At 41.5% G+C, this 133,863-nt stretch overlaps 1 protein-coding gene across 1 annotated transcript; it reads right to left on the bottom strand.

Moving 5' to 3' along the window:
- Positions 1-22,040: 22,040 nt before the first annotated feature.
- LOC126272532 (eEF1A lysine and N-terminal methyltransferase homolog) lies at positions 22,041-112,118 on the bottom strand. Its single transcript, XM_049975445.1, has 11 exons — positions 111,843-112,118; positions 111,623-111,745; positions 91,544-91,760; positions 91,221-91,445; positions 75,172-75,434; positions 42,533-42,719; positions 42,270-42,450; positions 41,974-42,155; positions 41,763-41,898; positions 41,454-41,582; positions 22,041-23,969 (listed from the first exon to the last, which is right to left on the bottom strand). The coding sequence occupies exons 1-11, from the start codon at positions 111,932-111,934 to the stop codon at positions 23,686-23,688; spliced, it is 2,019 nt and encodes a 672-aa protein (XP_049831402.1). The 5' UTR covers positions 111,935-112,118; the 3' UTR covers positions 22,041-23,685.
- Positions 112,119-133,863: the final 21,745 nt, after the last annotated feature.

Here is a 133,863-nt window from a genome sequence, read left to right as displayed (position 1 = left end):
GGGCATAGCCACAGTTAAAGTTTTACGGTTTGTTGGTTGGTTTTTGGAAGAAATGATCGGATACAAAGCTTCAAGAACCTAGGTCAGAAGAAAATAGTATCTTTGTAATATTGCTAAAATTCAACAAAGTAAAGTTAAGGATAAAAAAATTTTAATGAATGTGATTCACACTCTGAAAAAATGAATGAATCACATGAGCTGCAACTATCCATTGTTTTTATACGAGGACTGAAAAAAAGTTTCTTCTTTTAAGGACTTCAGTGAACCATCTGCCTTTTTTTTCAGACGTGAAGAAGCTAAGTCCACTAGCAATCCAGGAAGCATCAGCCAGGCTTCAGCAAGTCTATAGTTCAGATCTTGAAGATTCGGAATTCATACTTGAATGTTCATACTTCAAAAGCTACATCTCTGGTGTAAAGAATAAAAGTGAGTCACTCACTTCCAGAACTGAACAAGGTGCTAAAACACAGCAACTTAGAGAATTTTTATCCAAATTTGAACGTAGTTCTTAAATACTTTTACTGCTGCTTCCAATTACTCAACGAAGGTAACTTTCTGCATAAGATGGAATAATAATTATTCAAAGACATCAAAAACAATTTTGTTTCTGTTGGAGTCCTGAAACTGGAATATGAAGAAACCAAACTTTTTGCGAAACTTCCTTGTTATTTAAATAATCTGCTTTGTCCTCTGGTGCCTATCTGAATGAAATTAAAATGGTTTGTATTGTTTTTATTTCACAATTAGTGTACATTTACATTTGCTTTTCTATTTGTAATTTGTATAAAAAGAATGGCTGTAGTTTTATAACTTGACAAAAAACATGTCCACAAGTTAGGCAAACTTCAATAGATATGTATTTCAAGTCAGGGTAGGCAGGGTGTCAGCAGATATTTTTTGTCCAGGGTCATCGTGCACTAAATACAGGCCTGACTGTTGGTGTTAAATGATGTAACTTTCATTCCATTTGGAACTGATGCCCATCTGTATGATGTCGTGGGCATAAATACACACTTATTTGTTGTGGAATGGAAGCAGATGCCCTCTGTCATCTTGAATAACTTATTGCGCAGCCTGCAACACTGTGACAGCTCATGAAAGGTTGCGTGGAAGCTGCTATGAAAGTACACATCTTTCCAACACATATGACTTGTATAGAGGGTGACAAATTAGGTTATCAAGTGGGCAAGTCAGGTATCTGTACATTCCTTGAGACTGCAGTATGGTGCCCAGCTTTGCCCTGCAGGAATACTTTATTTGGTACCCTTGTCATGAAAACAATATTTACATACTGGAATGCGTTTAACATCACTTCTGCAAATACCAAATCAGTCTTTGTGATATCAAATGGATCCATACAAGCATGATTTCAGGAGATTGAGTGGTTTGGATATCGACAATTGTTGTTTCCTGCTATTTTCCATCAGGTTGTCAATGGAGAGGTCGGCCTCGATCTGCCATCAAACAGATACAAGACTTGCACCAGACACTGGAGAATGTCATTGTTACAGTTGTCTCTGGCTCTATACCATGCAAGTCTATGATATATCAGCAATGAACAGTAAAGGCAACTCCAGATGTCTACCTACCTATCAGTAATCTGTTCCCAGCGACTCATTGTGACAGGCTATGCAGAATTCATATATTTCTCAGACACAGTCAAGCATTCATCTAGTGGAGTAGTTATTGCATTGTAGCCACTGCCTGTGTGGTCTGTCAGCATGGTGCTCCCTTGTCCCTCAAGCCAGTGATATGACCTTATTCAGTGTCTGGAAGATCTATATGTTTGTTCTCTAGGCACCCCGTGTTGCAATCTCCACCCAAAAAGTTTGGATAACAGATGTGCCATACAGCCACCATGTACCAACATCACACTTCATCTGTGGCAACGTTTTTTCTTTTCCCTCTGTTATGAAAATATGCACACACGGGGTTGAAACTATAACTAACGAATCCCACAGGCATGGAAACTGTTGGTTTGGGGCCTTTGGCCTAGGTGTTCACGATGTAACATTTTTCATCAGATAATAATTGAGACAGTAGGCTTACATTATTACAACTGTCTTGTTGGAAGATAAATTTGTTTACTTCTAGATTAATATTGAACAAGTTACAAAATAGTATGGTACATTGTATGTAAAGTACCACTGTTTCAAATTCATATCTATATTTTTTGCATTCTAGCACATTTGCCTTCACTTTCTAAGTACACTGTGGTGCCCATTATTCCTTTCAAGAAAAGGAAATTTCAGAATTCAGCCTCAACTTATTTAGTACATCTCTCCAAGCCAAAATTGACACATCTAGATAAATGTCAGGTGTGGAGGCAACAACAATACAGGGGAAATCAGCAAACTACATGACTAGGATACATAAAAAAATGTTTTCATGAAGAGCCCAGTAAGCAGTGTTTATTTTATTGGTCTTTCAGACAATTTGGGAAAAACTGATCCTTTTCAATTGAGCATTAACGATTATGAGCAAAAAATTCAGAATAAAGACAATACGATAATTATATATATAAACTTCCACATCAGAAAAATATATTAAAAAAAGATTCCAAGACTTACCAAGTGGGAAAGCGCTGACACACACACACACACACACACACACAAAATTACGAGCTTTTGCATCCGGCGGTTGCTTCGTCAGGAAAGAGGGAAGGAGTCATTCCAATCCCGGGAGCGGAAAGACTTACCTTAGGGGGGAAAAAAGGACAGGTGTACACGCGCGCGCACACACCCACACCCACCCCCACCCCCTTCCTTTCATCTTTCCTTTTCCTTCCCTCTTTCCTGACGAAGCAACTGCCAATTGCAAAAGCTCATAATTGTGTGTGTGTGTGTGTGTGTGTGTGTGTGTGTGTGTGTGTTTGTTTGTTTGTGCTTGTGTGTTATTTTATTGTGCCTGTCTACCAGCACTTTCCCGCTTGGTAAGTCTTGGAATGTTTGTTTAAACATTCCCCATGGGAAAAATATATTAAAAACATACCTGTCCGTTTTTTCCCCCTAAGTTAAGTCTTTCCACACCTGGGATTGGAATGACTCCTTACCCTCTCTCTTAAAACCCACATCCTTTCATCTTTCCCTCTCCTTCCCTCTTTCCTGACGAAGCAACCGTTGCTTGCGAAAGCTTGAAATTTTGTGTGTGTTTTTTTTATTGTGCCTATCTACCAGTGGTAAGACAGGGTTATATATAATAGAGGGAAACATTCCACATGGGAAAAATATATCTAAAAACAAAGATTATGTGACTTGCCAAACAAAAGCGCTGGCAGGTCGATAGACACACAAACGTAAACACAAAATTCAAGCCTTCGCAACCAACAGTTGCTTCTTCAGGAAAGAGGGAAGGAGAGGGAAAGACAAAAGGGTGTGGATTTTAAGGGAGAGGGTAAGGGGTCATTCCAATCCCGAGAGCAGAAAGACTTACCTTAGGGGGAAAAAAGGACACACACACACACACACACACACACACACACACACACACACACACACACACACACACACACACACGTAAAGGCAAAGAGATTGGTCAGAGATGTCAGTTGAGGTGGAAGTACAGAGGCAAAGATGTTGTTGAAAGACAGGTGAGGTATGAGCGGTGGCAACTTGAAATTAGCGTTGGCTGAGGCCTGGCGGATAACGAGAAGAGAGGATATACTGAAGGGCAAGTTCCCATCTCCGGAGTTCGGATAGGTTGGTGTTAGTGGGAACTATCCAGATAACCCTGACGGTGTAACACTGTGCCAAGATGTGCTGGCCGTACACCAAGGCATGTTTAGCCACAGGGTGATTCCCATTACCAACAAACACTGTCTGCATGTGTCCATTCATGCGAATGGGCAGTTTGTTGCTGGTCATTCCCACATAGAAAGCTTCACAGTGTAGGCAGGTCAGTTGGTAAATCACGTGGGTGCTTTCACACGTGGCTCTGCCTTTGATTGTGTACACCTTCCAGGTCACAGTACTGGAGTAGGTGGTGGTGGGAGGGTGCATGGGACAGGTTTTACACCGGGGGCGGTTACAAGGGTAGGAGCCAGAGGGTAGGGAAGCTGGTTTGGGGATTTCAGATTCGTTTGCCATGAAGACCTAGGCTGTAGGGAAGGGACTGTTTGATGTGGAATGGGTGGCAGCTGTCATAATGGAGGTACTGTTGCTTGTTGGTGGGTTTGATGTGGACGGACGTGTGAAGCTGGCCATTGGACAGATGGAGGTCAACGTCAAGGAAAGTGGCATGGGATTTGGAGTAGGACCAGATGAATCTGATGGAACCAAAGGAGTTGAGGTTGGAGAGGAAATTCTGGAGTTCTTCTTCACTGTGAGTCCAGATCATGAAGATGTCATCAATAAATCTGTACCAAACTTTGGGTTGGCAGGCCTGGGTAACCAAGAAGGCTTCCTCTAAGCGACCCATGAATAAGTTGGCGTACAAGGGGGCTATTCTGGTACCCATGGCTGTTCCCTTTAATTGTTGGTATGTCTGGCCTTCAAAAGTGAAGAAGTTGTGGGTCAGGATGAAGCTGGCTAAGGTAATGAGGAAAGAGGTTTTAGGTAGGGTGGCAGGTGATCGGCGTGAAAGGAAGTGCTCCATCACAGTGAGGCCCTGGATGTGCGGAATATTTGTGTATAAGGAAGTGGCATCAATGGTTTCAAGGATGGTTTCCGGGGGGTAACAGGTTGGGTAAGGATTCCAGGTGTTCGAGAAAGTGGTTGGTGTCTTTGATGAAGGATGGGAGAATGCATGTAATGGTTTGAACGTGTTGATCTACGTAGGCAGAGATACGTTCTGTGGGGGCTTGGTAACCAGCTACAATGGGGCGGCCGGGATGATTGGGTTTGTGAATTTTAGGAAGAAGATAGAGGTGTGGGGGGTCAGGAGGTTGATGGAGTCAGGTGAAAGGTTTTGTAGGGGGCCTAAGGTTCTGAGGATTCCTTGAAGCTCCGCCTGGACAGCAGGAATGGGATTCCCTTGGCAAACTTTGTATGTGGTGGTGTCTGAAAGCTGACGCAGTCCCTCAGTCACATACTCCTGACGATCAAGTACCACGGTCGTGGAACCCTTGTCCACCGGAAGAATGACGATGGATTGGTCAGCCTTCAGATCACGGATAGCTTGGGCTTCAGCAGTGGTGATGTTGGGAGTGGGATTAAGGTTTTTTAAGAAGGATTGAGAGGCAAGGCTGGAAGTCAGAAATTCTTGGAAGGTTTGGAGAGGGTGATTTTGAGGAAGAGGAGGTGGGTCCCAATGTGACGGAGGACGGAACAGTTCCAGGCAGGGTTCAATTTGGATAGTGTCTTGGGGAGTTTGATCAGTAGGAGTAGGATTAGGATCATTTTTCTGTGTGGCAAAGTGATATTTCCAGCAGAGAGTACGAGTGTAAGACAGTAAATCTTTGATGAGGGCTGTTTGGTTGAATCTGGGAGTGGGGCTGAAGGTGAGGCCTTTGGATAGGACAGAGGTTTCGGATTGGGAGAGAGGTTTGGAGGAGAGGTTAACTACTGAATTAGTGTGTTGTGGTTCCAGATTGTGCTGATTGGAATTTTGAGGTTTTGGAGGGAGTGGATCTGGAAGTGGGAGATTGAGTAGGTGGGAGAGACTGGGTTTGTGTGCAATGAGAGGAGGTTAAGGTTTGCTGGAAATGTTGTGAAGGGTGAGTGAGTTGCCTTTCCGGAGGTGGGAAACCAGGGGATTGTATAGTTTTTTGAGGTGGAGGGTGGCATGCTGTTCTAGTTTGCAGTTGGCCTGTAGGAGGATGCTCTGAACAGCCAGTGTGGATGTGGGAGAGGAAAGATTGAGGACTTTTATTAAGGATAGGAGTTGACGGGTGTGTTCATTGACTGAGTTGATGTGTAGCTAAAGGATTAGGTTGGTGAGGGCAATGGATTGTTCAGTTTGGAACTGGTATAGGGACTGATGGAAAGAAGGGTTGCCGCCAGAGATGGAAACTTTAAGAGTGAGGCGTTTGGGGGCAATGCCAAATGTCAGACAAGCCTGAGAAAATAAAATATTGGGGTGTAATCTGGCTAGGGCGAAGGCATGATTGCGGAGGGAATGTAAATAAAACTTAATGGGGTCATTGTGGGGGTGTTGTGAGGGTGACATGGTATTAGAAGGTGGAAAGTGTAACATGGGGCTGAAATGAAAATGAAAATATATGGGGAGAGGGAAAGGTGAACTAGAAAGCAACTGGAGATCTGGTGTGAAAAAGGGTGAAAAAGTGTTGGTTAAAGCTGGGCTATGTTGATCCTGTGGTGAACTTGGGTTGGTAGACAAAGATGTGCATAAAGGTTAGGTGGTTGTGTTGCCGCCAAAACACGTTAAAGGGTGGAGAAATCCGTGAAAATTTCGAAAAAAATCTACGTGTAAATGTATTAAAAGGAGTGGTTTTGTGGTGGCAGATTATGAAAATGAGGCTAACAATTGTCTGATAAAGAAATAATGACGATAAAACCAGTGGGAAGCGGCTGAAAATGATCAGTGATGTGGGAAAAAACGGAAAAGGAAATAAAGCGAAAGTTATTAGAACTAGCCGAAATGGTTGTTTAATACATGAAAGGATCTGTTTGTGAACTAGAAACGGTGTATTTTATAGCAGCGGTAGTGCTGAAAGCGGAAAAAAAATTTTTGGTTATGGTTTGCAACTGGGTTAGGTATTATTGAGCATATATAGGCGGGATAAAATTGTATAGTAGATTACGGTAAAAAGGAGAAGGTGAATACAAAGTGAAAATACTGGCAAAAACAGAAAGAGAAAATAAGACGATAGAAAAGATTTCGAAATGCAACAGTGACAATAACAAACGTAATTGTTGGGTTCAAGGCAAGTCTTTCCGTTCCTGGGATTGGAATGACTCCTTACCCCCTCCCTTAAAACCCACACCCTTTCATCTTTCCTGAAGAAGCAATCGTTGGTTGCGAAAGCTTGAATTTTGTGTGTATGTTTGTGTGTCTATCAACCTGCCAGCGCTTTTGTTTGGTAAGTCACATCATCTTTGTTTTTATATTAAAAACAAAGATTCCAAGACTTACCAAGCGGGAAAGCGCCGGCAGACAGGCACATGAACAAAACACACAAACATAATTACGAGCTTTCGCAACTGGCAGTTGCTTCGTCAGGAAAGAGGGAAGGAGAGGGAAAAATGAAAGGATGTGGGTTTTAAGGGAGAGGGTAAGGAGTCATTCCAATCCCGGGAGCGGAAAGACTTCCCTTAGGGGAAAAAAAGGACAGGCGCGCGCGCGCGCGCACACACACACACACACACACACACACACACACACACACACACACACACACACACACACACGTGTGTGCGGATGGATGGATATGTGCGGATGGGTGTGTGTGTGTGTGTGTGTGTGTGTGTGTGTGTGTGTGTGTGTGCGCGCCTGTCCTTTTTTTCCCCTAAGGGAAGTCTTTCCGCTCCCGGGATTGGAATGACTCCTTACCCTTCTCCCTTAAAACCCACATCCTTTCATTTTTCCCTCTCCTTCCCTCTTTCCTGACGAAGCAACTGCCAGTTGCGAAAGCTCGTAATTATGTTTGTGTGTTTTGTTCATGTGCCTGTCTGCCGGCGCTTTCCCGCTTGGTAAGTCTTGGAATCTTTGTTTTTAATATATTTTTCCCATGTGGAAGTTTCTTTCTATTTTATTTACATCTTTGTTTTTAGATATATATAACACCAGAATACAATGAAACTTTTGCTTCTTAGTGTCATCCAAACTGGATCAGTGTTACTTCTTTTGTTAACAAACTTGTTTCCATAATAACAGAGCAGATCTTTTGAAATGTAGTCACTATAAGCTGCATACCAATATGTGGGGCTGTTACAGGTGACTTTGTTCTGTGTGCACAGCATCCGTGTCTTGATGGCTGCACAGTGATTTACAAACCCAATCAAGGCAGGGCAGCACAGTTCACTTCTCAAATGCCTTACAAGCTTTTGAGGTGATACATTTCTATCCCTAATAATTACTGGTGCTGGTGTGGTCTTCAGAATGAAGACTGATACGATGCAGCTATCCATGATGCTATATTCCATGCAAGCCTCATCATTTCTGAATGTGCTTATATCTCTTGGTCTCCCTCTGGTTTTTACATATCACACTTCTCTCCATACCAAACTGGTCATCCCTTGATGTCTCAGGTTCTGCCATAAATTTCTTTTCTCCCCAATTCAATACCTACTCATCAGTTATGTGGTCTACCCATCTAATCTTCAGCAATACTTCTGTAGCATCCCATTTCCAAAGCTTCTATTTTCTTTTGGTCTAAACTGTTTATTGTTCATGTTTCACTTCCATGCATGGCTACACACCATACCAATACTTTCAGAAAAGACTCCCTAACACTTCAGCACATATTTCATGTTAACAAATTTCTCCTCTTCAGAAACGCTTTTCTTGCCATTGCTAGTCTACATTTAATATCCTCTCTACTTCGACCATCATCACTTACTTTGCTGCCCAGATATCAAAACTCATCTCCTTCTTTCAGTGTCTCATTTCCTAATCTTGTTTCATCAGCATGATCTGATTTATTTTCACTACATTCATTTATCCTCATTCTGGTTTTGTTGAATGTTCATCTTGTATCCTCCTTTCAAGACCCTATCCATTCCATTCAATTGCTCTTCTAAGTTCTTTGCTGTCTCTGACAGAATTACAATTTCATTAGCAAACCCCAAAGTCCTCAAAGTTTTTATTTCTTCTCCCTGGACTTTAATTCTCACTCAAAATTCTTCTTTTGTTTGCAAATGTACACATTGAATGACACTGGGGATGGTTACAACCATGTCTTACTCCCTTCTCAACAACTGCATCCCTTTCATGCACCTCGACTCTTATAACTGCCATCTGGTTTATGTATAAGTTGTAAATAACCTTTTGCTCCCTGTTTTTTACCCCTGCTACCCTCAGAATTTGAAAGTGAGTCTTCCATTGAACACTGTCAAAAGATTTCTCTATGTTTACAGATGCTAGAAATATAGGTTTGCCTTTCCATAACCTACCTTCTATGAGAAGTCATAGTCAGCATTGCCTCTCATGTTCCTACATTTCTCCAGAATCTAAATTGATCTTCCCGAGATCAGCTTCTACCAGTTTTTCCATTCTTCTGCAAAGAATTCATGTTAGTGTTTTGCAAACATGACTTATTACATACCTGTCAGCACCTGCTTCATCTGTAATTGGAATTATTACATTGTTCTTGAAGTCTGAGGAGATTTTGCATGTCATACACACCTTGTACATCAGACTGAAAGGTTTTGTCATGCCTGGCTCTCTCCAGGCTATCAGGAGTTCTGACAGAATGTCGTATACTCCCAGAGCTTTGTTCCAGTGTTCTGTCAAATTCTCCACACAGTATCATATCTCCCATCTCATCTTCATGTATGTTCTCTTCCATTTCCATAATACTGCCCTCAAGTTGTAACAATGTTGGGCTGCTTTAACTCTTCAGTTGTTGTCCTCGGTGTTGACGTACTGCGTTTCTACACTGGCTGAAAAACGAGTTGTGGAACTACAACACTGACTGCTTAAAATAATGTCACCAAAAGACGCACAGTTGCACTTCACAGTCTTTTACTTTCACTGTTCACAACCCCCCCAATATTACATAGTTGTATGGCCAGTGCACTATTGTTTAACTTTCGATATGCTTCATTAATACATTGCAGGTGAACATCCACATACTGCTAGAAGCAGTAAAAAACTAATCATAAAGTATGTATGGAAACAGACAATGTGATTGTTTTTACACATGTCCTACGGTGTAACACTTTTGTGGCAGTTAAGTAGCTGCATTGTTGTCATGCCTCATCTGAAACTTGGCTGTGGACTGACTGTCGCGTGACCAAAAATTGGGTCCTTATATATCATCATCAATAATAGGTAGGGGAGAGTGGGGCACAATGAACCATAAAAATATTTCTCCATATTACTCATACAATAATTTTATTACAGAGTTGTGATTTACAGATATTACAGTTTAATCGTTCAAGTATCAAATGGCCTTACAGATTGCAATGTCATTAACTGTTTTTAGCTGCATGCCTTTGCAGAAAATTTGGTAAATGGGTCATTGTGCCCCACATGTGAGGTTCAATGAAAGAACCTACTTAGCATACAAAGTAAGTGTGAATGTACTTTAAACATAATGTTAATATATATTCCACATGTGAATAATATAATTAAATCTGTAGGCATACATTCATGAAACTTATTTTGGAATTACCGAACATCAATGGACTTGAAGCTGATTCCAAATTTGAAATATGATTTTTGTCTCTTTGTCACATGATCAGTAGCAGGTTGTGGGAGCATGCAAAGTATGTTAATAGCTGGAACAAAAGCTTCATCCTTTACCTGAGGAAAATAATACTTCTCGAAAATGATACTTGATAGTCTCCTGCTCATCCTTCGGTTTCAAAATCTTCCCCACATAGTAAACCAGTGTTTTGTTTTTCAGTTCAAATTTGGTTGAAACAAAATCATCTGTTTCTGGTAATTTGTCCAAGTCTTCAAAGTTGTACTCAGATTCACCAGACACATCCACATTGACATCACTCTCTTCGTAATGCACCTCACTAATGTCATCTGATTCCCTCTCATAAAGCTTCTGCTTGACATTTTTATTGGGATGATTTGCGGCTTACAACAACTCTTTTTCCAGTGTATCAGTTGCAATTAAACATTGTCCTCTTTCTGTTCTCTGCTTTTGGATATTCTCAAATTATTTCAGGAGAAACTCCGTTAGGAAAAGCTGTTTGTGTGTTAAGCACTGCAGATCTTGTGACTGGCTGACATCGACTGAGGCTTGTCCTGCAGATTGTGCATCCTTGATATGATGGAGAGAATTAATATGTGAAGTTGTTCTCTTTGCCTCCACGACCCTGTCTGTCTGTTACTTTACTGACCATAAAGTCTTCTACAGTGAAGATGTTTTCATCAAATGGAAATATTCCACATTTCTTGAAAGCCGAACATATGCTAGTGGGTGTCATTGCTCTGTCATGAGCAAGTTTGACACATCAGCTGCATCATAAATAGTGAGAGGAGTGTCTTTCCTGTGTAGGAGTTTTGAATTTAATTCTGAGTAATAAGTCCCCTTGAATGAAGAGAACACTCCCACATGAAGAGGTATGTGAGGGTATAGTTAGCATAACCACCCCAATGGCTTTTGCTACATCTATTACCTCAATTGACAGATGGCTTGCAGGATTGTCTTTGCTGCTACTGGATTTGTGGATGAAATGTTCCATGACATCCACAAAAAGTGCGCTATTCATCCATCCAGTATTTATTGCTAACCCCAGGGTTCCTGTTGGTGCATTCCTTATCACACGTTGTTTAAAATGTACTTGAGGAAATATCACTGCTGGAGGCAGGAAAGTGCCACCTGCACTGATTATGCATCAGGTGGTCACTAAGACACCACGTTCTCCACTAGTAGCTTGAGAACTCTGTTTACTTCCCTTTCGTGTCACTACTTTTGGAAGCCTATCTGGTACAGTTGAGGTACTGGTTTCATCAGATTGAAAACGCTTGTACCATCAGTGAAAGTAAGGTATTTCCGGTAAAGTTCTTTCAAGTTTTTGAAGAAATTCGAAACAGTATACCAATAAAAGGCCATTGCTCTGGATAAGCTGCAGCCCTCTGGGGTTAAGATACTTAAACTGGGATTTCGTTCCATGAACCCATAGAATCAGTCTACACCAGCCATTCCCTCCATCCATTTCTCAGGACATTTCAGACCACTCACTTGCTAAGTGCCTGCATGTTTTAATGTCAACACCAAAGCATATCTTAGAAGAATGAAACAAATACTCCACTAATTCTTTCTCCAGCTCCACAGAAAATACCTTAAGATTGTCATAGTTTGGTGCCAATCTGTCACTGGAACCTCATTTAATGTTTTGAACATATTGTCAAAGAGTAGGGTAAGGTATTGAATGAGATTTAGCTGCTTTGTGAACATTTATATAGTCAGTAATCTTACTATTTACATAAATGAAATGTTGCAGTTGTCTTCAGCCAGAAACTTAGTTTGGTGCAGCTCTCCATGCCATACAATCCTGTGCCTTCATTTTTCTACATAACTACTGCCACTTACTTATCAAATTGATGATTGCTTTATGGTTCAGGGTAAAAAAAATCTTCCATCTATGTAGATCACAAAAGCAGGCACAAGGGGTATGACTAGATGCCAAGGGTATTGACGCAGCCCTTAAAATCAAATATGTTATGCTGAGCAGTATGGTCAACTCTGCTCCTTGCCACAGTTTGGATCTGGTTGTGCCCATATAAAATGTTGTGCAGAAATTGCAGCAGAGCTGGTACACAACATGCCTGCTTTTTTGTTTCAACATTCTACTACTTTGGTGCATGGAATTAAATTTATTCCACAATTCCTGCAGTATTCAGATCTTTGTTTATTCTAACATCTTCAAGTATTGCCAGCCTGGATGAAGAAGGTGGCTCCATTTTTAGGTTAATCACGTACCAGTGACTACAGGAATTTTTCCTCGTGTTATTGTGCTACCTCTTTTTCCTAGCTGACAGATCTGTCTTTACGCAGACTTGACTGTCACACGATGTAGGATCACTTCACGTAAGTGGAGAGGAGGGGGAAAAAAAACACTCAACATGTAGAAAATGTGTTTCTACTGCAGCCGACCAATTATTGATGATATGCTGAGTGAGAGAGTGAGTGAGAGAGTGAGTGAGTGAGAGTGAGTGAGAGATTTTTTTCTGGACACAGACAGGTGACTGATCCCTGAGTGTCACATTTACAATAAAAATGTTATTTGATGAAAATGAAACAGAAATTGATTCTTATGAACCTGAAAAACAACTGCAACATTTCAGTTATGTAAATAGTAAGATTACTGACTATATAAATAACATACGTAGGTACAAAAAATCTCCACTCTACATAGTTCACAAAAGCAGGCACAAGGGGTACGGGGTAGGTATGACTCTAGATGCCAAGGGTAATGACGCAGGCCTTAAAATTGCACCTGCTGGGTGATGCAATTCTTGCTGCAAAGTTAAGTGCCATACACAACAGCAGGCGAAATGAAGTACAAAATTCACAAATACACCAAACAAACACTTCAACCTACCTCCATATATTTTATGTTGTCATTAACATGCACTTGTGTTTGACACACCTGCGCTTGATTCTGAGGTAAGCATATCTGAATCCTCGTTGTGGAATATTTTTACTGTCAATATTTGTCCAGCACCTGGAGAGGTGGTGGCGTGAAGTTCCTGACCGTCAGTCTTTACGCCAATGTCTTGGATTAGATTCTAAACCTCTCTACAGTGCCTCAAGAAGTGAGGGCATGTGACACTGTTTACAGTGACCAGTCAGATGGTGGCTGTCTTGGTGCTGGTCAAAATGATTAGGCCTTGTGCTGGTACCAGTCTCACACTCACCTTTCCTTTCATCTACAACAACATAAACTTAACACTACAATGTGGAAGTACTCATTACAGTCATTCATATAACACAGGCACACAGTTGACACTTTGTAACAGGTCAGAGGAAGGTAATGGCAAACTGCATCCACTAAGACCTTGTCCAGGACAGCAATTTTGGATTCCTACATCTGCCCCCCTGCACTCAGTCCCTGAATATGTGACTGTGTAAAACACTTCAGCCTAATGAAATGCAGAGCATAGAACACCTTAGACCAACTGTGCATAAACAATGTCTGCATGCAATGGACTGTACTTACTCACAGCTGGACTTAAAAATTCACTTCCTCTACTTTGCTCTTAAGCCATTGTGTTTCATTTTTAAAATTAGACTGTTCCTTCTTTCTGTGTCAATCATAAGAAACTTGAGGTGAATTTTAAGTTAGATGTTGGGCTAAAAGGCTTTTGTTTCCAACAGATTTTACAAGAACACATCTTTTACAACATGTAGACAAAGGAATTCTGTTAACTCAGAAAGAAAACAATACATGACAGATGAAGCAAGGAGATCATAAAAAAAGACAGACAGGCAAAGAGGGTGTCACTTGTCAAAAGAAGTCTACCACTACCAAAACATATGCCTTAATTTGTGGAAGAAATTTACATTAATGTTCATTTGGAGCACAGCACTGTATTAAAATGGGTCACAGACTGTAGGAAGACTGGAAAAGAGAATCTAAACATTTGAAAGGAATTTAGAGTTTAACATTCCATCAATAGCAAGGCCTTTAGCAATGGAGCACAAGCTCGGATTAGGGAAGCACTGGAAAGAATCAGCCATGCCCTTTGAAAGCTGCCCTGGAGAGCTTTAGGAAATCATGGAGAACCTAAATCTGGATGACCAGATGTAGATTTGAAACATTGTGATCCCAAATGCAAATCCAGTATGCTAACCACTGCACACTCAGTCCAAGCATTTGATGCTATAAAAAGGATGCTGAAAATCAGGTGGCCTGATGTGATAAGAAATGAGCTGGTTCCCCATAGTATCAGTGAGGAGTAGTATGTGGAAAACACTGACAAGAAAAAAAGGACACAATGATAGGATATGAGTTAATACATAAGGGAGTAAGTTATATGGTATTAGAGGGAGCTGTAGAGGGTAAAAAACTGTGGGTAAAGTCACTACCAGATGAAACTGTTGGTACAACAGAGAAACTGATGGTGGGCTACATCAAAACCACTCATACGACTGACTGGGAAGGGGGAATTACAGGAGTGCAAATACAACCTCAGGGTACATTTTACAGTTACGTTTAGTATAAGTATTTTGATGTTCCTTTCACAACTGTTAAATGTACCCTCCATCAGATGCCCAACAAACATCTAGACGACAGTCAAACCCATACTACACTGAAGTGCCAAAGGAACTGGTGTAGGCACGCATATTCAAATACAGAGATATGTAAACAGGCAGAATATGGCGCTGTAGTCGGCAGTGCCTATATAAGACAAGTGTCTGGTGCAGTTGTTAGATCGGTTAATGCTGCTACAAAGCCAGGTTATCAAGATTGAAGTGAGTTTGAATGTTGTCATAGTCAGCAGAAGAGTGATAGGACATAGCATCTCTGAGGCAGCGATGAAGTGGGGATTTTCCTGGATGACCATGTCATAAGTGTACTGTGAATGTCAGGAATCTGGTAAAACATCAAATCTCCAGCATTGCTGTGGCCAGAAAAAGATCCTGCAAGAACGGGACCAACACAACTGAAGAGAATCATTTAACGTGCAACCCTTCTGCAAATTGCTGCAGATTTCAATGGTGGGCCATTCGATGAAACATAATTATTATGGGCTTTTGGAGCCGAATGCCCACTCATGTAGCCTTGATGACTGCATGACACAAAGTTTTGCGCCTCGTCTGGACACATCCACACCAATGCTGGACTGAAACCATGTTGCCTGGTCGGAAGAGTCTCTTTTCAAATTGTATAGGGCAGATGGATGTGTAGTAGTATGGAGACAAACTCTTGAATCCATGGACCATGCATGTCAGCATGGTACTGTTCCAGTTGGTGGAGGCTCTGCAATGGTGTGGATTGTGTGCAGTTGGAGTGATATGGGACCCCTGATGCATCCAGATACAACTGACAGGTTACACATACGTAAGCACATGTACGTAAGCATCCTTTCTCATCACCTACATCCATTCATGTCCATTGTGCATTCCAATGGACTTTGGTAATTCCAACAGGACAATGTGACACCCCACATGTCCAGAATTGCAACAGAGTGGCTCCAGGAACACTCTTCCGAGTTTAAGCACTTCCACTAACCACCAAACGCCTCAGACAAACATTAAGCATATCTGGATGCCTTGTAAGATGCTGTTCAGAAGAGATCTCCAGCCCCTCATACTATTAGAGATTTATGGACAGCCCTGCAAGATCCGTAGTGTCAGTTCCCTCCAGCACTACTAGCAGACATTAGTCGAGTCCATGCCACGCCATGTTGCGGCACTGCTGCATGCTTGCTGAGGCCCTACACAATATTAGGTAGGTGTACCAGTTTCTTTAGCTCTTTAGTATGTATTGTTGCAAGCATGTCTAGTGTTACTCCATTCACTGATGTTGCTATGCAGCATCACAGTTGACCCAAAGTTGTTAGAGTGGAAGGCACATACAGTAGAACATTGATTACCCAACCTTCGATTAACTGACTCCTACGGATTATCTAATCACATGTTCAACCACATTTCTGTACTTCAAACCGAACAGCATGCCAGCGTTGTTGATCAGTCTTACTCCTGTCACAACAGGTGTCCAGTTGAGTCACACGACAGACTACGGTACTGCGATGCTGTTCACTTTACTGTACTCTACAGTCTGCTGTTTACCTGTGCACTTTAAGTTTACTACTATATTTCTTTTAATTTTAAAGTTTCAGTTTTAGAGATTTTACTTGATATTAAGTTGTGACTATGTAGCTCAAGGGATTCTGAAAGACTAAAAATTGCTACAAATCGGAAAAGGAAACGTGTTGTGTGCACAACTGAATAGAAACTAAGTGTTCTGACAAAGGTGAGTCAGTTACTAAACTAGCCTCTGAAATGGGTGTTGGACTGACAACCATTTAAGACCGGAAAATAACCAAAGGATCTTTAACGTTTTTTGGGCACTGTAGTTGGTGATAACACTTTAAAACTAGGAAAAGCACTGAAAAAACGAAAAAATAGAGCTCATATATGACACTGTGGATTTGGTTTTGTCAGGAGAAGCAAAGGGATGGGCACTTTCAAGCTCTATAATAAAAGAAAAAGCTTTACAGTAGCAAACTCTTCAGAATGATATCTGGCCTTCCGATGTTTGACTAGTAAAAGGTGGTGGTGATGCTGCTGTTACCAATGAAGACGACGATGATGATGACCATATTATTGATCTTGTTTTGTAACAGTATAGCATTGAGCAAGAGGAGTCTGATGATGATGGACGATGAAAAGGATGAAGATGAAAAGATCAGCAGCTCTGCAGCAAACAATGCATTTGAGACTACTGCCAAATGTTTGAAACCACTACATGGAGGTTCCAGTGCAGTGGTGCTTCATCCTTTTGAAAAAAATGAAATTTTCAGTGTGTTCCCACAATGACAGGTATACCAGGTCTGCAAAAACTAAGTTGCTGTAAATCTTTGCTAGGGAATCAGTGCAAATAACATAAGCTTTGGAAAATCTCTCTCGCACTCGTCTGTGGTTATTGTTATGTTAGGGTGGCTCAATTTTCCACTTAAATGGAATGAAGCCTCATTACTGAATACCAACCATTCAGAAGAAATACTATATCCATGCCCAAAATAAATTCACATTGTTTATCATCACTTTATTGTACCAAATGAATGTATGATTTGAAACACAAACAGCTCCATTAAACATGCCAGACACACACATGGGGAATGGCTAACTCTTAGCTGGCATGGTAAGTAGACTTCAGTGAACTATGTGCAAAACTCTGATCAATATCCTCTTCATCTTGAAAGAGCACTAAAATACAAGCTTTAAATTTCCCATTGCATAAGCAACCAGTGTTGTGAAACTACTGGTATCATCAAATGCTTTGAGCTAGTCATAAGTGCAGTGCTGTACTGTTAATTATGATCACGGGGTGCACTTTTAACTGAACCGCACCCATTGTGACAGTGAACACAACATGCTGTTTGTTGCTATGTGTTTGCCACCTCAGCTCAATTCACACTGGGTAATGAATGATTGAGTCACATGTACCAGGGATATCGCTACCACCAAAAGCACAATTCAGTGGCTTGCAGTTGGTGCCCAGATTATACTTAGTTTCATTGCTCAAACTTCACTGAATTTATATTTTCATTCACATCGAAGCTTGAGCTTTGTGAAACCTTAAGAATCTCTTTGAAAGCCCTATCCATTTCTATTAGACACGGGCACTCCCACGAATGTCAACCTGTATGAGCAAATATCCAAAAGTACCTCCGCCAAACAGTTAAAAGTTATTGGCAGTACTATTTACAAATTACAATGACTATTCTCTCTTGTGCAAACATTTAACTTACTTCATGTTGTAAATGTCCTGTTTCCTTGAAGAAAAATATTGTTGTCCAATTTGACAAGTTTAATATATCAGTAACAACCTAGGTGAATGAGCCATTGCAACATTTGTCTGGATTTTCACTACTGTATCTTTTCTTGAACCTGGCTCCAATTTAAAACCATTACCAATGTCAAGGACATAGTCCTGGCATGTTGACTTATGTTTATCTCTAGAAGATTTTCACTGTCCATCGGCAACTGATGCAATTCACTTTTATAACTTTTCATGACTTTTGTTTCCAATTAAATTGTCAGCATAATTTTGACAAATGATTGGGATCAAGAAGTCTCAATTTTGTACGGCATGCATTCTGCAAATCTCTCCTGTGGTGCCATGAAAACTTTGTAGTGTACGAGCTCTACAAATAACTTAGTTATGTAAACCAATAGTCTGTGAATGTGTAGCAACTCTTTAAAAAAAGAATAAGGATGACTTTATGTAAACAGTATTAGAATAATTATGACATAATAAGAAGTATAATAATTTCTTTGTCCTATAGTCGGTCCACAAATGAAATGTGTGGACATTTCAATAAGCAAATGGAAAAAAATACTATCATAAAGAAACTTCAATGATGTTAAGTCAAGAAGTTCACTGTGGATGAGAAGTGATTATTTTAAATCACATCTGAATGTTGCACAACCAGTGGTTCAAAAGGAAGTAGGTAATTTTACGTATATTTGTATTTGCTCCATTTTCAGAACTAGCTTTAAAACAAAGATTTAACAATGTCACTGGTTTACACAACTTTATTAACAATTAAAAAAGTTAATATTTTCCAAGTATAAAAAATCAGAACCTATTAATGGTACTTTATTAGGTGTTAAAGACGAAAAATAATATGTGCCTGTAGTGATTTTTACATGAATATTTGTTAACACCATGGAAATCCTAGTTATAATATTCAAACATGAAATTAATTCCTTTATATCCATGTTGACTGAAAATAAACAGGAGAAATGAAAAGAAGGGAGAAACTCTTATCACAAACACCAGGGATAATTTAACAATGGGAACAATCAATTATTGACAAAATAATTTAATGGGATATATAAAAAAATCTTCTCACCAAGCGGTGGCAGAACAGACACAAAGGGTGGTTATAATTGGCAAGCTTTCGAAGCCAGTGGCCCCTCCAGACAAGGGTTGAAGAGGAAGGAAAAGGGGTCAAAGAAAAGAACTGAAGGGGTCTAGGAAAAGGGGTACATTTTGGGAAGTCACCGAGAACTACAGATTGGGGGGGGGGGGGGGGGGGGAAGACTTACTGCACTGGATGAGAAGGAAAGTCCTCATAGACCTTTCTAGTCCTTTCTCTTCATTAATCTTCCTTCCACTTCAATCCTTCTGCCTGAAGAAGTAACCAATGGGTTCGAAAGTTGCCAGTTACAACTGTCAAATATCAGGGATGGATCATAGACTTACATAGGACAAGCACTGGGGCAAGAAATCATGCTGTGAGCTTGTCAAAAGAATCATCCTGTCGTTTACTTGAAGTAATTTTCTTAAATCACAGAAAACTTAATTCTAAAAGCCTGGAAAATAATCTGAACCATATTTTCACTGGCTGTGATTCCAGTTCCATAAGTGAATTAAATCATTTACTTAATAAATTAATTTGTGGAATGATGAATTCCATAGTGATGGGTTGTATCTCAGTGAGGATGTTGCATTCTTATCTTTCATTTACTTCGGGTTTGAATTTAATTTTTTATTTATTTTGCAAAATCATAATGTGTTTATTGTGCTAGTCTTTTTCAAGCAACTTTTTTGCTGATGAGGTCATTGAAAAGTGGATTTGTAGAACACCACCAACAACAGTTAACAGAGTACAATGTTTAATATGTGGCAACGCTCTCTAAATGGCCCACAGGTGTCCGCAACGGGGGGGGGGGGGGGGGGGGGGGGGGGCAATTGCCCTCTCCTGCAATCCACTGTGGACTTTTTACTAATTTCAAAATTCTCATTTCGAGGAATGATTGTCTCTGATTCTACTTAACTGCATGCAAGAGAGAACACCGTGACTTTAGTAAATACAACATTGTTTGGCAAACAGGTTGTTCAAGGGAAGTTATACTGTTCTCCTGTTGAGGCGGCAGTTTCGGCATTGTTTTGCAATCTTTGGGGATGTCAGCCTTTACAGAAAATTACTGAAATAGAGTACCTGACTTTTCTGTATTGCTTTCTAGCACAGCCCTTTTGACACACTTCCAACGCCTAGCACATTACAAGTATGGTTGCTTTATACGTCCTCAATTCCCACAAGAATTTCCCCTTAGCTAGTGCATATCTTAATCAACAGTGAGTTTGCATTTCATCCACCAAGGTTTCCTGAGACTTCATTCAGTTTTACACGGTTGAGTGACTGTAGTAGTGTTTTGAAGAAAACAGTCATGCTGTAACACAGGTGTATTCATCTGCAGATCCAGGAAAGAGAGAAATTTCTGCTGTAACACCAGGAAAAAAATATTGAAATATCATGATTGAAAAGGTTTTGGACCTTCTTAAGCTAAATGGAGTGCAGCCCTGCGTGACTCCCGACCACTGAGTTCGGTGGTCCAATTGCCATGTTACACAATACTGTGCCAAACTACAGAGCAGAGACAATTGGACGTATGCTTTTCATTTTATTTATTTACTTTTTAGTGTAAGAGTTGGTTCTACCAGCTAATTTTGATGGTTGTTTCCGAAAGTTTGCTACAACCATAATAATGTTAATAATATAAAGCAATGTGCTTCAGATATACTAATGAAATATGCTTACCTTTAAGGTGTAGAAGTAATCTATAGTACTTTAAAAAATATTGACTGTAGCTATCAAAAGTTTAAGTGTCCTTAGAGTCAAATTTATTTCTTGGGGCATGACAAATTCTCAAACTCAACTAATCTTATGTATTCAAAATTGAACCTTATACCCTCTTGGTCAAATCTCTGTGGATGACTATGAAATGGCCATGTTATGTCAATCTGTAGCAGTCTATTGAACTTTGTAACTAACAATCTGGTAATTAAAGCAATAAATAGCCCTCAGTCACAAAGAGACTTCATTTTGAGACCGAGGGCTGTTTACTGCTTTAATTTCACGTTTTAATGTTCACTGACAATGCAGCCATGTTTAAAACTTTAATCTGTTATCAACATTCACTTACCTGTAAGTGTTCTCTCATTTGGAGTCAAATTTGAAAGTGTCTATGGTGAAATGTAAATAAAACAGTTATGTCATTTTAGATAAATTACGTCTTGAACAATTTGAGGGGTCTTATGTTGTCACAGTCAGCAGAGGTTGGCAATAAACAACAAGGGCTATGCCTATGGGCAACATCTCATCTTATTGGTCTATGTAACCAACAGTGTCATTTATTAAGGTCCAAACTTTGACAATATAAAACAAGTGGTGTTGGAAAAACCAAAACCCTTTATGCAGAGGAGAGTAACTTACTTCAGGTGTATGTAACATTAACATTGGCAGTTCTCATGCATTCCTCCAAATCAGATATCAGAGGTATTTTATGCGCTGAAGATTGTGTTTGGTTAAGTCTGAACTGATATCTACATGCTACAGTTCAATTTTAATTTAGTATATCACTGTACATTTATAGTTTTCACATAATTACCACTTCTGCAATGTGAACAATATCCTGAGGCTATTTACTAGTTTGGGAATAACCTGTTTCTTCACAACCGTTTACATGTAAACAGCTTTCCGAAACACTTTTTCGATGTATCTGGACCACACAGCTTAAATGTATTCCACATATGGGCCAGCTAATTTCCAGGTGTGTGTGTGTGTGTGTGTGTGTGTGTGTGTGTGTGTGTGTGTGTGTGTGTGTGTGTGTAGGTGAAATACTTAAAGCTTTTAGCAATATCTCTGAAGAACACATTTATTCTTTTTCACATTTATATGACAGAAAAATCACTCATCTTTGTTGCCATTATTCCAGCTACCAGAATAATTTTCATTATATGTTGCTGGTGGCAAGAAAAGTGAAAATTGTGCTGAAATAACAGGAAACATTTGTTATGATTTTTAATATTTGTTTTTACAATTTTAACAATCTAGAACATCAAAAACATTCAGAAATTTTGTAATATTTACTTATTCTGTTCTATTCCTCATGTCTTATGAAAGGTGGAATAATGCTAAATTCAATGTCAATAGTAGCTATTTTCCATGATCTGCAGTGTAAGTCAAACATTTCCTGAGAATTTGCAGAGGATGAAATATTAAAGCTTTTCTTCACATAAAGATGAAAAGAATATAATGAACATTTCCAAACTGCTAACATAAATCCATTCGCTGTAAGGTATTTACAATTTTGAAGCGCACACAAATTTTGCGAACTGTGACTACTTTCATTATGCATCAGGCCAAAAAATCAGTCTCATTCCAATAATTATAAACTATATAGTAGAATCATTTCCATTTTTCATACTCTGTCTCCTCAAGGAACCTCCCCACAAAAAAATATACCTACAATCTTTCAAATATAGTGCAAACTATATTACTGTTACAGAGCCAGGGAGAATGCAACATACAAGGTTTAATAGAATGGAGCAGATAAAGTGTGATCACCACAGCATAAGTATAAGTTGCATATAATCGTTTCTGCAAATTTATGAAGGTGAGGCTATTCTGTAAATCTTCAAAACTCATACTAGTATTATAATTTGGAAGACTTTTCCTTGACTTTTCGAAATTAATACCTATATAGCAACACATAACCTCTCCATTCTACATCAGTTACTGTAATCAGAAATTCTTACAGATGGACACAGTTGTGTACCATGACAGACACACCTTAGTAGTTGAAAACTTCCAATTTACTGTATGTGTAATGCAGCATTAAAATGAATTTGCAGTAATTGCAAACACATTAAATTTGTAATAAACTAAACATAAACAAATAACAATACAAAGACTCCTTGTTAAAGATGTTATATATCAATAAGCCATGCCAGAATTGATATTTATGTCTTACAGGTAGATCAAATCATTTAAACATTAAATGCTATGAGGAGAGAACTAACAGGTAAGTCTATAACATTTCAACAAGATATTTTATAACTTAAGATGCAATCATATATACACTACCATGTGAGAACACTTTCTTTCCATTCTGCACTGTCACCTGTTCTAAGTGCCATCTTCTCAAAAAATTATGCCAAGGTAACATTCTCTTCTTTTTACCTTTTCTTATCATTACAATTTTGAATTTCCTGAACAGTGACATTCTGGTAAGTGCAGGGGGCAACACTATGTCATTTAAGCAAGTGATAGAAGATCGACAAATGAGACACTAGCTCTGCAACTTCACAGTAATACTACTGTACAAAACAATGACCTGATCACCCACTTTGTACTCTGTTTAATAACATTCTTTTCCATTCAACAATATACAAAAGTTGACAAACAATAGTTCTGCTGACATATGTCTAATTACAAATTTACAAATCAGAATAGAAAACTATCTACAAACCTGTGACTACAAACAGCCACACAAATTATGAAACACATACATTTATACATGACAACTTAATGTCACCAGCTTTGACTTTCAGTATAGCTTTGAAACTCCACAGTATGTACTTTTATCACAACAATGAAGTCACCATGTTGTAACAGCTATTTCAATTACTTCTTCAGGATTCATGTACTAATTTGAAGGGAACTGACAAGGTTAGTGACATCGACCAAATTATCTGTCTGCAATTTTCGCTTCTTTGCAAAAGCATTAACTTTTACCGCAGCAGCTTCAATCAAACTACGCCACTCATCACCAGTTACAACCTTAAAGCCACAACAAAACACTATTTCACTAACTTCTTGTTCAAGTTTGAAAGAGCTTACAGAGTCGAAGACTGCAGTGAGGTTCTTGAGAGCCTGCATCCTCAAATCCACATTTCGGCACACAAGATTCAGCACGAAGAACCCTAACACAGAAGAAATTGCTGTACTTGCAAAACTATAAAACAACAAGGACTTGCTCTGAAATAGAGGAAAGTTTTCGTGAAATATATTAATTAACATAGCATTAACTATACACATCTAGTCACTGTAGTATAGTGAGATTTGGAACCATGGATGATTCATTCATTACATAACAAATTTTGGGACCTTCACTACTGATTTTGTATTGGTCAAACTAGATATTTCCATAATTAATCACACATTAGAAGAAATGGCAGACACTCATACACAAAAATTGCATTAAGCCTATGATGCATTTCTGTTGCATTTATAACTGTCAAATGTTATTGTAGGATAATGCGTGCATGCTGCGCCTGTAACACTGGCATGCCCTAAAATATTTCTGATGTACTTTCAACTTTTTGCCACATTTAATTACCCATTAATATAATCAGACATGTGTAGCCTGAGCTGCTATCTGCATGTAAAGGGAAGGAGACAGCCACGCAAGAGGAACCACAAGTGGGGAGGGGGGGGGGGGGTGAGTACCCCCCCCCCCCCCCACACACACACCTCACCAGTAATGTGAGACTAGGGTCAGTGATGTAAGCAATACTACTGTTGTTACATTATTACTCTCACTTTCAATAGGGTTGTTGGTTACTACACCAACAAACTGTCCCGCCAGCACAGCAATAGTGACTTCTATGAGTTGATGAATGTGGCTAATGAGGCAAATCATCATCATCATCATAAACTCTTTCCACACATTTCATGTGCACCATTCAATGTGAATGTTCTTATTTCATAATTAGTGTTTCACTGTCATTTACATTAGATCCATTGTGTTTAAACAAGGTTTAAGTAAGTTCATCTGAGTTTGAAAGAGGCCAGATTGTGATGGCCCGCAGGCTTGGCAAGAGTGCTTTTGAAACCACTCAACTTCTCAGGTATTCAAGAAGTGCTGTGGTGACTCCTCAACATGTGGTGAGATGAAGGTGAAACCACATCCAGGCATCATGGAGTTGGGCAGCCACACCTTACTAATGATGTTTGGGCAGACTGATGAAACAAGACAGGCAGCGAACTGTGACAGAACTAACAGACTTTACTGTTGGGCACAGAATAAGTGTGTCTGAAAACACAGTGCTCGACACTCCTAACAACGGTTCTCCACACCCGACAACCTACGCATTCGTCAATGTTAACGCCACAACATTGCAACTATGACTGAAATGGGCATGTGACCAAGGGTGCGGAATATTGGCACAGTGACAGGGGGGTGCGTGATTTATGTACCCAATACCTTCTTGATTGTGCCAATGGGAGGGTGAGAATCTTTCATCTTCTGAGGGAACAGCTCCTTGACACCTGTACTGTGGTATGGAACCAAGAAGGCAGTGGCTCCACTGTTCTGGGGAACATCCACGTGGGTATCCATCAGTCCAGTGGAACTTGTGCAAAGCATCATGGCAGCCTAGAAGTATTGTACACTGGTTACATACAACATACACCCCTTCGTGAAAATCATGGGCAGAGGGGGGGTGGCAGGCAGAGGGGGGGTGGCAGGCAGAGGGGGGGTGGCAGGCAGAGGGGGGGTGGCAGGCAGAGGGGGGGTGGCAGGCAGAGGGGGGGTGGCAGGCAGAGGGGGGGTGGCAGGCAGAGGGGGGGTGGCAGGCAGAGGGGGGGTGGCAGGCAGAGGGGGGGTGGCAGGCAGAGGGGGGGTGGCAGGCAGAGGGGGGGTGGCAGGCAGAGGGGGGGTGGCAGGCAGAGGGGGGGTGGCAGGCAGAGGGGGGGTGGCAGGCAGAGGGGGGGTGGCAGGCAGAGGGGGGGTGGCAGGCAGAGGGGGGGTGGCAGGCAGAGGGGGGGTGGCAGGCAGAGGGGGGGTGGCAGGCAGAGGGGGGGTGGCAGGCAGAGGGGGGGTGGCAGGCAGAGGGGGGGTGGCAGGCAGAGGGGGGGTGGCAGGCAGAGGGGGGGTGGCAGGCAGAGGGGGGGTGGCAGGCAGAGGGGGGGTGGCAGGCAGAGGGGGGGTGGCAGGCAGAGGGGGGGTGGCAGGCAGAGGGGGGGTGGCAGGCAGAGGGGGGGTGGCAGGCAGAGGGGGGTGGCAGGCAGAGGGGGGTGGCAGGCAGAGGGGGGTGGCAGGGAGAGGGGGGTGGCAGGGAGAGGGGGGTGGGAGGGAGAGGGGGGTGGGAGGGAGAGGGGGGTTTTGGGGGTGTCCGGATACTTTTAATCACACAGTGTAGGTGTTCTGGCAGCCCCTGCAGTAAATCCTCATGCCAATTCTCATGAAATGGAGAGACCAGTGGAAATCTCTGGAACAAGTGTGCTGTGTGTTTTTCACAGGCATAAATACCATCCACAGCATGTATCACTATATCAAGGGCTTCATAGCCATGACTTTAAAATTTGCCAGGAACACTGTCAGTGGTTTTTGTGGCACAGCTACAACTATTCGTATGGTACTGTACCAATGAAGCAACATTTACACTATATGCACTACTGGTCACAGGAAAACCCACACTGGCTTCATCAGGTAGAACATTAACATAAGTTGAGTGTCAATGTATAGTGTGATATTGCTGTGAGAAATGTGAATGCATTTCAGCGCACGTACTGTGTATTTATGAGACGATGCATGTATATTTATATAATAATTTCACCATGTGCCGGAGTTCAATTTAACATACTGATTAAAACGGTCAGTGACATGTCCTGCAAATATCATGTACCATTAAGTAAATGATGTACAACTAGCATTTACCCCTCTGTTAGATCCTTGGTCTGCCATAAATTATGTTTATCCTGGCCGTTGATACTTAGTATTTTGAACCGCTATGTCAATTCTAATACTGTAATATAGATAAATAAAGCATGAACAAGTGAACTCTTTCCTTATTTTTCGATTTATGTGACTGGACATCTATATTGTTTCCCTGTCCACTTAATAACTGTGTAAACAGCAATAGATACAGCATTTATCACATCACAGTATGTCAATCACACCACGATTACAAGTAACTTGGGGCTCATGCTTGCACTTCCGGATGTGAAATAGTGGTGCGTTTCGTTTATTTCAAGTGTCAACTTCACTTTGTAATTTCTCAGGCTGCAACTGATGTACTGCAATGCAACCAACACCTTTCTTTTTGTGATATCTGATGTTACTAATTGTGTATAAGAAATAATATGGGGTGTCCATTTAAATAACGTAAGTTTGTGTTGAAGCTACTATTCGCTTATGTTTTAGAATGTCTCGTAGTGTTTACTTGTATGAGCCCCTGCTCTACATTCCTACCCATGAAAGTCATTTTTCAGTATCCATTGTCGCAGGTATAAACATTTAAGTGGGCCACGCGTGTGTGTGTGTGTGTGTGTGTGTGTGTGTGTGTGTGTGTGTGTGTGTGTGTGTGTGTGTAGAGAGAGAGAGAGAGAGAGAGAGAGAGAGAGAGAGAGAGAGAGAGAGAGAATTCTTATACTCAAATAACAGTTGCAGAAAAGAAGCTTAATTTCTTAACTGGTTTCAGGCACTTAGCACCCTTCTTCCGAAGGCTGTCCTCAGGAAAACACACACAAATAAGCAGAAGTTAGAACAATAAAATTAATGATGAAAAGTTCAAAAAATTTTAAAAATTAACAGAGGAAAAAAATGGTACATACTTTTAACCATTACTTACTTGTGAGTGACAACAATAAGATGCATGAAGCACATTGCTGCTGTCCTAAGACATTCAAGAGCAGTGAGTAATGCAACAATTCCTCTAGTAATACAATAAGAGCTTGTAAGGGCTTACATGTGGTTCATAGTGCCTGTACAAAAATGGTGTAAGGACAATCAAAATAAAGACAATACAAATGGTATAAGAACATCAAGTGCAGACATCATGTCAGTATTGGAGCTAATGAGCTAAGACACATGTATCATGAAGCTGGTCTAAGGGTAGAGGTGAAAGTACAACCAAATAATAAAACAAAACTGTGTTGTTGCTGTTGTGGTCGTCAGTCCGAAGATTGGTTTGATGCAGTTCTCCATGCTACTCTATCCTGTGCAAGCATCTTCATCTCTGATTAACTGCTGCAACTGCATCACCCTGAATCTGCTTAGTGTATTAATCTCTTGGTATCCCTCTACGATTTCTACCCTCCAATACTAAATTGGTGATCCCTTGATGCCTCAGAATGTTTCCTACCAACCTATCACTTCCTCTAGTCAAGTTGTGACACAGATTGTTCTATTCAGTACCTCCTGATTCATTACATGGTCTACTCATCTAAACTTAAGCTTTCTTCTGTAGCATATTTCAAAAGCTTCTATTATTTTCTTGTCTAAACTGTTAATCAACCACAATTCACTTATGTACATCACTACACTCCATACAAATACTTTGGACTGGATTGGATTGGATTGTTTTGGAGAGGAGACCAGGCAGCGAATCATCAAGCTTATCGGATTAGGGAACCCTCTGCCAAGCACTTAAATGTGAATTGTACAGTGATCATGTAGATGTAGAAGTCGGCTGTGCCCTTTCAAAGGAACCATCCCAGCATTTGCCTGGAATGATTTAGGGAAATCACAGAAAACCTAAATCAGGATATCCGGATGCGGGATTGAACCGTCGTCCTCCCGAATGAGAGTCCAGTGTGCTACAAATATTTTCAGAAACGACTTCCTGATACTTAAACTATACTCATTGTTAACAATTTTCTGTTCTTCAGAAACACTTTCATTGCAATCACCAGTCTACATTTTATATCCTCTCTACTTTGACTATCCTCAAGTTATTTTGATGCCCAAAAACCAAAACTCATCTACTACTTTAAGCATGTCATTTCCTATTCTAACTCCCTCAGCATCACCTGATTTAATTAGACTACATTCCATTATCCACATTTTGCTTTTGTTAATGTTCATCTTTTAAGACACTGTCCAGTCCATTCAACTGCTCTTCTAGGTCTTTTGCTGTCTGACAGAATTACTATGTTATCAGTAAACCTCAAGATTTTTATTTCTTATCCCTGGATTTTAATTCCTACTCCAAATTTTTCTTTTGTTTCCTTTACTGTGTGCTCAATATATCCTTTACTACTGGCTCAATATACAGATTGAAGAACATTGGGGTAGGCTACAACCCTGTCTCGCTCACTTCTCAACCACTGCTTCCCTTTCATGCCCCTTGACTTAACTGGCATCTGGTTTCTGTACAAACTGTAAATAGACTTTCACTCCCTATATTTTACCCCTGCCATCTTCAGAGTTTGAAAGCAAGTATTCCAGTCAACATTGTCAAAAAATTTCCCTAAGTCTACAAATGCTATAAACGTAGGTTTGCCTTGCCTTATCCTATCTTAAGTCAAGTCGTAGGGTCAATGTTGCCTCGTGTTCCAACATTTCTATGGAATCCAAACTAATCTTCTCTGTAGTCTGTTTCTACCACTTTTTTCCATTCATCTGGAAATAATTCTTGTTAGCATTTTGAAACTATGACTTATTAGACTGTTCAGTAATTTTTGCACCTGTCAACACGTTTTTTTTTTGTGATTGGAATAATTGTATTCTTCTTGAAGTCTGAGGGTATTTCGCCTGTCCCTTTCATCTTCTCATCAGATGGAAGAGTTTTGTCATGGCTGGAACTCCCAGGCTATCAGCAGTTCTAACAGAATGGTGCCTACTCCAGGGGCCTCTTTTCAGTGCTCTGACAAATTCTTCATGCAGTATCATATCTCATCTTCATCTATGTCCTCTTCCACAGTACTACCCTCAAATACTTAGTCCTTGTATAGACCCTCTATACACCTTTCAACTTTTTCCTTTCTTTGCTTAGGACTGGGTTTCCATCTGAGCTCTTTATGTTTATACAGGTAGTTCTCTCTTCTCCAAAGGTCTCTCTGATTTTCCTGTAGGCAGCATCTATCTTACCCCGAGTGATATATGCTTCTACATCATTACATTTGTCCCCCTGCCATTACTGCTATCTCATTAGGCAGGGAGGGATACATGGGGGAATGTGATGCATAGGAACAAAACTAGCTTGAACAGCTAAATTCTTAGAACTGGTGAGGTGTAGCAATCATGATAATTAGCTGCTACACGATTTTAGCAACCTTCTGCGTACTACTGAACGTAACATATTAATTGTAACTTACAGAGTTTAACGCACCATTTGTAACTGTAATGGAGTGCCTGTTTCACTAACTGTGGCTTACTAAGTAATTACATTGTCTCTATGAAAGTTGACATGTTTTTATAACTAATTATATATGAGAGAGGAATCAACTGTATTTCAGGAACTGATAATGAAGCACTGCATTTACAACAAAGCTGTATTTCCTGCTGTCCACACTATTGACATATCTACATCAGTTGAGTGATGGGTTCTTAAATGTACAGAACTGTGTAACTTGTATAAAAGCTGTTAGATACAATTCTTTCACGAAACATGCTTCCAGTACTAATTGTTTCACTGTAATATAACTGCATTCGAGCTTCTTTTCCTCTACAGGCACTTTCCAATAGTTAATAGTAGCTAACGATTGAGGACTCTCTCTCCACTTATTCCAGCCACAGGTTTCCAGCCCTATGATGCACTTTGTCATCTATTTCTATTGACCGATTCCCTACTAGCATGCTACTCACCCCACTACAGCTGTCTGGAGATTAGTTTCCAAATTTCACAACCACAGCTCCTCTCATCGTCGGTATTACCACATTTTATTTATTATCAGGTTTGTATATTACTTACTATGCTGCTTAAGTGCATTTACATTTTTGTTTACGCCTAATGACAACTATAGTTATGTACAGTTTTGTTTTATTATTATTTTATCGTACTACACGCCCCGCTCCCTCCCCGAGACTAGCTTCTTGATATGCTGAATAGTTCCCGTTCTGGAATGATGTCTGTACTTGCTATTTGGTTTCTATATACTATTTCTGTACCAGTACAATAAACCACATGTAAGCATTATGCTTATCAGCTCTTACTGTATTAATGGATTCATTATTGTATTACTTATTGCTGTAATGCATTTGAAGAGTGACAGCAATACACTGCATGCATCTTATTGTTGACACTTACAAATAATCCAATAGTTGTGAGCACAAACCATTTTTTGATCTTTAAATTTTTATATTTTTTATAACTTTTCATCATTAATTTCAAGATTATTATCTACTTCTACTTATTTGTAGTTTTTCCTGTTCCACCTTTGAATAGGTGCCTGAAAACAGTTACAAAATTAAATTTCTTTTATAAAACTGGTTGCTGAATGTTTTGATATATACAACTACAGTTGCTAAAAGTGCATTAAGTATGATATTCTTTATTTTCCTACCATGTGGGAAATGAGCAATTGACTGCATGTAGAAGTAAGATGGTCCAAAAACAACAAAGAGGTACTGACTGAAACAAAGCTGTGACAGCATGTCGTGAACTGAGCCTGGATGACTCCATTGGTAGAACAATTGAAAGACAACGGTTCCAGGTTCTAGTCCTTGTCTAATGCACAGTTTTAATCTGACAGCAAGTTTCAAATAAGCGCACACACTGCTGCAGAAAGTAAATTCCCTTCACATGGAAGGAATGGGGGGCGGGGGGTTATAGCTTTGTGTGCTGTTGAAGATGTGAAATGAGTAACACACTAAAATAAATGTCATTGCTACAGATGAAGATGGTCCAAAATGCAAGTAATTTTTAACTCTAAGGACCAATAAATAAGATTGAGCACAAGTAACCATTCCCAACAGATAAGAGTTGCACTATAATGAGTAGATTATTCATTTTTGTAGCTCTTCTTTGTGATTATAAATTTTTTCAGGCTCTTGGAGATATCTACAATAAATTCCAGCTGATGTCATCAACAGAAAACATGCATGAAGAGCACCCTATGTGTGAAATGGTTGTGAAATTGGGAAGAGTTACATTCTTGAAGGAGAGAGTAAATACCTGTAAATGGAAAGCCAGAAACTAATTATTGTTTTTTTAAAGGCACCGGTAAAGTATTGGAACAATAGCAGCTAGAGAACTATTTGCGTCAGTATCAATTTAAAAAGAATTTCTTTTTAGATATTTAGGGTCTACCGTGCAACTGGGCGTTGTTGTTGTTGTTGTTGTTGTTGTTGTTGTGATCTTCAGTCCTGAGACTGGTTTGATGCAGCTCTCCATGCTAATCTATCCTGAGCAAGCTCCTCCATCTCCCAGTACCTACTGCAACCTACATCCTTCTGGATCTGCTTAGTGTATTCACCTCTTGGTCTCCCTCTACAATTTGTACCTTCCACACTGCCCTCCAATGCTAAATTTGTGATCCCTTGATGCCTCAGGACATGTCCTACCAACCAATCCCTTCTTCTAGTCAAGTTGTGCCACAAACTTCTCTCCTCCCCAATCCTATTCAATACCTCCTCATTAGTTACGTGATCTAACCACCTAATCTTCAACATTCTTCTGTAGCACCACATTTTGAAAGCTTCTATTCTCCTCCTGCCCTATCTATTTATCGTCCATGTTTCACTTCCATACATGGCTACACTCCATACAAATACTTTCAGGAATGATTTCCTGGCATTTAAACCTATACTCGATGTTAGCAAATTTCTCTTCTTCAGGAACGCTTTCCTTGCCATTGCCAGTCTACGTTTTATATCCTATCTACTTCAACCATCATCAGATATTTTGCTCCCCAAATAAAAACTCCTTTACTACTGTAAGTGTCTCATTTCCTAATCTACTTCCCTCAGCCTCACCCAAATTAATTCAACTACATTCCATTATCCTCATTTTGTTTTTGTCGATGTTCATCTTATACCCTCCTTTCAAGACACTGTCCATTCCGTTCAACTGCTCTTCCAAGTCCTTTGCTGTTTCTGACAGAATTACAATGTCATTGGCAAACCTCAAAGTTTTTATTTCTTCTCCCTGGATTTTAATACCTACTCCAAATTTTTCTTATGTTTCCTTTACTGCTTGCTCAATATACAGACTGAATAACATCGGGGACAGGCTACAACCCTGTCTCACTCCCTTCCTAACCACTGCTTCCCTTTCATGCCTCTGGACTCAACTGCCATCTGGTTTCTGGACAAATTATAAATAGCCTTTCGCTCCCTGTATTTTACCCCTGCCACCTTTAGAATTTGAGAGAGTGTATTCCAGTCAACAATTTCAAAAGCTTTCTTAATGCGAGAAACATAGGTTTGCCTTTCCTTAATCTTTCGTCTAAGATAAGTTGTAAGGTCAGTATTGCCTCAAATGTTCCAGTATTTCTACGGAATCAAAACTGAACTTCCCCGAGGTCGGCTTCTACCAGTTTTTCCATTCGTCTGTAAATAGTTCGCGATAGTATTTCGCAGCTGTGACTTATTAAACTAATAGTTCGGTAATTTTCACATCTGTCAACACCTGCTTTCTTTGTGATTGGAATTATTATATTCGTCTCAAGTCTGAGGGTATTTCGCCTGTCTCGTACATCTTGCTCACCAGATGGTAGAGTTTTGTCAGGACTGGCTCTCCCAAGGCCATCAGTAGTTCTAATGGAATGTTGTCTACTCCTGGGGCCTTGTTTTGACTCAGGTCTTTCAGTGCTCTGTCAAACTCTTCATGCGTAATCATATCTCCCATTTCATCTTCATCTACATCCTCTTTCACTTCCATAATATTATCCACAAGTACATCGCCCTTGAATAGACCCTCTATATGCTCCTTCCACCTTTCTGCTTTCCCCTCTTTTCTTAGAACTGAGTTTCCATCTGAGCTCTTGATATTCATACAAGTGGCTCTCTTTTCTCCAAAGGTCTCTTTAATATTCCTGTAGGCAGTATCTATCTTACCCCTAGTGAGATAAGCCTCTACATCCTTACATTTGTCCTCTAGCCATCCCTGTTTAGCCATTTTGCACTTCCTGTCGATCTCATTTTTGAGACGTCTGTACTCCTTTTTGCCTGCTTCATTTACTGCATTTTTATATTTTGTCCTTTCATCAATTAAGTTCAATATTTCTTCTGTTACCCAAGGATTTCTACTAGCCCACTTCTTTTTACCTACTTGGTCCTCTGCTGCCAACACAACTTTATCCCTCAGAGCTACCCACTCTTCTTCTTCTGCATTTCTTTCCCCCATTCTTGTCAATTGTTCCCTTATGCTCTCCCTGAAACTATGTACAACCTCTGGTTTAGTCAGTTTATCCAGCTGCCACCTCCTTAAATTCCCACCTTTTTGCAATTTCTTCAGTTTAAATCTACAGTTGATAACCAATAGATTGTGGTCAGAGTCCACATCTGCCCCTGGAAATGTCTTACAATTTCAAACCTGGTTCCTAAATCTCTGTCTTACCATTATATAATCTATCTGATACATTTTAGTATCTCCAGGATTCTTCCATGTATACAACCTTCTATTCTAATGATTGTTGAACCAAGTGTTTGCTATGATCAAGTTATGCTTTGAGCAAAATTCTATCAGGCTGCTTCCTCTTTCATTTCTTAGCCCCAATCCATATTCACCAACTACGTTTCCTTCTCTCGCTTTTCCTACTGTCGAATTCCAGTCACCCATGACTATTCAATTTTCATCTCCCTTCACTACCTGAATAATTTCTTTTATCTGATCATACATTTCATCAATTTCTTCATTATCTGCAGAGCTAGTTGCCATATAAACTTGTACTACTATAGTAGGCATGGTCTTCGTGAACATCTTGGCCACTATAATACGTTCCCTATGCTCTTTGTAGTAGCTTACCCGTACACCTATTTTCTTTATTTATTATTAAACCTACTCCTGCATTACCCCTATTTGATTTTGTATTTATAACGCTGTATTCACCTTAATAAAAGTCTTGTTCCTCCTGCCACCGAACTTCACTAATTCCCACTATATCTAACTTTAACCTATCCATTTCCCTTTTTAAATTTTCTAACCTACCTGCCCGATTAAGGGATCTGACACTCCACACTCCGATCCGTAGAATGCCAGTTTTCTTTCTGGGCTTTATATGTTGCAAAACATATACAACTTGAAAAATTTGCAGCTTCTTCACTAGATTATTCATTTCAAGAGACTGCACGAGATTTGGTATACAAAAGTAACAAAAAATTGCATCAAGAAGCTTTCAGTATGAGTTTTAAGGACAAAATGTCTGATTCTAGTTAAGATATGAGTACAATTTAGATTATCCCGATTTTAAAAGAAAGAAGTAAAGGATGGTGTCATTTGGAACACGCTGTTCACAGAGTCCAGTTCGTACTTTCACATTAACTCACCATACAACACTTATGATGAATCTGAGTGGTTTAACGTTACCTGTGTTGTTGATTTGTCTTCAAGAATCAACTATGAACTTAAAAATGTCTGTTCAGAGGCATAAACAACCACATGATAAATTTACTGATCTGAGAGAAAGGATGATGATATCTGTTTTCATCTGTCACACTTTTGTTCCAACTTATGGGAACATATCCTATCTCCTTTTAAACACTTTGATAAAGTTGTAGGTTTTGCTTTGCTTTGCTTTGCTTTGTGGTGCAAAAACAACTACGGTCATATGCGTTCATGTCAGGACAATAGAACATAAAGACAAAGAGAGGAATTAAAAACAACTACACGTTAATCCCAATCAACAAAAGAGAAGACATCTAAAAACAGGCACGTGGAAAAAGATCTATAAAATATACTTTAGAGAAACAGAGGTCTTGAACTAAAGATCAAACATCCTTAGCCATACTGCTATGATGGATAAAAAGCAAAATGTGGTCAACAGCCTGCTCGTTGTTTGCTTAAACAACCGATAATTCAGACGGCATACACAAATTAAGTGGTTAAAAAACGGGTATTCCATCAGGAAATGGCAAACTGTCAAAGGCTGAGGGGAGTGAGCACGAAGTTATGGGGGATCACCACTTAACAAATGGCAATTTTAAAAAGACAGTGCCTGATATGCAACCTCTCAAGGTGAGAGTCCTGAGAGGAAGTCATCCACGCCACTGGGAGAGGCTTAATGGCCCGGAGTTTGTTCCCAAGAAGGGAGGACCAGTGGTGATGCCAAAGTGACACTACCTGCTGACAGATGGCAACACTCATCATCGGAGGAAAGAGGAAGTGACAAGCTTTCCTGGATCCGTTGCACTAAGGGATGGATGGAGTACAGCACACACAGGCTTTGAAGGGCACAGAGTGTCGGAGCAGATGAAGCAATTGAAAAGCTTGTGTCACCGAATGTGCTGTGTAGCCTGATACAGGGCAAAGAGCTCTGCTGTATATACTGAGAAGTGTTCCATGGGGCAATACCAAAAAACACTGGTACCAATGACGAAGGTGCAACCAACACCACAGTCAGTCCGAGAGCCATTAGTGTACACAAAGGTACTATTGCGAAGTTTCATGCACAGTTCATGAACCTGAAGGCAGAGTGAAGCAGGAGTAGTGTCCTTAGGAAGCAAATGAAGGCCAAGGTGAACACGGGCCGCCGCAAGAAGCCAAGGTGGTGAAGGGTTCACACACATTGGGGAAAGTGGCAGGTAATGAAGTTGAGCTGCCGGAGCAAGAGCCGAAAGTGAACTCCAGAAGATAACAGAAAAGCTAAGCACCCACTATTGGCAATCAAAGGAGGCAGCATAGGGTGGGCAGCCAACGCATGGCAGACAAATGGCATGCATATCTGCTGAGGAGAAAGTGACGGTGGTAGGACAGGGATAGTTCAGCAGCTTCTGCATACAGATTGTCAATCGGGCTAATGTAAAAGGCGCCAGTGGCTGAATGGATGCCACAATGATGGATAGTATGGAGACGGCATAAGAGGGACGAACATGTAGACGCAGAAACGTAACACCCATAGTCTAGTTTTGAACGTATAAGGGACTGGTACAAATGGGGGAGGGTGGTTTAATAAAGCTTTCTATTGCGCATGAGCCGCAGCAATTTCGTAGTTAAAACGAACAGAAGAGCAATAGGTCCAAAATGTAAAAATGGTGGAAGAAACCAATTGCACTGCCAGAAATTCATACAAATGGTTTAGTCAGTGGAAATATTAAAGTTGTAGGGGTACCACTACCAATACCCTCACTGAAGTCTATATTAGTACGTCATTTCTGGTGATCGCAGTATTGTTGATATACCAATCATCGGGGAATCCCAAGTAGACAGAGTATTTTTGAGACATTGGAGTTAGTCATCTGATGACTAGTGATAAAGGATGATGGTCAGGTTGCAGCCCAAAAGCAAGGGTAAAAGATAAATTCTGAAGAATGAATAGTTTGAAAGTGATAAGAAATACTTAATTCTGATGATAATCGATTATCTTTGGGAAATCATTTTGTGCATGCTAACTGTGAAGAGTCTTGAGTAATGAGCAGTTTGAAGACTGCAGAATGATGCGTGTATGGCAGCCATTAGTAGCACACGACAAACTAATTTCTTTACAGGCAGTATTGTATAACAGTTGCATATTGGGAAAAGTCAGACAATTTCAGGTGAAGGAACTAAACAACTGAAATACTCATTACATAAATTACATGAAGAAACCTGTCTTACATGACTACACAGAAGTGGCAATGTCAGACTTGGTGACTGATTAGGACCCTTAAATTTGCTAGATATAATGCAGAACAGTGTTTGAATTGAGTGACATTTCTGAACTATCATTAAACACAGTTGCCTGTAAGTAAAGGGTTCACAGTGCAAAGGTTGATTTACTGCTCTAGACTATAAGTAGGGAGGGTTTACAAACCATAAAAATAATTGTTAATAATTACTGAAAGCCACATTTCAAACTTGCTCTGACAAAGTGTTACAGATTCTTCAGAGCCCACCTGACATACTTTAATTGGAAAACTGAAAATTTCCCAATAGTGGAAAGAATCTTGCAGATCATTAACACAGGTAGTACTTAAACTAGACAGCAAACTTTCAAGTCCACCAAAATATCAATGTCTTAAGGTTTCAATCCTTGGTACATAACCAATTTTCATCTCTTCGGTTTATTCATACTATGAAGTACAGAAGGCATAACAGCAACAAAAAAAAATCAGTCATTTCTATCAACTTGGGTCCTGAAGTTGCCTGTCCCAAGCCAGAATAAAGGAGAAATGACAGAAATGACAGGAGTTACACACACACACACACACACACACACACACACACACACACACACACACACACACAACCTTGGTTCAGCTGGCATTGCTGACAGCACCACATAAGGGCCCTCGCCACAAGGTTACAGTAAATACCTCAATGGCAGTGAAGATGGAGGAGATGGCAGAGCTGACAAAAGAGGCAACCTCCTCTCCATGGCTAAAACGGACAGAAGACACGACTGTTCCACATATTAACAGTGGTACACAGACAGAGTCTGTTCCACATGTTAACAGTACCTGACTAAGTAAATTCCAGGCGAACAACCCTGTCTTATTTTTTGGAATTCAAGGATGATCCTGGATTTTCTGCTTCCTACAATTTGTAACACCAAATCACAAAATGGCAAGTTCGCACAATGGATGCAGTACCCCAGATGGTAACTCTGATGAGGAATCCACCATTACATCTTGTAATGCATTGAGACCTGGGATTCTAGGGAGACCTAACATTTGCGGTGATAAAGACATTGCTACATTGAAAAGCCTTTTACATTTAAGTTTAAGAAGTAGCACTACTTTGTAACACTAAATGTAAATTCTCTTCTGAAAATTGGGAAACAGAAGAAATTAGAATTATTTCTAAAGAAGAACGTCATACAAATTTTAGCAGTGCAGGAAATGAGATTATTAGATGAGAATGTAATTGAGACACAACATTACAGAATTTATAAAGGAAAACCAGCAATAAGAATAACAGGAAACATGCAAATCAATAATTCGTCAGAAAATGTTAATCAGCAAACCTATAATAGTATCATTTATTGATTTCAAGAAAGCATTTGGCTCTGTAGACAGAGAATCAATAGATAAAAATCATTCGATAATTTAATGTTAAGGCAAAATTAGCAAATGATTTGTGGAACTCTAACAAATACAATTTCTGAAGTTAAATTTATGGGAGAAGTGTTTCAGCCATTTGAAATAAGAACAAGTGTTAGACACAGGGATGGTTTATCACCTTTATGTTAAACATCTTTATACAATTGATGCAGCCATTTATTCAAAATATAGTGACATTAATACAGTCCTGGTCCACACGGTTCCCAATGGAATTAGACATCAAAAGAAATTTATATTAAACTGTGTTCTAGAAAAAAAACTAGGGATGTGGAATTAATGTGTACTGCCTGGCTTTTGCAGACTATTCGGGAATACATCCAGAAAATCTGACATAGGCAATTATTAAAGTAAATCTTCTGGAAGAAATAGAAAATAGAAAGATTTGCAGTAGATGCAAGAATTAACAAAATTGAGAGAGCACCTGATTTGAAGAATAATATTCACAACAAGAAACACACATATAGAAAAACAAAATTAAAACACTATACCACAGCTGTATGATCAGAATGTTTATATGGATGCGAATGCCTAACAACAAATTATAAGCTGAACAGATAAGAGGAACTTGAAAGATGGATTGTTAGGAAAGTAATGGGTGCAATACAAACTACTAATGGCTTGAAAATGGAAGTAATGAGGAGATCTAAAAGAATAGAGAAAATGTCACCAGTAATGCCTAAAAGACGTTTAAAGTTTTTAGGCACCTTTACCGAATGAATGAGAAAAAGCTAACGAAACAAATATTCATGCATTTCTGGAAGAAGAAATCAACAATATGCCACTGTTACAGAAATAATGAAGGAACTAGAAAGAAACAATATCAATGAATTGGAAATAGCAGACGAACTTTTTTAACAATAAAATGCTAAATTTAGAAGGCTTTGAATGCGGAAGAAAGGAAAAGACAATATTATGAGAAGATGAAGGCATACTGGAAAAATGATAATTTGTGAAAACTTAATACTGTGTACTGGAATAAAAGCTCTAACCTGGATCATACCAAGCCACTGCATTGTTAAATATGCTACCCGAGCACACCTCAGAGACTGATGAAGTATCAGGTCTGCATTGGTTCCTTTCCCCAAAATTCAAACCTGATGTAGGCTCCTGGTACTCTGCTCAACTTATCTCCAGGATGAAAGATATAGTAGGCAGTTTAACTGAACTACACTGTCAGGGCAGTTTGGCACTTTGTACTATGAGGGATGTTCAATAACTAATGCAGACTCTTTTCTGAAAGCAGGTTGGGTTCATTCAGAATTCTAATACACATTATCCTCCACTCTTTTGCTACAAAATTTACACATTATATCATTTCAATGCAATGGCCTTATGCCACCCCACAGAGAGCCTGTATGTCAGCATGGTACAACTCTACTTGTCAAGGTCAGAGCCAAAGTCTTGCTGCATGAATAACCTCCCCATCATCCACATATTGCTCCCCATGGAGTGCTCTCCTTCATTGGACCAAACAGATGGAAGTCTGAAGGTGCAAGATCCAGGCAGTAGGATGGATGAAGAAGAACAGTCCAATGCAGTTTTGCAACCTCCTCTCAGGTGCACAGAGTTGCGAGGCCTTGCATTGTCATTACTACAAAGAATTTCTTCAATCTGCTCAGGATAGCACAATACACTCCAGAGTTGATCATTACAGCATTAGGGAGGACATCAAACAAAATAACCTGTTCAGAGTCTCAGAAGACAGTCACAGTGACTTTGCCAGCTGAGGGCGCAGCATTAAACTTTTTCTTTGGAGGAAAGGTGGTGTGGCGCCACTATGGATTACTGTTTCATTGCCAGTTTAAAGTGATGAATCCTGATTTCATTGTTTGTGACAATGTTAGACAAAACATTTTCACAATCAGTCTCATAAGGTGCAAGCAATTCTGCACAGATGGTCCTTTGTTGCTCTTTATGGTCTTCTGTTAGGTGGAAAGGAAACCATCAGGCACACACCTTTGAGTATCCAGACTAGTGAACAAGTGTATCAACACTACCAACAGACATCCAGTTGAGTAGCAAGGTGTTTCACGGAGATCTGTTCATCACCTCACAGCAGAGTGTGGCTGGCCGGCACACGGAAGAGTGGATAGTTTTGCACAAGCTCATTGTGATGACAGTCACCTCAGCCAATGACTCACCAGGCTTTTGTTCACTGTTGGTTCTCCATAGACATTCTGCAAGTGCCTATGAATATCTCAGGTTTTCTGCCAAAAGATTCTCAATGACAATTCTTTCATTACAGATGCCGTTTTGAAGGCTACGTGTAGGGTTGCCAATAGTCTGAACTTCATGGAAATGTAAGGGCTGAAGTGCAAATATTCTCACATGAAATTTTTCAACTGAAATTGGCAAGAGAAAAAGTGAGATGCATTATTTACTGAATCCCCATCATACTAGCTGCACACATTTTAACTTGTGTGGACTATATTACATATAATTTGTTCTATAAAGAAATTAATATACTTCCAGGGTAATACTTCTACCTCATTTCATACATACATAATTACAAGAATTTATTGCAGCACTATAGTAAACTGACCTGTCTCTCCAATGCATGTTTTAACTGCCTGCAGAACATCTGGCTCCAGAAATTCCTTTGGAGGGCAGCTCATACCAAGTGTATGATTCTTACTGTCAACATCAAACAACACTACGTCGAATGTTGTACCTGAAATTTAAAACGAATATTACTCACCATTTTAACCTCCCCTTCCGTGTGTGTGTGTGTGTGTGTGTGTGTGTGTGTGTGTGTGTGTGTGTGTGTGTGTGTGGCACATGAGTGGAGGGGAGGAGAATAGGTGTGTGTGATATATATGGGGGCAAGGGGGTGTACACTTCGTATCCTTACCCTTCTCTGCTGCCTGTTGAATATACTGAATGCCATCACGAATGTATACGCCCAAGCGCTCATCTTGAACCAGCCCAAAATAATTTGTTGCAATTTCCAACATAACTGGGTCTATATCTACAGCTGTTATTCGAATCTGTGAATGAAATAATAATAAATGTTAAAAGCTTCTTTCAGTAAGATTTATAACAGGACTTAAAAAATTATTTACCTTTGTAAAACAGTGTTGTATGAAACTGCATAGACCACCACCTCCCAGACCAATTACTGCTACATGACACACTGAATTTTCTGGTGCTGCCAGAGCCACTCCTACAGTCATATAAATGAGGTAGTCACTAGCCAAATATCCAATGTCAACCACTTTCTTCGGCTTTCCTTTCCTCGATTTTACTGAAAATTGTGAGAAACCACCTTCATCCTGAGTAATACTTAACATAAACAACATTGCCCAGTTTGATTTATCTGAGTATTTTTGCTGCACGATGACACATTGCTACTACTTACGTATCTTCAAACGAGCTTCTGATTGTACTGTGCCTTGATTGTTCAGGAAAATAAGTCTTCTAAATAGTTTTCCACCATCACCTTCAGCTTCTTCTACCACAAAGTCACCTGACATTTGACTATGGCCTCGGTAACAGACTTCTCTACGGCCAACATCAGATCCAACTGATAGGAAGGGAATCTATGAAATATAAAAATTAGCTTGTCTATGGAATCAATTAATGAAAAATAATCACAACTTAATAAGAAATGAGATACTTAACCTGATTACCCTGTCGACATCCTGGCGGTGCCAAGTGCAAGATACTGTCACACAATTCTTCCTGTACTGCATCCAAACCCTTATATGTGTGATCTCTATGTAATGCTACTACTGCCAGCCTGTCAAAGCCAGCAGACTTTAGCAATGCAACTCTGCCTTCTGGGGTTGCAAACAACCACTCAGTTTCTCTGTAAAGAAAGATGATATGAAGTACCTCAAATAAACTGGGGATACTTTTACCTTAGAGAACACACTTAATACTCATCTCTAACAGTCACTATCAAGACTAGATGTACACAAGTATGAAACCGAAATAAGATTTAAACTGGCAATGTTATGAATTAGAAAGGAGAATACCTGCAAAGAACTTTGTATGAACCCTTTCCTGCCCAATGATACTTGAAATAACTTTCCTCTTTCAAGAGTAAAAAAAACAGCATGGTGTTGACTTCATGCATTCGCATTCCGTCGGGACATCGTTATTCTCTGATGTATCACAGGAAACATTTTGGCTACAATAGTTCAACATCTCTGCCCAAAGATGACAGTAAAAGACAGAATGTTATGCCCTGTGTTATTCATTACCTTGTGCACAGAATTTCAGTGAAGCTCAATCTGCAGCATTGTCCCCAGAATTGATCATGGCCCTCTGGTTCTGAGTCGAGTGGAAGGACTGAATCAAATATTTGAAAGGATCTTTGAAAAGCTATACTGCAACTTCCTGGGCTTGTGCCATGGGGCCGAGAACTGGTAGGGCCGAGAACTGGTAGGGCCGAGAACTGGTAGGGCCGAGAACTGGTAGGGCCGAGAACTGGTAGGGCCGAGAACTGGTAGGGCCGAGAACTGGTAGGGCCGCCCCCCCCCCCCCACCCAAATGGGTCAGGTGTGCACTACACATCAGAGGCGCCTACCCAGGCAGCTGACTGTGTAGATGGTGCTCGCAAGGGCTTTTTAAGTTTGGCGGCTCTCCACCCAGTCCAGATTATGACAGCTGTAGGAGACCAGAAGTTTAAGTGTAAGATTCAAAACAGTGCGCTAAGTGGCGCTAGCCCACCACTTTGTACACATTGTGCTCACATTTTAACTGTCCCACTTTCTGATGGAATTCCCTTTTTTAACCACCTATGTTCCAGCTTGGGTTTGCTGCTTGACTTATCAGGAGTTTTAGCAAATGACGCATGGGCTGTCTACCGCATTTTACATTATATCCACCGAAGCTACAGGAATTTTTCAACAAGTGATGTCTCACCACCACCCACTACACTGTCACCTGTAAGCTTTGCCAGCCTCTCCTTCCCATACCTGTTGTTGTTGTCTTCAGTCCTGAGACTGGTTTGATGCAGCTCTCCATGCCACCCTATCCTGTGCAAGCTTCTCCATCTCCCAGTACCTACTGCAACCTACATCCTTCTGAATCTGCTTAGTATATTCATCTCTTGGTCTCCCTCCTACGATTTTTACGCTCCACATTGCCCTCCAATGCTAAATTTATGATCCCTTGATGCCTCAGAACACGTCCTACTAACCGGTCTCTCCTTTTTGTCAAGTTGTGCCACATGCTCCTCTTCTCCCCAATTCTATTCAATACCTCATTAGTTTTGTGATCTACCTATCTAATCTTCAGCATTCTTCTGTAGCACAACATTTTGAAAGCTTCTATTCTCTTCTTGTCCAAACTATTTATCATCCATGTTTCACTTCCATACATGGCTACACTCCATACAAATACTTTCAGAAACAACATGCTGACACTTAAATCTATACTCGATTTTAACAAATTTCTCTTCTTCAGAAATGCTTTCCTTGCCATTGCCAGTCTACATTTTATATATTCTCTACTTCTACCAGCATCAGTTATTTTGCTCCCCAAATAGCATAACCACTTTACTACTTTAAGTGTCTCATTTCCTAATCTAATTCCCTCAGCATCACCCGACTTAATTCGACTACATTCCATTATCCTACATTCCATTATCCTCGTTTTGCTTTTGTTCATGTTCATCTTATATCCTCCTTTCAATACAGTGTCCATTCTGTTCAACTGCTCTTCCAAGTCCTTTGTTGTTTCTGACAGAATTACAATGTCATTGGCAAACCTCAAAGTTTTTATTTCTTCTCCCTGGATTTTAATACCTACTCCAAATTTTTCTTATGTTTCCTTTACTGCTTGCTCAATATACAGACTGAATAACATCGGGGACAGGCTACAACCCTGTCTCACTCCCTTCCTAACCACTGCTTCCCTTTCATGCCTCTGGACTCAACTGCCATCTGGTTTCTGGACAAATTATAAATAGCCTTTCGCTCCCTGTATTTTACCCCTGCCACCTTTAGAATTTGAGAGAGTGTATTCCAGTCAACAATTTCAAAAGCTTTCTTAATGCGAGAAACATAGGTTTGCCTTTGCTTAATCTTTCTTCTAAGATAAGTCGCAAGGTCAGTATTGCCTCATGTGTTCCAACATTTCTACGGAATCCAAACTGATCTTCGCCGAGGTCGCCTTCTACCAGTTTTTCCATTCATCTGTAGAGAATATGCGTTAGTATTTTGCAGCTGTGACTTATTAAACTGATTGTACGGTAATTTTCACGTCTATCAACACCTGCTCTCTTTGGGATTGGAATTATTATATTCTTCTTGAAGTCTGAGGGTATTTCGCCTGTCTCATACATCTTGCTCACCAGATGGTAGAGTTTTGTTAGGACTGGCTCTCCCGAGGCTGTCAGTAGTTTTAATGGAATGTTGTCTACTCCTGGGGCCTTGTTTCGACTCAGGTCTTTCAGTGTTCACTGAAACTCTTCACGCAATATCATATCTCCCATTTCATCTTCATCTACATCCTCTTCCATTTCCATAATACTATCCTCAAGTACATCGCCCTCGTATATCCCCTCTATATACTCCTTCCACCTTTCTGCTTTCCCCTCTTTGCTTAGAACTGAGTTTCCATCTGGGCTCTTGATATTCATACAAATGGTTCTCTTTTCTCCAAAGGTCTCTTTAATTTTCCTGTAGGCAGTATCTACCTTACCCCTAGTGAGATAAGTCTCATTTCTGAGACGTCTGTACTCCTTTTTGACTGCTTCATTTACTGCATTTTTATTATATTTTCTCCTTTCACCAATTAAGTTCAATATTTCTTCTGTTACCCAAGGAGTTCTACTAGCCCTCGTCTTTTTACCCAGCTTGATCCTCTGCTGTCTTCACTACTTCATCCTGCAGAGCTACCCATTCTTCTTCTACTGTACTTCTTTCCCCCATTCCTGTCAATTGTTCCCTTATGCTCTCCCTGAAACTCTGTACAACCTCTGGTTCTTTCAGTTTATCCAGGTCCCATCTCCTTAAAATCCCACCTTTTTGCAGATTCTTCAGTTTTAATCTACAGTTCATAACCAATAGATTGTGGTCAGAGTCCACATCTGCCCCTGTAAATGACTTACAATTTCAAACCTGGTTCCTAAATCTCTGTCTTACCATTATGTAAACTATCTGATACCTTTTAGTATCTCCAGGATTCTTCCCTGTGTACAACCTTCTTCTTTCATGATTCTTGAACCAAATGTTACCTATGATTAAGTTATGCTTTGTGCAAAATTCTATCAGGCGGCTTCCTCTTTCATTTCTTAGGCCCAATCCATATTCACCTACTACGTTTCCTTCTCTCCTTTTTCCAACTGTCGAATTCCAGTCACCCATGAGTATTAAATTTTCGTCTCCCTTCACTACCTGAATAATTTCTTTTATCTTATCACACATTTCTTCAATTTCTTCATCTGCAGAGCTAGTTGGCATATAAACATGTACTACTGTAGTTGGCATGGGCTTCGTGTCTACCTCTGCCACAATAATGCGTTCACTATGCTGTTTGTAGTAGCTTACCCACATTCCTGTTTTCCTATTATTATTAAACCTACTCCTACATTATCCCTACGTGATTTTGTGTTTGTAACCCTGTATTCACCTGACCAGAAGTCTTCACGACGAAGTTTCACGACGTATTTCCTCGGCTGATTCTGGCGGAAACTTGTCGTGCGTTGACGAAATCCAAGCCGATGAAATCAAATATCAGCTGTAAAGAGAGGGCGGCCATTCGTGATCTGAGGGAACGCTCTGAAATTATTGTCTTACCGGCTGACAAAGGCAATGCTACAGTTGTTGTCTCCTGTAAGGACTACACTGATAAGATGCAGAGCCTGCTAAATGACGATTCCTACCGGAAGATCAGCGTTGACCCTACAAAGAAGGTGGAGAACAAGACGAGGGTTCTTCTTAAGGACGCAGATTTACCGGAGGGTGACGCTAAGAAATTGTTACCCCAAGGTCCGGTACCGCCTAGACTATATGGACTCCCGAAGGTTCACAAAGAGGGGGTACCATTACGCCCCATTGTCAGCAACATCAGGGCACCTACATATTTGTTGGCCAAATACCTGACGGGAATATTAAGTCCTTATGTGGTAAATGCCCTCATCACATCCGTAATTCCGTGGATTTTGTTAAACGCCTTGATAGCTTCAGGTTGGATGAGTCAGATATCATGGTGAGTTTTGACGTCATTTCCTTGTTTACGAGGGTACCCCTGCGAGAGTCGCTAGAGTTGATTGGTCAGAGGTTTGACGAGAATACCACTGAACTTTTTAGGCATGTCTTGACTTCCACGTATTTTCTTTTTAATGGAGAATACTTCGAACAAACGGAGGGAGTCGCCATGGGTAGCCCACTCTCACCGGTGGTGGCAAATTTGTACATGGAGAACTTCGAGGAGGAAGCCCTGTCGTCATCCGAATGGAAACCTACTTGCTTTTTCCGTTACGTGGACGACACGTTCATCATCTGGCCACATGGTATGGATAAACTCCTTGACTTCCTTACACATCTGAAGTCCATACACCCCAACATCAAATTCACTATGGAGACTGAAAAGGAGGGTAAATTACCTTTCCTTGACGTCTTGGTCAGGAGAAGGGCTGACGGCACCCTAGGTCATGGGGTGTATCGACAGACAACACACACTGATCTGTATTTGCACGCAGACAGCTGCCACCACCCTTCACAGAGGAATGGGGTACTTAAAACTCTAGTACATAGGGCGCGCACTATCTCTGACACAGAGAGTCTACCCCAGGAATTGGAACATCTGAGAACTGTGTTTCGAAAAAATGGGTACTCATAGAGTGGCAGATCCAACATGCTCTCCGCCCAACCACTGCATCACAACCTGTTGAGATTGATGAAGTCACGAGGGAGGAGGTAGGCACTGCATTTATTCCATACACAGGCGCACTCTCGGGGAAAATCGCCCGCATTCTGAAGAAACACCGTGTCAGAACTGTGTTTTGTCCTCCGAATAAAACTCGTGCACTGGTGGGGAGCGCCAAAGATGACCTCGGTTTGAGGAAGGCTGGCGTGTACCAGATTCCGTGTCAATGTGGCAAGTCGTATATTGGTCAGACGATGCGTACTGTCGAGGATCGATGCCGTGAACACCAGAGGCACACTCGACTAATGTATCCGAGCAAGTCGGCGCTCGCTGAACATTGTTTGTCAGAAAATCACGCTATGGAGTATGACCGCACGAGGATTCTGGTACAGACGTCGAGATACTGGGACAGCGTTGTTAGAGAGGCCATCGAAATTCGCACCAATGACGCCCTCATAAACCGTGACTGTGGCTATAATCTTAGCAAGGCTTGGGAACCAGCGATTGGGTTAATCAAGAGTAAATCGAGCAAACGCATAGTTGTGACGACCACGGCGGACAGAGCCATCACACCGACGTCATCTCAGACACCGTCGCAATCTGTTCCACCGCGAGACCGCGGCGCGCGGCGCGAACGGCGGAGGGAGCGCGCCGCGGGCGGAGGGTATTTAAATCGGCCGCCGCCGCGACCGAACCCAGTTCCCCCTGAGCAGCCATAGCGTACTGATCTCCGTGCCGGCACGTTCACAGGAGCTCAGTCCGTCAGTTCACCTGATGGCGACATGTTTGATCGCCGAAATATTGTGCCCGTTGGACACTATAGAGCGGCAGTACACCCGTGGATATTTTGATTATCAAATACGCCGGGAGAAACTCAAGAATCACATTCAAATATCTGTTCAGCGCAGTGCCACGCTATGTTTATGGACTGAAATAGAATACTGTTTTTATGTTCATAGCCACTTCATCACCCCCACAAAGAACTCCTTGAAAAACAGCCAGCTAATCTGTATCCTGGAAAAGGAAGCCTCTGACTTGTCAAATTATTTACGTGGTGCTAGGACATACCAGTAATTTCAGAGTCAACATCTATAAGCAGCTCTAATACTTCTTATATGGAGCAAATATGCTAATTCCTTCTCTACTTGGAAACATTACATCCTCTGAAAATGAGCCCTTTTAAGCAAGTATGCCTATCAGCTGACTTCAATCTAAAAAAGGTGCACCTCTAACACCAATTACTCACACCACCACCCACTACACTGTCACCTGTAAGCTTTGCGAGCCTCCCCTTCCCACATCTATTGATTGGTTTTTTGGTTTTGTTGTGCTTTAGGGCGCAAAGAACAACTGGGGTCATATGCACCCAAGTCGAAACTATAGAACATGAAAACAGAGGGGAGTTAAAAAGTGACAATATGTCTGTCCCAATTGACATAATAGAAGAGAGCCCGTGTGTCATTTGCTAAAGCGGCTGATAAATCAGGCGGCAAACCCAAGCTGGAACGTTAGTGGTTAAAAAAGGGCATTCCATCAGAAAGTGGCAGACAGTTAAAACTTGGGCGCAATGTGTACAGAGTGGTGGGGTAGCGCCACTTAGCAAATGACAATGGCTAAAAAGGCAGTGCCCAATACACAGCCAAGTTAAAATAATCTCCTCCTGATAGGAGGGCGAAGAGGATATCGTCCAAGCTGCTGGAAGAGGCTTAATAAGACTGAGCTTATTCCTGAGAAGGGAGGATCATTAGCGATGCCAAAGGGACACCACCTCCTAACAAATGGCAACGCAGAGATCATTGGAGGCAATATAGGTACTCGCGGACTCAGGTATGTGGACTGCAGCCTTAGCAGCGTCAGCAACCTCATTACCTGGCAGACAGACATGACCAGGAACCCACAGAAACATTACACTGGCTTCACCAAGAGTGTGCAAGTGACAGTTTTCCTGGACCCGCTGCACTAGGGGATGGGCAGTGTACAGTGCACAGACTTTGAAGGGCACTCAACAAGTCTGAGCAGAGGACATAACTGAAAAAGGCTGTGGCGCCAGATGTATTCTGCGGCCTAATACAAGCCAACGAGCTCAACTGCAAATACTGAGGAGTGTGCTGGAAGCTGATATAGGACACGGGTGCCAATGATGAAGGCACACCTGACCCATGGTCATTCCAAGAGCCCTGAGTGCATATACAAAGGTATTATCATGAAGTTGGCTGGAGTAGTGCCCTTAGGAAGCAAATGAAGGCCAAGGTTAACATTGGCCACTTCACGAAGCCAAGGTGGTGAAAGGTTCACACTCAGTTGGAAAGTTGCAGGTAATGTGAAGTGAAGCTGCCGTCGCAAGTGCCAAAAGTGGACTCCAGGAGGTAGCAGAGAAGAGAGACGAGCCCCATACTGATGATCAAAGGAATCATCAAAGGAGGTAGCGTAGGAGGGATGGCCATGCATGGCAGACAAACGGCATGCATACCTGCTGAGGAGAAAGTTATGGTGGTAGTAGAGCAGCAGTTCAGCAGCTTCAGAATACAGACTGTCAAGTGGGCTGGTGTAAAAGGCACCCATGGCTACACAGATGCCATGACTGTGGACAGTGTTGGGACGGCATAACAGACAAGGGAGCGGTACAAACGGATGAGGGTGGTTCGATTGGCACTCAAGGAAGTACCATTGAGGACACGTAGGACACTGAGGGATCGCGTGCAGCAGGCTGCCAGGTAAGATACATGGGAGGACCAACAGAGTGCTTTACTGCATGAGAAAGGTGCTGCAACATCTGAATGTGGATGGAATCTGGCACTGGGGCAGAGGATCGGGATGAACCAAAAGCATAATCTAGCTCCCTCATAGAAATTGGCAATGTAGAACTCAGGATTCAGAGAAGAGAAGGGTATCGCCTGAGCCTCCTCCAGTCGTTTTCAATGGCGGAAGGCAGGGTGATAGTGGGAAGAGCTCAAAACTTCCGCATAATGGTCGCCCAAGGTGTTGGAGTAGCAACAGGATCCATGATGACAGCTTTAGCTACTGTCAGGCTCCAAATTAGGGATTGGGTCTTCATTAGAGAGACATTGGAAGCTGCCCCACATTACAGAGGAAGGTGTGGAACTATTAAAAGAACTAGTGAATGAAATTCAGAACTAGTGAATGAAATTCAGAACTAGTGAATGAAATTCAGAACTAGTGAATGAAATTCAGAACTAGTGAATGAAATTCAGAACTAGTGAATGAAATTCAGAACTAGTGAATGAAATTCAGAACTAGTGAATGAAATTCAGAACTAGTGAATGAAATTCAGAACTAGTGAATGAAATTCAGAACTAGTGAATGAAATTCAGAACTAGTGAATGAAATTCAGAACTAGTGAATGAAATTCAGAACTAGTGAATGAAATTCAGAACTAGTGAATGAAATTCAGAACTAGTGAATGAAATTCAGAACTAGTGAATGAAATTCAGAACTAGTGAATGAAATTCAGCTAGCTCTTGTTATCCCGAAGAAGGTGACAACACTGTTTATAATGAATGCAGTTTGCCATCATAAGGTGGTGGTTAAAAATGCAAAAAGCATGTCTCCGTGTGTGAATTGTGTCACATCAAGCCTCAGTCCACCAAGGGACTGGAACACGATGTGGTAAAGAGGAAGTGCAGGGAATGGAATGTCCTGCAGCAGTAAGGATAACATTTGTGAGATATTCTACCTGGTCATCACAACTGGGGAAATCTTGTTCTTCAGAGTTCACCAGGGAGGAGTAAAGCTGCCAGTCAGCCTTAGGAAGCTGCCATTTAGGCATGCACGCAGATGGCGTAGGAGTCGGCAAACGGATAGCACACGGGAAATGGTCACTCGAGTGGGTTTAAGAAAGAACGGACCAGTCAAGACTAGGGGCAAGCTGGGCAGTGCACAAGGAGAGGTCCAAATGGGAATAGGTGTGTGAGGAGTCTGAGAGGAAAGTGGGTGCTCCAGTGTTAAGGCAGAAGAGGTTACGTTGATTAAGGAGGTCAGCCAAGGCGGCACCTTTTTGACAGGTCCTGGGAGAACCCCGAAGTGGATGATGCGCAACAAGTTTGTTTGTGTGGCCATTCTCCACAGCATGCAAATCAATACTTGTTTTGTAAATAAAACTGTCTTTTCCTGCTGCTAGGGATGCACATTAAAGTCACCAAGTAGTAAAAAAATGGGGGAGGTAGCTGCCCAATAAATTGAAGGAAGTCTGCCCTGGTGACAGCGAATGATCGGACGTATATGGTACAGAAGGAAAAAGTCAGGTGGGGAAGAAAAAGGCACTCTGTAACAGCTTAAAGATGGGTAGTCAGGGAAGATGGGTTGACTGAATGTCATCCCGTATGAGCAGCATGACACTTCCATGGGTCAAGCCAAATGAAGTGGTCCAATAAAAATTAAGTTGGTTGCTTGACCATTTTTAAATATTTTAATTTTTTTACCATAAAATTAAGTAGTTCAAATCAGTTTTTAAAAAAATTTACTTTCACCTTTAAAAATGGTGGCCACTTTCGTTTGTAAGCACGCGTCAATGTTTCAGTTCAGAGACAGCAAAAATATGAATATCATAGCTCTGGGTTAACTTACTATGGTATCAACGTTCAATATCACACTTGTTAGGGGTTGCAGATATCGACTGTGGAACGTAATAGATATCGCTGGACCTGTGAGTCGCGACTAGCACTGCTCCATGGCTCGTGACAAGTATCTAGCGAGCTCTCGTCCACTCTTGCTTGGGACGTCAACTTAGAACATAGTGTAGCCTTCAGCTGACAGGAAGCAACCTCTAACAAGGTGCTTAGTGAAGTATGGCATATGTACTGCCTCTCTAGAAATCTGTTTGTAATTTATGTATGCAGTATATGAAGAAGGCTGCAACACAAGTTAAGTACAATATTTATTATTTTTTACCAATGACTACTAATTATTTCAGGTGTTGAAGATACAGACTATGCTGCCAGCTCCCTACAGACTTCACTGTCAAACCTGCAATATATGTTTCTATTTAGCACTGGCCACCTATCATCGTAACAACTGATAAGAATCTTAACTGATGATAAGAATCTTAACAGTTACAACAGCCCAGAATGAGATTTTCACTCTGCAGCAGAGCGTGCGCTGATATAAAACTTCCTGGCAGATTAAAACTGTGTGCCCGACCGAGACTCGAACTCGGGACCTTTGCCTTTCGCGGGCAAGTGCTTTACCATCTGAGCTACTGAAGCACGACTCATGCCCGGTCCTCACAGCTTACAACATTACAATTGATATGATTTTTTTAGAAAAGTGTCCTGAAAAACATGGTCTATATACAAAATACTCTAAATTCAAAAATTACCGATCCAATTGACCTCCAAAGTTTGGTATCCAAATTTTCAAAAATCCACTTTTTAGACCCAAAAAAAACAAGGAGTGATTTATGAGAGTCTATTTTTTTCCTATAGTAAGATAGGATACAATACTAGCCTCATATAGAGCAAGAACACACACAAATGTTTCCTTAATTTTTTATGAATTTTTTAAAATTTCCTTTTTTGTAAAGTTTGGGGTTAGTTATCTCAGGTGGGACTGAATATAAAAGTATGATTTTTGCACAGTTTGTACACCTATATGATAACAATGTACTGTAAAAATTTCAATGTTGATATCTGACTGAACAAAGATATGAATTTTTGAAAATGAAATAATTCACTTTACTCTGCAACTGATCTTATGGCTGTTGCCTATTCATGTGTGATATTGGTGGGATATAATTAATTATTATTTAAGTAAGGTACTGAATTATATACAAAAAGTGGAACCATCACTGGAAGTAACATTTATATTATTTTTGCATACTTAAAATAAATATTTTCAATTAACATCCTTCGAGATGCGACTGTTCCTAAACCTGGTGGTGAATGTTACGAACACTTATTTCTTCAGACAGCTTCTGTGATATAAAATAAGATCTCCCAGTTGCTGTGGTAAGTTCAAGCACTGAAAGTTTCCTTAAAACATTTTTCATTAGTATCCAAATTTTGTCACTATTAGATTTCTTGAATGATGTTCCTTGGGCCAGCAGGGTGGTAAAAATGCACAAAAACATCATTGTTTTTCAAACTCATTCTTTCAACCTCTGTTGACCATCATACACACATGCCATTCAAAGTTAAAAGATAGATGTAATTTTAATGACACAATGATCCGCAAATTTCTGTTTCTGATGTTACATAGCATCGAACTAAGTTTTTTGCAATATGGAGGAATTTGTGGAAAAGACTTGTTCCTTTTATTGCTATACAGTTTTCAAATATGGTTTGAAGTGTTTTTTTCATATGCAGAACCACTACTTCTTTCTTGATCAGAAAATTAGTGCCTTTAATATTACCTTTGCGTAAGACATACATGTCCTGTACTGTGAGAATTTGGTCTTCACGTTTTGTTGTACCTCTTACTCCATCACATGCATTTTTACTATTGCAAGATGCAAAAAAGTGCCATTCAGCCTCAAACTCAAAGTCTGCTCTATGGTTACACAGATCTGAAAAATTCTTTTTGTTCTTATACTGACTACTACCACTTCCATCTGAAAAGTATATCAGCTTCTCAACCTTGGGAAAATTAATTTTCTTTTATGTAATTTATTACATACTTTTGACACACATGTACAGCCAAAGTGTTGTGCTCCAAGTATGCAAACTGAAGAACTGCAAACTTCATCTTCCTCATTTTTAAAGTAGAGAATAAGTGGATGCACTGTTGCCTGGTCACTGACCCAGTGGTACTCGTGTATTGCACCCTGAATCACAAATGTAAAATTTTCTGCATAATCAGCTAGCACTATGCATTCAGTTTCATGAAGTTGTGCTTTTTTGTCCTTTGAAAACTCACTTTGGATTTTAGAAACATAGTGGTGACTTGAGTTTTTGTAAGTTATCAATTAAAGATTCCAAATACTCTTCCTGAGATTTAACCACTTATTTCTGCCCTGTGAGTTGTGACCCACTGTTTGAAGGTAATACTGTCAGGCATTTCCTTTCATATTCGTGCACCAATTCAATAACGGTTTACTTACCAGGGCATTTATTACACAAACTCATCATGCAGTCATAACTTATTTTTGGGCCTAGAAATTGGATATTTGAAAATTTGGATGCCAAACTTTGGAGGTCATTTTGACTGGTTATTTTTGAACTTAGGGTATTTTGTGTAATAGACAAGGTTGTACAGGACACTTTTCTAAAAACAATCATGTCAATTGCAATGTTGTAACTTAACCCAGTGCAGAGATATTCAAATTCTCGCTAATGTCTCCAGGCTGAAAAATTGTCTCGCACCTACAAATAAAAATGGCCGCCATTCAGTAAAGGTTCAAGATAAATATTTTAAAAATCTGGTTTGAACTTCTCAAATATAGGGCAACCGCATATAAAAAAATAAAATATTTAAAAATGGTCAAGCAACCATCAATGAACCACTTCATATGGATTGACCCCCATGAGATGGAATGCCGACCTCACGGGAAGGTCAAAAACGAATCAGAGGAAATGTGGAAGCTCAAAGCGGTCGTGAGGGCATAATTTCATTTCCTGAAGGTAGAGTACAAGGGGTCTGTGGAGTCCCATACTGAAAAAGCTGAAAAACAGTTGTTGGTGCACACCAGTGCTGGGTAAGATATCATGTGGCGACACCTTCGAAGAGCATCTTCAAGGTGGCGAAGGAGAAGACCATTTGCCTTTGGTGGACTTCTTTGAGCCTTTCCGGTTAGAGGAAGACTCAGGTGTTGTTCGGCTGGAGGGAAAGAGGAAGTCTCCATGGAAGTACTCCTCCTGTCCTTTCCGGCCTACCAGTTGGGTAGCTGGTGGTTTCACCCCTTGAGGCAAGAGTTTGATGGCTTGTTGTACAGCTGGACAAGGGGGATGGCGATGCTACCTTGACACTGGGCGATTTCAGAACCTCAGAGTCGAATCGGAGGTCACATGTCTGCATGACAATGTCTTTCATCGAGCCTGATGTGAATTACACCACAGGAAGAATTCAAAGTTCTGTGGGTCTAGACATGAACAGGGTAACGGTGGGGAAGCGGGGCAGCAAGCAATAATTGTGCTCGAGAATCAGAAGTGGTCTCGAAAAGCAAAGTACCATTCTGTAAACGAGAGCAATATTTCACAGGACCAGCAATTACATCTACACATTTCTGAATAATAAACGGATTTACCAAGGCAAAGGACTGACAGTCTTCAGTATGTGAGACCAAGAGGAACCGTGGTGTAGCGGGAAGGGTCTTTGAATAATTAGCTTCATTGCTTTTATGTTTTGTAGACATTGAGTGCGAAGATAATTGACTCATCACAAGGAAATCCCCATGATAGCCAGCATCTCCGATGGTCGCTCCTTCCAACTGGGGGCCCCCTTCCCAAGTGGGTGCACCCACCTTAGGTGATTGTTCACACCTCAGGTCACCCCTCCCTGGGCCTGGTCACGGGGTACGTGCAAACACTGCCTGTTGACCCGGGGCTAGGAATTATATGTTACCCACTGCCCTGTTACGCGTCAGTCGAGTGGGCTGGCCTTCAGGAGCGCACAAATGAGAAGGAGAAGGAGAAGAAGAAGAAGAAGAAGGAGGAGGAGGAGGATCCTCAAACACTGAAGTAGAGGAATGAGAGGAGAAAGGAAACAAAGAAAAGAAAAGGAAGCGAAAAACAAAGGCAAGACTGTTCATATGTCAGAGACAGAATGCAGTACATTTCCAATAATAACCCAGACATGTTCCCCAAGGGAGGGGAAAAAAATAGAAAGAGGATAGTCATGCAGCATGGAAGGGAAAGAATGCTGCAAAGGCTGCGGCCCTGTGGTAGCCAAGCACGAATCCACCAAAAAGGTGCAGGCCATGCCTAGTGAAACCCGACCTACTGATGGACCTCACTGGCACCACTGAAATGTGACCCATGCCCTCTGCCACCAGCACCCCCTCCAGCTCCATGTCAACACACCTAACAGCCACATTAAGATGAGGCCAATCATGACGCTGAAACAGTTGCACAAAATGCACATTAGTGGCCCCAGTTTGAGTAGCTCATGATGGAAACATATTGGATCTAATGGCAATGAACAGATCTGACCTCTTTGAGAACATCCACATTGAAACTTATCAGTGAGCAAGACATGGTTGTGGCAGCAATGATTATCAAGGAAAAAGGTCAACTAAAACAAGCAGAAAAATATATATGTTCACTAAATTAAATAAAAAATCAATATTGTCATATCAATGAGGAAATTGAAACTTTCAGCACAGAGCCAGAGCATGTAGAGGAACTATGGCTTAAGTTTCAAATAATAGTTGATAGATGTGGATAGATGTGTGTACAGTAAAATAGTTTATAATGGAAGCAACCCTTCATGGTATACAGTTACTGTAAAGAAACTTTCAAAGCAACTTTATAATAGATATAAAATAAAGTAAAAGTCTATAGATAGAGAGATGCATAATTAAACATGTTTTCTAGTCAAGAGAGCAATCCATGAAGCCTTCAATGACTACTATCACAGAATATTGTCAAATGAACTTTCATAAAACCCGAACAAAGTCTGGTCATATGTAAAGCCTGATAATGACAGTAAAGTTAGTCCACTGTCACTCATGAGTGAGACAGCAACAAACTGAGGATAGAAAAGCTAAAGCTGAAAGGCTTAACTCCTTTTCCACATGTTACTTTACCAACGAAAACCCAAAAAACTGCCCCAATGCAATCTTCGTACTACTGAAAAGATGAGTGAAATGTGCTGGTGTCGAGTTAGGCCTTAACTACAATCTATCGCAGATCCCTTGAACAAAAAACCTTTTCCAGTAGTTGGAAAAATGCACTGGTCACATCTGTTTACAAGAGGGTAGTAAATGTTATCCACAGAACTACCATCTGATATCCTTGACAGAAATTTATTATAGAATTTTTGAATATTTTCTGAGCTCAAACACAATGAGGAAACTAACAGAATGACCTCCTCCATGCAAAGCAGGAAGTATTTTCAACATCTCAAACATGCAAAACCCAACTCAAGCTTTTCTCTCATGGCATAATGAGAGCTTTGGATCAAAGCAGTCAGGTAGATACAGCATTTCTTTATTTCCAAAAAGCATTTCACTTGGTATCACATCTACACTTATTGTCAGAAGTACAAATCATATGGGGTATCTAGTGAAATTTAAGACTGAAATGAGGACTTTTTTGCTGGGTGGACACAGCACATTGTCTGGGAAAGAGTCATTGTCAGATGTAAAAGTAACTCCAGGTGTGCCCTATGAAAGGGTGTGTAGACCCTTTATGTTCATGTCACCCATTAATGATCTTGTGGACAGTATTAATAATAACCTCAGACTTTCTGCAGATGATACCACTATCTATAATGAAATACTGTCTGAAAGAAGCTGCATAAATATTAAGTCAAATCTTGTTAAGACTTCAACATGGTGCAAAGACTGGCAACTTGTTTTAAATGTTCATAAATGTAAAATTTTGCATTCCACAAAAAAAAAAAAACTTATGACACAGGAGCTATGAGTGACATGAGGTTTTTGGAATTTTTCCTGACAGGATAAAATACACAATAATGAAACCAGTTTATAAAGTTTATAAGATAGGCCACAACACAGACTTCAACAATTTTCATCCAATTTCCTGACTTTTTTTTGTGCAAAATATTCGAAAAAGTAATGTATTCAAGAGTAGTCCCACACTTAAGAGTAAACTATTTACTCTGCACATCAAAGTTAGAATTCCAAAAAGGTTGCTCAACTGAGAATGCTATTTATACATTTCTCATCAAATTGTAAAAGCCTTAAGAAATAATATATCTAAAGATTGTATTTTCTGTGATCCCTTCAAGGCCTTCAAATTATGTATACCATGACACTGTCTAACAAAAACTCAAGTTTTATGGAACTGATTTGCTTTACACCCAGATGGTCTGAATTATACTTCACAAACAGAATGCAAAAGGTTGTGGTGAATAATTCAGGCAATGTAGAAAAGGTACAAAATTTTAGTGACTGCATTAAAATCACAAAGGGAGTCCCACAGGGTTCAATTTTGGATCCACTCTTACTCTTCATGTACATGAATGACCTTCCACTTAACATTAGTATGTTTTAAAGATGATACCAATGTTATAATAAATCTCACTAGAGATAAGGCAACAGAACAGTTAGTAAATGATATTTTCCAAATAATTATTGAGTGGTTCCCTGAAAACAGACCCTCCCCTAAATTATGGAGAAAACATGTGTGCGCTACCCTGATGTGATCACTAGACTAAATATGTGGTGATAAACTTTAATCAGTGTGTGTGTGTGCGTCACGGAACAGTGAGTGATATAACACTTAAGTCTTCACGTATGAAGAGTTAGTCTGTGAACAAACTATCGTGAACTAGGCACTAAAGCAAGATGACGACTTTGGAAGAACTGCAAAAGACAATAGATGATGAAAAAAAAAAAAAAGGATGAGCTGTTAGTGTGCAACGAGAGGCCGAAGAGCGAGTTACAAGTACTCTCCACATACCTGGTCTCTGCCCACTCAGAACCAGCTGAGGAAATCTTTCATGCATAAGGCATGGTCACACTGACTTTTACTGTCATGGGAGCAGCGGCAAGCAAAGGATATTGGTTAGGCTGCTGCCCTTTTGGCTCTGCAAACAAATCTTGTGGTTCAGCCTGTGACCTCGTCAAGTTTGGACACATAATGAGCCAGCTAAATCAACACTACGCCACTGAAATAAGGGTCACAGTCACCACACCGCTGAAGCAGTCTTCATGTAATTGACTAAAAGAGGAGATAATCCAGTGAATTTCATAGTCACAGGAACAATGAATGCATCAGTTGCTGCTCCAAGGAGTGCGGCAACAGGAGTCCATCTCAGTTGCTGCACCACCTGTGGAGTTTCGCACAGTGATACAGTCCTGAACTCGCTGTTACTGGTTTGATGCGCAGCCTTCCAGCAGAAGTGCAAGTAAACACTGCTGTGTAAACAGAAATGCAGCTGGATGCCGCCACGGACTTGGCTGATAGGGTGCTTGGTGCACTGACAACAGTGCCCAATGCTGTAGCCATGGCAGCAAATTTGACTCCACAGCAACATGTGCCTTTCACAGCCACAGACACAGACGCAAGAGTACCCCATCTAGTCCAGGACTTGGTTGCACAGGTGGCAGTACTCAGCATGCAGATCAACCAGTTGGCTCTATTAGTGGCAGCAGATCCTGATACTGGCAATTCGGCTCATGGAACCGGCAGCACAGTACCAGCCGTTTTGGAGGTACACTGACAATGTTAGAGCAGCAGCTGAATGGTTTTTCCTTCCCACATTGGCAGTGAAGCGACAAAGTGTTTGTCTCCCTCCTCGCACCCAAACGCCAGTTACAACCAAGCCTAGGTGCACTCGGCTGCAGTACAATATACAGGGATCTCTTTGCAATGGAATGGGCTCACAGTGTGAAGTACCTTGTCAACAAGGATTCTGATATGTTTATCTTCTCCTAATCTAAGCTAAGAGACCACTGGAAGGCTGAGGCACTGCCTGTTACAGTAGGAAACAATTCAACAATAAAAACGTACCAGCATCCCTCACTGAAATTTAGACCTTGGACTGTGCTGCACATTTCCATGGACATTTATTGTGGCTGCTGGCAATGAATCAATCCTGGGTTTGGATTTACTCGGCCACTACAATTTATTAGCTGACTTTGCGAATGCCTTGCTGATCGATTTGAGAGTAAATTTGAAGATAGCGGGACAGTGACAGCCAGCTGCCTTCTTCAGTGTTAAATGAAGTCTCCCGGACTGTATACAGACATTCTGGAGAAATTTCCAGATCTCATTCACCCACCTGGTGCACAGAGGTATGTCGATGGCTGCCCATGACACTGTGACTACACCTGGCCCATCCACCTCACTTGTGCTGAACAATTTACTGTAGCAAAGGCCGAATTCAAGGCCATGCTGCTACAGGAGACATTGTTCAACCATCATTCAGCCCTTAGTCCTCTGCCCTGCACTTAATGCCAAAGAAAGATAACTCGTGGCAACCCTGTGGAGACTATCGTGCCTTGAATGCATGAACAGAGCCAGACCCACATCCAGTGCTGCACCTGCAGTATTTTAACCACACTTTGGCAGGGTCAGTTTATTTACCAAACTACTGCATGAATGCGTTCGTGCAGATACCTGTGGCACATGAAGACGTTCAGAAAAACAGCAATTATCATGCGCTGCAGGCTTTTCAAAAGCTTATACATGATGCTCAGTCTTCAGAATATCACCCACACCTGGCAGCATTTCCTGGATGGCATCTAATGAGCTTATGGGTTGCTCCACATGCCTTGATGACATTCGAAGTCACCCAAACTCCAAAGCCACAATCTAACAACCATCTTTCGGTCCTGAAAGGCCGGCATTGTCATTACTCCCTCAAAAAGTATACTTTGAGTATACTTGGGGTCATGGAAATTGAGTTTCTCGAGCATTTAATCATTCCTCGCGCACCGATGCCACTACCACATGAGGTACAGAGGATCTTCCAACATGCTGTGACCACAGATGCACAAAGACTTATGCTGCTATCTTCGCAAGTGCCTAACACTTTCACAGCACTGCAACCCCTGACTGTGGTGCTACACAGACCTACCTCAAAGGGAAGGACTCCTGTTGAATGAATGGAGGCAATCCAGAGAAGATTTATTAAGTCAAACATAGCCTCGCACAACTCTGAACTAACTGTGGTCATCGACGCTAGCCAGAGAGCCATAGATGCAGTGCTTCAACAATGCATCGGTGGCAGCTGACAGCCACTCGGTTTCTTCTTGTGCAAGTTTTCAGAGTCGCAATGTGTATGGGCAACTTGCAATAGTGAGTTGCTTGGGGTGTTTGAGGCAGTACAATACTTCCGCCTGTTGGTACAAGATCATCCCTTCATCATTTTCACCAAGCACAAGTCACTAACTCACCCATTTCTAAACAATAATACCAAATGTATGCCGTGCCAAATGTGGCAGCTGGAGTGTGTCACAGTTCACCACCAACATCTACCATATTTCTGGAATTAACAATACCATCACCGACTGCTCATCCTGCAATTGTGCCATTACCTCTCCTCCTGTGAATTTCGAGAACACTGCCCAAGAACAGAAAATGATAAACAAATGGACTGCCTTCGCCATGACACCTCCAGCAGCCTACAGCTCGGGCTAGTGCCTGGTTGGCTCTGCCCACAAAACTTTGTGTGAGGTTTCAACGTGCACAAAGAGCCCATTTCTCCCAGAGAAATTCAAGTGCTGTGCTTTTGACCATGTCCATGGAATGTCACATCCCTGCATCAACACTACAGTGTTGCTCATAGCTCAATGTTTTGTCTGGCCAGGACTATAGGAAGACTTCCATCAATGGGCACACACTTGCAGTGTACACCAGTGCGCCAAAGTCAGGAGGCACACCCACACACCTGTTGGTGCCTACCCCAAAATGACACAATGTTTTACACATGTCTATGTCAACAGTGAGACCTGTTCCCTCTGTCCTAAGGCAAGCTGTATCTGTTGACAACAACAGACCACTTCACATGCTGGCCCGAGACAATGCCAAGACTGTCACCACACCACTCATTGACACATGGGTCACATGGTACAGCTGTCCCAGTCACATCAGAATTGATCACAGCCAACAGTTTACTATGTGCTGTTCAAACAAGTTGCCAAACACTGTGATGTGCAGTTACACAGAACTGCCATCTACCAAACAAAATCTACAGGCACAGTTGAGCAGCTCCATCAAACACTAAAAGCCATCCTAACCTGCCATGATGCAGCCTGGGAAAATGCACTCCTGCTGGTACTGCTCAGCCTGTGAGTAACACTGAAAGAGGAGATTAGCACTTCACCTGCTTACCTTATATACAGACAATCTCTCACCATTCCTGATTATTTTATGGAGAAGATACCATTAATGTGCAACGCATCGGCCCCTCCACTGGCAGAAAGTCTACACGCCCACATGGACCGCCTTCTATTGCACGCACTGACATGGTAAGGCACAGGCAATATGTTTGTACATGCCGACCTACAGCACTGCACACTTACGCTACATATTGACATAGTACAGTGACCACTTCAGCAGCTGTACTCAGGTCCACACTGTCATCACTGCGGTGAGGAAATGACTGACATTAAGTACTGCGACAAGCCAGCTAATGTGTTAATTGACTGGGTCAAGCCAGCTTACATCTTGAATGCTCCTGCCACGATTCACTTCTTCAACCCTGTGGAAGAACTGTTAATGGACAACGCGTCCTCCTCCTCCACCACTGATCAAGACAGAGCCTGCATTTGTGGCTGCCAATGATGCATGCACACTGCCAGCTGTCATCACACTGCCACGTGCGGCCCACCCCACTTTGTTCAGACCGAAGGCCCAGACATCCAGGCTGCGCTCATCCAAAGTGCCCAGGCCACCCCCACCACAGCCACCAGCAAACTACATCACATGCTCCAGGTGCTGCATCCATTTCAAATGCCCGTGGTGTGTCTAACAGTCCTGTAGGTGCCCCTGCTGTAGACACCCTGTTTCCAGTGAGCCGGGTCATCAGCATGTCATCTCTAGCTGAACTCTGGAAACCATCTCCCGTACTTGGCTGCTTGCCCATTGCAGCTCCCGGTCTCGCACTCGTGTCCCTGTGCCTCCACCACATCAGGTGTTGAGGTCATATTACCTTACATGCTGGGTTTTTCTGTCCTTTTCCATGAAGCTCTGGACATATCCCTCCACACCACTGGGCTTGCCCATGACAATTCCGGGAACTGCATTCAAATGTGACGACACCGTTCTTATATGAGTATAGACAGTTCATGTGATCTCTGTACCTCCGCTGAGCTGAAGTATTGAGTCCAGACTGAATCCTGCACCATGCTCCTGAAATCAAGCAAGTCTGAATTCTCAACAGTGGAACTCATAACTGCTTTATTTAGTTACCTTCTATTATCAGTCTCCCCCCCTCCCCCCCGGGACCAGTGTGAGTGGAACTGTTACACAAACACAGTAATCGTGATCTCTGGTCAATGGACATTGTGATCTGATTTCATTTTTGTCACTTGTTCATTTTCTCACTTGGCAGAATAAATATGTTTTTGGAGAGTGTTATCACTTTTCATTACCACACTCTCAGCATAGCCTACATCCTGAACAAAGTGAGTGGGTGCGACAGTATAATCAGCTCTCACTGCATGACTAACAGGCAAGCAGTGATACTTTCACATTCTCTCTTCATTGGGACATGATCAGGAGTCAGTGAGTAGAGTAAAACGCTCCAAATTTGTGTACATACTGATTGAAACTAACTGGAAGAAGCACATTGCTAAGCTTCATAAATAATTAAGTTCCACTAGTTTTGCACTTCATATAATTGCTAATCTTCATATAATTGCTAATCTTCATATAATTGCTAATCTTCATATAATTGCTAATCTTCATATAATTGCTAATCTTAGAAATAAACGCATCAACCTCATGACATATTTTTAATATTTCTACTCTAATTTTCTGGGATAACTTATCACTTAAGAAGAAAGTATTGATTGCAAAAAGCGAGCAATAAGAATAATACATGGCATTCACCCACGGATGCCGTATAGGTATCTCATCAAGGAAATAGGCATTTTCAACTTGTCTTCGTTAGTCACTGCCCCTACCCATCCAGCCCCTTCTGTGTCCCCATTCCAGCCTTACACAGCCGTCATTCCACCACAACACCCAGTATTTTTATTTCTCTCCTTTTCCACTACTCCCCCTCTTCCCCACATCTCCAGTGCCCACTGCCTAACCTGCAGCACTTCACTGCCTGCCAACCTCACCATATTATCCCTCCCCAACCCCACCCCACCTCCTTACTCCTTACCCCAGCCAGTCAGCACTCCCATCATGCACTGGTGCTGCTGCTCGCAGCTGGTTTCAGCTGCTTTAGACTGCAGTCGTGTGTCAGTTGCGGGCGAGTGTGTGTGTGTGTGTGTGTGTGTGTGTGTGTGTGTGTGTGAGTGAGAGAGAGAGAGAGAGAGAGAGAGAGAGAGAGAGAGAGAGAGAGAAAATTGTTAACGAAAGCCTTAATGGCCGAAAGCTTTAATTGTAAGTGTCTTTTTTGTGCCTATCTGCAACTCTCAGCATCTCCGCTATATGGTGAATAGCAACTTTCCTTCTCATAATATTGTAACTATGCATTCATAACATATATTTTTGATAATGAAATTTGTCATAAATATCCATCACAATTTAAGGAGAGTGATGTACATACCTGTAACACTACTGGGAAAAATGATTTATTACACATTGTTAAAGCTGTCAGTGGCTCAGAGAGGATTTCAATAAGCAGCAATAAAAGGTTTTGATCATTTGTCCATAAAAGTAAAATGTCTGACAGGTAGCGAAGCAAGTTTTAAATCTCCTGGACAACTGCTTCTCTTCCATTGACGAATTTCTACTTAAAATTTTGTAGCAATATAAAAATGACAAAAAAAAAATCTTGTTTTTAAGTGTAAGTGCATGAGCAGGGATAAAATAATGTTTTCATTAATGTTGACAGTCATGTATATATATCCCATTTACTGACTGGTTCCACATCATTTTGATGTCAGAATCGTTCAAGTGATCTATGGAACATGTAACTAGCAGTTTGAACTGAACAACTCGTACAAACACCCAGGTGTAACACTTTGTAGGGATGAGATGAAATGATCACATGGGTCCAGTCATGGGTGAAGCCGAGTTCAGACTTTGGTTTACTAATACAATATTGGGGAAGTGCCATCAGTGTACAAATGAGATTGCCTACAAATCTCTTATGTAACCCTTGGATAATGTTCGAGTATGTAGGACCATAGGACTAACAGGGGATACTATACATGTACAGACAGGTGCAGCATGGATGGCCACAGGTTTCTTTGACCTCATATGAGAGTGGCACAGAGTTTCTGAAGAAACGGAACTAGCAGACTCTAAGATGGTTGAAAACTATCCCAAGAAAGCCTGCTTACAAAGTTTCAAGAATTGGGTTTAAATGATGACTAATAATATACTACAAACCCCAATGTATCTATTATGCTGATGATGAGGACAAGATTTGATTAATTACAGCAAGCTCAGAGGCATTTAAACAATCTGTAGCAGCCAAGATCATCACTACCCGGTGTAGTGTCGCAAATGCATATTGAAATGATTATTTTTGTGGCAGTCTCTACAAGTGCTGTGTTTCGCAATGACGTCTTTGTTATTCTTGGCTATTCTTCCTTGTTATAAAGAGTTACTTAGCTACAGGTTGAGCCTAGTTAATACTTTCGAGACAATACTACTGACAGGTGGAATTTCTCGAACTGTATACTCCACTGACAAACTCTTCCTTTCTGTACATTTGAATTAAGTTAAAAAAATTTCTCGTACAAGAACACGCCACAGAGATTGAAAACAATCACTGCTCCTGCTACGACGGGTGCTTACAAGAAACTGAAGATAGAACTGACCCACAAGGTATGCATCTCACGAGGAACACATTAGGTAAGTTTTAACACAAGAAGACATTGGCAACAAGAGGCTGTAGGAATATTTCAGAAATTTATGGAGTAAGGTTGACACTGATACTGTGCCTGATAGTCTTCTGCATACATCGTGGAGAAGTCATCTGCCACCTCAAGTGATTGTTATTACAAGCATCTCAAACCAACAAGGTATTGGATACAGTGGCTGAATTGGTCTATAAAATACTTAAGGCAATAACACCCATGTCGTAAATGCAGTGACAGCATCATGCAACAGCTTGTTGATGCCCACTGCTACACGCACTGATGATGATCTGGTGGCCAAGATCAATTTGCTGGTTAAGCATATAAGTGAATACATTGATTCATCAACATCACAGCAAGGACAGAGGCCATTACAGCAAGAAATTGAGAAGCTTCTTGCCAACTACCTCCTCAGCAACTGGGAGAACTCAACTCTCCATCTGTTAGTGCCAAAATGGTTCAAATGGCTCTGAAGCATTATGGGACTTAACATCTAAGGTCATCAGTCCCCTAGATCTTAGAACTACTTAAACCTAACTAATCTGAGGACATGACACACATCCATGCCCGAGGCAGGATTTGAACCTGCGACCGTAGCAGCAGTGCGGTTCAGGACTGAAGTGCCTAGAACTGCTGGCCACAACGGCCGGCTGTTGGTGCCACAAAATATTTGGAGACCAGGTGTGTGAATGCATAATGCCTTGTGCTCACCTAAATGCCACTGCCAGTCAGAAGTAGGCCTATCAGCCGACTGCCTGGCTACGTCACAGTGAATGTTCATAAGGGAACTCTAGTCCGGACAAAAATATTTATTGTACTTCTGTGCACACAGTAACACAGCAAATGACCACCAACCACCTTCTGCCTGACTGCAGCTAATAACTCTACATACTGATATGCAGTACACTGCAAATCAAGTGGGATCTCTGTGGCATGACCTGGCATGGGATGTTACACTTGCGGACATGTAAGTACCCATAATAGGGGTGAGATTTTCAGCCTATTACTAACTGTTATGAATGCTCGGCTAGTTGATGGCCTCACTGGCTTAATAACGTGGGGTTTCTGCTGAACTGTAGCAATGCACAAGGCCAAGCTCAATCCCTGAAGCATTGTAGTGCTTCGATAATTTCTGTGTAAATTCTAGAACCACGTGGCCTTCTACCGTCTCGAACACCCAATATTTTAGTTGTCAGTGAGTGAAAGGAACCCTATTTACTGCAGATCACCTGTCTGTGTGCGCAGATTTGAAGTTTATCATGAGACGACTGTAGTTGCAGCGATAGAACAGGAGGAGAATGGACTTCATTTTTAAGCCAACTTTCTCTTATGTGTAAATGAAATTTGTTTCTAACCTTTGGAGGCACAAGGAGACTTACTTGACTGTGTTTGTTTATGTCGAGAATGAGATTTGTAGAAGTTTGATGTTTAAATATACGTCGTTAAGTAAAGCAAAAGAAACTGCGTACATCTACTTATTTTTATAAGCCGAAAGAGTCTTGAGACATTCCTGTTCCTAGCGAATATACTTCAGAGACTAAGAGAAAAGGAGGTTGCAGCAGCAAGCTAACCAGCAAGGAAAGTCGGCGGACCATCTCAAGTAAGTCTTATCGTTAAGGAAGTGGGACTTGGCAAACATATCTCACCACTTTAAGTTGTCCAAAACGTTAGAGCGTTAACTTACTTCGCATGTAGCGAAGTAAGGTACTCTGTGGAAAAGAGTGTGAGACAGACATTAGATAGCATAGTTGTGGATGAAGAAAAAAGACTCCCATCCTGTCTCCCATAAAGAACTGCCAGAGCTGGTATTCATCAACTTATAAATGTAAAAATGAACTGTTGTTTGTTGTTGTTGTTGTGGTCTTCAGTCCTGAGACTGGTTTGATGCAGCTCTCCATGCTACTCTATCCTGTGCAAGCTTCTACATCTCCCAGTACCTACTACATCTCCCAGTACCTCATCCTGAATCTGTTTAGTTTACTCATCTCTTTGTCTCCCTCCTACGATTTTTACCCTCCACGCTGCCCTCCAATGCTAAATTTGTGATCCCTTGATGCCTCAGAACATGTCCTACTAAACAGTCCCTCCTTTTTGTCAAGTTGTGCCACATACTCCTCTTCTCCCCAATTCTATTCAATACTTCATCATTAGTTACGTGATCTACCCATCTAATCTTCAGCATTCTTCTGTAGCACCACATTTCGAAAGCTTCTATTCTCTTCTTGTCCAAACTATTTATCGTCCATGTTTCACTTCCATACATGGCTACACTCCATACAAATACTTTCAGAAACGACTTCCTGACACTTAAACCTATACTCGATGTTAAATAATTTCTCTTCTTCAGAAACACTTCCTTGCCATTGCCAATCTAAATTTTATATCCTTTCTACTTCGACCATCATCAGTTATTTTGCTACCCAAATAGCAAAACTCCTTTACTACTTTAAGTGTCTCATTTCCTAATCTAATTCCCTCAGCATCACCCGAATTAATTCAACTACATTCCATTATCCTCGTTTTGCTTTAGTTGATGTTCATCTTAAACCCTCCTTTCATGACACTGTCCATTCCGTTCAACTGCCCTTCCAAGTCCTTTGCTGTCTCTGACAGAATTACAATGTCATCGGCGAACCTCAAAGTTTTTACTTCTTCTCCAAGGATTTTAATACCTACTCCAAATTTTTCTGTTGTTTCCTTCATTGCTTGCTCAATATACAGATTGAACAACATCGGAGAGAGGCTACAACCCTGTCTCACTCCCTTCCCAACCACTGCTTCCCTTTCATGTCCCTCGACTCTTATTACTGCCATCTGGTTTCTGTACAAACTGTAAATAGCCTTTCGCTCCCTTTATTTTACCCCTGCCACCTTCAGAATTAAAAAAAGAGAGTATTCCAGTCAACATTGTCAAAAGCTTTCTCTAAGTCTACAAATGCTAGAAATGTAGGTTTGCCTTTCCTTAATCTAGGTAAGTCAAAGGGTCAGTATTGCCTCACATGTTCCAATATTTCTACAGAATCCTAACTGATCTTCCCCGAGGTCAGCTTCTACCAGTTTTTCCATTCGTCTGTAGAGAATACGCGTTAGTATTTTGCATCCGTGACTTATTAAACTGATTGTTCGGTAATTTTCACACCTGTCAGCACCTGCTTTCTTTGGGATCGGAATTATTATATTCTTCTTGAAGTCTGAGGGTATTCCGCCTGTCTCCTACATCGTGCTCACCAGATGGTAGAGTTTTGTCAGGACTGGCTCCCCCAAGGCCATTAGTAGTCATAATGAAATGTTGTCTACTCCTGGGGCCTTGTTCCGACTCAGGTCTTTCAGTGTTCTGTGAAACTCTTCACGCAATATCATATCTCCCATTTCATCTTCATCTACGTCCTCTTCCATTTCCATAATATTGTCCTCAAGTGCATCGCCCTTGTATAGACCCTCTATGTACTCCTTCCACCTATCTGCTTTCCCTTCTTTGCTTAGAACTGGGTTTCCATCTGAGCTCTTTATGTTCATACAAGTGGTTCTCTTATCTCCAAAGGTCTCTAATTTTCCTTTAGGCAATATCTATCTTACTCCTAGTGAGATAAGCCTCTACATTTTTACATTTGTTCTCTAGCCATCCCTGCTTAGCCATTTTGCACTTCCTGTCTATCTCATTTTTGAGATGTTTGTATTCCTTTTTGCCTGCTTCATTTACTGCATTTTTATATTTTCTCCTTTCATCAATTAAATTCAGTATTTCTTCTGTTACCCAAGGATTTCTACTAGCCCTCGTCTTTTTACCTACTTGATCCTCTGCTGCCTTCACTACTTCATCCCGCAGAGCTACTCATTCTTCTTCTATTGTATTTCTTTCCCCCATTCCTGTCAATTGTTCCCTTATGCTCTCCCTGAAACACTGTACAACCACTGGTTCTTTCAGTTTATCCAGGTCCCATCTCCTTAAATTCCCACCTTTTTGCAGTTTCTTCAGTTTTAATCTACAGTTCATAACCAATAGACTGTGGTCAGAGACCCCATCTGCCCCTGGAAATGTCTTACAATTTAAAACCTGGTTCCTAAATCTCTGTCTTACCATTATATAATCTATCTGATACCTTTTAGTATCTCCAGGGTTCTTCCATGTATACAACCTTCTTTCGTGAGTCTTAAACCAAGTGTTAGCTACGATTAAGTTGTGCTCTGTGCAAAATTCTACCAGGCAGCTTCCTCTTTCATTTCTTAGCCCCAATCCATATTCACCTACTACGTTTCCTTCACTCTCTTTTCCTACACTCGAATTCCAGTCACCCATGACTTAACTTTTCGTCTCCCTTCACTACCTGAATAATTTCTTTTATTTCATCATACATTTCATCAATTTCTTCATCATCTGCAGAGCTAGTTGGCATATAAACTTGTAATACTGTAGTAGGCATGGGCTTCATGTCTACCTTAGCCACAATAATGTGTTCACTATGGTGTTTGTAGTAGCTTACCCGCACTCGTATTTTTTTTTTGTTCATTATTAAACCTACTCTGGCATTATCCCTATTTGATTTTGTGTTTGTAACCCTATATTCACCTGACCAGAAGTCTTGTTCCTCCTGCCACTGATCACTAATTCCCACTATATCTAACTGTAACCTATCCATTTCCCTTTTTAAATTTCCTACCCTACCTGCCCGATTAAGGGATCTGACATTCCACACTCCGATCCGTAGAATGCCAGTTTTCTTTTTCCAGTAATGATGTCCTCTTGAGTAGTCCCCGCCCAGAGATGCGAATGGGGGACTATTTTACCTCCGGAATATTTTACCCAAGAGGACAATTAAACATGGATGAGCCAGGTGATGACTTCAAGAACACATTTGGGCGGAAGGCTAATGCCTGTGCCTTCCCCAAACAATCTGAAGTTCCAAAAGAAATCCCGCCATTTGTGCTGCAAGTGAAACAAATTTTTGCAGGGCAGGTTTAGTTGAATCATAAAGGCACTTGACTTTAGGTTACGAATTAACAAAAAGGGAGACAAATTAATTATCTTATGGAGATACTCAACAGCTTGGGTGATTCAACTATCTTTATTTTTAATTTTACTTTTCATTTGAATATCATAAAGAATTTTATTTCTTGCAAAGAACAGTCATGAAATGACCCTACAGAGTATGATTATAGCAGACAAAAATTTTTCTTTTACGGACATGGTCAATGGATGAATAATGCGGCCATTTTATGACACTATGATGTTTGTAAACACAAGAGCAAGAAAACACAAAGACCAAAATATTTATGTTGATGCAATAATGTGTTCACTGACAGTGTTAGCCTCATGAGTGTAGTTTTAACAGTGACGTAACTATCACATTTTTTGATTTGCCTTCGGATTTGAGCATGCCTAGTCACTTTGTTATGAGCACTTGCACTTTAGTCATGAATTACTTGCTACCCCACTCTCAAGCACCTGCTAGACCATGAGTAATGAGTGAGTTTGATGCATGTGCTGACTACCTCTACTAGTAATGCATTTCACATAGGAATACTTCCTGCTGATCTAGAGTATATCAAAAACAGAGGAACTCTATTTAAAGCATCATAAAATTACTAATTTTTCACCTTAATATGGCCTACAGCAACTTGTAGGAACCTGAAATCAAAATTTACTTTGGCAAAGTTAGCATGTACTTTTGAGAAATTACTATATTTTTATATGAACAGAGATGGTCTCTCTCGGTTGTGAGTTATTTTTATTAAAATAATGCATTTTCCCCAGTTAAGGCTTCTTCGGATTTTCTAAAAGAAAACAGCAAGTAAAGATGTATTTATACAAAATTAGGGGGATGGTTCTAAGCTGCACTGAACTTTTGCACATTATTTAAAAATATTTAAATAAAGCAAATTAACAGTTACAAAAGGCTATCATAGCATCACATATCACTAGCTGGTAGTGCCGTTAGAACAATGGCAACAAGCAACTAAAGGAAGAACTGTTGAACAAGATACACTGGGACAATACCCAGTGTATAAATTTAAGAGGACGAAAACAATGGATAAATGTATGAGGGTAAACATAAAGGGGATGAGATAGTGTTTAATGTCCCATCGACAATGAGGTCATTAGAGACAGAGCACAAGCTCGGATTAGGGAAGGAAATCAGCTGTGCCCTTTCGAAGGAACCATCCCGACATTTGCCTGAAGCGATTTAGGAAAACACGGAAAACCTAAATCAGTATGGCCAGGCATGGATTTAAACTGTCGTCCTCCCGAATTCGAGTCCAGTGTTCTAACCACTGCGCTACCTCACTTGGTGCGTAAACAGGAGAAGTGGCACAGACAAATAATGTAACAGAAAACATCTTAAAACAGTTTGAGCCACCAGGTGAAATGCAATTTAGAGCCAAATACACATTGAATGTCCTGGCTATCAGGTGACTTAAATGGTCTAATAGATGGCTACATTGAAAATAGAGTGCACAGGAAAACCACGTAGCTCATATTAGTAGGACAAAACAACAGAAGGCACTAGTGTTGGTAAAACTTAAACAAATCCAGGCATAAGACTATAAGAATAAGTGGCTACACAGCATCTCTAAAATGTGTGAGAGCACATAGGATAAAAAAACCAAAAAACAGACTAAGGTTAAGAAATATAGTAAAATAAATGTTGCCATTAAAACACCAAAGGCTACCAAGAGAGTTATGCTTGGTTTTCATCTTTTCAAGTGTATAAACTTTGTTTTGTTTCAGTGTATCTTGTTCAACAGTTCTTCTTTAGATGGTTTATTACTATTGCCCTGATTAAATGCCCCATCAACTGATTATATGTTTTGTTTTGATGGCCTTTCTTTAGTGTTAATTTGCTTTTTTAAATTTTTAAAAAAGTTTTGTGCAGCTAAGAACCATGCCGCCCCCCTCCCCCTGTAATTTTGTACAGTTACGCTCTTGCTTTTTTCTTTTCATTTAGAAAATCTGAAGCAGCTTAACCAGTTGAAATGCATTATTTGCAATAAAAATAACTCTGAAACTGAGACTGTCTCTTTTTATACAATTGTGGAGGTATGTTGCTGTACCTCAGCCCATCATAGAATGGAATAAGCTTTAAAGAAATTGGCAACTATTTGTGGTAAAACTATATCTTCTATTTTTTGTGTGTTTTAAGGAGTTTCTTGACATTATTTTTCTATTCCTACCCAGTTTGATAACTTCAATACCTGCAGAACATCAATTTCGTATCTACAGCAAGAGACCTGATTAGCTTATTTCAGAAACATTTTGTGGGCATTCACAGCTGTGTGGCCTGTACTTGATAATGCTACACATAGAACCAACGAAGTCTTAGCTAGCTTTACAGGAAGACTTTCAATGCAGGCAAAATACATTGACAGAGTTTTTTTTCCAATTGCTATAGTGTGGATAATACAAAGCTGGCAGTCTCCCACAAATGTTAACAAATGAAAACACCGATCACCTGAGGGGAAAGAAATGGTGCAGGTGCAGAAGCTGCGCCTCATTTTTTAAGGACGGTCATGTTGTGTGTTTCTGTGATAGCAGAACTGACACATGGTCACAAGAATCACCAATCCTTTCTGGTGTTGTGAGTGCTAGAGGTTTCACTCACATTAAAATATGAAATGAAAACAATGATTCATACACAGGACAAAGCATTCAGTAACAGCTACAGCACTATTCCTTGACAAGGTTGGTAACATCGCTGATGAGGTGGTTTAGGCCCCAACTCTACTAGAATCTTACACAACTGTGGTTCAAAATACCCCATAAAAATATGTTGCTTTGTTCTAAAATGCTAGGTCCTAGGGGTGGGGGGGGGTGGGGGGGTGGGGGGGGGGGGAACCTATGGGGCTATATGCAGCATGCACCTTATAGTGACCATTCGACCTCCTAAAGTTGATACGGGACCAGAGTATAACTTACAAGTGCACTGATTAGTTGCATTTACGCATTTTATTTTCTAAAGGCATTCTTACAAAGTCTTTCCATATTGGGCTTTGGCATATGTGAAATACCAGCAACCAAAAATATGTTACTTTTTCAATATTTCCCAGTACATCCAGATTTATCTCAGATAAAATAGCTCATCTGGACACAATCCTCTATGAAATAGCATTTAATCATGAATTTGCATTATGAGACAGAATTTGCATCTTTATCTGTATTTATCACAAATGCAAATTTTTCAGGTCCCTAGCAACATGCAAAAGAAAATCTGCAAATCCAGAATAGAAAACAGTTTTTTTTCCGAAGATTCTTAACATGAAGTAAATGAGAAAAACAGAATGGTGACTCATTAGTCAACCACACTTATCGAAGATTACAATGAATTATGAAATAAAATATCAAGCACCAGAAGGTGAAACCAGAACAAAAACAAAACATGACTGAAAAGTTAAAAATAAGAACATTCTACATAGGGTGACTGGGAAGCAATGTCTTTCACACTGTAGCAAGGAATTTTTGGTTTTAAGAACAAATAAGAGGAGTTTAACTTGCAGAAAGTTTTCAGGGAGACATTTGTCACAAATTTCAAAAATGAAGAACTGCAAAGACAGAGGAATTCCAGAGAGGGCTGTTTTAAGTGCTCTCAACCTACCGAAAGTGCAGAGACAATTCAAATAAATAGTATGCACACACACAAACAAATCAACTCTACAATTTTATTGTGCATGCAGCCTAACACCCACTGAGAATGTAGTAAAGTGGCAGACTTAATTGTACACATACAGTTCATGCATGCACAATTTTGAGTACTCTAAATTGACAGTAACCTTTGTTTCTGCTAGCTTCGAAGGCAGACACCTACATGGGATGGAGGCATGTCTCAGTAGTGTGTAAACAATACTTTAATACATTGTAGATGCCTTAATAGTCACTTACCTTCCTTGTGGTACAATGAAAGCTGCGAAGCGACGACTAGTCTCTCTCGAGTATGGCTGATCCAGTACATAAACAGTATAACGTGGTGTATCTTCATTAGGTCGATGCAAATCTAAAGATACCTCACCATGGCCTGCAACAGTGCCACGACTCAATCGGGCACACACCATTGCCGACTGCTGCACAGACCTCACAGCAATAACAACATCTGATTGTGTTTTTACTCTCTGAATTTGTTCACAAGTAAAGCACACTTCCAGAACCTGTAGAAAATTGTGCCCATTTTCTCATTAAAATTAAGGTCTTGGCAACTTTTATATACATATTTTATATCTATATGAGAAATACGAAACATGTTATGGTAATAAGGAAATTTTTATTGTAACAGATAAAAGATATGGCCACGAAGGTAAAAAGACACTTTCACTAAGGACTAATGTAGCATGTGCAATACGCACAGTGACAGTCTCGGTGGTTTAAGAAGAGCCTAAATTAATTAAACATACGTAAATTATCAGTTGGTTTGTTAAATATGACAAATATAAAATTAAAAAAATGGAATAGCAAAATTATGGAAAAGATAGATTGCTACTCATCATATAGTGGAGATGTTGAGTCACAGATAGGAACAACAAAAAGTGGTCTTTTTGTTTTACCTGTCTACGACTCAACATCTTCACCATATGGCGAGTAGACATCTATCATTTCCATAATTCTCTCAAAAAAATTCAACTGCACTGTCTAACTGACAAAAATGAATGTAAAGGAAATTGTTAGATTACAAACTCAGTGCCAATAAAAGCAACAGATATCCTCAAGTTGAATGTGTGTTGTACAGGTGGTGTCAGAGTCACTCAGGATGCTAAAATGTATGCAAAAAGAATACAAGGCAAAAATAAACATCTGATAACATATCTACAAATTAGCATTATAAGACAGGATTCTGGAAATCACTTATCTTCAGGATGTGACATGTATAGTAATGTCAGAAGACACACAAAAGTAAAAGGTACTACACTTCCTTGTTTTCGGAAATACACTCCTGGAAATTGAAATAAGAACACCGTGAATTCATTGTCCCAGGAAGGGGAAACTTTATTGACACATTCCTGGGGTCAGATACATCACATGATCACACTGACAGAACCACAGGCACATAGACACAGGCAACAGAGCATGCACAATGTCGGCACTAGTACAGTGTATATCCACCTTTCGCAGCAATGCGGGCTGCTATTCTCCCAAGGAGGCGATCGTAGAGATGCTGGATGTAGTCCTGTGGAACGGCTTGCCATGCCATTTCCACCTGGTGCCTCAGTTGGACCAGCGTTCGTGCTGGACGTGCAGACCGCGTGAGACGACGCTTCATCCAGTCCCAAACATGCTCAATGGGGGACAGATCCGGAGATCTTGTTGGCCAGGGTAGTTGACTTACACCTTCTAGAGCACGTTGGGTGGCACCGGATACATGCGGACGTGCGTTGTCCTGTTGGAACAGCAAGTTCCCTTGCCGGTGTAGGAATGGTAGAACGATGGGTTCTATGACGGTTTGGATGTACCGTGCACTATTCAGTGTCCCCTCGACGATCACCAGAGGTGTACGGCCAGTGTAGGAGATCGCTCCCCACACCCATGATGCCGGGTGTTGCCCTGTGTGCCTCGGTCGTATGCAGTCCTGATTGTGGCGCTCACCTGCACGGCGCCAAACACGCATACGACCATCATTGGCACCAAGGCAGAAGCGACTCTCATCGCTGAAGACGACACGTCTCCATTCGTCCCTCCATTCACGCCTGTCGCGACACCACTGGAGGCGGGCTGCACGATGTTGGGGCGTGAGCGGAAGACGGCCTAACGGTGTGCGGGACAGTAGCCCAGCTTCATGGAGACGGTTGCGAATGGTCCTCGCCAATACCCAGGAGCAACAGTGTCCCTAATTTGCTGGGAAGTGGCGGTGTGGTCCCCTACGGCACTGCTTAGGATCCTACGGTCTTGGCGTGCATCCGTGCGTCGCTGTGGTCCAGTCCCAGGTCGACGGGCATGTGCACCTTCCGCCGACCACTGGCGACAACATCGATGTACTGTGGAGACCTCACGCCCCACGTGTTGAGCAATTCGGCGGTACGTCCACCCGGCCTCCCGCATGCCCACTATACGCCCTCGCTCAAAGTCCGTCAACTGCACATACGGTTCACGTCCACGCTGTCGCGGCATGCTACCAGTGTTAAAGACTGCGATGGAGCTCCGTATGCCACGGCAAACTGGCTGACACTGACGGCGGCGGTGCACAAATTCTGCGCAGCTAGCGCCATTCGACGGCCAACACCGCGGTTCCTGGTGTGTCCGCTGTGCCGTGCGTGTGATCATTGCTTGTACAGCCCTCTCGCAGTGTCCGGAGCAGGTATGGTGGGTCTGACACACCGGTGTCAATGTGTTCTTTTTTCCATTTCCAGGAGTGTAGTAGTTCTTCCCATGAGGAGAAGAGGTGAATTGATTGGGGAAGGCTAAAAGAGAAGGGCAGGTCACTCAGAAACCAGGATGAAAGGGACCCTATATGGAAAGAAAATGAGAGTAGATGGTCATATTATAATGAAACACACGAATAGAGAGCGAAGGGAAATGCCTGGTTGGTTGGTTGGTTGGTTTGAAAGAGAGGGGAAGGGACCAAACTGCTTGGTCATCAGTACCTTGTTGCAAATAAAACAATGCCACAAGGGAAAGAATAAAACAAACAAGATGTACAACACAAAACAGAAAGAAAGAAAAAACCAGAAGAATGAAGGAAAGGTAATGAACACTAAAAGGAACAAAAGAGGACAAGAAAGCAACAGAGACACACTAGAAACAGTTAGAAGAGAGTAAAACAAGAAAGCAGATTACAGTGGCTGGCTGGCTGAGAGTAAAAAGGAGAAGCCAGCCACTCTGCAACACATTAAAACCTCCACCCTAAAAGCACTAACACAGAGGGATAAAGGACATGCACAAAAACTTAGATCAAATGATAAAACCCACCCACACGAATAAAATGTAAAACTAAAGCTGCCGAAGGTAGGGTGCTGTGAAAGTTAAAAGTTCGCCACAGAGTGGCTAAAAGTGGGCAGTCCAGCAAGAGATGGACGACCGTCATTTGTGAGCCACAGCGACACTGAGGTGGGTCTTTGCGACAAAGGAGATGACAATGTGTTACCCATGTATGGCCAATGCGAAGCCAGCAGAGGAGTGATTCCCTGCGAGAGGTCCGCATGGAAGACTTCCACACATTCGTAGTCTCCTTACTGACATGCAGTTTCTTGTGCATATTGATATGCCAGTCGGTCTCCCAAAGCTGAAAAACCCAGTGGCATAATACAGAACACAGGTCAGGTTCAGAGAAGCAGATCTCCAGAAGCGGTTTCCGTGTAGCCTGTTTGGCCAGCCCGTCGGCAAGTTTGTTGCGTGGGATTCCGACGTGACCTGGGGTCCAGACAAACACCACTAAATGACTGGACCATACCTGGGCATAGCTGGACTCCTGGATGGTTGGTACCAAAGGATGACGAGGCTACCACTTGCTGATAGCCTGTAGGCTACTCAAGGAGACAGCACACAGAAGAAACGACTCCCCAGGGTATGAATGGATGTGCTCAAGAGCACAAGATATAGCCACCACCTCTGCAGTGAAAATACTGCAGCCTTCGGGCAAGGAATGCTGTTCAATACGTCCTCCATGGACATACAAGAAGCCAACCTGAGCATCAGCCATTGCACTGTCGATGTAAACCATTTCATGGCCTCGGTACATGTCAAGAATCGACAGGAAGTGACAGCGGAGAGCCGCGGGGTTAACTGAGTCCTTAGGGCCATGTGTGTCCAGGCGAATCTGCGGCTTAGGTGTACACCATGGAGGTCTACGCGAATGGACCTGAAGTATAGGTAGTAAAGGCAAGGACTCCAGACAGAAGGGATTGGACACAAACTGCAATTGTACACACTGACCTGGGACACTGATGCAGGAGATGAACTGCCGTGGATGGGAAAAGGAGATGGTCATTCGGATGCACAGGACAGGAGAACTACGAACATGTGCAATGTAACTGGCGAGCAGTTGTGAACACCTAACCTCCAATGGAGGGGCCCCAGCCTCCATCAGGGGACTGGTCACTGGAATCATCCTAAAAGCTCCCATTGCTAGTCGGAACACCACAGTGGTGCACTGGATCGAGTAAACGCAATGCTGAGGGTGCCACTGAACCATAAACCACATTCCCATAGTCAAGGTGGGACTGAACAAGGGCTCTGTAGAGCTGCAGCAGCATAGTGATCTGCATCCCAGTTGGTGTTGCTCAAGCTGTGGAGGCCATTGATGTGCACTTCCACTTAAGCTGACGAAGGTGAGGAAACCAAGTCAATCGGGTATCGAAAACCAGTCCTAAGAATCAATACATCTCCACTATAGTGAGTGGATCATCAATAAGGTAAAGTTCTTGTTCCGGATGAGCGACATTATGCCGACAGAAGTGCATAACGTACAAGTTTGCAGCCGAAAACTGAAAACCGTAGGCTAGAGCCCACAACTGCGTCTTGGGTAGGTGCTGCTCAGCAACACCAGTACTGGTGGAGCAGTACGAAATGCAGAAGTTGTCTGCATACAGAAAAGGTGCGCCGGATGGCCCTACAGTTGATGCTAGACTGTTAACGGCCACTAAAAATAGAGAGAGATTCAATACAGTGCCCTGCAGGACCCCATTCTCCTGGATATGGGTGAACTATGGGATGCACCAACGTGGGCATGGAAAGTACGAAGCAATAGGAAGTTTTGGGTAAAAAAGGGAGTGGGCCTCAGAGACCCCAATCGTACAATGTGGCTAGGATATGTCGTCACCCAGTGGTGTCATACACTTTCCGTAAATAAAAAAAAAAGACAGCAACAAGGTGTTGGCGTCTGGAAAAGGCTGTACGGATGGCAGACTCGAGGGACACGAGATTATCAGTGGTACGGCGACCTTGGTGGAAACTGCTGTGACTTGGAGCCAGTAGGCCACATGACTCCAGGATCTAACCTAACCACTGACACACCATACATTCTAGCAGTGGGTTTTTGCCAGGCTTGAGCAATGGTATGATGGTGCTCTCCCGCCATTGTGATGGAAAGATGCCATTGCATCAGATCCAGTTGAAGAAGATGATATGTCGCTTGTAGTCAGATGAGAGATGTTTAAGCATCTGACTGTGGATCCGATCTGACCCAGGAGCTGTGTTGGGGCAATGTGCACGAGAGGACTTTCACTTCCATCTGTCATTTGAGAATGACAAAGGTGGGGGGGATTCTCTAATGCAGAGGCCCGAGCACAGTGCTCAGCAAAGAAATCGCATTGGTAGGTAACACGCCATTGATGGTAACACCAGGGACAGCTGTTGGGGTCTGGTACCCAAAAACACATCTGATCTTCATCCAGACTTGGAAAAGTAACATATGGCACCCAATGGTTGAGACATACCTCTCCAAACATTCCTGCTTCCGCCTTTTGATAAGCTGGCGAACGCGGGCAGAGAGCCATTTAAACGCTACTGGGTGCTCTAGGGAAGGGTGCTGCTAATGTCCACTAATGTCCTGTAGAGCTCGCCAATGCTCTCTAATTGCCTCAGCAACTTCCGGCGGAACCCCAAAGAATGAGGGACTACATTTTCCGATCGTTGTAGTTACCTGTTCAACCACAACATCGATGGTAGCATACCTGTTCACGATGGCACGAAGTGGGAGAGTTTCAACGGTGACAGAAGAAGTGGAGACTACCCAGTCTGCTTTGTTCAATGTCCATCTGAATAGGTGACCATGGGCATGATGTCAGGGGAGTGACAAGAAGATGGGGAAGTGGTCACTACCACACAGGTCATCATGTGCTCTTCAGTGGATAGATGGGAGAAGCCCTGGGCTGCAAAGTGATAAATAAATGGCCTAGTAATTACCATGAGCCACACTGAAATATGTGGCAGCCCTGGTATTGAAGATGCAGAGGTCGAACTGAGACAGTAACATTTCGTCATCTCTGCCTCTGGCAGTAAGCACGGTGCAACCTCACAAGGGGTTACGAGTGTTAAAACCTCCCAAAAGTAAGAAAGGTTTAGGGAGTTGAGCAATCAGCCAATGCAATCAGGGGTACTGCACCATCTGGAGGAAAATATATGTTGCAGAGAGTTGTTTCCTGCGTCATCCAAGTCCAAGAGGGCACAGGCTCACTACACACCAAGTTCAGGTCGTAGACAACTCCACCTGATACTATTATATTCGCTACGGTTCTTGTAATACCCGCTGGAGCTGCGAAGGGCACGGGTCTGCATCGCCAGGAACCAGGTTTCCTGGAGGTCAAAGCAGAAAGCAGGTGTAAAGTGTAACAAGTGCCGTAGCTCAGCCAGGTGGTGGAAAAAACTGCCTCAATTCCACTGGAGAATAATATAATCGTGAGGCTGGGAGGCATCAAGCATTCAATGAGGAAGTTTACACCTCAAGGTCACCTGCCGCCACCGACTTATTTCCTGAGCAGTCTATGTCCATTGTATCTAAGGGTCGAGTGAGATCTAGGTCCTCAGCAGATGCCAGAATCTCCACCCCATCCTCAGTCACAGAGCTTGTACGTAGCTATGTTGTGGGTGCCACTGCAATTCGCTTGGTCTTGGGGGGTCTTGTTTTTGGGTTTGGCTGGGAGGGCTTCATTGTTTCAGTCTCAGGGACTGAGGATGATCATGAAGCCCTACAACCAGCTGCTTTTGGGCATTTCAACTTCCGCCACTGAAGATTGTCATCTTTCCCACTAGCAGGAACCTGGGAAGGGAGCTCAAGGGACCCCTTCCTAGTGAGATTAGCCCAAAAAAACTTACGCTTCTCCAGCTAAGAAGTGGGGACTGGTGTCCGCAATGGTTGGGGGGCAGTGCTCCTGAGGTAGGTGGTGCAGGAACAACAGGGAGGAAAGTGCCCACAACCATCAAGAGGGCAGGTGTAGTCTTCCAGTTTGGTTGGTTTAAAGGCGGAAGAAAGGACCAAACTATGAGGTCATCGGTTCCTTCTTCCTAATAAAACAATGCCACAAATGTGAGAATAATATGGACGAAACACACAACACAAAATGGAAAGAAAGGAAAAGCCACAAGAACGAAGGGAAGGCAACAAACACTAAAAGGAACAAAAGAGGACAAGAAAACAGAGAGACCATAGAAACAGAAAAGAGTAAAACATGAAAGCAGATTACAGTGGCTAGCCAACCACAAGAATAAAAAGGGAAAGCTAGCCACTCTGCAACACATTAAAACCTCCACCCTAAAAGCACTAGGGTGGAGGACACAGAGGGACAAAGGACATGCACTAAAATCTACATAGAAGTATAAAATCCACTCTCACAGATAAAACGTAAAACTAAAGCCGTTGTGGAGGCACTGTTGCCCAACACCTAAGGCAGGGTGCTGGGAAAGTTAAAAGTCCGCCACAGAGCAGCTAAAAGTGGGCAGTCCAGCAAGAGGTGAACGACTGTCATTTGAGAGCTACAGCAATACTGAGGCGGGTCCTCGCGACGGAGTAGGTAACCATGCGTTAGCCACGTATGGCCAATGTGGAGCCGGCAGAGGACAACTGATTCTCTGCGAGAGGCTTGCATGGAAGACTTCACACATTCATAGTATTTAATGACACACAGTTTGTTGTGCATGCAGTTATGCCATTCCGTCTACCAAAGCCGGAAAACCCTGTGGTGTCAGACAAAAAGCAGGTTAGCTTTGGAGAGGCCTATCTCCAGAAGCGGTTTCCGTGTCGCCTGTTTGGCCAGCCTGTCGGCAAGACTGTTACAGGGGATTCCGACGTTTCCTGGTGTCCACACAAACACCACGGAACGGCAGGACTGTTCCAGGGCATAGGTGGACTACTGAGTGGACACTACCAGAGTGTGACTTGCGTAGGACTGGTTGATAGCTTGTAGGCTGTTCAATGAGTCAGTACACAGGATAAATGACTCGCCAGGGCATGAGCGGATGTACTCGAGCACAAGATATGGCCGCCAGCTCTCCAGTGAAAACACTACAGCCAACTACAGCAAACTGGCAAGGAGTGCTGCTCAATATGTCCTCCATGAACATATGCGAAGCCTACGTGACCATCAACTATTGAGCCGTCGGTGCAAACTACTTCAGAGCCCCGGAACACGTCAAGAATCGAGAAGAAGTGACAGCGGAGGGCGGTGGGGTTAACGGAGTCCGTAAGGCCACGCCAAAGGTCCACACAAAGCTGTGGCCGAGGCGTACACTATGGAGGCGTACGTGAACAGACTGCAAGTAGTGATGGTAAAGGGGAAGACAGCAGTTTGGAGAGAAGGGACCACATGAGAACCGCAATCGTTAGCCCCGATCTGGGCCGCTGGTGCGGGAGGTGGACTGCCGTGGGCAGAAAAAGGAGACAGTAATTCGGATGCTCAGGGAAACTACGAATGTGTGCTGCATAACTGGTGAGCAGTTGTACATGTCTGATCTACAGTGCTGGGACATCAGCCTCCACCAGTACGCTGGTCACCGGACTCGTCCTAAAATCTCCTGTCACTAATCGAACCCCACAGTGGTGCACATGATCGAGTAAATGCAAAGCTAAAGGCACTGCCGAACCATAAACCACAGTCCCTTAGTCAATTTGGGATTGGACAAGGGCTCTGTAGTGCTGCAGCAGTGTAGAGCGATCTGCACCCCAATTGGTGTTGCTCAGGCAAAGGAGTGCACTGATGTGCTGCCAGCACTACTGCTTAAGCTGACGAAGATGAGGGAGCCAAGTCAATCAAGTGTTGAAAACCAGTCCTAGGAATTGATGGTCTCCACTACATTGAGTGGACTGTCATTAAGGTAAAGTGCAGGTTCTGGATGAACAACACGACACCGACAGAAGTGCATTGAACAACACACGACTTTGCAGCTCAAAACTGGAAGCCGTGGGCTAGAGCCCATGACTGCACCTTATGGATGGTTCTCTGGAGGCACTACGTAGCAACAACATTAATGCTGCAGCAGTACGAAATGCAGAAGTCGTCTGCATACAGAGAAGGTGAGACGGAGGGCCTGACAGCTGCTGCTAGACCGTTACTGACCACAAAAAATAGACACTCAATACAGAGCCCTGTGGGACTCCATTCCATTCTCCTGGATATGGATGGAACTATGGGTGTCACCAACTTAGACACGGGAAGTACGGAGGGACAGGAAGTTTTGGATAAAAAATCTGGAGTGATCCCCGGAGACCCCACTCACACAATGTGGCAAGGATATGTCGTCGTCAAGTCGTGTCATATGCTTTATGTAAGTAAAAAAAGACGGCAATCAGGTGCTGAAGTCTGGAAAAGGCTGTTCAGATGGCAGACTTGATGGACACAAGATTATCAGTGGTTGAGTGACCCTGGCAGAAGCCACCCTGGCATGGAGCCAGTAAGCCACATGACTCCAGAACCAAATCCAACTGCCAACGTACCATATGTTCCAGCAGCTTACGAAGAACATTGGGGAGACTGACAGGCCGATAGCTATCCACATCAAGCGGGTTTTTACCAGGTTTGAGCACCGAAATGGTGCTCTAGTACTCTCCCGCCACTGCAATGGAAAGACGATATAGCACCAGATCCAGTTGAAGATGACAAGAAGATGTTGCTTGTATTCAGATGAGAGATATTTAAACATCTGGCTGTGGATGGGATCGGGCCCAGGGGCTGTGTTGGGGCAATGTGCAAGGGCACTGAGGAGCTCCCACTCTGTAAATGGGGTAATGTAGGATACACTGCAGCATGTAGTGAATGAGAGGACATTTAGTTCCATCCACCGTTTGAATGTGCGAAAGGCTGGGGGGTAATTCTCCGAAGCAGAGGCTCGAGCAAAGTGTTCGGCAATTGCATTTGCGTCAGTACATAAACTGCCATTTATGGTAACACTGGTGACAGGTGTTGGGGACTGGTAACTGAAAAGACGTTTGATCTTTGCCCATGGGGCATTGACAGGAAGATGGGGAAGTGGTCACTACCACACAGGTTGTCATGTGCTCTACAGTGGATAGATGGGAGAAGTCCTGGGCTGCAAATTGATATGGCCGAGTAACTACCATGAGCCACACTGAAGTGTGTGGTGGTCTCACTATTTAAGAGTGAGAGTTCGAATTGCGACAGTAAATTTTACTACTACAGTAGTACAAGTTTATATGCAAACTAGCTCTGAAGATGACGAAGAAATTGAAGAAATGTATGATGAAATAAAAGAAATTATTCAGGTAGTGAAGGGAGACGAAAAGTTAATAGTCATGGGTGACTGGAATTCGAGTGTAGGAAAAGAGAGTGAAGGAAACGTAGTAGGTGAATATGGATTGGGGCTAAGAAATGAAAGAGGAAGCCGCCTGGTAGAATTTTGCACAGAGCACAAGTTAATCATAGCTAACACTTGGTTTAAGAATCATGAAAGAAGGTTGTATACATGGAAGAACCCTGGAGATACTAAAAGGTATCAGATAGATTATATAATGGTAAGACAGAGATTTAGGAACCAGGTTTTAAATTGTAAGACATTTCCAGGGGCAGATGGGGTCTCTGACCACAGTCTATTGGTTATGAACTGTAGACTAAAACTGAAGAAACTGCAAAAAGGTGGGAATTTAAGGAGATGGGACCTGGATAAACTGAAAGAACCAGTGGTTGTACAGAGTTTCAGGGACAGCATAAGGGAACAATTGGCAGGAATGGGGGAAAGAAACACAGTAAAAGAAGAATGGGTAGCTCTGAGGGATGAAGTCGTGAAGGCAGCAGAGGATCAAGTAGGTAAAAAGACGAGGGCTGCTAGAAATCCTTGGGTAACAGAAGAAATATTGAATTTAATTGATGAAAGGAGAAAATATCAAAATGCTGTAAATGAAGCAGGCAAAAAGGAACACAAACGTCTCAAAAATGAGATCGATAGGAAGTGCAAAATGGATAAGAAGGGATGGCTAGATGACAAATGTAAGGATGTTGAGGCTTAGCTCACTAGGGGTAAGATAGATACTGCCTAAAGGAAAATTAGAGACCTTTGGAGATAAGAGAACCACTTGTATGAACATAAAGAGCTCAGATGGAAACCCAGTTCTAAGCAAAGAAGGGAAAGCAGATAGGTGGAAGGAGTACATAGAGGGTCTATACAAGGGCGATGCACTTGAGGACAATATTATGGAAATGGAAGAGGACGTAGATGAAGATGAAATGGGAGATATGATATTGCGTGAAGAGTTTCACACAGCACTGAAAGACCTGAGTCAAAACAAGGCCGCCGGAGTAGACAACATTTCATTATGACTACTAATGGCCTTGGGAGAGCCAGTCCTGACAAAACTACCGTCTGGTGAGCACGATGTATGAGACAGGCATAATACCCTCAGACTTCAAGAAGAATATAATAATTCCAATCCCAAAGAAAGCAGGTGTTGACAGATGTGAAAATTACCAAGCAATCAGTTTAATTAGCCACAGTTGCTAAATACTAACACGAATTCTTTACAGACAAATGGAAAAACTAGTAGAAGCCGACCTCGGGGAAGATCAGTTTGGATTCTGTAGAAACACTGGAACACGTGAGGCAATACTGACCCTACGACTTATCTTTAGAAAGATTAAGGAAAGGCAAACCTACATTTCTAGCATTTGTAGACTTAGAGAAAGCTTTTGACAATGTTGACTGGAATACTCTCTTTCAAATTCTAAAGGTGGCAGGGGTAAAATACAGGGAGCGAAATGCTATTTACAATTTATATAGAAACCAGATGGCAATCATAAGAGTCGAGAGGTATGAAAAGGAAGTAGTGGTCGTGAAGGGAGTAAGACAGGGTTGCAGCCTCTCCCCGATGTTATTCAATCTGCATATTGAGCAAGCAGTAAAGGAAACAAAAGAAAAATTTGGAGTAGGTATTAAAATCCATGGAGAAGAAATAAAAAACTTTGATATTTGCCGATGACATTGTAATTCTGTCAGAGAAAGCAAAGGACTTTGAAGAGCAGTTGAATGGAATGGACAGTGTCTTGAAAGAAGGATATAAGATGAACATCATCAAAAGCAAAACGATGATAATGGAATGTAGTCGAATTAAGTCGGGTGATGCTGAGGGAATTAGATTAGGAAATGAGACACTTAAGTAGTTAAGTAGTTTTGCTATTTGGGGAGCAAAATAACTGATGATTGTCGAAGTAGAGAGGATATAAAATGTAGACTGGCAATGGCAAGGAAAGCATTTCTGAAGAAGAGAAATTTGTTAACATCGAGTATAGATTTGTGTGTCAGGAAGTAGTTTCTGAAAGTATTTGTATGGAGTGTAGCCATGTATGGAAGTGAAACATGGACGATAACTAGTTTGGACAAGAAGAGAATAGAAGCTTTCGAAATGTGGTAATACAGAAGAATGCTTAAGATTAGATGTGTAGATCACATAACTAATGAGGAAGTATTGAATAGGATTGGGGAGAAGAGAAGTTTGTGGCAAAACTTGACCAGAAGAAGGGATCGGTTGGTAGGTAATGTTCTGAGGCATCAAGGGATCACCAATTTAGTATTGGAGGGCAGCGTGGAGGGTAAAAATCGTAGAGGGAGACCAAGACATGCACACACTAAGCAGGTTCAGAAGGATGTAGGTTGCAGTAGGTACTGGGAGATGAAGAAGCTAGCACAGGATAGAGTAGCATGGAGAGCTGCATCAAACCGGTCTCAGGACTGAAGACCTCAACAACAATAATACATCCAAGGGTACTGCACCATCTGGAGGAAGATATACATTGCAGGCAGTTATTTCCTGCATCGTCCTTATTCTGACAGCCATAGCTTCAAGAAGGGTTTGAAGGGGGCGCATGTTCACTACAGACCGAATTTAGGAAAAAAATGGCTCTGAGCACTATGGGACTTAATGTCTGTGGTCATCAGTCCCCTAGAACTTAAAACTACTTAAACCTAACTAACCTAAGGACACCACACACATCCATGCCCGAGGCAGGATTCGAACCTGCGACCGTAGCAGTCGCGCGGTTCCGGACCGAGCGCCTAGAACTGCTAGACCATTGCGGCCAGTCGAATTTAGGACATAAACGCTAACTCCACCTGACATTCTTATAGTCACTAAGGTAATATTCCTTATAGCAGCAGAGGGCAGGGGTCCACATTGTTGGGAACCAGGTTTCCTGGAGAGCAATGCAGATAGTAGGTGTAAAGATTAACAGTTGCCATAGCTCAGTCATGCGGTGGACAAAACGGCTGAAATTCCACTGGAGGATGACATCGTGAGACTCTGAAGGCATGGAACATTCAATAAGGCAGTTTTGCCTCAGAGTCACCTGCTGCCACTGATTTATTGCCTGGGTAGTCTATACCTATTGTGTCTGAGGGTCTGGAGAGATCCACCCCATCTCAGACATAGAGCTTGTAGGTTGCGGTGGTGAGGGTGTCACCACAATTTTCTTAGTCTTGGGGGTTTTCTTTTTGGATTTCTATCACTGCTCCTTGGGTTTCCCTGGATGGAAGGACTTCGCTGGCTTAGTTTCCGGGACTGAGGATGAGTGTGAAGCCCTACGACCAGCTGCTTTTGGGCTCTTCAGCCACTGGCGGGTGTCATCTTTCCCACTAGAAGAAACCAGGGAAAGGAGTGACCCAAGGGATCCCTTCCCAGTGAGCGAAGTTGAAGAAGACTTCCAGTTCTGTGGCTTAGGAGGAGGGGACGGATGTCCCTGATAGTTGGAAGGGGGGGGGGAAGGGGGGGAGGGGGAGGGTTGCTCCCAAAATAGGTGATGCAGGAGCAACAGGGAGGGAAATGCCCCCCACCATCGAAGGGGCAGGTGTAGTCTTGCGACTCAGAGATGACTTGGGTTGGCGGTGCTGATAATGCCAGAACTGTTGCAGCGCCAGCGTAAAACGATGTCATACGCATGGGATCCAGGTGTTCAAATTTTCTCTTAACCTCATTGTAGGTCAGTCTGTCCAGGGTCTTGTACCCCATGATTTTCCTTTCTTCCTGGAGAATCCTGCAATCAGGCAAGCAAGGCAAATGATGCTCTCTGCAGTTGTCACAGATGAGAGGCGGGGCACATGGAGTATTGGGATGTGATGGGCATCCGCAATCTTGGCATGTGACGCTGGAAGTATAGCGGAATGACACATGGCCGAACTCCCAGCACTTAAAGCACCGCATCAGGGGAGGGATATATGGCTTGACATCATGGCGGTAGACCATCACCTTGACCTTCTCGGGCAATATATCACCCAGCTGCAACAAAGGCAGTATGGCCACTGCCAGGAGTCCCGCTGCCCCCGGGTGACGAGCATCTACTCCTTGGTATTCATGGGGAGTTAACAGTGCAGGCATCAGCAGAGTGATCCCTGTGTGGTCAGGGGGCTACAACCTACAGGGTACATGGCAGCCCCACCACAATGGACTGGCTACCGTGCGGGATATCAGGTCCAGCCAAGCAAACAGGTCCTTTATCATCGTCAGAACAGAAAATGATACTGCACAGTGGATGGAATAAAACATATGCAGGAGAGTGACCTCGCCCAACAGCTGGAGAATGAGCGGAAGTGTAGATCCATGTCGACGAAGGATTGGAGAAGTCTCAGCACATGATGGACACGATGCACCATATAAGGCGCCCTTCCCCAATTGGTTCACTCTTTGAGAAAATTTGGAAAACTGGAGATCAAACCCTACAGGGGACCATCACAAAGGCCAAAATGTGAGAGACTCCTTTCAGACGCCTCTTATGACAGGCAGGGAATACATCGGGCCTATTCTAAACCCCGCACATGCACGTGGGTATGTCATACTGGTGCAAAATACAAATGTAGAATATGAAGGATGAGAGAAAATAACTCACTAGCAGCTAATCACTGAAGCAAGAGCAACCACAGAGATCAAAGATGGGGCACTGAGGAGAGAACATTCATCAAAAAATGCAACCACATGCGAGAGAAGCAGAGAAAGAAAGAACTGGGAATATCAAAAAGCAAAATCTTGAGTAAAATGCAGATTAGAAAACAGGAAAGCAATAATAGGACACAGATGAGAGCAAAATTGTTGGATAAAAATTAAGTAAAAAGCTGATGAGGGCTATGGTCTTTTCAGTTGTGATGGCTGAATGGCGAATAATTGACTCCTTCGAATTGTGGTGTTGGAGGAAACTTCTTAGAGTTCCATGGACTGCAAAGAGAACCAACAGATCAATATTGGAGCAAATAAAACCAGATTTCTCCCTGGAAGGTCTAATGTTAAAACAAAAGCTGACCTACTTTGGACACACAATGCGAAGGCATGCCTCGCTGGAAAAAACATTAATGCTGGGGAAGATTGAAGGAACTAGAAGCAGAGAATGTCAAAGGATGAGATGAATCAATGGCATCACAGAAGCAATGTGTTCCAATCTGGAAGGTCTACGGGAGAAAGTCCAAGACAGGAAAAAGTGGTGCGATTTGGTTCATGGGGTCACGAAGAGTCAGAACCGACTTAACGAATAGAGAGAGAGAGAAAAAGCTGATAAAATCTACAAGTTGTGAGCACACACACACACACACACACACACACACACACACACACACACACACACACAAAATGAAATATTGTTGGCTTGGTCTACCACTATTACTTATAAACATACAATGGTGTCTGTTACGAAACAGAGTCAGCAACTGAGATTTACAACATTATGCCATAAAGATATGTACACCAATCAAGGTATTGGCAGAAAAAGTCATGAACCTAATTTATTAAGAAACTGACTGTTCATGCTACTTAATGTTTCCGAATGCATCACATGATAGCTAGTATCCATATGTACCACTAGAAAGGGCTGCCTAATTTATAAACTGTTTCTTCTTATTATACTTTTGTTTTTGCCTTTGAAATTAATCAAATATAAACATTCAATATCTCAACATACACTTTTGTGGGGTAGCACTTTCTTCTCCCAACCCCTCCAATTCTTAATGTATCAGAAGTTTTGTTTCCAAAATAATGGACTAACATAAACTACGAATATTACTAGTTTAATAACATTTGTTTGTTTCCTTACTGGTGTTGCATTGGCCAGTTTCTTAAACTTAGTGCAAATTACTACAAAAACGGGGAAGGCAGGCCCATCTCCATCAGGTGATTTTCTTTCAGCTTCAATACACCTGCAAACTCTGAACATCCACCCTGCAGCCGGGAAGTACTCCAACAGTTTCAGAAGAATGTGTTCTTGAAGTAAAGAGACACAGACATAACGGCCACCCACCCGTAGGACACGATCTATCTCCTGTACAATAATAATAAGAAAAAGAGAAAGATTTAATATATTTTAATGAATGTCATTAATGCAAGATAAAAGTTACAAGTATAACAAATTGTACATACACTGAATAATTTATCTATTCTCTTCTGAACTTCTTCACTGTTGTCTGGCATCAAAGCATCAAGTGTTCCTTTGTCGAGAACAACACTGAACTCATTATCATCGAATGTCATATGTAAGGCATCCATCTGCTTATAAACCATATCTGGCCGATCCTTGCCATGTGTTTCAATCATCTGCCGTATAACAACATGACTAATGTCTATATTTGTTAGATGCCTATTAAAAACAAAACACAGATCAGTATTGGTGATAAATGTTGTCTTTATAACTCTACTATAATGCAATTATTTATCAACTAATGATTGGTTGCTCACTGTAATGAACAATGAAATACATACTAAAATGGCATTTTCCATTTATTCCATAATATCACAAATTAAAACTTACTCTATCAGGCATCATGATTTGGATTTTACAATATAAAGGAAGGGGAATGTCTATTTAGGCCTACTTATTGAAGTGTTAATTATGTCATAGAATATTATCTGCTGAGTCTGCTGGTCTCTCATTTATTTTAGTCACTTGAAGTTAGTAAAGCAAGCATCTCTAAAGCTTTTTAGCAAATACCAACCACAGTCTGAGGCAACAGCTTGCATGAAATGTGATAGATTAGTTTGATGTCCCATGGATCATTTGCATGATAGAACTCAATGATGTGGAAGAACGAGTCACTATATATTCACATCACAAATCATATAAGGCTGCATGTTGATATTGATGAGCTGTAACCCCCCCCCCCCCCCCCCCAAGATATAAGTTAGTAATTCCTACCCATGCCCTTTTACACACTACAATAATAGAATGTCACTTTTATATTAATGGGTACATAACAGAAAATTTTGGGTGCAGCATGGTGCACCCCTTTTTTGTATTAAAGACATTCTTAATTTGGAGTAATGAATGTCATTTTCTTCTTCCACCACTGTAATTATGTACATAATTGTTCCTTTTGAACTGCAGTGAATTATTTACAACGAACTATGAGGGAATACATGTAGACAGAACATCCACTGGTCGGCTGCACCATCAATCCCATAAAACTTCATTTCATATACGAGAATATTGTGATTCACAAAACATTAGACAGGGTGCAGAAAGCATCAACTAGCAATACTTTGTTACTTAATGTTTGTAAAATTTGATGAGTGAATGTGTAAATGGCATTCTCAGTAGAGCAACCTTCCTGAAATCCAAACCATTATTTACTGAAGATAATATTGTTGCTTAGGTGGGATACTATTCCAGAATATGGTACATCACTTTCTCACACATCCTGAACTACAATGTCAGGGATGACACCAGACAGTAATGACCTCTTAGTCAATATTTTAAAGCTGATAGATGACAAATCTATAAATATTTAGCTACAATATTTTCAAGTTGTTTGCACAATGGAACAAGATTGAAATAAAGACAAAATACATAAGAAAGGTAGTGCTATAGATTTAAATAACTAGCACCCTAACAGCCTCCTGTCTAAACTGTAAGAAGATTTTTTACTAGAATTTTGATTATCAAATTGAAAAGAAGTATACTTGACCTCATCCAACCCATTGAGCATGCTGGGTTCCGTGCAGGGTTTAGTCTACATCTACATGACTACTCTGCAATTCACATTTAAGTGCTTTGCAGAGGGTTCATCGAACCACAATCATACTATCTCTCTACTATTCCACTCCTGAACAGCGAGCGGGAAAAACGAACATTAAACCTTTCTGTTCGAGCTCTGATTTCTCTTATTTTATTTTGATGATCATTCCTACCTATGTAGGTTGGGCTCAACAAAATATTTTCGCATTCGGAAGAGAAAGTTGGTGACTGAAATTTCGAAAAAAGGTCTCGTCGCAACGAAAAACGTCTATGCTGTAATGACTTCCATCCCCACTCGTGTATCATATCTGCCACACTCTCTCCCCTATTACGTGATAATACAAAACGAGCTGCCCTTTTTTGCACCCTTTCGATGTCCTCCGTCAATCCCACCTGGTAAGGATCCCACACCGCGCAGCAATATTCTAACAGAGGACGAACGAGTGTAGTGTAAGCTGTCTCTTTGGTGGACTTGTTGCATCTTCTAAGTGTCCTGCCAATGAAACGCAACCTTTGGCTCGCCTTCCGACAATATTATCTATGTGGTCCTTAGAACTGAAGTTGTTCGTAATTTTAACACCCAGGTACTTAGTTGAATTGACAGCCTTGAGAATTGTGCTATTTATCGAATAATCGAATTCCAACAGATTTCTTTTGGAACTCATGTGGATCACCTCACACTTTTCGTTATTTAGCATCAACTGCCACCTGACACACCATACAGCAATCTTTTCTAAATCGCTTTGCAACTGATACTGGTCTTCGGATGACCTTACTAGACGGTAAATTACAGCATCATCTGCGAACGGTCTAAGAGAACTGCTCAGATTGTCACTCAGGTCATTTATATAGATCAGGAACAGCAGAGGTCCCAGGATGCTTCCCTGGGGAACACCTGATATCACTTCAGTTTTACTCGATGATTTGCCGTCTAGTACTACGAACTGCGACCTTCCTGACAGGAAATCACGAATCCAGTCGCACAACTGAGACGATACCCCATAGGTCCGCAGCTTGATTAGAAGTCGCTTATGAGGCACGGTGTCAAAAGCTTTCCGGAAATCTAGAAATACGGAATCAACTTGAGATCCCCTGTTGATAGCGGCCATTACTTCGTGCGAATAAAGAGGTAGCTGCGTTGCACAAGAGCGATGTTTTCTGAAGCCATGCTGATTACGTGTCAATAGATCGTTCCCTTCGAGGTGATTCATAATGTTTGAATACAATATATGCTCCAAAACCCTACTGCAAACCGATGTCAATGATATAGGTCTGTAGTTAAATGGATTACTCCTACTACCCTTCTTGAACACTGGTGCGACCTGCGCAATTTTCCAATCTGTAGGTACAGATCTATCGGTGAGCGAGCGGTTGTATATGAGTGCTAAGTAGGGAGTACAATTGATCACATCCTCACTCCACGCTGAACAATTAGTAGTACAAATGAGTACCAGCTAACTCTTTGCCTTACCTTCATAGATTTTGAAAAGGCATTCAAGTCACTCAGTTTTGTTTGAAGCTCTAACAGAGCAAGGAATAGGAGAGGCTTAAAAGTCTTATAGAACACACACACAACTTCCACAGCATTTGTATATGTAGTTAAAAAAGAAACAATGAATTTACCATTGAAACGGGTGTAAAACAAGGTGACTATATCTGCAAAACTATTTTCAGCAGTCCTCAAAAAAGCAACGTTCAAATTAGACTGGAAAATAAAGGGAATAAAAATTCTGGGAAAGAGATTACATAACCTCAGGTTCACTGATGATATTGTACTACTTACAAATAGTATAGAACAATTTCAAATATTGGTTAGTGAACTTTTGTCAGTCTGCTCTGAAATTGGACTAAAAATAAACTGTGATAAAATTAAGAGGGAGGGAAATACTATATATCTGTCTGACGCAACTGCAAAGTGTCACGGACTATATCTATACTGGTCATCTGCAAAATATGAAAGGAAACCTAAAACCAGATATATTTTGATGTAATAAATTAGGCTGCCATGCTTATGGAAGATTCCCTTCAGTTTCGAAGTCCAAGATGTTGACCAAGCTGAAGAAGACAGTTTTTGACTAATGTATACTACCAGTCACAACTTGTGGCTGTGAGACAAACATTAAATTAGTTCACTGTCAGAAAACTAACAGTAGCCCAAAGACAAATGGAAAGATCAATGCTGGGCTACACAACGAGTTTACATCAGGCAGAGAACAAAGGTCAGTGACGTAACAAAAAGAGTGAATACCCTGAAATGGCATTGAGCTGGTCATGTTACTAACAAAAGGTGGCAGGTGGTTAAAACAAGTACTAGACTGGAGCCCAATTTACCAAAAACTACCAAGGGGACGAACATTGGACAGAGACTTAATAAAAACATCTTGATTAAATTGGTAAAAGGGAGCTCAAGATTGGCAGAACTCGAAGAACCTGTGGGTATCTTGTGTTGCACACCAGCTCAAAGAGGCCAAATCATCAAGTGGTCGATGATGATGATTGGTTTGTTAGGCACTCAACTGCGCGGTTATCAGCACTCAGTATTTTATCAATAAACTGAAGTCTGCCACCTGCTTTACCAGCAACTGATCCTGTGTGATCATTCCACTCGATATCTCAGAGAAGTGTTACACCCACATATCTATGAGGTGGCAAGTTCCAACTGTGAATGTACTGTAGTCATAGGGAACTATATTTTTTTTCATTTTGTGAAGGGCACAATTTTACATTTATGCACACTTGTAGCAAGTTGGCAATCTTTGCAACACTTTGAAATCTTATCAAGATCTGACTGACTGTTTATGCTGCTACTTCATTACAATAACTGGATCATCTGCGAAAAGTCTGGGATTACTATTGTCAAGAAGGTCATTTGTATGCAATATGAACAGCAAGGGTGCTAACACACTTTTATGGGGCATACCTTAAGTTACTTTTGCATGTAACAATGACCCACCATCTCCAACAACATACTGCATTCTCCCTATCAGAAAGTCTTCAATTCATTCCATTTGATTACCCTATGATCATACTTTTGACAATAAACATAGGTGTGGTACTGAGTCCAACACATTTTGGAAATCAAGAACTACTGCATCTACCCGAATGCCTTGATCTCAAGCTTTCAGTATATCATGTGATAGAAGTGTGAACTCAGTTTCACATGACTAAGGTATTCTGAATCCATGCTGGTTAGCAGGGAGGAGGTCATTCTGTTCGAGATACCTCATTATGTTTAAGCTCAGAAAATGTTCAGATACTACAACAAACTGATGTGAAGGATGCTGGATGGTATTTTTGGGGCTCACTTCTATTACTGTTCTTGTGGATGAGTGTGACCTGTGCTATCTTCCTACTACTGGAAACTGTTTTTGTTCAAGGGCTCTACAATAGATTATACGTACAAGATGAGCTAAAACTGGCCACAAATTCAGTATAGAATCTGATGGGTATTCTGTTGGATCCTGGAGCTTTGTTGAGTATTAATGATTTCAGCTGTTTCTCAACATCACACACTTATTTCACTCGTGTTTTCAGTGGTCCAAGGATTAAACTGGGGCAACATTTGAAAACAGAGTTAATTATTGTAGCTTTATCTTTTCTATCCTCAATTCAACTGCCGTCTCATGAGTGCCTGGTTGGTTGGGTGTGGGATTGAAGGGACCAGACTGCTAAGGTCATCGGTCCCTTGTTCCAAGATAAAATCACACGAAATAAAAACTGTCAGTCGTTAAAAACGGAGAACTGAGAGAAGGGACGACACAATACAAGAAAGGCAGACAAAGACCAGACAAACGGAACTAAAATCGCACCGCGTGTGAAGGTGGTTGGCCGACCATGAAAATAAGGAAAAGCCAACCACCAAATGACATTAAAACCCACAGTTTAAAACCACAGGCCAAAGGCCCAAGTCAATACAGGAAATAAAAGGACAAACACTAAAATCATACGATAAAAACCCCCTGCCCGAATAAAACTCAACACGAGGTCCGCCATAGCATCGTCATCACATAAAAGGGCAGGGAGGGTATCAGGCAGCGCAAACGTCTGCCTGAGTCCTGTTAAAAGCGGGCAGTCCACCAAAATGTGGACCACCGTCAGAGCTGCCCCGCAGCGACATAGCGGTGGGTCCTCCCGGCGCAACAAATGGCCGTGCGTCAGCCACGTGTGGCCAACGCGCAGCCGGCAGAGGACGACAGAGTCCTTCCGAGAGGCCCGCATGGAGGAGCGCCACACACGAGTCGTCTCCTTCACCACCCGAAGTTTGTTGGGCGTGGGCAGGGTGCGCCACTCGTCACCCCAGGCACCAAGCACTTTCTGGCGCAAAAGCGACAGGAGATCACACTCCATAAGGCCGAGTTCCAGAGCCGGTGAACTCACTGCCTGTTTAGCCAGCGTGTCAACCCGCTCATTGCCCGGGATGCCGACATGACCTGGGGTCCAAACAAAGACCACGGAGCGGCCGCAACGGGCAAGAGCATGGAGCGACTCGTGGATGGCCATCACCAGACGGGAACGAGGAAAGCACTGGTCAAGAGCTCGTAAACCACTCAGGGAGTCACTACAGATGACAAAGGACTCACCTGAGCGGGAACGGATATACTCTAGGGCGCGATAGATGGCAACCAACTCGGCAGTGTATACACTGTTCCCAGGTGCCAGCGACCGTTGCTCACAATGATCCTCTAGAGTAAGAGCGTAACCAGTGCGACCAGAGACCATCGAACCGTCGGTATAGGTCACGGCAGATCCGGGAAACTCGGCAAGGAGAGCAACAAAGCGGCGGCGGAGGGCCGGAGGAGGGACCGAGTCTTTCGGACCCTGTGCCAAATCCAGCCGAATGCATGGTCGGCGCACACACCAAGGGGGCAGACGGAGATTGGCCCGGAAAACAGGCGGGAGAGGAAAAAACTCAATCCCACACAGTAGAGCCCGGATGCGAACCGCGATCGTACACCCTGACCGGGGCCGCCTGTCTGGAAGATGGACGATCGAGTGCGGGAACAGGAGACGGTAGTTGGGATGCCCTGGCAAGCTACAAACGTGGGCAGCATAAGCGGCCAGAAGTCGGTCGCGCCGGATCCGCAATGGAGGAACACCAGCCTCCACAAGTAAGCTGTCAACAGGGCTTGTCCGAAATGCTCCTGTGGCGAGTCGGATCCCGCAGTGATGGATGGGATCCAGCAATTGCAACGCCGAGGGCGACGCCGAACCATAAGCCACACACCCATAATCAAGGCGGGACTGGATCAGCGCTTGATACAGCCGGAGAAGGGTGGACCGATCGGCACCCCATCTGGTGTGGCTAAGGCAACGGAGAGCGTTTAAATGCCGCCAGCATGTTTGTTTAAGCTGCCTAATATGAGGCAGCAAAAGTCAACTGGGCATCAAATACCAGTCCCAAGAACCGATGCGTCTCTACCACAGCAAGAGGTTCACCGTCAAGGTAAAGGCGTGGCTCAGGGTGAACCGTGCGACGCCGGCAGAAATGCACAACGCAGGTCTTAGCGGCCGAAAACTGGAAGCCGTGCGCTACAGCCCACGACTGCGCCTTGCGGATAGCGCCCTGCAGCTGGCGCTCAGCAACTGCAATGCCAGCGGAGCTGTAGTAGAGGCAGAAATCGTCTGCATACAACGAAGCTGCGACGGACAATCCCACCGCCTCAGCGAGCCCATTGATCGCAATTAAAAACAGGGAGACACTGAGGACAGACCCCTGTGGGACCCCGTTCTCCTGGACCCGGGAGGAACTATGGGACGCAGCAACTTGCACGCGGAAGGAACGAGACGACAGAAAATTCTGAATAAAAATCGGTAGCGGGCCCCTAAGACCCCACCCATGAAGTGTGGCCAGGATGTGATATCGCCAAGTCGTATCGTACGCCTTCCGCATGTCGAAGAAGACGGCAACCAGATGTTGGCGGCGTGCAAAGGCTGTACGGACGGCAGACTCTAGGGAGACCAGATTATCGACGGCAGAGCGGCCTTTGCGGAACCCACCCTGAGACGGAGCCAGAAGGCCTCGAGACTCGAGGAGCCAACTCAACCTCCGGCTCACCATACGTTCTAGCAACTTGCAAAGAACGTTGGTGAGGCTTATGGGGCGGTAGCTGTCCACCTCCAGCGGGTTCTTGCCAGGTTTCAACACGGAGAGGACGATGCTTTCTCGCCATTGAGACGGGAACACACCCTCAACCCAGATGCGGTTGAAAACATCTAGGAGGCGTCGCTCGCAATTCACAGAGAGGTGTTTCAGCATCTGGCTGTGGATGCGGTCTGGCCCAGGAGCCGTATCAGGGCAAGCAGATAGGGCACTCTGGAATTCCCAGTCGCTGAAAGGAGCATTGTACGACTCCGCGTGGCGCGTGTGAAAGGAAAGCCTCCAACTTTCCAACCGCTCTTTCCGGGAGCGGAAGGCCAGTGGGTAATTCGTAGATGCGGAACACTGAGCAAAATGCGCTGCTAACCGGTCCGCAATCGTGTCGGAGTCAGTACACACCACTCCATTCAGCGAAAGCCCAGGGACAGAGACAGGCGGCCGATAGCCATGGAGTCGCCTAATCTTAGCCCAAACCTGCGATGCAGAGGTACGGACGCCAATGGTGGAAACATACCGTTCCCAGCACTCCTGCTTCCGTTGGCGAATAAGGCGTCGGGCACGGGCACAGAGCTGTTTAAAAACGATGAGGTTCTCCAAGGACGGGTGACGCTTATGGCGTTGAAGAGCCCGCCGGCGATCTCTAATCGCCTCTGCGATCTCGGGCGCCCACCAAGGCACAGTCCTCCTCCGAGGGGACCCGGATGAACAGGGAATCGCAGATGCCGCCGCAGAAACGATGCCGGTGGTGACCGACTGAACCACCGCATCAATGGTGTCAGGGGAAGGAGGTGCAATAGTGGCGAGAGAGGAGAACAAGCCCCAATCAGCCTTATTAAGAGCCCATCTGGAGGGGCGTTCAGAAGAGTGACGCTGTGGTAGTGACAGAAAGATGGGGAAATGGTCACTACCACATAAGTCGTCATGGACACTCCAGTGGATGGATGGTGAAAGTCCGGGGCTGCAGATAGAAAGGTCGATGGCCGAAAATGTGCCATGGACGACGCTGAAATGTGTCGGCTCTCCCGTGATTAAGAGGCAGAGGTCAAGCTGCGAGAGAAGAGTCTCGACATCTCTACCCCGGCCAGTAATCGCGGCGCTACCCCACAGGGGGTTATGGGCGTTAAAGTCGCCCAGTAACACAAAAGGAGGAGGCAGTTGTGCTATCAATGCAGCCAACACATGACGCGAGACATCACCATCTGGCGGAAGATACAAACTGCAGACAGTAATAGGCTGAGGCGACCACATCCTTACAGCGACAGCCTCTAAAGGCGTGTGAAGAGGTACACATTCGCTGTAGACAGAGTTAAGGATGAAGACGCAGACTCCACCAGATACCCTATCATAAGCTGCCCGGTTCTTGTAATAACCCCGATACCCACGTAGGGCAGAGGTCCGCATTGCCGGAAACCAAGTTTCCTGTAGGGCAATGCAGAGGAAAGGGTGACTGCTGATGAGTTGGCGAAGCTCAGCAAGGTGGTGGAAAAAAGCGCTGCAGTTCCACTGGAGTATTGCTTTGTCCATGTCCGAAAAAGGCGTGAAGGGGCAGAGGAGGCAGATCACGCCACTGGGTCACCTGCTGCCACCGATGGAGGACCAGTACAATCTGCTTCCATGGCGTCTGAGGGTCCGGCGAGATCCAGGTCCTCAGCGGACGCCCGGATCTCCACCTTATCCCCGGACGCAGAGCCTGTAGGGAGCAGTGGGGTGGATGCCACCGAGTGGTCCTTGGCCTTAGAGGTCTTCTTCTTCGTCTTGTCTCTCTGGTCCTTGGGTTTCATTGGCTGGGAGGGCTCCAGCGAGTCAGTCTCCGGGACGGAGGAGGAGCGGGAAGCCCTGCGATCAGCCGCTGGTCTGCTTTTCTTCCATTGGCTGACGTCACCCTTCCCAGAGGCGGAAACCTGGGAAGGAAGGGACCCAAGGGACCCTTTCCGTGCTATTCGAGCAGGGGAAGTTTGAGGCTTCCCCAGCTTAGAAGTGGGGACTGATGTCCCCGATGGTTGGGGGGTTGCTGCTCCTGAGGCAGGTAGTGCAGGAGCAGCAGGGAGTGAAGTGCCCCCCACCATCAAGGGGGCAGGTGTAGCATTCCGGCTCTGAGAGGTGGCAGTCTGAGGGAGAGCCAATGGGGCCATAACAGTAGTAGCCGCGGCGTAAGAGGCAGTCATTCGAACAGGATGGAGGCGTTCGAACTTCTGCCTGGCCTCAGTGTATGTCAGGCGGTCCAGGGTCTTATACTCCACGATTTTGCGCTCTTTCTGGTAGATCCTGCAGTCCGGCGAGCAAGGTGAGTGGTGCTCTCCGCAGTTTACACAGATGGGAGGCGGAGCACATGGAGTATTGGGATGTGATGGGCGTCCACAATCTCGACATGTGAGGCTGGAAGTACAGCAGGAAGACATATGCCCGAACTTCCAGCACTTAAAGCACCGCATCGGGGGAGGGATATAGGGCTTGACGTCACAACGATAGACCATCACCTTGACCTTCTCAGGTAAAGTATCACCCTCGAAGGCCAAGATGAAGGCACCGGTGGCAACCTGCTTATCCCTTGGACCACGATGTACGCGCCGGACGAAGTGAACACCTCGCCGCTCTAAATTGGCGCGAAGCTCGTCATCGGACTGCAATAGAAGGTCCCGATGGAATATTATGCCCTGGACCATATTAAGACTCTTATGGGGCGTGATTGTAACCGGAACATCCCCCAGCTTGTTACAATCGAGTAACCGGCGGGACTGGGCGGAGGACGCCGATTTGATCAAAACCGAGCCCGAGCGCATTTTGGACAAGCCCTCCACCTCCCCGAACTTGTCCTCTAAGTGCTCGACGAAAAACTGAGGCTTCATGGATGTAAAGGATTCACCATCAGCTCTCGTACACACCAGGTAGCGGGGCGAGTATGGTTCGCTGGCATCCTTAGTCTTTCGTTCCTCCCATGGTGTAGCCAGGGAGGGGAACGATTTGGGGTCATATGTAGTTGCGTTGTATTGAGCCCTGGAACGCTTAGAGACTGCTGGCGGCTGGCCACCAGCAAGAGATGATGTACCACGCTTCATTGCGGGTCATCCGCCCTGATGCCACCTACTCCGACCAAGGGCCCTCCCCACGGGCGCCACCCAGCCTCAGCAACGACCACCTGGCAGGATGGCCATTGCCGGGAGTCCCAATGCCCCAAGGAGATAGGCATCTACTCCTTGGCATACGTGGGGAGTTAACGGTGCTGGCATCAGCAGAGCGATCCCTGTGTAGTCAGGGGGCTACAACCAACAGGGTACATGGCGGCCCCACCACAACGGACTGGCTACCGTGCTGGATTTTAGGTGATGTAGTCCAATATCGTCATTGGCGCATAAAGCGACACAGCATAGCAGACTGCAAGAAACCGCACCCAAGAACAAATCCACGCCCAAGAGATGGTAGGTGAGCGGGACTGCTAAGCGATGACGACAAACCTGGCTAGAGATGGTAATGCTTGATGGACACATCGCTCCTTGTAAGGCGCCCTTCCCCAATCGGCTCGCTCTTCGGAAAATTTAGAAGGATGGAGGTCAAACCCGTTAGGGGACCATCTCACAAGGCCAAAATGTTTGAGACTCCTTTTAGTCGCCTCTTACGACAGGCAGGAATACCGTGGGCCTATTCTTACCCCCGAACCCACAGGGGGGCATGAGTGCCTGGAAACTGACTTTTTGTCAGTAACAGCCTTTACATATCACCTGAATTTCTTCGGGTTTTGTGAAAGATCTGACAATATTCAGCCACAGTAGACATTCAAGGAATCATGCACTGCTATCTTGATAGCCAAATACATTTCATCCAGCACCTCTCTACCTATAGCCCTACACTACATTTTGCATCTATTATGCAGTATGTTGTTGTTGCGGTCATCAGTCCTGTGACTGGTTTGATGCAGCTCTCCATGCTACTCTATCCTGTGCAAGCTTCTTCATCTCCCAGTACCTACTGCAACTTACATCCTTCTGAACCTGCTTAGTGTGTGCATGTCTTGGTCTCCCTCTACGATTTTTACCATCCACGCTGCCCTCCAATACCAAATTGGTGATCCCTTGATGCCTCAGAACATTACCTACCAACCGATCCCTTCTTCTGGTCAAGTTGTACCACAAACTTCTCTTCTCCCCAATCCTATTCAATACTTCATTAGATATGTGATCTACCCATTTAATCTTCAGCATTCTTCTGTAGCACCACATTTCGAAAGCTTCTATTCTCTTCTTGTCCAAACTATTTATCGTCCATGTTTCACTTCCATACATGGCTACACTCCATACAAATACTTTCAGAAACGACCTCCTGACATTTAAATCTATACTCGATGTTAACAAATTTCTCTTCTTCAGAAACGCTTTCCTTGCCATTGCCAGTCTACATTTTATATCTTTTCTACTTCGACCAGCATCAGTTATTTTGCTCCCCAAATAGCAAAACTCTTACTACTTCAAGTGTCATTTCCTGATCTAATTCCCTCAGCATCACCTGACGTAATTCGACTACATTCCATTATCCTCATTTTGCTTTTATTGATGTTCATCTTATATCCTCCTTTCAAGACACTGACCATTCCATTCAACTGCTCTTCCAAGTCCTTTGCTGTCTGACAGAATTACAAAGTCATCGGCAAACCTCAGAGTTTTTATTTCTTCTGCGTGGATTTTAATACCTATTCTGAATTTTACTTTTGTTTCCTTTACTGCTTGCTCAATATACAGATTGAATAACATCGGGGAGAGGCCACAAACCCTTTCTTACTCCCTTCCCAACCACTGCTTCCCTTTCATGTCCCTCTACTCATAACTGCCATCTGGTTTCTGTACAAATTGTAAACAGCCTTTCGCTCCCTATATTTTACCCCCGCCACCTTTAGAATTTGAAAGAGAGTATTCCAGTCAACATTGTCAAAAGCTTTCTGTAAGTCTACAAATGCTAGAAACGTAGGTTTGCCTCTCCTTAATCTTTCTTCTAAGATAAGTCGTAGGGTCAGTATTGTATCACGTGTTCCAGTGTTTCTACGGAATCCAAACTGATCTTCCCCAAGGTCGGCTTCTACTAGTTTTTCCATTCGTCTGTAAACAATTCGTGTTAGTATTTTGCAGCTGTGACTTATTAAACTGATTGTTCGTTAAGTTTCAAATCTGCCAACACCTGCTTTCTTTGGGATCGGAATTATTATATGCTTCTTGAAGTCTGAGGGTGTTCCGCCTGTCTCATACATCGTGCTCACCAGATGGTAGAGTTTTGTCAGGACTGGCTCCCCAAGGCCATTAGTAGTCATAATGAAATGTTGTCTACTCCTGGGGCCTTGTTTTGACTCAGGTCTTTCAGTGTTCTGTGAAACTCTTCACGCAATATCATATCTCCCATTTCATCTTCATCTATGTCCTCTTCCATTTCCATAATATTGTCTTCAAGAACATCGCCCTTGTATAAACCCTCTATATAATCCTTCCACTTTTCTGCTTTCCCTTCTTTGCTTAGAACTGGGTTTCCAGCTCAGCTCTTTATGTTCATACAAGTGGTTCTCTTTTCTCCAAAGGTCTCTAATTTTCCTGTAGGCAGTATCTATCTTACCCCTAGTGAGATAAGCCTCTACACATCCTTACATTTGTAATCTAGCCATCCCTGCTTAGCCATTTTGCACTTCCTGTCGATCTCATTTTTGAGATGTTTGTATCCCTCTTTGCCTGCTTCATTTATTGCATTTTTATATTTTCTCCTTTCATCAATTAAATTCAATATTTCTTCTATTATCCAAGAATTTCTACTAGCCCTCGTCTTTTTACCTACTTGATCCTGTGCTGCCTTCACTACTTCATCCCGCAGAGCTACCCATTCTTCTTCTTCTACTGGACTTCTTTCCCCCATTCCTGTCAATTGTTCCCTTATGCTCTCCCCAAAACTCTGTACAACCTCTGGTTCTTTCAGTGTATCCAGGTCCCATCTCCTTACATTTCCACCTTTTTGCAGTTTCTTCAGTTTTAGTCTACAGTTCATGAACAATAGACTGTGGTCAGAGTCCACATCTGCCCCTGGAAACTTCTTACAATTTGAAACCTGGTTCCTAAATCTCTGTCTTACCATTATATAATATATCTGATACCTTTAGTATCTGCAGGGTTCTTCCATGTATACAACCTTCTTTAATGATTCTTAAACCAAGTGTTAGCTACGATTAAGTTGTGCTCTGTGCAAAATTCTACCAGGCGGCTTCCTCTTTCATTTCTTAGCCCCAATCCATATTCACCAACTACGTTTCCTTCTCTCGCTTTTCCTACTGTCGAATTCCAGTCACCCATGACTATTAAATTTTCGTCTCCCTTCACTACCTGAATAATTTCTTTTATCTGATCATACATTTCATCAATTTCTTCATCATCTGCAGAGCTAGTTGGCATATAAACTTGTACTACTGTAGTAGGTGTGGACTTCGTATCTATCTTGGCCACAACAACGCGTTCGCTGTGCTGTTTGTAGTAGCTTACCCGCATTCCTATTGTTTTATTCATTATTAAACCTACTCCTGCATTACCCCTATTTGATTTTATATTTATAACCCTGTATTCATCTCACCAAAAGTCTTGTTCTTCCTGCCACCGAACTTCACGAATTCCCACTATATCCAGCTTTAACCTATTCATTTCCCTTTTTAAATTTTCTAACCTACCTGCCCGATTAAGGGATCTGACATTCCACGCTCCGATCTGTAGAATGCCAGTTTTCTTTCTCCTGATAACGACATCCTCTTGAGTAGTCCCCGCCCAGAGATCCAAATGGGGGACTATTTTACCCAAGAGGACGCCATCATCATTTGATCATACAATAAAACTGCATGCCCTCAGGAAAAATTACGACCGTAGTTTCCCCTTGCTTTCAGCCATTCGCAGTACCTGCACAGCAAAGCGGTTTTGGTTACTGTTACAAGGCCAGATCAGTCAATCATCCGGACTGTTGCCCTTGCAACTACTGAAAAGGCTGCTGCCCCTCTTCAGGAACCACACGTTTGTCTGGCCTCTCAACATATACCCCTCCGTTGTGGTTGCACCTACGGTATGTCCATCTGTTTCGCAGAGGCACGCAAGCCTCCCCACCAACGGCAAGGTCCATGGTTCATGGGGGTAGGCCTTTATACTTAGGTAATCACTATTTCAACAATTGTGTCATGGTCACTGTTACCAGCTTCGATGTGGACATTCTCAAAGAGGTCAGGTCTATGTTTCCATTAGATCCAATGTATCTCCATCATGAATGGGGTGTGTAACTACCAGTTTTAGGTAGTTTTCAGATAAGGCATTTAGTACTGTTTCACAAGATGTCTCATCACACACCAACCACTAACAATACTAATTTTCCCATTTAATTGTTGGCTGATTAAAGTCTCCACCAATGGTCACAGTATGGTTTCATTTGATTCAATAGTGATCCTAGACTCTTTGAAAGCTTCTGTGCCAACTATGCATGCCACACTGCAATGGCCACTATATTGTGACTGAATTGCTGCTACTACCACAGTTAACAAATATTTGTGTTTTCCCCCTGAAACATAAAAACTTTTTGCAGTCACGAAAAGACTGCAGAGATTTCATCCAGTACCACACCATTCCCAATTTTGATGTTAAGGAAGACATTTTTCTCCTCTGCGCCACTCTTAAGTTCTATTCCTAACTCTATTTGCCCTTACTATACAAGGATCTCGGGACCTTACCAAGTAACTTTGAGGGATGATAGGTCACACAAAGACAATCATCTTTTGTTAAAGAACATGTGTGTTTTGGTCTGTCGTTTATATTTTATGTGCACACCCATGATGCGCACTGCCACCTAGTGGTCCATTTTTTGCCTCTCCTAGTTAAGTTGTTTTGTGGAGTATTTAACAATTCTGTCACTCAACTTGGGCTGTTGTAAGTTTATCTTCAGTGCCGTGCATGTTACTAGTTCTGAATTCAAGTTTTCTTGCTGTTAGCACTCAACAATCCATGAAGTATAGATCTGACGAGCTTAATGACAGTGAGGCAACAGGTAATGTCAGAGCAGTTCTTCATATCAACAAAAATTAATTCCCTTACAGAAAACAGCCACATCACAGTACATTTGCTGTAATTTGTGGATGCTTACAAGAAATGGAGTTTGCGTTCTTAGCATACTGGTGGTTGCAGGCATGATATGAGAACCAGATTTTGAGGGCAAAGTGATCTGTAGATTTAGCAGTGAACCTTGAAGTAGCACATGTGCTGTGTACCAAGTTACTAAGGTCCTGTATCTCTGAAGATTATTACAGCCCAGAAGTGCAGTCTTCAAAAGATGCGGTTTTTTATTACCAGATTATTACCCACATCAAATGCGATGGTTCATATACCACAGATTGAATAATGTTGCCTTCAACAAAATTTATTTACAGATGGGGCCTTCTTTACATGTGACAGGTATTTCAACAGCAGGAACAGCCACTCTGGAAATACGTGAGTCTCCAAGCGGTTGCTGTTATATCGTACCAGCAAAGGTTCTCCCATAAGCATGTGGACAGAAATTGTGGATTATGATCATCTAGGATTTGTAATATTTCACCTAGGTTAACTGGAGCAGGTAATTTACAGTTCCTGCCAACCACACTACAGGAACTGCTGGACAATCTCCCACTTGTTATGCACACAAGTCTCTGGTTGCAGCATGATGGAGCCCCAGGAGAGTTCAGCATTGTTGCGTGAGCACAGCTAACTCTCGATTTCGGGGAACACTTGGTAGAATGAGGAAGAGCTGTTGTATGACCAGGGCATTTGCCCAAGTTGACACCCCTTGGTTATTTTCTATGAGGAAATGCCAAGAGCAGGTTTACATTACTCCAACTGCCACTAGAGCTGAACTGACAGCCTGAAACACTTATGCATTCCACAAAATCTGACAGAATCCTGGCATGCTCTCTAGAGCTGGTCAAGTATCGATACAAATGTGTGCAACGAGTATTGGGGCACAAAGTAGGCTTTTTCAACAATTTATGACAATTACTGTCATAACATGCCTAATAAACAATTTTGTGTAATTATTATTCTTGTATTTTCAACATTTCAACGTTGCAGCACAGTCAGCAATCATGATAATCTAATGTATAAGAAACTATTAGCCTCAATTGTGATACTAAAACCAAGATTTACCTAGGTTTCAGCCCAAATATTTGAGACTTCTTCAGAAAATATACCTGAATCTATAATTTGTCAAAGAGGGCATGGCCTACCCAGGCTGTTTTAGTTTTTTTTTCCCCTAGACCATGCCCTCTTGGACAAATTATAGATTCAGGTATATCTTCTGAAGAAGGCTCAATTATTTGGACTGAAACCTAGGTAAAGGTTGGTTTCATTACCGCAATCAAGGCAGATAGTGTCTTACATATTCAATTATTATTCATTACTGTAACCTTAACAAAAATATTAAAAATCCACTTTGTGACCTATCATTTCTGCAAGTTTGTCAGTGAGGTCCTCAAAAACATCCTGTATTCTATGCTAAGCATGTTGTCCATTCCTTCAATAAACATTCAGCCTCAAGGGTATGTTGGATGCCAATACCATCCCAATAAATCCTCTAACAAATATTCCTGTTTCTTTATTGATTCTCCCACATGCAAGTGAAACAACGGTCTTGATAATTAACTAGCCTAATTTAACTTCTCCTTAATAAAAACTTTTTATTGATCTTTCACTTTTGTAATGCCCACTTTGGTTGGTAGACTTTTTACACAACTCATCTGACTTCCTTTGGTCGTAATCTTTTAAGGATTGTGAATATATATTTCCACCTCACAATACTGACTGCTTTGTATGTGTCCACAAATGTAAGGAAGCTTCTTTTTTTTTTCTTCACCTTGTCAAACTGCTCCATGCTAGAACTACTACTCTTGTACGTCTTCCCATCTTGTTACCAATGTAATCTTCATTGAGTGGAACTTCAATTTTTCTCTCTCTTTTTTTGTTAAGCAGTTTAAAAGCATAATGTTTTATTTGCTAACCTCGCCACTGACAATGTTATGGAAATACTCTATAGGAAATCTGAATTCATGAATCATCCACTGTTCTGTCAAATTCTGACTGCAGTGCTGGATCACTTATTTCTTCCACATCAATCCTCAAATGCAGAATTTATGAGATTAATATCTCTAACACAACACGAAAAAGATGCAGTCCTGTAATACTTAACATACTCATTTCCAAATGTATTAAATAATTCAAAGCAATTCACAGGTAAGTTAACATGCACCATTGTAAGCATTGTCTATGGAAAGCAAAAATGATGTTCAGCTATTACATTCCAAGGATTATTACCTACCTTTGCAACACCAGGATAACTAGTGAATCTTGCTTCTACTGGGGCATACATATTCTGCGGGTTTTGATGAAGTGTACCATTTTAATTAACTTCTGGATGCATAACAGGGAACATTTTAATCCAGCAATCATATTGCCATTGAACTGTCTTAAAATTACTTTATTTTCTGGATAATTCTTGGAAATGTGACTGACATCCTACTGGGAAATTAGCTGATGCAAATGAATTTTATTATTTTTATTTATTAATGTTTTAATACCACAAATCTAATGCATGACAGGGTCTCAGACTCCTTGGCAATAAAGTGGTCTAGCAAATAGGTTATTCCACATCTGTATCATACTCTGCAAACCACTGATGTCTTTGGCAGAGGGCACATCCCATTGTACCAGTTATTAGGGTTTCTTCCTGTTCCACTCACATATGGAGCATGGGAAGAATGACTGTTCCATTGCCTCTGTGCATGTTCAGAATGTACCCATATGTAGAAATTAAGTTGTGATGTGAATGTAAGACAACTCATTCCACATCATAATCTTGCAAAATGACCCATGGAACTAACTATCAGTAAATGTTTATACAAGTTACTAATTCAAAATCAACATCCAGAAGCACACCTCATCTTGTTCTGAGTAAAAGATACATTACACCCCAGCCTCTTAGCAGTCTCAGAGTTGACATTTATAACATGCATCAGAACACTCCTCAGATTTCTCTATAACAATAGATTTTCGAATTTACCTCACAATTTTACTTGTTTGATAAGTGTTTGAAATACCTATGGACTGTATGTCAACAATGGCTGATTATTTTTATAAATAGGTGAATCACCCCACGTAACAGGGTTCACATCATAATGATGATGTCTATAAATTATTTAATGTAAGCACTACCAACAGTAAGACATAGTTCTCAAATTACGCTGTAGTCCATTTGTCATTAAGGCCACAATTTGGGGTGGATGAGGGAGGAGAGTCTGTTGGGATCAAAGTTCCAAAGTGCACATATTGAGTACACTATCTTCGTCTAACTTCTCACTTGGAGGTTAATTATGCATGCACAGAAGGAATTATTTTGAGTTGTGTGTGCTTTTACACAAACTTCTTGTGGGTACATGTTGAATGAGCTGGGAAAATTGATCACTGCATATTTACTTACAGATGAAATTTATAACCAACACATTTGAATTTTGATGCACCAATAAAATTAGACAACAAATGATCTGCACTACCCTGTAATAAATCTTATTTCAGCAAATAATTTAAATACAAAGTCGTACAAGTGCTTGACAAAGTCTGTGAAACCTGAATGACGAGCAAGAAGCCCTACATACATTATTAATTAACATGTGCAAACTGAACCTATCTATACTATCCTAATTCTAAAAGTTGGCAAAATACAAGTGGCAAACAATTAACAGCTCTACTTGAAGTGTATTAATACGGAAATACTCAACACGTATAAGTGTATGCGGTGATAAACAGCAAAAATAGATTTTACATATCAACTGAAGCACACTGTGTGTAAATCAAAGAACACTGTATAACATGAATCAACTGAATGAGGCAGTGAGGCTGTTATGATACTGACCCTCATACTTGAGGGGCTGCACTTCAGCCTCTGCATTCATCCTGATTTGGGTTTTGCTATATCACTTCAGGCAAATGTCAGGATGGTCTCTTCATCAAGGCTATGCCTAACCACTGTCCTATCCTTGCAGAGCATACTTATTTATTCTGTGTATCTCTATACTTTGTGATATTGATTTTTATTTCATTACCATGACAATTCTTATGCCACTGATAGATGATCAATGGGCGAATTAAAGTAGTAAATATGACACCTCTTGTGTTTAAAAAATATACACAAAATGCCTTTACATAATGTTTCACAGACGTGCATCGGGACCCGTCAACCTGATACACCTCCGACGAACACTTTTTTACCCGTCACCAACTGGATTCTCTTCATATTTCCCCATCATTTTAACTGCAGATCTTCAAGCTACACATATTTTACATGCTAATACCCAATAATTTTTTTTGCTTTTTTAACATACCTGTAGCCAACATCATATAAATCTGCACTCAGTGAGGAATTTCCACAACCTATCATAAGAATAATGTCCTTTGGCTTGATATATTTGTGCAACAGGCCACATAGTTCCGGGTACTCTCCGTACCTGCAAATTAAGTCAATTAACGCTTACTATACACAAAGTACCGGTGTCAACATCATGTTTACATGTCATATGGGTTACGCCGAAACGAGTGCCTTACCACTCAAAAGCCCTGGTTCCCCGTTTCTTGAAAAACGAATTCCAGAAATCCTTGTGACTAAATTCTTCGTGAGACTTTGGTAAAAGGCTCATTTATATTCTGCGCAACAGGTTAACAAGCTTTCAGCGTCTGAAAGCTTAGCGGCTACATGAACACAACAAAAAATATTCTAACCAGAGGACATTCCCTCACACCTCCTCATTTCATTTTAAATTACCTAAGTGCTCTGGCACTACGAGAGTATCGATATCACACCGACTCGAATAAATGCGTCATATAGCACTGCGATGTTTTCCACTTTATATTTATACCCATAAATTGAAAACACATCGCTAGATGCGTGGCAGGGAATACTGTTTCTTGTAGTATATAATTATTTATTATGCTGTTTTCTATTTCAGTTCATGTGTCAGAAGATGTTTATTCGATAGTATTGCAATATTGGTTGTCAGTATAACAACGCTTGATACAAGAGTCAATATTAGTGACAGTAATAATAATAACAATAATAATAGCCTCTTAACACTAATTAGCCCCAACAAATGATGACCTTTTCTTAGGACTATGAAAATAGTGATGATCATCATCATTCTTCAGGTAATATTCTATCGGCCTGTTCTGACCTCAGTTCAGTTTATGAGACAGAAGCCAATAAAGATAAAAATAAAAAAAAATAAATAAAAAAAGACGTCAGTTCATCTTTGTGTCGGCTTCCTGGGTGTCTTTGGCTAATAGGTCTGCATGACAGTGTCACTCTCGGAGACACTGCATTGCCCATTCTTTCTAATTGATCCTCCCACTTGCTTCTACAGGGTGTTCAGAAATTCCCATTAGAAACATCTAGGACTTTAGAGGGGACTGACTAGATAATATTTTGAATTGGAACTCCTGTCGAGAATTGTACCATTCCCATGCTACAAAAATTTTAAAACATGCTGGCAACGCGATATGCAGGAAATTCATGTTCGAGTCCGCACAAATTTTCATTGTCGTCATGCGATTATGTAGCTAATGGTAGTCCATATTCGCAACTACGAATACATTTCCTCTATCTCATGTCGACTATAATCGCCGCAGTGCCTGTTCCTTTGGACATGTATGCATTTCCGAACGAACTTTGCATCTTAATTCGGATTAATAGAGGCACTGAAACATTAAAGTACTTTGACAAGTATCCTTATTTATTAGATGTGACCCAGTACATAACTTGTTTTACAGTTCCACTAATTAATAATGAAAGAAACAGAAAGGAGACTAAATCAGTTTTCACAAAGACTCTTGTTTACAGTAGGGCCACTTTCAATTTGGGTATGCTGCATTTTCTTGGAGCACCACAGTCAAGCATGTTGATGGGGAAGTTACTTCTTTCTCGGAGCTGTTGCGTGATTGTGGGCAAAAGTGTGTGCAATGTAGTCAGACATTGTGGATAACGATCTTGATAAAGACAATGAGCAGCTTTTCCATCATCATGAACTTCGCCATACAGAAGTATATGTCGGTGTATTCTGGAAATGTGTACTCAGCCATGTTGCTCTAACTCACAGACATGTGAATGAAACACGAACCAAGCCAGAGGGGTGCGACAGATATCAAACGACATCAGCCGATTCGATGCAAGCACCCTATACATAACTAAACTGTTGCATGCATACCTAGCAAACATATTTTCAATTGGCTGTAGCACGGAAACGGTACGTTCAAAATACTGTCTACTCAGTCCCCTCTAGAACTCCTAGAAATTTGTAGCGGAAATTTCAGAGCATCCTATATATTTGTACACTTTATCCCGTATTGCAAATGTTTGTAACTGATTCTGCATACCCTGGTTTCTTATTTTATGAAAGCGTGTGTGTCCCAGTAGTGCCCTAAGGAATTTCATTTCTGTGGCTTGTATGTGGTTGTGGTCTTTCTGTCTTAACATCCACATTCCACTGCCATATAGGATAACTAGCAGTACCATCGTCTTATATAGCTTCAGTTGTGTTTCGGTCAGTGCTGTTTTCAGCATTCTTCGAATTGTCTGCGCATTTCCTGGTAAATTCCTAATTTATTAAGTATCTATCATAATAACACGAGATATCACAGTCTAAATAGCGATAAAGTTGAAACCAATCTCAACTTTTGTCATTTAATTAACCATATCTGTGGAATGCTGTGGCTACTGATTTTGATGTAGAAATTTTAAAATTGTATTCTTTACTAAAGTTATTTTGTAAATAGACAGCTGTTTGAACATTATCTTCAGTGTTTTACATAATGATTTAATCCTCAGCATTTGCTAGAACATTTGAAGTGGTCCTTCTTGACATAATTCCGGGTCATGCCTTATGCTTCCATCTGTGTAGGATATCATCCACATAAATGTTAAAGAGCCTGTGTTATAATACACATCCTTGCGTTATTTCCTGATTAATAACTATATCTCTTCTACTGTAACTGGGTAAATTGAGTCTGAAGTAGGTGCCATGTTATAAACTTTTTATATACTTTATTATGTGTTTAAGGTAGCCTGGTTTAGGCATTTTATTTCACAATTCGAGCCTGTCTGTTTTATCGAAGGCCTTCTGTAGCTCTACATATGCCATATATCTGCGCAGTGATATTCCCTTTTTTCCTCTAGCAGCTGTTTCATAGTCAGTACGTTGTAAATATAAGCTCTCCCTTTTCAGAAACTATTCTGATCTTCACGTTCTTCATGCAAGAGTGCCTCTACTATTGGCTTGAACCCATTACTTAATATGCCTGTGTATAGTTTATAGGCTGAATTCAATATACTTATACCTCTGTAGTTTGTGGGTTTATTACTTTCCCCTTTGTCAGATACGGAAGAGACAGTAACCATTAACCAGGGATCAGGGAACCCCATTGTCAGCCAGCAGACGATTAACACATGAAGAAGACCGAGTCTGAGAGTAAAAACTCTCCTGAGTTCTATATTTATGCCATCTGGTCCCAGTGACTTTAGGTTCTTTTTTTAATATTGCCTCCTATTGCATGGAAGTCAATACTTTTTATTAATAATCTTCAAGATTAGTATAAATGCCTGCCTTGGGGTTAAACTAGACATTTTTATTACATTCAGTTCATTCACCATGTGTTATTACATCTATTTGTGTGTTGTCTCTTTGAGGTTTATTTAAATCCATACATATTATTAAATAGCAGGCCAACCATAGCGCCATCTGATTTCCCCCTTCAAGCTAGCCAAGTTTTGTTCTTTGTAGTTTTTTTGTTTTACACTTATTTCGTCAGATATTTGGCCCAGTCACGGTCAATGGACCACCCTGTATATATACTTGGCTGAGTGTGTGTTGCACATATCCTCTTAAACCACTGGAGCAATCTTGACCCAACTTGGCACACATATCCTTTACTGTCAGGAAACGATTTCTATGAGGATAAGAACCACCTACCTAACATAGTTCAGGAGATATGTCGTTATAAACAATAAGATGCCTGAAAAACTGGTGCATCATGCATGGAGCTTTAATACGTTTATTCTTTACTACTAAGACACCCATACAGTCGATTCAAATTAAGAAAACTCCTGACACTTGAGAGCGCTTTTGACAGCTTTCAACTGTGAAGCACTAATGGTTATAGGCGAAAACAGAACTGTAGCCAGTTATAGAGCTATGCAGAGGCATTGCCATAGAGACGTCTACATAATCGTGTTGTAGACACACGAAGCAGCAGTGTCCAGCTTACAGAAACTGTCTGGGATAATGTTTCTTAATTTGGATACTGTACTCATACATTTATAAATTATGTGTTTCTTTCCATAACGGTTTCATCATTTCGTAGATGTTTTCATGATTACTTGGATGTTTCACTACAAACATTTTTTATTTTCGTTTGTAGTAGAAAATTGGCAAAATGAATACCTGGACAATGATGGGTTTATCAGCTAGTCCTTTAATAATTTATAGGTGAAGTTTTGGGCCCCATCTACATCATGTTCCACTTCACAAATTTTTCCCAACTGTCTCTGTGTGTGCTCTTCTTGTTAGATACTTGGCTGTGTTTCTAGCAGCTATGTACTGTTGTCTAATTTGATATGTTTTTAGCTGTAGTTAATTTTTATACACTATTTGCTTATACCTGAGTGTCTTTTCTATTTCACTGTTCAAAGTGGTTTGTTTACCCAAGACTTCAGCTACAGCTCTTTTCATGCAATTCTTTATGCTCTGCTGTTCTTCATTAATGTCGCACTATATTTCATTTTCTACCCAATATATGTTCAATGTTTGATGATAGAGAGAGACCTGCTACTGATTTTTCTGTCAAAAGCATAATTCTATAATTTCTTTAATTTTAGTTTCCAGTAATAATGCCTTTCTTAGTTTTTGTCTGTCTTATTCCAAGAGTTATTTTGGACATCAGCAAATAATGACCGCTGTATATATCAGATCCTCTAGATACTGTTACATGATTCACTAGAGATGCTCCTTTTGTATTAGCTACCAAATAGTCAATGTTTGACCTAGAAACTCTATCTCTCCGGGTCTACTTACGAATATTCCTTTTCCTATAGAATGCATTAGTTACCTTTAAGGCATTAAATGTTCAATATTCTCGTTTGTTCACACCATTAGTGGTAATTTTGGCTTCCCAAAAGTATCCTACAATGTCCTTGATAGGAGTGTTCCAAACTTGGGCATTCCAGTCTCCACAGAGTTATGGTATATCTGTTCTATTAATCTCTCTGATGACACATTGCAATTTCTCATAGATTTTCCCCATCTCTTCTTTTCTGCCTTCTTCTGGACTGTAAAACTATAGTATTGTCATATGTCCTGTAGATATTTTAAAATGTACTAACATAAGTCTCTCATTTTAAAGCATATACGTGTAATCGTTCTTCTCTACTGTGGCGATACTTGCTTCTCTTGTATTTTGATGTAATTTATATTCTTGTAGATCCACTGTTCCCCATAATTTAGTTTTTGTTTCACATAATGTGGCTATATTTATCTTCTTCTTTTGCAATTCATTCTGTAGCTGAACTTCTTTTGGCAGACAATTCTGACATTTCAAGTTGCTGAACTTGAGTGTGTCTGCTATTCCAAAAGAAGATGGTATGAGTCATAATTTTGCTGTAGAGTAGTCAGTCAGGTGCTTACATATTAATGTTCTGATACCCTAGCATGTTTCGATGAACATTTGTTCATTTTCATTTTACACTTTTGTTTTTAAAAAGTTTCCTCATATTATTTGTTTATTGCTGAGAGAGAGAGGTACCCACCTCTTAATCAACTGTTCTAATAGATTTTTGTGTTAAGAATTACGATATGACTGGTGTCAGTAATACTGTGTCCATTTGCGTAAGTATTATTGAAAATTCGCATATGAACACGTTATAAAATTCTTGGGAAGTAACTTGTTAATCAGGGTTTACATGCTCTGCTTTAGAGATGGTAAAATGGGCATTAGGATTATGTTTTACGTAAAGTATCTACAAAAGTGTATTCAGTGCAAGAAAACATGCAAAAAATGGCTCCTTGATTCCACAGTTATCACAACTGGATAACACATTCATTATTTTTTGAAAAAAGTACAGTGATATGGATTTAGGTAAAAATACATAGTTATTTTCAAATCATGTCTTTCATACAAGAGGCAGTGACATAAATTCCAAATAAAGTTTGGAACTAGGTGACATCTAGAGTAATGAGCCAGTAAGTCATCTCCCACTTCCTCACATTTGTTCACCTTCTTCTTATCATAATTACAATGACCTGAAAAAAATAGATCTATTGAGAAAGATCTACTATTTATATTTGCTAATGATATCAACAACTCTTGCATATATTTAAAACATAAAAGATACAGGAAATTTTGGCACTAAAGAGTACCTACAATTATGGCCCATTTTTATAATTTTGCCCACACATATGCTGATTTATTTTTGGTTTTCAAATATACTGTCTTCTACAGAACACAGTGTTTCTTTCGTTATTCTCATTTTTTACCCATACATGTTTGACACCTGCAATTAGTCCCATTTTATTTCTGTAAGATATTATACAACCTTTTGCTAGGTTTTCTACTTTGGGTATAAATTCTATAACAGGAACTTTGTATTTTATTGTGATTAGTCACCTAAGAATCACAACAAAATAAGAAACATATTTTATATTTTTTAAGCCTGAAATAGAGAAACAACCAAAGCTTTATGTAATAGTTTACTGAGATGAAATTGAGACCACTAAATGTGACAAGGGTATCGAAACATGCATGGATAAAAAATAAGAAAAATGAAAAAACAGCATTGTGTTTTTCAGAAGAAACAGAAAAATGGGACCATGTGTTCCCGATTTTTTTAAAAAAAGGCAATTGCTGCTTAATCAGATGTCAGCAGATAAGATTTTTTCCAGCACTCATTTAAATGTATGTCTTTCTAAAAATTAGGCTATGATATTTGCCTAATAATACTAAATATAAGGCACATAATAATTAGCATACGAATTTGAACTGCCACTTCTCAGTAGTTGAAAAATGCTGATTTCCAATATAACAATATAAGTTAAAGAAAGAACACAAAAAATATTGCAATTAGAAGTGATGGACAGACTTAGGAAAATTGGGCGGTTATAACATTGTGTTTTTAGGGTACATGAAGATAAAAAAGCATTGGTAGTTAAATGTTTTTGAAACTAATAATATTATTGTGCACAGTAACCTCAAAATCAGAAGTAAATTATTTCATATTTACATGTTCTTGCTATTTTGTTTCATTATTTTAAATTGACTGACAAGTTGAGGAACATTCTCTATGAAAGAAAAAAAATGCTTCTTACAAAATCAACTATTAAATGAATTTGGTGGTATACTTAAGCTGGATATACATTTTGAACCCTCTACTTCTGATAGGTATTAATATTTTCATTTGTATGTGAAAAGTTCATGGGAAACCTATGTTTACCAAAATGCATTATTTCATGATTGATTGTTTATATTTTATGTGAGTAGGATAATTTTTAAGTTTTTATACAAAAAATGTAAATTTATTTCTATTAAGTTTAATTAAATACGTTATCTGATTTAAATAAGATCTCTACCAGAGATGTAAATAATTAATTCTGTGAATTTTTATGGAATCTTTGATCTTGTTCATACTTGGTAGGAAGAGCTATAAGAAGGCAGTTGCATTTCAGTTACCAGTATTGTAGGAAACAGTCAAGTTCTGCTGTAGATGTTGTAAAGAGCGGCCATGGTTCAAAAATCGCTCTGTGCACTATGGGACTTAACATCTATGGTCATCAGTCCCCTTGAACTTAGAACTACTTAAACCTAACTAACCTAAGGATATCACACAACACACACTCATCACGAGGCAGAGAAAATCCCTGACCCTGCCGGGAATCGAACCCGGGAACCCGGGCGCGGTAAGCGAGAACGCTATCACACGACCACGAGCTGCGGACAGAGCGGCCATGTTTTGTATGGAGTTAAAGATTGGAAGTTGGCGGCAGTAATTTTTTTCAGTCAGTCAAGTGAAACATTTCATAATACAGAAGTTAAAATTGCAAAAACTCCTCATTTCATAGTTATGAAATCAACAAATATTTACAGTTCTGGAAAGTTTTGATTTCTTTGTATAGGAAGTATCTGAGACCATCTCACTCCCAAAAACAAGTTAAGGAGGCCAGCAACAGAACCAACTAAGTAACGAAATTATAATTCATTAATGTGGTTATGATTTTCAATATTATAGAAAATGACATATATTCATGAAGTGGATATGCCTTGAGAGAGTTATTCTGTATTGGAACATCATGTTGAAAATTGTAAAACAAACTGGAAATCGTATTTCTCTTATTCCTTAAGCACAATGTATTCCCTGTCTTTTCCTACTATGTCTACCAAATAACATTATCATCCAAGAACTTGATAACTGAAGAAACCTTGCAGGGCTGATGTTATGGATTTAGTAAGGAACAGTGTTTTTTTTTAATAGGTGGAAGGTGATTCTTGTTAGAAAACCTACACATCTTTGGTATAGAACAGCATGTTTTCTCACATAATGTGGTTCCAGGGTCCAGTGAACAACTACCATGGAGCTTTGGTTTGATAGAAACTTTGTAGTGGAACAGAAACCTGAAGCCTATTTGTTGTATACTCTTCATAGTAACTTGAGATTAAAGATTCTGTGAATGCATTTTGATTAACCATTTTTGACACATTTCAGGTTTCATTTACTGCAAGAAATTTCCTTTTTTAAAGTTACTATGAGTGGTTTGAACTGTTTTTTTACGGACTCTAGAATAACTCTGTATTCAGGCAGTTTATTTTTCTGTTATTATTTTCCTCTTTCTGTAAATAAAAAGTAAACTTGCTCCATAATGACAAATATAAATCTATTGCATTTTGTAAAACGTGTTATGATGCTACACTGATCACTTTAAATGTTATTATTTTAGTGTTACTTCTTCCCCATCGTCATATTCAACTAGTTTACTTGTCAACAGAAATGTGTTGACTGCAAAATATGCAAGTAAGTTTGAGTTGTGGGCTATCAACGTGTCTGACAGCACTTTTAATTTACAAAGACATAGAACTGTAGAAATCAATATCTTATAAATTAAGCAACTTAGTAATTAACTTATGATAGAGAATTAATGTGTGATGTGTATTATAAACTAATGAAGCAATATAAGGGAATTGAAATGTGTAAAAAAAATAATGTGTGGTATGATATATGTAAGGTAAGCCAAATGAATAGAAGATATTCGCTGAAGCGACATTGTATGTAATCCCAGTCAGATAATGTGTTTACTGAAAGATTGTGTGATGGTATTCCTAGTTGCACAAGCAGTATTGATGGTGTTACAGTAATTTACTCATTTTGGGAGAATTGCTTTTGCAATTCATTACATGATGGATTCCTCCCAAACAGCACAAAACGTGGATATCCTATTTCTTCGTGCAGAAGGGGTGTGTGCTTCACAGATGTATCATAAGATGAAAAAGGTGTGCGGAGAACAGTGTGTTGCATGATGCGCAATGTTCCAGTGGTGTCAGCATTACGAGGCAAGGTGTGTGGCCAAGGAGACCCTCTTTCAAAAATTTCGACAGGAAGTCCTGGAGCATTCTCCTTACAGCCCCAATATCTCCCTATGAAATGAACATATCTTCAGTATCCTTAGAACAATTTCCGAAAAGTCAGAGTTTCACCAGTGACAAGGAAGGGCAGAGCACCATGTAAGGTGGATATGTCAGCAGTCTAAGACTTTGTACACTGAAGCCATCCACTCCCTTCTTAGGTACAAGCTCCTTGTATCCCTTGATGTGCTCATAGCTTGAAATAGGTTGTTAGTGACGCAGTTGCATCATTTATAATTGCGCCACATTTTTTTGGTGTAGTTCATTCTTCACTTAGTTCCTGTAAGATGGACATAGAGGAATTATGGGCAAAGTTTAGGCAGATTTTAAATCGTGATCCGGAGAGTTATGTGCTTAGTAAGTAGATTAAGGACGGAGAAAAACCTGCCATGGTTTGATAATGAGATTCGGAAAATGCTGAGGAAGTAGTGGCTGTTGCACTCTAGGTTCAAAACAGAACTCGCAAATGACGACAATCAGAGGATAGCAGAGATTCGTGGGTCTATGAAAATATCTATGCTACAAATATACAACTACTACCACCATCATACCTTAGCAAAAGATCTGGCAGAGAACCCGAGAAAATTCTGGTCGTATGTAAAATCGCTAAGCAGGTCTAAGGCTTCCATACAATCACTTGTCCAGTCTAATGTGGCAGTTGAAGATAGCAAAACGAAGATGTAGTTTTAAATTTCACTTTCAAGAAATCGTTCACACTGGACGATCGTACAAACATACCATCATTTGACTGCCGAGCAGACTCCAGTACGGACGACATAGTAATAAGCATCTTTGAAGCAGAATAATAACAGAAGGGATTGAACACAGATAAGCCCCATTTCAGTTTTTCAAAGAGTTCTCTACGGCATTGGCCTCTTACTTAGCTTGCATTTATCGCGAATCTCTCTCCCAGCGCAAAGTCCCAAGCTACTGGGAAAAATGCGCAAGTGACCCCTATGAATAAGGAGGGGAAAAGAAAGAAATCGCAGAATTACAGATCAATTTCCTTAAACTCGGTTTGCTACAGAATCCTTGAACATATTCTCACTTCGAATATAATAGATTTTCTTGAGAGCGAGAAGCTTACAGTATGTGATCAAAAGTATCCGGCCACCCCCCCCAAAAACATACGTTTTTCATATTAGGCGCATTGTACTGCCACCTACTGCCAGGTACTCCCGACCTCAGTAGTCATTAGACATCGTGAGAGAACAGAATGGGGCGCTCCGCGGTACTCACTGCCTTGTATAGTAACATGTCGAAGTTCACTGTCTGTTGAGGATACAAGATGACAGACAAAATTTCTAGCTGGCTCGGCGAATGGCACTTAGCAAATGTATAAAAATGCAAGTTAATGTGAATGTCCGGAAAAAGAATTAGTACTGTCTTACTTGACACAGTCACGCCGTTTAAATTTCTGGGCGTAACGTTACAAAGCAATATGAAATTAGCAGGTGAGTATTAGGAAAGGCGAATGGACGACTGCAGTTTACTGGGAGAACTCTAGGAAAGTGTGGTTCATCTGTAAAGTTGATCGCATATAGGATGCTAGTGCGACCTGTTCTTGAGTACTACTCGAGTGTTTGGGATACTTACCAGGTTGGATTAAAGCAAGACATCAAAGCAGGCCAGAGGCGGGCTGCTAGATCAGTTATTGGTATATTCGAATAACCCGCAAATGTTACGGACATGCTTTGGGAACTCAAATGGGAATCTCTGGAGGGAAGGTGACATTATTTTTGAGGAACGCCATTGAGAAAATTTAGAGGACCAGCATTTGAAGCTGACTGCAGAACGATTCACTTGCCTCCAACAACATTGCGTGTAAGGACCACGAAGATAAGATACGAGCAATTAGGGCTCATACAGGGGCACAGAGACGGTCGTTTTTCCCTCTTCCTGTTTTCGAGTGGAAATTAAAGGAAATGACTAGCATGGATGCAGTGGATTGTGGAGTATCGATGCAGATGTAGATTACTTTATGCCTCTGTGAAGCACTTAAGAATCACTTTAACCTGACTCTTCAGCATCTGTATGATACAAGACGGGAGGCTGTGAGTTGAAATGTTTGGGGATGTAATACCTGAGCTTAATAACGACAGACTTGCGGTAAATGGTTCAAATGGCTCTGAGCACTATGGGACTTAACATCTATGGTCATCAGTTCCCTAGAACCTAGAACTACTTACACCTAATTACCCTAAGGACATCACACAACACCCAATCATCACGAGGTAGAGAAAATCCCTGACCCCACTGGGAGACTTGTGGTAAGAGTTAAAAAACATACACAGAAAGGATCTAAAGTGTTTCAGTGAAGTATCTAGTCCCTTAAAAGAAATCTCAAAATTTAAGTTTTCTTTGTGTGTTGTGATATGGCAGAATGTAAAGCACTTCAGTAAAATTAATGAAATCAACACTTAGTGCCAATGAAGAATATAGAGCCAACAGTTTTGAAAAGGCTCAGAAAGAAGCAGTGGAATTCGTTGCATCTTTAGGAAACGTTGCTGAGTTAACAGAATGCAGATATGTAGCTATAAAAAGGCAGTTTTCTTACGAAAATGGGGATAAATCCATGCCAGGGGAAGAGAACCGCTTAAGGGTAAACTTCCCTCTATGTTGTGTCAGACACCGCTGTTATGGCTTTGAAGGTAAGGAAAGGTTTCAGTAGCTCAGTAACCTCTGTAATTTGTTCAGTGTTGTTTTTGACAATAAGAACTTGACAACAACTCACTCATTTTATTAGGTGGATTTGTGTTTTTCAACACAAGATACTAAGACAGCTAAATGGAGTCATTCCTTATGGAATTAATGATATCCTGAAAATCTGAAATGTGCTTGTCCCAATCAGTATGTATTTTGTGACAGCAGTTACCACAAAGTTTTCCAGTCTCTTTCATGATGCGTTGGAAGAAGCATGGTATCTGGAGAGAATAATGGGTGTAATATTTCTATCTTGCTGTTTGCGTTTCCATATTACTGATCGAAATTTCGATCCATTGTTGGAGATTTCCTTCTGAACATGTCCAACATGAAGCAAAAAATGTATAGTAAAAGCCATAGAAACAGTTCTAGCAGTGGCTTTTCGTAACTGAGTGAAAGATACAAATTTTGTAGTACTATAGCAACGATTAAGTAACAGAAACTTTTATTAGTTCTTGGAATGGATTCAAATAGTTCAACAGCTGCCATTTATCTTAATTTGATGGGTATAATGGGGCACAGAGTGGCAATGTAGAAGCTTTAGCTTTTTGATAAATTTTGCTAGTTGTCAAGGTTCGTCGAATAAGCCTTTTCCATATTTGTGAAATAAAAGTTCTGTCGTAACATCAAGAAGTAGTTGCGAGCAGCATAATGGGGGTAACTCAAGTGTGTAGGCCGGATTAATTGATTAACAAGTTCTGCAAGTATACAGGGAATCCAGTTGTCGCTGTCAGGGCGAGCGCGGCGAAACAATATTTGTGCACGGTGTAGTGAGTACTGATTGTCGTCTGGATCGTCACACAGCACAAGTTTGTTCTCTTTCCAGACGTCATGTTTGCTCTACTCTCTGGCGATGTCTTCTAATAACGCGAAAATAAAATTTTCAAAAGCTACCTGTTTAATATAAAGGAGGCTGAAATTGGTTAGACAGAAATTAGCGGCGATTTCTTGCTGGCTACAGCACAGAGAGTGTGAAAGTGCATCTGCTACAGTATTCTGGGTTCCTGGGATGTAGACAACCGCAAAATGAAATTCCTGCTAATAAAGTTTCCAGCGACTAAGTCTGTCATGTGTGACTTTAGATGATAAGAGAAACTGAATAGCTCTGTGATTTGTGTAAACTTATGTGTGTCTTCCGTAGAGAAAGTGACGGAACTTAGTGAAAGCCCAAACAACAAATAATGTTTCGAGTTCGGTGATGGAATAATTTCTGTCAGACGATGTGAGAATGCGACTAAAAATGCAATGATTTTCTTAACAGTTGTGCAGTTTTCCTATAGTTCCTGAAATACATGGACACTAAGAGCAGTCTTGGAGCTGTCTGTAGCAATCGGAAGATTCTTCGTCGGGTCAGGATGTGATAGGAGTGCAGCGTTAAGTAAAGCACTTCTTTAGATTCAGAAACTTGGACTGTGCTTGGTCATTCCACGACAATATAGCAATTTTACCAGTATGATGACAATCTAGGGTATCTAGTGCAGAGTGGTGCATAAAACGGCGAAAAAAGCGGATCAAGGGAGGAGGAAGCCGTGAAGTGATGTTACGGATGGCTTGTAGTTTGTCGGAATCGTGCGCAAAGCTATCTGCCGAAATTACGTGTCCTAGAAATTTAACGGGAGCCTTGCCAAAATGAGATTTACTGAGGTTCACGGTGACACCTCCTGTAAGAAAAGTTTGCAGTAACTTGTGAAGAACAGAATTATGTTCCAACCACGGATGTTCTGCAATTAGAATGTCGTCAATGTATGTGGTGCTTCTGCCTCTTAATTCACTTGGAGGAATAGTATTCATCATACTGATGAATGCAGTGGAGTTAAGCAGCCGAGTTAATTCTTAAATCAAAAGACAAATTACAAAATTGGTTGCAGTTACCGAAACATAAGAAAGCAGTGTATTTTCTGCAATTAAGATATAGTTGTATCTGACAAGAGCCAGATTTTAGGTCCCAAGTAGGATAGACTGATGTTCCGTAAAGCTTTTGCAAGAGCTCTTCCAGCGTTTGCGGACGATCGGTTTCAGTAATGATGATTTCGTTGATCTGACGAGAATTCATCACAAGATGAAGAGAGCCATCTTTGTCCTGAAAAATGTGAAGAGGGTTAATATATCGAATAACAGCTGGTTTAGTGATAATTTGGTCTAACATAGACTAGAGTTCTTGTTTGACTCGATTTCTGGAAATGAACGGAATGGAATATTGTTTTGCCTTAAATGTACCGTACAGTTTTACTTGGAACTCGAAAATAAAACTGGACATTGTTATGGTACATTGTTAAATACTCCAGAGTGCTCTAAAAGAATATACTGCACTTTTGGTGTTCATCTTCAGTTGAAGGTCTACATTCAGTTACGTTACTATTGTCGTCTGCACAACATCATAATCAAATTCATAAGGGATATTGTTACTATGGAAATATGTGTCCATAAAAAACGTTGTCTGCCAATTGATATTCTTAGATGGTGAAATGACCTCTACTCTGTTAAGGAGTTACTCCTCAGCTGACGAAGTATTCTGAAAAGTAACAGCTCGTTGTTGCGCGGCCGATTTCAATTTAAGCAATGACTTCTTAAAGTTGATAACAGCGTCATGTTCGACAAGGAAATCTATACCAAGGATGACGTCGGTTGTTAAGAGGGGAACTGTACAGAAGTTAGCTTGAATTGTGTGATCGGCAAGTATCAAAGATAGATGGGTTTGTGGTTCCAGGTCTACTCCCTTGTTGGAGACTGCGCCTCGAACTTACGTTTAACCAAGTGGAAAAGTGGTACGGATACTGTCGGCGTTACATTTTTGAAATGCTGTTTCATTTATCACCCTTACAGGTGAAACGGAGTTGCTTACTGCAGAAAATGAATACAAGCCAATTTTAATTTCAACTATTGGATGAGAAATAGTCTTTTGAGTTTGGTGTCTCTCTTGAAATAGTGTGTCCGTAATGTCGTCGAAAGTTATGACGTTTTCCAGAACGGTATGACGAGTAGCACAATGGCATTGTATGTTGTTCGATTCAGAAACTTGGACTGTGCTTGGTCATTCCACGACAATATAGCAATTTTACCGGCATGATGACTATCTAGGGTATCTAGTGCAGAGTGGTGCATAAAACGGCGAAAAAAGCGGATCGGTAGTTTCTAGTCATGCATTACCAATGGGCTGATTGGTGGCAGAAGATTGCTGTGGTAGTTCAATTATTTGTGCTGTACGGTTGTTTTGGCCTTCAGTATGCTACGGTGGATGGAAACGAATATCAGGTTCATTGAAAATTAACTGAGGCGGCTGAGGCTGATTCTGATGAAGTTGCTCTTGCTGAAATTGTTGGTTATTCTGTCGTATGTTTATGGTGAAAATTATTTTGCTGTTGATTGTTTCGATGTGACTGCGACTGTGGGCTTTTGTGAAATTATTCCCTTGCGATTGTGTAAAATTATTAGACTCGGCCATATTGGCAAAGCTGGGCAGCGGCACACTGAACTCTGGTAGTAGAGCTTGTAGACCATATTGTTGAATGTTTCCGAGCTGCTGCAGCTGGGACAAGAATTGCGTCTGGAGACGGTGGCTGTTGGTGTCAAAATTCTGGCGTTGTTGCTGCTGCTGAATGTACTAGTTATCAGAATGTTGTCTCGTATTAAAATGTCCATGAAAACCAAATCTTTTATTTCTCTTGTTATAGACTGGGCGGGATTGCTCGTTGTAACCGAATGAGTTGTTACCTTGATTGCTGTTATTAAGGTTGTTATTGACGAATGAGTAGTCCGGTTGCTGAATTTATAATAATTAGAATATATCCCTGAATGCTGGAGTACTTTCCTTTTGCTGACCGGTGAGAAGGGAAACTTGTAATGAGCGTGCAAGTCTTGAGATGCGTAAGTGTATGAGTGCAGATTGGTTATATGGTTCGGCCAGGTACTTTTTGTTGAACCATACTAAAAAAAAAACTGGATGATAGTGGGAAAACTGGAGTGTTCGAAATTGGGTAAGCTGATAAGCCGGTCTTTAATACCTCGCTGAGTCGTTTCCGACCAATACGCAGATAGAAACACATTTTGGAACTCTTCGTCGGAGTAACAATGCGTTGCTATGGGTCTCATACGCATCAAAGGTTCTCCCTCTAAAAAGCTACAGAATGTTTCGAGCTTATGCGTCAGTAGCCAGTCTGGTGGCAGCGAAAATGAAAATCGCTGCACCCAATCGAGGAGATGCAGGTCTGTGTGATTATTTCAACACACCTTGAATTTCCTTAGATAGCAAATATTTATAGTCGAATCTTTCGTGTTGGAGATTTTGAGACAGTTTGATTGTGTGACGGCTGGTTTGCATCAATCTCACACACTCTTTTTAGTCTGCTTATATTATTGTGAGGCTGAAAATTAGGTGACTGTTGCTGCTGCACGTTAGGCATGTTAGTTTAAAACTGATTACACGGAGAAAAATTTCTGATACTGGCTACTTCCTGATGCAAACTATTAACCTTCATATGTAGCGAAATGTTATGTGCATCAAGCCAGTTCAATGTTTGCGGCATGGGCTGATAGTCGTGAGATTCAGCAAATGCACTGGGAGCTGTGTCCTCTAATTTATTTTCAGTTTGGTTTTCAAGTGTTTCTAACCATGCTGGTAACTCATCTCATCCTTCCTCGGGTGTAAGAATGTGTGTGGAATGTTTGAATCAAAAGCGTCAACTTGCTTCTGTAGTTTGCGTGTAGTTTTGTTCATCTTCTTCAAATCTGCTTTAACTGTGTCAGGGTCCTACAACAGCTCTTGTTTGTTCAAGCCGGGAGCTTAAGGCCTCAGTATCATCTGTGCCCCCCCCGACCCCATATGAACCATGGACCTTGCCGTTGGCCGGCAGGCTTCTGTGCCTCAGCGATACAGAAGGCCGTACTGTAGGTGCAACCACAACAGAGTGATATCTGTTGAGAGGCCAGACAAACGTGTGGTTCCTGAAGAGGAGCAGCAGACTTTTCAGTAGTTGCAGGGGCAACAGTCTGGATGATTGACTGATCTGGCCTTGTAACAATAACCAAAACAGCTTTGCTGTGCTGGTACTGCGAATGGCTGAAAGCAAGGGGAAACTACGGCCATAATCTTTCCCGAGGGCATACAGCTTTACTGTATGATTAAATGATGATGGCGTCCTCTTGCGTAAAGTATTCCGGAGGTAAAATAGTCCCACATTCGGATCTCCGGGCGGGGACTACTCAAGAGGATGTCGTTATCAGGAGAAAGAAAACTGGCGTTCTATGGATCGGAGTGTGGAATGCACATCCCTTAATTGGGCAGGTAGGTTAGAAAATTTAAAAAGGGAAATGGATAGGTTAAAGTTAGATATAGTGGGAATTAGTGAAGTTAGGTGGCAGGAGAAACAAGACTTTGGATCAGGTGGATACAGGGTTACAAGTACAAAATCAAATAGGGGTAATGCAGGAGTAGGTTTAATAATGAATAAAAAAATAGGAATGCGGAAAAGCTACTACAAACATATTGTGAACGTATTATTGTGACCAAGAAAGACATGAAGCCCACACCTACTACAGTAGTACAAGTTTATATGCCAGCTGACTCTGCAGATGACGAAACAATTTAAGAAATGTGTGATAAGATAAAAGAAATTATTCAGATAGTGAAGGGAGACGAAAATTTAATAGTCATGGGTGACTGGAATTCGAGAGTAGGAAAACGGAGAGAAGGAAACGTAGTAGGTGAATATAGATTGGGGTGAGAAATGAAAGAGGAAGCCATCTGTTAGAATTTTGTACAGAGCATAACTTAATCATAGCTAACACTTGGTTCAAGAATCATGAAAGAAGGTTGAATACATGGAAGAATCCTGGAGATACTAGAAGCTATCAGATAGATTATATAATGGTAAGACAGAGATTTAGGAAGCAGGTTTCAAATTATAAGACATTTCCGGGGCAGATGTGAACTCTGATCACAATCTATTGGTTATGAACTGTAGATTAAAACTGAAGAAACTGCAAAAACGTGGGAATTTAAGGAGATGGGGCCTGAATAAACTGAAAGAACCAGAGGTTGTACAGAGTTTCAGGGAGAGCATAAGGGAACAATTGGCAGGAATGGGGGAAAGAAATACAGTAGAAGAAGAATGGGTAGCTCTGAGGGATGGAGTAGTGAAGGCAGCAGAGGATCAGGTAGGTAAAAAGACGAGCGCTAGTAGAAATCCTTGGATAACAGAAGAAATATTGAATTTAATTGATGAAAGGAGAAAATATAAAAATGTAGTAAATGAAGCAGGTAAAAAGGAATACAAACGTCTCAAAAATGAGATCGACAGGAAGTGCAAAATGGCTAAGCAGGGATGGCTAGAGGACAAATGTAAGGATGTAGAGGCTTATCTCACTAGGGGTAAAATGGATACTGCCTGCAGGAAAATTAAAGAGACCTTTGGAGACAAGAAACCCACTTGTATAAAATATTAAGAGTTCAGATGGAAACCCAGTTCTAAGCAAAGAATGGAAAGCAGAAAGGTGGAAGGAGAATATAGAGGGTCTATACAAGGGCAATGTACTTGAGGACAATATTATGGAAATGGAAGAGGATGTGTATGAAGATGAAATGGGAGATCCCAAAGAAAGCAGGTGTTGACAGATGTGAAAATTACCGAACTATCAGTTCAATAAGTCACAGCTGCAAAATACTAACGAGAATTCTTTACAGACGCATGAAAAAATTAGAAGAAGCCAACCTCGGGGAAGATCAGTTTGGATTCCGTAGAAACACTGGAAAACGTGATGCAATACTGACCCTACGACTTATCTTAGAAGAAAGATTAAGGAGAGGCAAACCTACGTTTCTAGCATTTGTAGACTTAGAGAAAGCTTTTGTCAGTGTTGACTGGAATACTCTCTTCCAAATTCTAAAGGTGGCAGGGGTAAAATACAGGGTGCAAAAGGCTATCTACAACTTGTACAGAAACCAGATGGCAGTAATAAGAGTCGAGGGGCATGAAAGGGAAGCAGCAGCTGGGAAGGGAGTGAGACAGGGTTGTAGCCTCTCCCCGATGTTATTCAATCTGCATATTGAGCAAGCAGTAAAGGAAACAAAAGAAAAATTTGGAGAAGATATTAAAATCCAGGGAGAAGAAATAAAAACTTTGCGGTTCGCCGATGACATTGTAATTCTGTCAGAGACAGCAAAGGACTTGGAAGAGCAGTTGAACGGAATGTACAGTGTCTTGAAAGGAGGATATAAGATGAATATCAACAAAAGCAAAACGAGGATAATGGAATGTAGTCGAATTAAGTCGGGTGATGCTGAGGGACTTAGATTAGAAAATGAGACACTTAAAGCAGCAAAGGAGTGTTGGTATTTTGGGAGCAAAGTAACTGATGTTGGTTGAAGTAGAGAAGATATAAAATGTAGACTGCCAATTGCAAGGAAAGCGTTTCTGAAAAAGAGAAGTTGATGCAAGTGTCAGGAAGTCGTTTCTGAAAGTAATTGTATGGAGTGTAGCCATGTATGGAAGTGAAACAAGGACGATAAATAGTTTGGACAAGAAGAGAATAGAAGCTTTCGAAATGTGGTAATACAGAAGAATGTTGCAGATTAGATGGGTAGATCACGTAACTAATGAGGAGGAATTGAATAGAATTGGGGAGAAGAGGAGTTTGTGGCACAACTTGACAAAAAGGAGGGACTGTTTAGTAGGACATGTTCTGAGGCATCAAGGGATCATCAATTTGGTACTGGAGGGCAGTGTGGAGGGTAAAAATCGTAAATGGAGACCAAGAGATGAATACACTAAGCAGGTTCGGAAGGATGTAAGTTGCAGTAAGTACTGGGAGATGATGAAGCTTGCACAGGATAGAGTAGCATGGAGAGCTGCATCTAACCAGTCTCAGGACTGAAGACCACGACAACAACAACATCATTTGTGCACTTTTCTTCAATTTTTTGGATTTGTGTGTCAACAGTGGTTTTCAAATAAGTTACATATGTCTGTGTTTTTTTTTCTGTGATTGTTTTACTCTGTTAGCCTCGTCTATAACGCAATTTATACTTGCGCCAACATTTGTTGTAAGACTAATGAGCAACTGCTGTTCTACTTAGTGTCTTTGTACTGCAATTGACTGTAAAAACTGTTTGTTCTCCTCTGTGTGTTTACGGACCAAGTCTTTGTATCGCTTTTCTGAGGTCTTAGTGCGAACTTTAAGACGTGCATCTAACTGAGTGTTTTGTTGATCTATTCTTTCATTAACTGATTTGATTTTATCCGTAAGCTTTTTAGACGTTCCACTACATTGATGTCTTAAAGCATTAGCGTCATCTGTCAAAGGTCTGGTGCTGTCTGCGCATTGCCTGGCTATGCATTTAAGTTTATCGCAAAGACGTTTTTCACTGGCCTCGATATCTGTATCTACATGTTTGAAACGGCTACCAGTCGTTTCTGTATGCTGGAAAATTGTTCGTTGAAGCGAGTAAACCGTTCATTGAAATGGACAGTGATATCATCTTGTTTTTTCTCTTATGCTAGGGAATTGTTCATCAGTTTCCTTATTCTGTTTAACCATCATTTGCTTGAGATTTTGAAGCATCGTTTCCATATTTTTTTGAAATGATGTGTCGGGTGTCAACTGCGTTGTGCTTTGTGGTGTGGAGACATATTCTACAACCACGGACGTCCGTTCTGTACAATTACTGCTAATCGAATGTGACGGATTTTTAAAAACGGGCTGAGTACTTTGCAGTACTGTATCCTCTGACACACTATTGGCATTCTGGTTGACTATAGAAGAATTGGGAAGTTCATTGACATGATTCGGTAAAATATCCAGTTCTGACGCCTGCATGTTAACCATATCTATCAGAGCGTCGTCCGCTATGCCGGAATCGACAGTCTGAGCAGATGGTAAACTAGATGAAATTATACTCTCAGTAAACCGTACATAATTTTGGAAAGCGGAACTCACGTTTCCTGTGGTGCTTTACAACTGTTGCACCGCCGAATGGCTACTATCACTTTCAACATTGTTGCCAGTAATCGGAGAATCGCCCATTTCGGTATCTTTAATGGTCAGATTACGCACCAAAACCTTACCACTTTTGCGCGTCGTCGTAAATCACATACTGAGTACAAGCCAACGACAAAAAAAATCAACAACAAAGTAAATTAAAAACAAGACAGAGCACAAGAATGCTCATGAACTGCGGAATTTTTTTTGTACAAGTTAGTAAATTGCGTTGCGAGAAAAAAATCTGACTACTATTATCGCTACAGAGTGGTTCAGACAACAAAATATGTGTCTATTTTAATATCAAAGAAAATTCGCAAAGTGAACGACTGGCAGAGCTGTCGCTAAGTGTGAAGTTCTTTATAATATTTAACGTTCTTTAAAAAGTTAATGCGTTTCGTTACCAATTAATATGAAATGCGTAATGTTTGTGTTACGCATATTTACTGAGTGATGTGCTGTTGGGCAAATGGTGTGCTTAATCAGTTTTACTGTAATAAAAAAAAATAAATGACTTAATCGGGAAAACCAATACACAATGTCCCTAATGTAGCCAATAACTTTCAAATTTACCAGGGTTCTATGGCCCTATACAATAAACTGACCAAATTTCCCTTAGCTCTAGAGTCGCAATGGATGTAATCTTGGTATTCTGTTCTGTCTGCAGTAGGCACAGAAAATATTCAATCTTAGCACAGTTAAGTGCAATACTGGCTGTAAAATATCTTCATACAGATAGTATCAGTAGATTGGCGGATGAAAACCGCTGATCCTTGCCTACATGGCTATGACCAGAATGGGAATACAATCTACTGACTGAGGCCTGTGGTAGTGGAATTCTTTCCTGTTGTTCTGCCACGGTTGTTTCATGTTGAAGATCATTGTTTTTGGCAATCTATGATGGAGATCAGTTCTTGTGTCTGAATTGCAGGGATCAGGTCATAAGTCTAACAGTCAAACCAACTATGTGGGCAAATGCTGACAACAGCCACTGGATGTCAGATCAGATGCTGATTGAACTTGCAATAGTAGATACATGTATTGACACTAAAACCCTAGGGACTAATTTATTATGTCATATGGTGTACTAGAATAATTTTATTGTGTGGTTTGTGAACTGTGACTTTTCGTGCTGCCCTTCTTTTTATATGCTCCAACTCCACTCTTAGATAAAATGTTGATGAGTCAAATGAATTGAAGCTGTCAGCTTAGCAGACAGATTGTTATTTGCTAGTAGCTT

The sequence above is a fragment of the Schistocerca gregaria genome, chromosome 5, assembly GCF_023897955.1.
Source record: "Schistocerca gregaria isolate iqSchGreg1 chromosome 5, iqSchGreg1.2, whole genome shotgun sequence".
In the NCBI taxonomy this organism is placed as follows: Eukaryota; Metazoa; Arthropoda; class Insecta; order Orthoptera; family Acrididae; genus Schistocerca; species Schistocerca gregaria.
Note: the sequence above shows the minus strand (reverse complement) of the source record. Positions and strands in the feature narration are given on the sequence as shown.

Coding starts and splice junctions, on each gene's coding strand:
- LOC126272532 (XM_049975445.1), bottom strand. CDS start 111,934: ATGAGCCTTTTACCAAAGTCTCACGAAGAATTTAGTCACAAGGATTTC. Junction 91,446..91,543: donor GAATAGATAAATTATTCAGT/GTATGTACAATT, acceptor ATTATTGTACAG/GAGATAGATCGTGTCCTACG. Junction 41,899..41,973: donor TACAACACTGTTTTACAAAG/GTAAATAATTTT, acceptor TTTCATTCACAG/ATTCGAATAACAGCTGTAGA.